General features: G+C 38.3%; 1 protein-coding gene across 1 annotated transcript; it reads right to left on the bottom strand.

Annotated features, from left to right (window-relative positions):
• Positions 1-23,604: 23,604 nt before the first annotated feature.
• Positions 23,605-77,950, bottom strand: CR2 (complement C3d receptor 2). Its single transcript, XM_068986402.1, has 32 exons — positions 77,883-77,950; positions 74,027-74,082; positions 72,465-72,611; positions 72,074-72,314; positions 68,606-68,768; positions 63,177-63,243; positions 61,043-61,222; positions 58,876-58,975; positions 58,362-58,447; positions 56,494-56,892; positions 54,278-54,454; positions 54,093-54,195; positions 53,394-53,479; positions 51,900-52,289; positions 50,087-50,275; positions 49,260-49,359; positions 48,963-49,045; positions 47,888-48,295; positions 46,235-46,411; positions 46,055-46,145; positions 45,701-45,777; positions 40,962-41,369; positions 40,413-40,589; positions 40,251-40,338; positions 39,817-39,899; positions 38,402-38,794; positions 37,181-37,366; positions 35,869-36,057; positions 33,327-33,350; positions 31,164-31,239; positions 26,518-26,623; positions 23,605-23,826 (listed from the first exon to the last, which is right to left on the bottom strand). The coding sequence occupies exons 1-31, from the start codon at positions 77,948-77,950 to the stop codon at positions 26,533-26,535; spliced, it is 5,103 nt and encodes a 1,700-aa protein (XP_068842503.1). The 3' UTR covers positions 23,605-23,826; positions 26,518-26,532.
• Between the last annotated feature and the right edge of the window lie 61,637 nt (positions 77,951-139,587).

Below are 139,587 nucleotides of genomic sequence, written 5' to 3'. Positions count from 1 at the left end.
GTCAACGGACATGAGTTTAAGCAAGCTCCAGAAGTTGTTGATAGACAGGAAAGTCTGGCATGCTGCAGTCCATTGGGTCACAAAGAATTGGACACGACTGAGCGACCAAACTGAACTGAACTGAACTGAACTGCTTATGTTTTATGTTTAGGTTTTTGGCCATGTGATTTGTGGAATATTAGCTTGCCAACCATGAATTAAACTCACATCTATGCATTGGAAGGTCAAAGCTTAACCAATGGGCCTCCAGGGAAGTTCCTATCACTGTTTTAAATATTAACACAGAATGATAATTCAAAGATGAAGATTGTCATAATGCCACATTTTTCAAATCAGCTTTCTTTTGGTTCATTTTTGCATAACATGCTTTTCCATCTTTTTATATTCATTCATTCTGTTTCTGGGGCTTCTCTGGTGGCTCAGCTGGTAAAGAATCCTCTTGCAATGTGGGAGACCTGGGTTTGATTCCAGGATTGGGAAGATCCCCTGGAGAAGGGAAAGGCTACCCATTCTAGTATTATGACCTGAAGAACTCCATGCACTGTATAGTGCATGGGATCGCAAAGAGTAGGACACGCCTGAGCAACTTTCTCTTTCATTCTGTCTCTGAACATGTGTATTATTTGTTTTATATGGAACAAATAGTTTTTATTTTTACTTTTATTTATTATTTATTTAGGCAGGCTTCTTGGCATGCCTTCTGGGATCTTAGTTCCTTGACCAGGAGTTGAATATGGGCCCAGGCAGTGAAAGCACATAGTCCTAACCACTGGACTACCAGGGAATTCCCTATAGGGTTTTTTTGTTGTTGTTTTTTAATTAACTAACTTATTTTAATTGGAGGATAATTTATTTACAATATTGTGCTGGGTTTTGCCATACATTGACATGAATCACCCACAGGTGCACATGAGTCCCCCCAACCTGAGCCCCCTCCCACCTCTCTCCCCTCCCTCCCTATCCTCTCCCTCTGGGTTGGCCCAGAGCACCATACATAGAACTTTGTGTGCCCTGCTTCATACATTGAACTTGCACTAGTCATCTATTTTACACATGGCTATATACATGTGTCAATGCTATTCTATAGTTTTTATTTTTAATTATGATAGAGTCCCCAAACTTATCAAGTTCACAGCACTCTTAGAGTTTTAGTAACTTTTTCATGTCATTTCTAGCCAAAAGAAAAATACTTAACAGTTTATTTACTAAATAACTAGTCCCAAACAGCTCAGGAAGTCTTGTGCCCACCATAATTCTTAATAACAGAATGTTAAATGCTGCTCAGCTTTGCAAACCATGAAATCAGATTGCAAACCACCACTTAATTTCTGATTCCAGATTAGCTTTCACTTAGTACTTTTTCTTTATCACAGTCATTGCTGAAAACCCAGCTATGCAAAGATTTGATGTCATCAAATAGAACTTACTGCAATCTAACATAACTGGGAGCTACTCTGAGCTAACAGTTTGCAAAATACATGAGAGATATCAAATATTGCTGTGTTTCCACAGAACATTTAAAATATTCCATAGGTCCCTTGTGAATTTATAAAGGCCCCCATGCCACCTCTGTCCACAGTTTTGGAAATGCAGTACTATGACAATCTTCATCTTTAAAATGGAATTGTCTGTTTATATTTAATATAATTGTTGCTATATTTGGGATTCTAGCAACCATTTTACTATGTGTTTTTAATTTGTCCTATATTTTCTATGCTCTTTATTTTCTTCTATGTTGCCTTCTTGTTATTAATTATATTTATCATTTTACTCATTTGTCTTTATTAAATTATTAATATAATAAATTTAATTTTATTGTTATTTAAAGGTAATGCGCATCCTTAACATAGGAAATGTAATTAACAGTTATAACTTCCTCAACAATGCAAGAACCACAGAAAATGTTAACTTAATTTACTTCCCTCCTGTCTTTTTTTCTATCATTATCATGTATTTAAATTCTACATACATTTTAAACTAATGCTACTCATAATCAATGCACACAACACAAGCTGTTTACTAGACTATTACCACTTTCTGCTAACCTGAACTCTAATGGGAATGGACTCCCTCAGCTAAGATTTTGAAAATCTGTTTGGAAATATGCAGTAGGCCAGATAATGAGCTCCCAAAGACATCCATGTCCTAATCCTTGAAAACTGTGAACACTATCTATTATGGCAACAGTGCTTTGCAGATGTGATTCACTTAAAAACCTTAAAATGGGAAGATCATCCTGGATTATTTGGATGGGTCTTAAATTTACTCACAAAAGTCTTTATAGGAAGGAAGCAAAGGATCAAGGAGACAGAAGAAGATATGAAGATGGGACACTACTGACTTCAAAGGTAGAGAAAGGGGGCCATGATCCAGAGGATGTAGGCTGCCTCTGGAAGATAAAAAGAGCAAGGAAACCTAAAGTCCTCTTGAGCATCTAGAAAGAACACAACGCTATGGACCCATTGTAGATTTTGACCTCCAGAACTGTAAGAGAATAAATTTCTGTTGTTTTAAGCCACCGAGTTTGTGGCAATGTATTTTACAGCAGCAATAAGAAACTAATGCAAAAGATAATAGGACACGGTGTTAAAAAATTTGAATTTGTAGAGACTTGGACTGGAACCCAATGTCTTCTACTTACTAACTATGAGGTCTCAGATGAGCTGCTTAAAATTTCTGAGCCTGAGTTTCATCTTCATCATAATGATGATAATATTTACCTAGTAATTTTGCTGGGAAATTCAAAGATGTAAAGCATTTAGTAGTATCTTAGATATGAAAGACACTTGGTAAGTTGTTGTTATTGATATTGTTTTTATCTATTGAAAAAGGGAAATGCTAACAGTGAGCATGCTCACTTTGCCTCCAAGAGTTTATTTTCTGCCTACATGTACAGAGCTAATTTAGAATAAACTTACCTTGGAAAAGCCCTGAAGGACCTCAGTGGCCAGCGATCTCAGAAGTTCTCTTGAATCAGTGTGTCCCAGATTCAGCCTAGGATTTAATCTCTGAAACACATGAGTTCTATCATGGTTCCCACCAAACCACTGACAAGCATGAGAATTCCTGAAGAAATTGGATTGAACTAGCCATTAGGTCTGCATAGTTGCTATGTTACATTTTTTCCTATTTAATGGCTTTTATCAAAATTAAGGGATTTCATCTGTGTATCCTGTCCGTGCAAAGGATGGTGATCCAAGAAAACACACATTACTTATTTTTTCTAACATTAGACAGTCTTATATCTATTCCTACACATTCTCTTTATTAAATAGCAGCTATTAAGCTAGAGTGTCCTTGTCTATGTTTATTTCTTCATCTTGTATCATCTTAGTCCTCTGACTGTGCTATAGTCCTTCCCACCAAAACCTTTTTACTTCTTCTTTAAGATATATGTTCTTTCTTCTGTCTGTGATATTCCCTCCATGCGATTACTTTTATCTTTACTGTAACTTTCACTCTTCTTCCAGATGTCTGCTAAAATGCTGCATCCTTATACATGGTTGAGTCCCTTTGCTATCCACCTGAAACAGCAGCACTGTTAATCAGCTATACCCCAACACAAAATAACACATTCCAAAATAAATTAGAATGCTGCTTCCTTACTGAAGCCTTCCCTGACCCTCCTAGGGATTTCAAATCTGATTTCCCTCTGCCTCATCACATAATTTCTAATGAGACCCTTTCTTTTTCCTTTTATATCACAAGTTTTCTTTTATGTTTATATGCTTTTAAACATATCTATGTCTCTCAATAGATATTAGACATCCATATTATGAAAGCAAGAAACTCCATGATTTTTGGTCTAGCACTCAGTTAAAAGCAGTCAGTGCATATTCGCTGCAAAGAACAGGTGAATGATGGATTACCTAAAAAACTTAAAATAAAATCAAGAAATCAGGCTATATCCCTAAAAGCTGTAATTCAGTGGGTGTGGGTAATGGCCCAAGAAACCATCATTTTAAAAAGTTTCCAGGTGATTTTGACAGATAACAGCACTTTGAGAACCACTGTGACAAACAGGAAAATACTACCAAAATTACCAAAAACTAAAAAATAACTCCTGTGACTTCAAATATGATGCCTTCACCTTTTCTCTAGTTATATGTAGGATGAATGTAATTTTGATAGTGATCTCATCCATTGGTTCTGGACAAGGGAAGAGATTGCAAGTACAGCTTCTAGTGGCAAAGTTTTACTAGGAGAGGCTGGATGTCACAGCAAAGGTCACAAGAAGACAGATATGTAAAACAACAAAGCAAATGTAATGAACAAATCTTGGAGTGGCGTACCTTTCCCTTCAGTTCAGTCCAGTTCATTTCAGTCACTCAGTCGTGTCTGACTCATTGCAGCCCCATAAACGGCAGCATGCCAGGCCTCCCTGTCCATCACCAACTCCCGGAGACAACTCAAACCAATCCCCATTATGTCAGTGATGTTATCCAACCACCTCATCTTCTGTTGTCCCCTTCTACTCCTGCCCTCAATCTTTCCCAGCATCGAGGTCTTTTCAAACGAGTCAGCTCTTTGCATCAGGTGGCCAAAGTATTGGAGTTTCAGCCTCAGCATCAGTCCTTCCAGTGAACACCCAGGACTGATCTCCTTTAGGATGGACTGGTTGGATCTGCTTGCAGTCCAAGGGACTCTCAAGAGTCTTCTCCAACACCACAGTTTGAAAGCATCGATACTTCGGCACTCAGCTCTCTTTATGTTCCAACTCTTATATCCATACATGACAACTAGAAAAACTATAGCCTTGACTAGAAGGACCTTTGTTGGCAAAGTAATGTCTCTGTTTTTTAATATGCTGTCTAGGTTGAACTTCCAGATGTTCAAGCTGGTTTTAGAAAAGGCAGAGGAACCAGAGATCAAATTGCCAACATCCGCTGGATCATCAAAAAAGCAAGAGAGTTCCAGAAAAACATCTATTTCTGCTTTATTGACTATGCCAAAGCCTTTGACTGTGTGGATCACAACAAACTGTGGGAAATTCTTCAAGAGATGGGGATACCAGACCACCTGGCCTGCCTGTTGAGAAACCTATATGCAGGTCAGGAAGCAATAGTTAGAACTGGACATGGAACAAGAGACTGGTTCCAAATAGGAAAAGGAGCCTGTCAAGGCTGTATATTGTCACCCTGCTTATTTGACTTCTAGGCAGAGTACATAATGAGAAACGCTGGGCTGTAAGAAGCACAAGCTGGAATCAAGATTGCCGGGAGAAATATCAATAACCTCAGATATGCAGATAATACCACCCTTATGGCAGAAAGTGAAGAGGAACTAAGAAGCCTCCTGATGAAAGTGAAAGAGGAGACAGAAAGAGGAGGGTGAAAAAGTTTGCTTAAAGCTCAACATTCAGAAAACGAAGATCATGGCATCTGGTCCCATCACTTCATGTGAAATAGATGGGGAAACAGTGGAAACAGTGTCAGATTTTATTTTTTTGGGCTTCAAAATCACTGCAGATGATGATTGCAGCCATGACATTAAAAGACGATTACTCCTTGGAAGAAAAGTTATGATCAACCTAGATAGAATATTAAAAAGCAGAGACATTACTTTGCCAACAAAGGTCCATCTAGTCAAGGCTATGGTTTTACCAGTGGTCATGTATGGATGTGAGAGTTGGACTGTGAAGAAGCTGAGCACTGAAGAATTGATGCTTTTGAACTGCAGTGTTGGAGCAGACTCTTGAGAGTCCCTTGGACTGCAAGGAGATCCAACCAGCCCATCTTAAATGAGATCTGTCCTGGGTGTTCATTGGAAGGACTGATGCTGAAGCTGAAACTCCAATACTTTGGCCACCTCATATGAAGAGTCGACTCACTGGAAAAGACCCTGATGCTGGGAGGGATTGGGGGCAGGAGGAGAAGGGGACGACAGAGGATGAGATGGCTGGAGGGCATCACCGACTCAATGCACATGAGTTTGGGTGAACTCCTGGAGTTGGTGATGAACAAGGAAGCCTGGCGTGCTGTGATTCATGGGGTCGCAAAGAGTCAGACACGACTGAGTGACTGAACTGAACTGAAATGAGGTTGGTCATAACTTTCCTTCCAAGGAGCAAGCGTCTTAAATTTCATGGTTGCAATCACTGTCCACAGTGATTTTGGAGCCCAAAAAAATAAAGTCAGCCACTGTTTCCCCATCTATTTGCCATAAAGTGATGTTATGATCTTAGTTTTCTCAATGTTGAGCTTTAAGCCAATTTTTTCACTCTCCTCTTTACTTTCATCAAGAGGCTCTTTAGTCCTTCTTTGCTTTCTGCCATAGGGTGGTGCCATCTGCATATCTGAGGTTATTGATATTTCTCCCAGTAATCTTGATTTCAGCTTGTGCTTCCTCCAACCCAGCATTTCTCATAATGTACTCTGCATATAAGTTAAATAAGCAGGGTGACAATATACATCCTTGACGTACTCCTTTTCCTATTTGGAAACAGTCTGTTGTTCCAAGTCCAGTTCTAATTGTTGCTTCCTGACTTGCATACAGCTTTCTCAAGAAGCAGGTCAGGTGGTCTGGTATTCGCTTCTCTTTCAGAATTTTCAACAGTTTATTGTGGTCCACATTCAAAGGCTTTGGCATAGTCAATAAAGCAGAAATAGATGCTTTTCTGGAACTCTCTTGCTTTTTTGATGATCCAGAGGATGTTGGCAATTTGATCTCTGGTTCCCCTGCATTTTCTAAAACCTACTTGAACATCTGAAAGTTCACAGTTCACGTATTGCTGAAGCCTGGCTTGGATAATTTGAGCATTTCTTTACTAGCATGTGAGATGAGTGCAATTGTGTGGTAGTTTGACCATTCTTTGGCATTTCCTTTCTTTGGGATTGGAATGAAAACTGATCTTTTCCAGTCCTGTGGCCACTGCTGAGTTTTCCAAATTTGCTGGCATATTGAGTGCAGCACTTTCACAGCATTATCTTTCAGGATTTGAAATAGCTCAACTGGAATTCCATCACCTCCACTAGCTTTGTTCGTAGTGATGCTTCCTAAGGCCCACCTGACTTCACATTACAGGATGTCTGGCTCTAGTTGAATGTGAGTGATCACACCTTCGTGATTATCTGTGTCGTGAAGATCTTTTTTATGCAGTTCTGTATTCTTGCCACCTCTTCTTAATATCTTCTGCTTCTGTTAGGTCCATACCACTTCTGTCCTTTACTGAGCCCATCTTTGCATGAAATACTCCCTTGGTATCTCTAAGTTTCTTGAAGAGATCTCTAGGCTTTCCCATTCTATTGTTTTTCCACTATTTCTTTGCCTTGATTGCTGAGGAAGGCTTTCTTATCTCTTTTGCTATTCTTTGGAACTCTGCATTCAAATGGGTATATCTTTCCTTTTCTCCTTTGCCTTTCACCTCTCTTCTTTTCACAGCTATTTGTAAGGCCTCCTCAGACAGCCATTTTGCTGTTCTGCATATCTTTTCTTGGGGATGGTCTTGCTCCCTGTCTCCTGTACAATGTCATGAACCTCTGTCCATAGTTCATCAGGTACTCTATCTATCAGATCTAGTCCCTTAAATCTATTTCTCACTTCCACTGTATAGTCATAAGGGATTTGATTTAGGTCATACCTTAATGGTCTAGTGGTTTTCCCCACTTTCTTCAATATAAGTCTGAATTTGGCAATAAGGAGTTCATGATCTGAGCCACAGTCAGCTCCTGGTCTTGTTTTTGCTGACTGTATAGAGCTTTTCCATCTTTGGCTGTAAAGCATGTAATCAGTCTGATTTTGTTGTTGACCATCTGGTGATTTCCATGTGTAGAGTCTTCTCTTGTGTTGTTGGATGAGGGTGTTTGCTATGACCTTTCCTTTAATTACCTAAAATTCATACCTGAGTTCTGGTATAGTATATGTAAAAACTAAAAATGAAAATTTGGATGATGTGAAAGTGCAAGTCTCAGTCATGTCCAACTCTCTGCAACTCCACGGTCCATGGAGTTCTCCAGGCCAGAATACTGGAGTGGGTAGCCTTTTCCTTCTCCAGGGATCTTCCCAACCCAGGGATCAAATCCAGGTCTCACAGATTGTAGGCAGATTCTTTATTAGCTGAGCCACCAAGAAAGCCCAAGAACACTGGAGTGAGTATCCTATCCCTTCTCCATTGGATCTTCGTGACCCAAGAATCAAAGTGCATTGCAGGCAGATTCTTTACCAACTGAGCTATCAGGGAAGCCTGAGACTTTGGATATTATCCCAAATAAAAAGGAATATATGAATCTGAGAAAGCTTGATTTAGTTTCTTTTCCCTTCTTTATTGCCAATCCCTCAAATTAGGGCTTGCTCCTACAACAAACATATTAATATAAACTCTATAAGCTCAAGATCTACCATAGTTTAAAAATTTTTTTTATAGTTTTATTAATATACATTGGGCTTCCCAGGTTGCGGTAGTGGTAAAGAACCTGTCTGCCAGTACAGGAGATAAAAGAGATGCAGGTTCAATCCCTGGGTTGGGAAGATGCCCTGGAGTAGGGCGTGGCAACCCACTTCAGTGTTCTGGCCTGGAGAATCCCATGGACAGAGAAGACTGGTGGGCTACAGCCCATGGGGTCAAAAAGAGTCACACATGACTGATGCAACTTAGTATGCATGCAAACATACATTAAGCTATATTACATACAATAACTATACAATTTGTTGACTCAACATATGTATACACTATGAAATGGTCACCACAGTTAAGACAACAAACTTTTCCATCACAGTACCCCTTCTCCTTTCCTAATGTTTCTTTGTAATCCGTTCATCTCTTTATCTCCTTCTCTAGGCAAACTTTTGGATAAACTGAATTACTCAGTTTGTATGCACTGAATTACTCAGTTTGTACTTTTTATTTTTATCTAGCTTTCACAAAGCATAAATATCTTGCGAATCATCTGGATTGTTACACATAAAAATTTAAGTGGTTTTGTTTGTTTACTGAGTAACATTCAGCTGTAAAATTACACCTTAATTTAGTTTACCCTTTTAGCTGTTGAAGGACATTTGGATTGTTTCTAGTTATTGGCTATCACAGATAAAGCCACTATAAAAATTCTTGAACAAGTCTTTATGTGAACATATGCTTTCATTTCTCTTGAGTAGATACCTAGGTGTAAAATACTTAGATATATGTGTGTTTAACATTTTAAGAAACTGTCAAAATTTTGTTTCCAAAGTGGTTGTATCCTTTTAACAATGAAGAATGTTTGATAACTACAGTTTACCTTATAGCTAATACTTGGTATAGTCAGTTTTTAAAAGTTAAGTCATTCTAGTGGGTGTATGGAGAAGGCAATGGCAACCGACTCCAGTACTCCTGCCTGGCAAATCCCATGGACGGAGGAGCCTGGTAGGCTGCAGTCCATGGGGTCACTAAGAGTCAGACACGACTGAGTGACTTCCCTTTCACTTTCATGCATTGGAGAGGGAAATGGCAACCCACTCCAGTGTTCTTGCCTGGAGAATCCCAGGGACGGGTGATCCTGGTGGGCTGCCGTCTATGGGGTCACACAGAGTCGGACATGACTGAAGTGAGTTAGCAGCAGCAGCAGCAGTATGTGTATAGTGTCATTTCATCGTTATTTTTGTCTTGGGTGTCACTGTCCACTTTGAAATACACCTGATTCAAACTTACTTGAGGCAGGTTGATTTATTCTGTACTATAACCACAAACTACCCACTATTTCTTTCATGTCTGTTCAAACATGAGCTGTCAACCTAGAGTATACTCTGTTCCTCATTCCTCATATTCTGCTCTTTATAAAGGGACCTGAAAATGTTTTACTTAAGTAATTATATTATTTAGAAAAAAAAAGAGCATGCACTTAAATATTTTTATTTATTTTATATTTAAATATATTCATATATTTTATGATGTATATTATATGCTATGCATTTGGTGTACTATATAACACTTAATATTATGCAGCACATACTTTGGTATAATGTACCCCTTCTCCAGGAGATCTTCCCAACCCAGGGATCAAACCCGAGTCTCCTGTATGGCAGACAGACGCTTTACCATCTGAGCCACTAGGGAAGCACATAATATACATTGTATTTTCTATATGGTATAATATAATATATACTTGGGTATAGTTTGGTATTAAATAATATATAATATTTAGTACACATAATATACATTATATAGATTAACATGTTATATATAAACTATGTATACAAACTATAAGAAGTCAACAGTAGGTGTTAAATTATAATATATTATATAATATAATAAAGCTATTATATCCATGTTTAATTATACTAATATAATTTAATTATATTAATATCAATAATTATATGATTATATTATATTATTATGCAAGTTATTTACAATTATTATATAACTATATATAATAATTATATATGCTATATAATATATATTGAATGTAAAGCTATATTTCAACTTGTCTCCTTAATACTTTCTACATTTTTTCATTTTTGTCAACTTTTGGTCAATCATGATTAAACCAACAGGATTTCTTCCTCTTAATGTCTGTGTGGAGAGGACAGTCAGCCAAGTCATTCAACTGCTTGTTTGAGTTGGCCCTATTAGCATTATTTTATTCATTATCTCTATATAGGAAAATTTTGAAGTTACTTGTCCAATTGTAAAAGTTATATTAGATAAAACCAGGTAACACAAGCATAAATCTACTCATCTGAGCACATGTAAACTGAAACAAGTCAGGAATTACAGAAAGCCAACTCCTTTCTACCCCGCATCTTTACACAAGTTAATAGTGAGATCTGACCTGAGGGCCAAGTGAGGGCGCCAGAGTCGTCCCTATCTTCAACACAGTCCTAGCAAGGCTTGTGCTATGCTAATTTTTACGTAAAATAAATATACTCATGAAACATCCTTTATATTTTTTTTATTCACTCTTCAATTGCTGTTAAAGCTATGCTTCTTCCACTCAGCCTAAGATCACTGAAGCTGAGATCTCTCCCTTTTCAATCACTCTGAGGCCCTCAGACTCTTGTATGACTTTTTAGTCATGGTTTTGTAGATCCCCATGGGGATTTTCAGGTTATGAAACACTGTCACATACAGTAAGTCATCTGATTTTCACACTAACCCTCTCAGATAGCAGAATATTATGTTTATTGTATACATGTGGACTCTCGAGATCAGGGATGTTACTGACTTGCTGGTCCAAGGCTTCTAGCTAGTAGGTAGCAGAGGCTGGACAAACCAGAACCCTGGCCTTTTAGTTAAGATTTTCTAAAATCCCACCACCCTACTTTATGCACACATCTTGAAGGCACAGCTCTCTCTTCCATTTCTTACAAACTCCAAAGTGCTGTGTACACTGTCAGCATTCCATCAGCATTTTCTAAATTACTTTAGCAAGTAAATTGCTAGAGTTTAGGCTATCTCACATTTTGAAGTTATTATAATAATCCTAGTAATTTTTTTTTTGCAATTAATCATGTCTGGAAGTGTACTATAATGGTAAACTTAATAAACACAGACAAGCTATAACAACATTTCAATAAGAAGGGAACCAGGTACCCACAAAGTCCACAAAAATTCTAAATACAGATTGCTTAAATTTTTTGGCATGCTTCTCTTCTGAAAATAAAGCTTTAGGTTTTATCCCATTTCTTCACTTGACAGGTTCCTTTATGACATCTAAGTAAGTGTTAGTTGCTCAGTCGTGTCTGACTCTGTAACCCCATGGACTGTAGCCCACCAGGCTCCTCTATCCATGGAATTTTCCAGGCAAGAATACTGGAGTGGGTTGCCATTCCCTTCTCCAGGGGTTCTTCCCCGCCCAGGGATTGAACTGAGGTATCCCACATTGCAGGCAGATTCTTTACTGAGTCACCAGGGAAGCCTATGGTGTCTAAAAAGATAAAATATTAATAACAATTTCTGTGGAAACTTAGTTTTCCTTCTTTTTTTTTTTTACTCTCTTAGAAGGGAAGGCACGATCAAATACTGAATGCAAAATGCCTAGCGGTGACAAAGAGCAAACTGAGTTGTCAAGAAGAGACTCAACAAAAAAGAAAGACTGTCACTTCAACCAAGATGTCCACTTGAATGAGGTGATTCAACTAAGAAGACTTCTAGGGAAGTCAAAAATAAGGGTTCTAATCTCTGTTTGCCTATTTGAAGTGAAAGGAAAAAAGAGAGGACACCACCTCAAAATTTTCATAAGTTATAATAGGCTTTGTTTTGTTGTAAATACTTGACTAAACTGGGACAATATGTAAACATTACTCTCCGCTCCTACCTGCAGTCATTACACTGACTGAGGGTTCTGCAGTTCGGCTAGCTTTTCTAACCCCAAGCACCTGGCATTTGTCTTAGCACAGGTGCTCAGTAATGACGGCTGAGAGGATAAAGCGTCTGCCTGAATGCAGGAGTCCCGGGTTCGATCCCTGCGTTGGGAAGATCCCCTGGAGAAGGAAATGGCAACCCACTCCAGTATTCTTGCCTGGAGAATCCCATGGACAGAGGAGCCTGGCGGGCTATAGTCCACGGGGTCGCAAAGAGTCAGACACGACTGAGTGACTTCACTTCAGTAATGATGGCAGTGGTTGTTTAGGGTGCTGAATGGTGGGGGGCGGGGAATATAACCAGATGTGAGGCACTTTGCAGGTGATAACTGGCACCCCGGGACTGCTTGTCCAAACACCCTCGTGTACAAAGGGCTGAAGTAATGAGGATAGATAAGTGGCAGGCACTGTGTTAAAACTTTGACATGCTGTCTGCCATTTAGGTAGCAACTGGCACCCCACTCCAGTACTCAGTTCAGTTCAGTTCAGTCGTTCAGTCATGCCCGACTCTTTGCTACCCCATGAATCGCAGCACACCAGGCCTCCCTGTCCATCACCATCTCCCGGAGTTCACTCAGACTCACGTCCATCGAGTCCGTGATGCCATCCAGCCATCTCACCCTCTGTCATCCCCTTCTCCTCCTGCCCCCAATCCCTCCCAATATCAGAGTCTTTTCCAATGAGTCAGCTCTTCTCATGAGGTGGCCAAAGTACTGGAGCTTCAGCTTTAGCATCATTCCTTCCAAAGGAATCCCAAGGCTGATCTCCTTCAGAATGGATTGGTTGGGTCTCCTTGCAGTCCAAGGGACTCTCAAGAGTCTTCTCCAACACCACAGTTCAAACGCATCAATTCTTCGGTGCTCAGCCTTGTTCACAGTCCAACTTTCACATCCATACATGACCACAGGACAAACCATAGCCTTGACTAGGCGGACCTTAGTCGGCAAAGTAATGTCTTTGCTTTTGAATATACTATCTAGGTTGGTCATAACTTTTCTTCCAAGGAGTAAGCATCTTTTAATTTCATGGCTGCAGTACTCTTGCCTGGAAAATCCCATGGACAAAAAAAAAAAAAAAGAAAGAAAGAAAATCCTATGGACAGAGGAGCCTGCTAGGCTGCAGTCCATGGGGTCGCCAAGAGTCGGACACGACTGAGTGACTTCCCTTTCACTTTTCACTTTCATGCATTGGAGAAGGAAATGGCAACCCATTCCAGTGTTCTTGCCTGGAGAATCCCAGGGACGCGGGAGCCTAGTGGGCTGCCGTCTATGGGGTCGCACAGAGTCGGACACGACTGAAGCGACTTAGCAGCAGCAGCAGCAGCCATGAGGTGCAGAGATGGGTGACGAAGAAACACAAGGAGTAACTTTCCTCACAGTTAACATGTTTCAAGGGTTAGAACTCACCTCTGTCGAATCCCCCAACACCTTTTCTTTCCCTATGACCTTCGCCACCTTCTGCTATAGACAGTCTCTGTACAAATAAGGCAAACGCAAGGAATTCCGCGCGGCACCCGGTCATCATCTGCACTGGGCACAGCATAAGCCCCACGAAGAGAGGAATTGGAGCAGTGCCACCAGGGGTCCGGAACACAGCGGGGAGTCCCTGAGCCGACCTGCCTTCTCACGCGCTTAGCCCTTGGAAAGAGACACTCTCGACGCGGGTGCCAGCGAGGACAAGGCGCCCGCGCACCTCACCCCCGGCAGCCCGGCGCGCAAGTAGCGCCAGAACCGCCCGCACGGCTCCTCCCGAGCCGGAGAGCCGGGCGCCGGCAGCCGGACAGGGTCCCGTTTCCACGGAACGGAGGTTCCCATCCGTCCCAAGCGCCTCTAGTAACCAGAGACGGTCTCGGAGAAAATCGAAGTCGGGGAAAGCGCAGCGGAGAAAAGGACCACACACCGGATGCAGCTCCCGGGTTTGGGAAGTGCAGCGAAGGTTCCCGACAAAAAAACATGTCAATGTATGGCAAAACCAATACAGTATCGTAAAGTAAAATAAAGTAAAAATAAAAATTTTAAAAAAATAAATAAAAATAAAAGTTAAACAACAACAACAACAACAACAAAAAACTGTTGACCACAACTTCCCCTTGGTGAGCGAGCTCTTGTTTACTTCCGGTTTACCTTGTTTCTAATAAGTCTCGCTCCCAAGGAACACCTAAGAGATCTTGGTACAGAAGGAAAATTAGGCAGAGCTTTCAGCTCCTTGATGTGTTCTACATATGAGGGTGGGCAGCTCGGCACAAAAGCGGTGGATTCTCACAGCCTCGCTTTCATACACCCCTACACGATTTTTTTCCCCTTCTCAAGGATCCGCGTGGGTAGTAGTAGGTCAGCTAAAGAAATGCCTGCACTCTGCCTAAGAGACTGTTGCAGGCAACATGCACAGTGTACAGAAAATGAAGAACCAATTTCTTTATGTTGAATTGAGATACACCAAGCCATTGAAAGATCTTTTGAAAGAGAGTGACTTAATCAAATTTGCATTTTTAAAAGTATGATTCTGATATGACACCCCTTATGTATGGTATCTAAAAAATGATACAAATGAACTTAGAAAACAGAAAGAGACTCAGAGACTTAGAGAAGGAACTTCTGCTTGGAGCAGGAGAAAGGATCCTTAGGACGTTTGGGATGGACATGTACACACTGCTCTGTTTAAAATGGATAATCAGCAAGAATCTACTGCATAGAACATGGAACTGCTGCTCAATGTTATGGGACGGCCTGAATGAGAGAGGGCTTTAGGGGAGAATGGATATATGTGTATGTATCCAGTCCCTTTGTATGGCTCAGTCCCTTTGCTGTTCACCTGGAACTACCACAACTTTGCTAATTGGCTATGTCCCTGATAGCTCAGTGGGAAAGAAGCTGCCTGCAATGCAGGAGACCCTGGTTTTATTCCTGAGTCGGGAAGATCCCCTGGAGAAAGGTTAGGTTACCCACTGCAGTGTTCTTCTGCTTCCCTTGTGGCTCAGCTGGTAAAGAATCTGCCTGCAATGTGGGAGACCTGGGTTCAGTCCCTGGGTTGGAAAGATCCCCTGGAGAAGGGAAAGGCTATCCACTCTAGTATTCCAGTCAGGACGAGTCCATGGTGTTGCAAAAAGTCAGACACGACTGAGGAACTATCACTTCACTTCACTTCAATACAAAATAAGAAGTTCAAAAAATAAAAAATAAAAGTATGATTTTGCCTGTAGTTTAGAGACTAGATAGGAATAAAGCCATAGTGGATGGAGATGCCAAGAGGAGGCTTTTACCATCATCAGGATGAGATTTGGTGGTAACCATGACTGGGATTAAAGTAGATAATTAAGAAAGATATTGGATATAGAATGAACAAAATTTGCTCAAGCATTGGATTTTGGCAAATTTCTTAAAGTTACTGGTAAGAAAAAGAAGAGAATCAATAGCTGGCTTTAGGATTCAAAATGAATGATAAAGGTGTTTATTGAAATAAGAAATGCGGGGGAGGGACAAGTAAGAATTCAAAGATGAGAGAAATGGGGGGGGGTGGTAGGCAGAAAAATGGTTCCTAAGATGTCCCTGTCCTATTCCCTACAACCTGTGCTATGTTACCTTATGTGACAAAAAGGATTTTGCAGTATAATTAACTTAAGGAGTTGGAGGTGGGGAGGTTATCCTCTATTATCTTGGTGGGCAGTATAATCAAAGGGGTTCTTATAAGAAAAAGGCAGCAGAACAGAGTGGGAAAAGGCAACATCTGAAGCAGAGATTAGAGTGATGCCACCACAAGCCAAGGAATGCCAGCTACCTCTAAAATCTGGAAGAGGCAAGGAACAGGTTTTTCCCTGGAGCTTTCAGAAGGAGTCAGTCCCATCAACACCTTGGTTTAGCACTGTAATGCTCATTTTTAACATCTAACCTCCAGAACTGTTTTTAAAATCTGCACTTTTTCAAGGTTCAAGGTAATTTGTTATAGCAGTATCAGGAAATCAATATGGAGGGGATGGGGGCAGCCTGATCAGGGGAGAATATTGAAGGTTTTTTGGATTTTTAACTGAGAAAGTTGTAGCCATGGAACAAATGGAGTTTAATGAGGGCCAGAAGGTGCAAGAATATTGTAGGAAAAGGGTGAGAGTATAGTTAGTTTGTTGATTATGAAACTAGACTTCCAGAAAGGCCCATGAAGAGGATTTTGTAAAGGAAATGGATGGAAGACAATCAAAAATCTCAGGAATTGTTCGATCTGTTAAGGAAGAAAATGTACAATAAACAATAGATCAGCATAGAAACATATGAACCACATTCATCCAGAGGTCTTAAATTTTTTTTTGAAGTATAGTTGATATACAATACTATTTTAGTTTCAGGTGTATAACATAGTAATTCAAATTTTTATAGATTATATTCCATTTAAAATTATTATAAAATATTGGCTATATGGTAATTCCCCTACATATGAATCTTCAAGGGGTGAACTTTCAAAGATGCAAATGTGCATTTACATGTCCAATCATGTAAGTTAGTCCACCTGTCTGGTGTACACTGTCATGTTCACGCCATCCTCTAGAAGTGGTTGCATTTTTTGCGTACTCTATTGTACTGTATGGTATAGAGTCCAATAGTACAGTATTCTTATTTCAAACCCAGAATGTCCAAAAGCAAGTGTAAAAGCAGCAGTGGTGTAGTTGGTACTCCTGTACTTTTCAAGATACTATACTGTAAGATTTTAAATGTTTATTTTGTGTGTTTGTCTTTTTTTTTGTATTTGTGTAAAAAGTAGTATAAACCTATTACAGTGCAATACTAGACAGAAGGTTGTTAGTTGGTTACCTAGGCTAACTTTATGGGACTTACAAACAAATTGGTCTTATGAAGGTACTCTCAAAACAGAACTTGTTCATATGCTCAATATATTTCCTGTGCTGTATAATATATCTTTATATCTTATGTATTAAAACATAGTGGTTTGTGCCTCCTAACCCCCTATCCCTGTCCTGTCCCTCCTCTCACTCTCTCCCCACTGGTAACCACCAGCTTGTCCCTTATATCTGTGAGTCTATTTCTGTTTTGCTGTATTCATTCTTTTGCTTTATTTTCTAAATTCCACACACAAATGATCACATACAGTATTTGCCTTTTTTTTTGGTCTGACTTATCAGCTAGAGGTTTTTAATATTTTTATGTATAATGGACCCCTTTGCCTATTTGATCAAGCAGGACCCCTTCTCAGAATTGTTTTTATAAATGCATAAAATAAAGTACACAGGATTACAGATAAAACTGGTTATACAGAAATATAGTTCTAGTTACGAATTTTTGGAGGTCTGTGGTGACCAAGACAAAACCCCTAGACTTAAAAATTAGTAAAAGCAAAAGTTATTTGTTTCTGAAGCTAGAGTTAGAGCAAGTCATATGGAGAGTGGAATAATTTCAAATATCAAATGCTGTAAAGTGGGAGGAGGGGTATGAGGATTGAAAAGGCTTCAGATATTTCAGTAAATATGTTAGCTCTTCTCTCCTCTGTGCATAGATATGGTTCATGGTGGAATAAAGACACTCAAGGTTGGAAATTAATCTTCACTCATTACCTCTTCGCTGTTGGAGACCCACATACACACCGTCCAGCAAACCTGCACTTACTCAGCATGTACAGCCTTAGTTCACACAAACATTCCAAAATACTGTCTTACTTCATTAGTCCTTTTATTAAAGTCTCAGTCCCTACCCTCACTAGCTGAAGAAGGGCAGTGTCCCAAAGGCCAGATATGTTTTTAATCGTCCATTCGTGTCCATTAGACTCTCTCCTAAGACTCTATTGTGATAAAATCAACTTTGATCACATCACATCACAAGCCCCCTTTTATTTTTTTAATCAATAAATTTATTTTAATTGGAGAATAATTTCAATACTGTGATGGTCTCTGCCATACATCAACATGAACTGGCCATAGGCACACCTGTGTTGCCTCCCTCCTGACTCCCCTCCCACCTCTCCCTCCTCCCCATCACAACAGTTCAGGTCATCACAGAGCACTGGCTTTGGGTTTCCTTTGTCACACATCAAGTTCCCATTGGCTATCTATTTTACACATGGTAATATACAAGAGTCAATGCTACTCTCTCAAATCATCATACCCTCTCCTTCTCCCATTGTGTCCAAAAGTCTGTTCTTTACATCTGTGTCTTTTTTAATACTTTAATACTTTCCTTTTTAATACTTTAATACCACTCTTTCAAGGATTTGATATCATCCTTTCAAGATATTCTCAATAGAGCAATGGAAGAAGAAGCCAGATAATAGTAGGCTGTGGAAAAAGGAATAGAAGATTCAATTCCCCAGGCTTACATCGCAAGCTATCAGAATATGCCACTCATTGCCACTTCTTTTTACACTAGACTCCTAGCATCTGCTTTCTTCCCTCATTTCTGGAAGGTTTTAGCTCCTACCTCATGGCAAACTTCTCTACCATTACTCCTGTCATAATCCTCAGTGATTTGATATTCAGTGATGGTACTTTCCAAATACCTTGTCTTTTTCCAACAATCCTGCCCTTTCCTCTATTCTGCCACTTATGCCCATGGCCATATCTTAGACCTTGTCCCCATCAATAAATAGAGTCCCTCCATAATTTTGGCCATCTCACTGTTCAACCACTAATCCTATCCTTCTAGTTCACCTCTAGTACCTTGATCCCAACTATCTTGGTATCTCTCAGTACCTACAACCCATTATCTTTTCTTTCAATTTCACACCCCCTTAGTATCCTCACTTTCATCCTGACCAGATTCAGTTCAATTCCATGGTCCATCATTATAATCACTATCTTGCATTCTGCCTCAGTCACCTTGCCTTCTTCCACTTTATTGTATTTATTACATGAACAATCTTGCTTTGATTCATTTCTCCACAATTTTGCCCCTGTACTTACGAAACTGAATGTGGCTGGAAAAAAAAAAAAAAGTATGTCCACGAGGACTAGTCTAATGACAACTCATTTCAAATGGACCTTTGTAATGCAGGCTGGTGCTCTTACTACACTTACCTAATCCATTTACTCTCTCATTCTTCCAAGTGACTATCAATTTTTTTTTTTGACATTGAACTCTCCTTTCTCCTCCATTGTTCTTAATATGTTTATAGCTTTGATTCTTTTCTTTTTTTTTTTTTAACAGAGAAAATAGAAAGGAAAAAAAAGGAAAAAAAAACAGAATACTTCCACAAACTTCTCTCAAAATTTAATCCGAATATTTCTATCTGGTTTAGATAGTTTCTTTATCTCCTGTTCATGGGGTTATACAGTTCACACCTTATCTAAGGCTAAATTTGCCACTAATGCACTAGATTATATCTGTTCTTTCTTGTTCAAATACATCACTCCAGGAATTCCCCTCTCTCTCCAGAATTATTACTTCCCCCTTTCTACTGCATTTTTACCATAGCATGCAAACAAATTTCTCCAAATGCAGCAGACATAGTCCCTCTTTGATTTTTTTTTTTAATTTTAAAATTTTTTTCTCCTAATATTTCTTTTGCTTGCAACCCAATCTGACGAGATATCTATATCTGCAGAGCTACCTCCTTCATCCCCTTGAGTTTCTATTTTTACTTAAGTGTTACCTTCTCAATGACGTCTTCTCTGGCCACTATTTACAGCTGCACATCCATTCAGAACTTCCTTTCCTCTTTCTCTGCTTCATATAATGTTAAAATTTTCACTTATTTCTTCATTTTATTTCCATCTGACAATCTGCTTGTCTTTTGCCTGTCCTCACTAGAATAAAAGCTACTTGAGAAAACATGTTCATTTATCACTGCTATATCCCACAACCTAAAACATTGCCTAGCACACAAGAATGGGTACCATAATTATTTGGTAAGTGAATAGATGAAATGGTTAAATCTGCTAAGTTCAACCACTTTTTCAGAAAGTTTGATGGTAAAGAAAAGGGAGATAGTTTAAGGGAGAAAGCATGGATGATTTGGGGGAGGATTTGTTTCAGGGTTGAGTGTGGATATGTGTTGCTTTAACTGAACCCATTCTTTTGGAATTAGGCCTCTGATTTTTCCTGTTTCCACAGTTCCTTATGGTCCATATGGACCACAATTTCTCAAATATGACAGTATTGACATATTGAACCAGACAATTTTTTGTTTGGGGGGCTGTCCTGAGCACTGTAAGATGTTTAGCAGCGCCTCTGGCTTCTACCCACTAGAGTCCAGTAGCACTCCCCTCCTCCAGCTGTGACAATAGCAAATGTCTACAGATATTTCCAAATGTCCTTTGTGGGGTGTGGGAGACTGGGGGAAGAGAAGGGAGGGTGTGATTACCCCACTTGAGAAGAACTAAGGTAAATCAATTCTATCCCCAGCTCTAAGCCTGGGCAAGCATCTTAGCCCTTGTCATCTGCTTGTTCACTGCTCTGATCTAGTAACTGGTTCAGTTGAGGACATTGATCCTATTTGGACAAATAAGAATTAGTGAAGGCACTTTTGAAAGAGTTATTGGACCAAAGAAGTTCTTTGTGCTGGAATGTCAAGCTGATGGGGCTTCCTAGGTGGTGCTAGTGGTAAATGACCTGCCTGTCAATGTAGGAGACCCAGGTTTGATCCCTGGGTCAGGAAGATCCCCTGGAGAAGGAAATGGCAACCCACTCCAGTATTCTTGCCTGGGAAATTCCATGGACAGAGGAATGTGGCAGGCTACAGTCCATGGGGTCACAAGCGTTGGACACGACTTGGTGACGAAACCACCACCGCCAGAGAATGAGGCCAGCCGAAAAAAAACAAAACCAGGGAATGAAACGGATTCCTAAGGACATGATTTGAATGTTTAATTCCCATTTTGACTGAAACAAGCTGCACCCTTGACCTTTTCTGTCATGCGACATAAAATTCCTTCTTGGTTTAAACCAGTGTGAGATGGATTTCTGTCACCTGCTGCTGAATAAGTACTGGCTTGAACACATTTTGTAGGTGAAAAAAGGCAGGCAGTGATGAGAGAAAGTATAACTGAAGGAGCCATCTCCTGGAAGAAACAGAAAGGGGTGAGAAAACTGTATAGTGTGTAAAAAGTGGCAAGTGGAATAGAGAATAAGGATGGATAAACTTGAGAGGTGAAGAAAGAGGAACTAGAAAGCTATCCTGTGATATTTTCATCCTCTACTAAGATAAGGAAGGTCGTAAGATATAATATGGGGTTTTCCAGGTGGCTCAGTGGTAAAGAATCCACTTGCAATGCAGAAGACACTGGTTTGATCCCTGGGTCAGGAAGATCCTCTGAAGAAGGAAATGGCAACCCACTTCAATATTCTTTCCTGGAAAATCCCATGGACAAAGGAAACTGGCTGGCTATAGTCCATGGAGTCACAAAAAGCCAGACACAACTTGGTGACTAAACAACAAGTTATAGTAGATGGCTTGAGGTGCATGAACAGATGAGTTGGAGAAATGAAAATGGTACTGTGAATGAATAAGATACCAAACTGCATACCAATTGAAAGCAGTTTCTTAAGGAGATATCTGTACACTCATGTTCATGTGTGTGGTGGGGCTAAGTTTCTTCAGTCATGTCTTACTCTGTGCAACCCTATGGACTGCAGCTCACTAGGCTCCTCTGTCCAAGGGATTCTCCAGGCATGAATACTGGAGTGGGTTGCCATGCCTGCCTGCAGGGGATCTTCCCAACCCAGGGACCGAACCAGCATTTCCTGTGTCTCCTGCATTGGCAGGTGGGTTCTTTACTACTAGCACCACCTGGGAAACCCATTCACGTTCATAGCAGCCATATTCACAATGGCCACAAGGTGAAAACAACCCAAATGTTCATTGACCGATAATTAGATTTTAAAATATTGTATATACATACAATGAAATATTATTCAGCCTGAAAAAAATTCTGACACATGCTACAATGCAGATGGACATTGAAGACATTATACTAAGTGAAATAAACTTGTTACAAAAGGACAAGTAAATGTATGGTTCAACTTATATATAAGATATCTTGAAGTAGTTATGAAATTCATAGAAATGGAAACTAGAACGGTTGTTGGCAGGGGTTGAAAGATGCGGGGAATGTGGACTTATTCTTTAATGGATATAGAGTTTCAGTTTTGTAAATTGAAAAAAGTTCTGGGGATCTGTTGCATAGCAATGTGAATATACTTACACTTTTGAAGTGTACACTTAAAAATAGTTAAGACTAAATTTTGTTACATGTTTTCTTTACTACAATTTTTTTTTAAGATATCAAACAGCCTACAGAATCTAGAAGAGTAGGAGTAAATCTGTGGTAGTGAATGAGCAAGATTTTATTTTCTCAATAATTTAAATACTGGAACAGAGAACACTGACAGCCAGATTTAGTGTGGTGGGCGACAATGAGTGCACTGGGGAAAGGTGTTGTTGGATAAGTGTTGAGGATGAGGAAATTCACTTTGTGGGATGAGTCTGACTAACATGACAAACGACAAGGCAATGGCACCCACTCCAGCACTCTTGCCAGGAAAATCCCATGGATGGAGGAGCCTGGTGGGCTGCAGTCCATGGGGTCGCAAAGAGTTAGTCAAGACTGAGTGACTTCACTTTCACTTTTCACTTTCATGCATTGGAGAAGGAAGTGCCAACCCACTCCAGTGTTCTTGCCTGGAGAATCCCAGGGATGGAGGAGCCTGGTGGGCTGCCATCTCTGGGGTCGCACAGAGTTGGACACGACTGAAGCGACTTAGCAGCAGCACCAGCAGCAACATGACAAAATGGTGGGTTCCAGAATGCATAATTGTTAAATCAAAAACTCTAAAAACCTTAAAACTATGTCTGCTATTCAAGAGTTCATTGACTCCAGAAAAAAGATCACAAAAGGCAAGTTTTTAAAGATAACATTTATTTGAATGACTAATATATATATTATCAAATGACATTTTACAAACAACTATAGTTACTTCAGAGTGAAAGCTTCAGAATTGCAACTTGACGCCCATAATTTTTAAAAAGATGTGCAAACTGGAGTTACCGAGTGATTATAGAAAGGCAAAATATATTTGATGAGAAAAATTCAAATCAAGTGGAAATAAAAGTGAGATGTTTAACTAAATCAGAGAAAGGTGCTCTTATTAAAATAAAAACAAGCTTCCCAACAAATGTATGCCTATCATAACCATAGGATATGCTTTATACTTTGCTTAAATAATTAAAACCACACTATAATTAAAAGTATATGGTAACAGTAAGTATACTGATTGCAGTATATATGTCTAGTTTCTTTCTAGACACAAGGAAAGCTCTTTTTAGTTCCTTTCTTAAAAATGTAACACTATTTCAGAGATATGTAACTATTTATAGTCATAGCCTGTCTCCAGGTACATCACAGGTGAGGCTTCAAAAAGTCCTTGAAATGCACATGGCGGTGAAACTGGGCTCCCATCTTTACCATCATCAAGCAGCTGTTCTTTGTTCTGCTTGAGACTGATATCATATAGGAGTTAAATCTTATGAAACAGTATCACTGATGTTGAGACCATACTAATCCACTTGTTGATAGTAGAATGGTTTCTTTCCAACTGATGTTTCAAGCAGTGAGGCATACTGAAATAGATTATATTTAGGAGACAGCATGAAAAGCAGTGATGCAACTCAAAGTTTACATGTGAGTGTTAACCTTATCTCTATATATACCAATTACAAGTGCTATAAACAATGGAGCATCATTCAATTAAATGGTCCATCATATTACATGAAGCAAACAAATAATAACTAAATTTTGCATTGATAGATATGAATGAAAATAAATGAGGAAGAAATTAAAACAATGGTCTCCTACTAACTTACTCAAATATTCATTCAACAAACATTTACATGATAGCTTTACTTTGGGCCCCTAGGGCTTTGGTTTCAGAGATCTCTCCCATCCTCTTCTTCTCTTTTTCTGCAACTCATCAGCAACAAGGAATCTTTTCTTCCTCAACTGCCACAGCAGTTTTTCTGTGTCTAGTTTATGGCAGTTAATATTACACTATGATATGTATATGTCTTATTTTTCTGACTAAAATAAGTTCCAAGAGGGTAGAGGTGGTATCTTCATTTTATATTTTATAACTCACATAGGAGAGAGCAGCTTGAAGTCATATTCGAGCTTGAATTCTACCTTTGTCAATTACTGACCCCGAGTCTTTGGTCAAGAGAATTTTTTCTCCCTGGTTTTATCACCGAGGATATTATATCCCCACTCAGGTGTTACCTTGGAATAATACACACCTTTTAAAGTTGCAGTGAAGGCTAAACGAGATAAGGCATGAAAAAGCCTTAGCACAAGGCCTGGGCTTAGCAAACCTTCAACTGTTCACCCCCATTTTCTCCTGGAAACCTCAGAGGGGGGCTCTTCATGTTGCCTGTCAACCTTTCTGTACTCCCTATCATTCAGGCTTCACCTATCATGGTGACAAATTAATACCTTCTCCTCAAGTCTTTAACATCTCCTTTTCTAATCTCCCTGTCAGCTGGTCATTTGCTTTTTATTCACTGAGAAAACAGAGGCATCAGAAGAGAACTTCTACGTGTGTTTTCCTAATCACATCTCCCCACCTGCCTTCATTGTTCCCGCATGTTCTGCCTTTCCTGTTACTAAGGCTGGGCTCCTGTCTAAGGTCTACCTCCTGCTTGAACACTAGCTCCCATTCCTCCTAGCTTAGGATATTGCTCCCACAATTTTTCCTGTTCTTTCCCTGTCATTTCCTTCCTTCCCCCTCAATCATTCTCTTCAGCTTATAGGAATAGCAGCTATTTCTCCATTCTTACAAATATGTCCCTTTGCTTCTTATCCTTGCCATTACTCAACTTATCTACTCCTCTCTGTAGAAAAAATCCTTGAAAGAGAAATCTCCAATTTCTCTCCTTTCATTCTCTCTTAAACTCACTTCTGTCAATTCCAATGTGTTTCTTTACCTCTACACCAAAACTGTTCTTGGCAAGATTACCAGCAAATCTTATGCTAAACACAGGTCAGTTTTCACATTGATGTTCCTTGATCTATCAGCACATTCGACAGGGTCTGTCACTCCCTCCTCCTTAACGTTCTCTCTTTGCATGACTCCTGGAACACCACACTCTGGGATTCCCTCCTGTTTCAGAGCAGCTTCTATGCTTCTGTGTCAGCTCCTTCCCACTCCATGACTCCTAATGTTGGAGGAGCTAGGGCTCAGCATTTGGACCCATCTTCTTCCTTTGCCTAGCTCACTCCCTTTATTGACCTTACTCAGTTTCATTATTCTGTAAATCTATCCACTGACAAGACCCAACTTTGTATCCCAAGTCTGGTCCTATTCCTAAAATGTTGAGTTGTACATCCAGCTATCTTTTTAGCACCTTTATGTGGATATCTATTAGATATCTTACATTTAACAGATATCCAAGGTGAACTGCTCATGTTTCTCTCTGGTCCTGATTTCATTCTCAGTTGTCTTAATTAACAGCAATTCTATACTTCAAGCTGCTCAGGCCAAAACCTCCAGGCATCATCATTGACTTCTCCCTTTCTCTCATACTTGGATACAAACTGTCAGCAAATTCTACTGTCACTGTCTCAAAAATGTATGAAGAATCTGACCTCTCCTCACCAGGCTGGTAGTAGCCATTCACAACTTATTAGAGTTTTGTGATAGCGTCCACATGGAGGCCCCATCTTTCACCCCTGGCACCTACACTCTCGTCTTGGTGCAGCAGTTAAAGTGATCATTTGCTTCCCTGTTTAAAATCCTTGAATGATTCTCATCTCAGAACAAACACCAAGTTCATTACAATGACCTAGCATACCCTATAGGGCCAACAATCTTCACCCTCCTCCCCGTGTGTGCCTCCAATGCAGCAGGAACATACCACCTTATATGGTCTTTGTGCTCACTGTTCTTTCTTATTCTACAAGGCTGAGTCCTTGCTTCACACTAGTCTTTGCTGAACTGTCATTTTCTTAGTGAGGACTTCCCTTCTAACTCTCCTTCCCTATCTAGCCCCTTTTCTGGTTTATTTTTTTCTCACAATATTTATTGATTGATTGATTCTTATGTTGCTATTTATTTAAATATTTGTTGAATAGATGAATAAATTTAAAAAAACAGGGACATGAGTCAGCAGTGTGAAGTAAGTAAACAGATTCTATGCATAATTATTAAAGGCCTAAGCAACAGACCCATATATATTTAGTACTATGCTTATTGATAAATATAAATTGAAAGAAATTTTGACATAGAAATTAATAAAAATATTTAAAACTTCATTAGATACCAGTTTGTCTTCTGATTAGTTTGCTGGGCTGTATGGGTCAGCAGAGTATATGTCTAGTGCTTCTAAATGAACATCTTCTTTATGGTTTGTATTTGTGTAGTAATTGCTAAATGGACAAAAAAAAAGAAAAGAAAAAATAAATTCTTTATTCACTGGCCAAGATTACTATAAAGGTGTAACAGTTGTTTTCTTTTTTGCAATTCCCAACACATGGTAAGCACTTTTTATGGATGATTTCATTTTATTGTCTTAACTATCTTATGGAGTAATCACTATAATCCCCATTTTTTGAAAAGACCCATAAAAATAATTTGCTAAGCTACTAAGTGTCCAAATCAAAAGTTTACATTGGGCAGCTTTATCCAGCTCTTTTAATGACTAATAATTAGGACTCCCAGATTGAAAAAAGTTATAAAGAAGCTTTCACTTTATAATATGATCATAAACTTACCTTTGGAGGACCAATCTTCCAATCTAACTTAAAAAGTAATTTTTTTATATTTTATGTTTAATTCAAAATACTTATATAATCATGCAGCACTAAAAGTTTTAAATGACTTTTAAGACATTTTTACTTTTTTTCTTTCAAAGCACATGTACTCTGCTGTGCTTCTAAAACATTTTGTCAAAATTAGCAAAAGACAATAAAGTGTGATTGTACTATCATGCAGAACTCTGAGATAAAATAATACAAAATTACTAGGGAAGAAAGACTACCACTAAGGGTACTTACAACTTGCCACTCACTATCACATTTAAGAGGTCAATTTACATATTTAGCAGGAAGATACATTAAAATTATTACAAAAGATAATTTTTAGGTTAATATGAGATTTAGGTTTTATTGAAACATCTTAGAAGGCAAGGAGAAAATAACATAGTCTCTTCTTCACGTGTTTGAATAACTTCAAAATATTTAATTTTGTTAGTAGACGTTGATTTTTAAATGATCCATGACTCATCTTACTTACAAAAACTATTTAAGGCAGTTCAAATGTCTGTATTAAGTATAAGAAACTAAACTGAAGTCAGTTAGAAAATGAAAATGTAACGAGTAATGCTTAGGAGTTTAATTTTAACATATATGTTTAGTTCATAATCCACTGAGGCTCTTATGTATAGTGTTTGATATAAAAGTTATGTTAATAACTTTGTTAATAACTTTAATAATCAGATAGGAATAGTACAAATTATTTGAGCTTATAGGTGTTCCCAAAGTTTACAAATTTTCCTACACAGGTAATGCTCTGATAGCAAACTTTATAAAAGGAAGGAAGGAGATAGAGACCACCTTTTCTATTTATTTAAATGTTTTTTTAAATTACTCTTGACTAAAATTATGTTCTAACTTTCTGTGAGGAAAGCCATGCAAATAACATCTCTATGTTTGTTTTCTTGAGACCTTTAATTCTCCTGAATTCTATGAAGCCATTTTCTCCCAACTTCCTTTCCTCCTACTTCTGACAGTTCCTTCCCCCTCTTGCCTTTTAAGTATTACTGTTATTCTTAGACCTGTTTTCATCCTTGTTCTAATCTTCTATTTTGTTTGGTACCAAGGCTACAATTGTGATTTAAACATCATCTACCTGAGTCCAGGCCTCTCTCTTGAGTCCTGGAAGAGGGTGCCTAGAAGTAGCCGATCAGAACTGCACCATTTCCCCCCACAAACCTGTCCCTCTCCGTTTTTGGTGAACCATTGGATCCATCCAGTGGCACCCACTTGAGTCATACTTTGTGTCCCCTTCTTCCCACATTTAGCAATTCACTAAACCTTGAAATACTGATTGAATGAAGGAGGAGAAGAGGACAACAGAGGATGAGATGGTTGGATGGCATCACCGACTCGATGGACATGAGTTTGAGTAAGCTCTGGGAGCTGGTGATGAACAGGGAGGCCTGGTGTGCTGCAGTCCATGGGGTCTCAAAGGGTCAGACACGACTGAGCGACTGAACTGACTGCACTGAAATCCTGAAAAGCCTATTGTCTTCATAGTGAAAATATTTCCTTTTAAGGTTTTTTTGGACGTAGACCATTTTAAAAGTCTTTATTGAGTTTATTACAATATTGATTCTGTTTTATGTTTTGATTTTTTGGTCAGCAGGCACGTGGAATATTAGTTCCTAACTGGGTATTGAACATATACCCCTGCATTGGAAGGTGAAGTTTTAACCACTGGACTGCCAGGGAAGCCCTTAAAGATAGTTCCTACATCTATTGCATCCTCTTGATCCTCACCACTGCTGCTTAGGTTGACAACTCAGTACTGTCCCTTTTTAAAAAACCAAAAATCTGAACATATTGTTTCTTTGCTTAAGATTCTACAGGGTAAACACCAGCTCCTTGTCGTAGCATACAAGGCTTTTGATGATCTAACTTTCAGGCCATCTTTCCCCAAGACTGTTAAACATCAGTCCCATGAGATGTTAAAGGCATTTTATGAGAAAAAAGTTCAGCAGCCCAACTTGTCTGAGAGACTCATTTTTGAAAAATTAAATAGGCTTCTTTAGTGTAAAACCTTTGCCTGGAGAATCTCAGGGATGGGGGAGCCTGGTGGGCTGCCTTCTATGGAGTCGCACAGAGTCGGACATGCCTGAAGCAACTTAGCAGCAGCAGCAGCAGCAGTATAGGACCTTAATTAGTCTCATAGTCATTGTGAATCCTCATGAGAAAAACGTAGCATGAAGTATTTCCCAATCTTATTTGTTCATAGAACACCATTTCCCCTGAAATCATTCACAAAACAAAGTTTATGTAATAAACTCTGAAAAACACTACTGCCTAAAGTACCTCTCAACTGTAGACCCTTGCCAGACCTATTGTGCTTAGGCCCTTCCAGGCTTAGAACAAACTATTCAGGTTCAAATATGCCATTATTACATAATTTCAATGCTACCCCCTTCATGTCTGATGCCTATTCTAGGCATTACAGAACTGAGAACAGTGCAATCAGATCATTTAGATAGATCCAAGTGGTGTGGCTTGTTAAAGTAATTTTGCTGGAGTTTGTGGGTGACATGTTTATGGTGACATGATTTGGTCATGCCCCACTGGAAGTTATTTGAGATTTGGTAAGACTTTACCTGATTATCCTCCCTATCACTAGCATTTATTGATCCTTAAGAACCTGGTCACACAGAGCATTCCTTGGCTGATAACTGATGATATCATTTGCTAAAAGTGTATCCTTTGTACCTATCAGAATATTCTGCAATTTCCATAAGATTTTATGTATCAGAGGGGATCTTTTATGTCACTTAAACCTATGCTAACGTCAACTTCAATGTTTCCCAGGCATGTCAATTTCTTACACAGTTCTTACAATATGTGATGGAAAGACAAGTACCTGGGTCTTTACTCAAACTGCACCTTCTACTTGGAATACTTTTCTCTACTTGTCTGTGAGGCATACCTACAACATCTTCTCCATTATGAAAGCTTTTCTGATCAAAATTCCTAAGTACTGACCATTTGATTGCATCCCCACCAAACATCACATAACCTACTCTGGCAATAATACTTTATGGATACAATTTTTTTTAATAATAAATTTAAAATAAAATGAAAAAGTACATCTAATTTATGGATGATAAAACATAATATAGCAAAATGTAGAAACCTAGTAGTATATTTAAATAGTCATGAAAACAACAATTGAGTTGTTTAAAGATTGCTTAAACAAATAGAAAGGCCTAGCATGTTTCTGTATAAGAAAGCATTACAGAAAATGTGCCAATTCTCAAAGGTTAACCTATAGACCTAAATGTAATCGCAACATATCTGTCTTTAGAAAATGACAGATCATTTAAAACTCCTATAAGAACAAACAGAAGAAAGAGGAAAAACTATAATGAGGGGATTCTTGCCTTGTTAGAAGTTATAATATCAGAAAATTATACTATTTGAATGCAAAGTGGCTTGTGATAGAAAAATAGGCACATCAATGAAACAATTAAAAAAATCCAGAAATACAGTATATCCAGATACATTAATTATTTGATATATGATCAAGTTGGAACTAACTTTCTGGAAAACCATTTGGCAATATTAACTAAGCATCTAAATGTTCATACACTTATTCCTAGAATTCTAGGAATCTAAGCTAAGGAAATATGGAGATGTAGAAAAATTTCTTTAGGTTTTTCTTGTTTTCATTTATTATGAAAATAAATGTGGAAGCAGCTTAAAAATCTATACAATATAGATACATATTACAGAAAAATATGCAATCAAATTGGTAAAAATAAAATGTGATTTAAATATAAAAATAGGCTAAATGAAAATAAAAAATTAAGGCGGGAGACTCTAAGGCCAATATTGCAGTTTAAAAAAAAAAGAAATAAGAAAATAATCATATAGGCAAATGCCAAATATCAGCAGTTTTTATGCCTGGGACTTTTTCCTATTTTTTAGATTTTTTATTATGATTAAATAAATATAATCTTATCTGTATAAATATCATTCAAATAAAAATAATGCTTGCTATCTTTTAAGTTCTTACAGAAAGGATATTCTGTTTAACACAAGATACCTTATTCCAGTTATCACATTGCAGTATTTATTTCATTTACCTTGTGCTTCTGTGTTTAGTTTCAGGAAAGAAGTTAAAATCTTTTGTGCATTTTTGTCAAGCAGGCATCAAACTTACCGTTCTCTGTGTTTTAATATCATGCGTAAGGTGACAACACCCAAGCAGAAAAGAGCTATTACCCCTGCAGAAAAACCTAAAATACAAAACAAAATATTAAATGATAGAAAAATGTAACCTACATTGTTTTTAAGTGATTGTGGGGCCTGTTCCTAGTGGTGGGAAAAATGTTATGTGACTTTTTTGCTTATTCTTCTTCAGCCATACAGATACTAAATTCTGAAATAGTTGTATGTGGGCTTACGTTTTGGATTTAATCCAGTTCATATTTATTCTAAAGCAGCAAGCATTTGACAACAAGGTTCAAGTCAAGTTTAGGTTCAGCTTTTCTGTTCTTTTCAGTTTTATTAGTAATATTTTTGTCACTGGAGTGAAATTAGAAGCTCAGGACACCAGGATTCCGTGACTTTTCATACATCATTTAACTCTCAGTTGTGAAATATATTTTGCCGCTGCAGAATAAACGAGTCTGTTTTGATAGTGACCAAATCATGCAAAAGACCAATAGTTAAACGAAAGTTTCATGTGTGGTGCTCAGTAGCTCAGTCATGCCGTACTCTTTGCGACCCCATGGACTGTGAGGTACTTCTGTCATAGAATTCTCCAAGCAAGAATACTGAAGTGGGTTGTCATTTCCTTCAGGGTATCTTCCCAGATGAGAGATTGACCTCACATCTCTTGCATCTTCTGCACTGACAAATGAATTCTTTACCTCTGTACTATATGGGAAGCCCAAACTTTTAGTAAACCTAAACTTTTGAACTAAAAACTGCGAGTAGCTGATCAAGTCATTTGTTTCATCCTATCCAAAAGTGACAGTTTGTGATGTGAAGTGCACATTAAAGAGATGTTATGGGGAGGGAGGTGGGAGGGGGGTTCATGTTTGGGAACACATGCAAGAATTAAAGATTTTAAAATTAAAAAAAAATAAAATAAAAAAATAAAAGACATATTGTCAACTTAAAAAAATAAATAAATAAAAGTCACTGTCTACTAAAAAAAAAAATAGAGCCTTAGAACACTTAAAAAAATACAATTTCTCATGAGTTCAAATGAAGAAATTTAACAGGCAGGATACAGGGCTTCCCTGGTGGCTCAGATGGTAAAGAATCTGCCTGCAATGCAGGAAACCTGGGTTGGATCCCTGGGATGGGAAGATCCCCTGGGGAAGGGAATGGCAACTCACTCTAGTATTCTTGCCTGGAGAATTCCATGGACACAGGAGCCTGGTGTACTACAGTCCATAGGGCCGCAAAGAGTTTGACATGACTGAGTGACTAAGCACAGCACATATCAGTTCTGTTCAGTTGCTCAGTCATGTCTGACTTTTTGCGACCCCATGGACTGCAGTACTCAAGACTTCCCTGTCCATCACCAACTCCTGGAGCTTACTCAAAGCCATATCCATTGAGTTGGTGATGCCATCCAACCATCTCATCTTCAGTCGTCCCCTTCTCCTCCTGCCTTCAGTCATTCCCAGCATCAGAGTCTTTTCAAATGAGTCAGTTCTTCACATCAGATGGCCAAAGGGCTGGAGTTTCAGATTCAGCACCAGTCCTTCCAATGAATATTCAGGACTGGTTTCCTTTAGGATGGACTGGTTGGGTCTCCTTGCTGTCCAAGGGACTCAAGAGTCTTCTCCAACACCACAGTTCAAAAGCATCAATTCTTTGGCGCTCAGCTTTCTTTATAGTCCAACTCTCACATTCATACATGACTACTGGAAAACCAAAGCTTTGGCTAGACATACCTTTGTTGGCAAAGTAATGTCCCTGCTTTTTAATATGCTGTCTAGGTTGGTCATAATTTTTCCTCCAGAGAGCAAGCATGTTTTAACTTCATGGCTGCAGTCACCATCTGCAGTGACTTTGGAGCCCCCCAAAATAAAGTCTATCACTGTTTCCATTGTTTCCCCATCTATTTGCCATGAAGTGATGGGACCAGATGCCATAACCTTAGTTTTCTGAATGTTGAGTTTTAAGCCAGCTTTTTCACTCTCCTCTTTCACTTTCATCAAGAGGCTCTTTAGTTCTTCACTTTCTGCCTTAAGGGTGGTGTCATCTGCTTATCTTAGTTTATTGATATTTCTCCAGGCCCTCAAATTTTACATACATTGTATAAATTACCATTACAAGTTTTATTTTAGAATTTAAGAAAACTTACCGGCAATAAGAGGAGCAAGTGAACCTAAGGAAAATGCAAAATCATGAAAACATTAGTCTAGTTGTAAGGCTCCATGTAGCTCCAAATACCGTGAATGTCCCAGAAATAAACACTCAGATCCCTCTTCTTTAAGTCTACTTAAAAAGATGTATCAGAACATTGAATTATACCCAATCTTTCTTCATTTTTTATGTAACAACTTCATTGGCCTTTAAAATTTTTTCCACTTTAAGATGAGGTAGTTCACTCATGATAAAAAAAAAAAAAAACAATAAACAATAAACTCAATAAACTCAGGGATTTCTCAGATCAGAATGGAAACAGCCATTACAACAGTTTAGTTAGCATATTTTTGGAGGTCCCTGTCATATCAGTAAGCACTTATAAATCAAGATTCAGTAATTGCAGAAGTCTCGGGAGCAACTTCTTTCAAAATACAGTCTGTCTTTTGTATCTGTGGATTCAACCAACCACTAATCGAAAGAAGAATGGAACTGGAGGAATCAACTTGCCTGACTTCAGGCTCTACTACAAAGCCACAGTCATCAAAACAGTATGGTACTGGCACAAAGATAGACATATAGATCAATGGAACAAAATAGAAAGCCCAGAGATAAATCCACACACATATGGACACCTTATCTTTGACAAAGGAGGCAAGAATATACAATGGAGTAAAGACAATCTCTTTAACAAGTGGTGCTGGGAAAACTGGTCAACCACGTGTAAAAGAATGAAACTAGATCACTTTCTAACACCGCACACAAAAATAAACTCAAAATGGATTAAAGATCTAAATGTAAGACCAGAAACTATAAAACTCCTAGAGGAGAACATAGGCAAAACACTCTCAGACATAAATCACAGCAGGATCCTCTATGATCCACCTCCCAGAATTCTGGAAATAAAAGCAAAAATAAACAAATGGGATCTAATTAAAATTAAAAGCTTCTGCACAACAAAGGAAACTATAAGCAAGGTGAAAAGACAGCGTTCTGAATGGGAGAAAATAATAGCAAATGAAGCAACTGACAAACAACTAATCTCAAAAATATACAAGCAACTTATGCAGCTCAATTCCAGAAAAATAAATGACCCAATCAAAAAATGGGCCAAAGAACTAAATAGACATTTCTCCAAAGAAGACATACAGATGGCTAACAAACACATGAAAAGATGCTCAACATCACTCATTATCAGAGAAATGCAAATCAAAACCACAATGAGGTACCACTTCACACCAGTCAGAATGGGTGTGATCCAAAAATCTGCAAGCAATAAATGCTGGAGAGGGTGTGGAGAAAAGGGAACCCTCTTACACTGTTGGTGGGAATGCAAACTAGTACAGCCACTATGGAGAACAGTGTGGAGATTCCTTAAAAAATTGCAAATAGAACTACCTTATGACCCAGCAATCCCACTGCTGGGCATCCACACTGAGGAAACCAGAATTGAAAGAGACACATGTACCCCAATGTTCATCGCAGCACTGTTTATAATAGCCAGGACATGGAAACAACCTAGATGTCCATCAGCAGAGGAATGGATAAGAAAACTGTGGTACATATACACAATGGAGTATTACTCAGCCGTTAAAAAGAATTCATTTGAATCAGTTCTGATGAGATGGATGAAACTGGAGCCGATTATACAGAGTGAAGTAAGCCAGAAAGAAAAACACCAATACAGTATACTAACACATATATATGGAATTTAGAAAGATGGCAATGACGACCCTGTATGTAAGACAGGAAAAAAGACACAGCTGTGTATAACAGACTTTTGGACTCAGAGGGAGAGGGAGAGGGTGGGATGATTTGGGAGAATGGCATTCTATCATGTATACTATCATGTAAGAATTGATTCGCCAGTCTATGTCTGACGCAGGATACAGCAGGCTTGGGGTTGGTGCATGGGGATCACCCACAGAGATGTTATGGGGAGGGAGGTGGGAGGGGGTTCATGTTTGGGAACACATGTAAGAATTAAAGATTTTAAAATTAAAAAAATAATAATAAATAAATTTAAAAAAAAAAAGAAAAAGTAAAATATTCCAGGAAGTTCCAAAAAACAAAGCTCACGCTGTGAGCCCAGCATCTATTTACATAGCATTTACATTGCATTGGGTATTATAAATAATATAGAAATGATTTCAAGTATATGGGAGGATGTGAACAGCTTATATGCAAATACTATGCCATTTTACATAAGGGACTTGAGAATCTGCAGATTTTTTTTATCTAAGGGGGTCCTAGAACCAATTCCCCTGAGGATACCAAAGGACCACTGTATAAGGCTGTGAGTTTTGCACCTTTTAAATCAGTGTTCCTCTCTCTTTATATTCTTTCTTTACTTTCCCAATCTTCAGAAAGTCTCACTTTTACTGCAATAGACCATTGACTTCAAATTCTATGTTACTATACCACTGATCACAAACCTATATCAATTTAAAACACAGGTATCCCTAAAATTGAGGGATAACCGTCTGTCTCTTCTTTCCAGTGAAATAAGTAGAAGCTGCAGAGAAGCTGTTTGCACTTACTGGGTGATTTGCAAACAGCCAAGGGAGGGTTCCATCGGTGATCTTCCTGACACTGGCTCTGGGGACTGCCTTCCAGGGTATACCCGTCTTCACATGCTAAAGTGACAACAGCTCCATATTGATACATTCTTCCAGGCTCCAGCCCATTCTGGATTCCATTTATATGTTCTGGGAAGCTACAGTTCACCTCTGAAATTAAAGGAATCTAATTGAATCTGTGTCATATTTTGACCTTTAACTAAGAATGTAGATACTGCCCTTCATGGAAAGATTTATGAAACCAATTTATTCTATTCTCAGTTAGTAAAACTTCACTGAAATAACACAAAATTATATCCTAGGCATAGACTTTAGTGTCAGCCATCTACCTCAATAACACCCTGGTTATCAAATAACTTTCTTTCTTGTGCTTTAGTCTCTAAACCAATAATGAATAATTTTTGTGGCTTCTTAGAGAAATGATGCAGGATGAGTGAGTGATGTTAAGACTTCTGAATTATTTCCTCAACTTCTACTCTTGTTCTCCATCTCTTCTTAGATGTGAATGCTTCCTCTTTTCTTCTTCTGTCTTTTCAGTGTAGTGGCCAATAGTGTGAGATTCGGGATTTGAACCTAACTCTAGGGCTTTCAAGTTGTTTGACTCTGTATAAGTTATAACTCTCTCCATTCTACTAGGACCTCATTGATAGTACAGGAATAATGACACCAGTCTCACATGGTTCTCATGAGGATTAAATGACAGAAGGCATGCAAAGTGCTCTGTGCCCTAAGTGCTCAACTAATATTTAGTATTAACTCACCACTCATATTTCATATGCACTATTTATGATAGTAAAAATGACATTCTGAAACTTTGATAAGTGTACCATAATCCTACCACCACTTACAGGGAAATATGCTCAAAGAATTATTTTTTAGAAGTATTTTGTCAAATGCACACTTATAACTAACCACAGTGCACATTCAATCTGTATTAGTTGTTTAATCTACATAAGTTGTAGTTGTTTAATCTACATAAAGACTTCATCTTTCCATATTTAAATGACTACATATATGATAGCTCATATAGACTAGGCCTTCAGCCATTTTCTTTATTTTGCAATATTTAGATTATTTCATCTATTAATCCAATTAAATACATTTAATTTAATTAAATACATTTAATTGGATTAACTACATTAATTAAATGTATATAATTAAATGATCCAATCAATGCATCTATTTGGCTATTTTAAGTTGAAAGTACTTAACTGAAAATATCTACTTGGGACAAATTTTATTTAAAAAATAAGAAAACAAATAGAGAACACACCTTTACAATATGGGGCAGGTCGGTTCCAGGTTCCTTCATGTGTGCAAAGAAGGAGTGCCTCTCCCACAAGCATGTAGCCTTGGTTGCAGCTGTACATGATTGACATTCCAGGAGAAAATCGAGTTATGTCTCCACCAGTATGATTTCCATGGGAGATCTTAAATGGACGTTGACAGCCTAAGAAAGCTTAGACATCAATATGAAAGGATTTTTAATTTAGTACAGAGGAACACATAGCCAATACTCTCTGTAGTTGATAACAATACAGAAAGAAGGCAGGCAACAAGCCAACTGATCAGTATCCAAAAATACTCATTCCACCCAAACCAGGCAGTACAGGACAGATTTTTGCATTTCTTACTTATACCATATATGATCTGAAAGCAAATGTCAAAAGTAAGATAATGAAACATCAGTGGTTGCAGCCTACAATTGTAATCTATCAAAAAACAGTAATCTTTTCTTTTTAAATGGTAGAAAGACTGTAGTCAACTGTCACACCTTCAAATATCTACAGGCACAAGGAAGTGATGCCAAGTTATAGAGCACCTATCTTTCTAAAAGTGGCAGCCAATACCTAGTTCAAGCTACTGGTACCTTGCAGGAAAGCAAAGGGGATCCTCACTGTATCACAGATTCACAGTTTATCCTGGGCAGTAGCAATGGGTCTCACTTAAAATAAGACTGCTGTGCTAGACAAAAATAAACAGTTCTGAATTCAGTTCTTGGTTGCCAGTTGGCGTTCTCTGTTGCAGATAGCCACTGACAGGGATAAAACTACCAATGACAACTAAAATTACAAGACAATTAAGTGGGTTTTAAGGCTAGCTCCATTCTCCAGAATACTCAAATGTCTCTTTCTGGCTGATAGCACAGCCTTAAATAGGAAATTATCAATCAATGTTACTGCCAAACATTTGCTGAAAAAGGTATGTGCATTTTTGCCATTCTAAACTAATAAAAATAATAAATTTGGAAGATCCCTTAAATTTAGAAGTTAACCATTATCCTTTCATGTACCTTTTGTCAACATGCTTGGAAAGAAAAGGGAAAACAAAACATGAGCTGAGAAAATAAGACAAGCAAGTATTTTGTAAAAATAACATGGTTACCTAAGCTTTCAACTTGCCTTTCTATAGGTGAAATGACAAGCGCACATTCAAAACCTCTTTTTAAAAATTATATGTAACACCCCATATTTTATTCCTTAAAATATCTTACCCTTTTTGATGCAACTTGGTACACCTGGCACCCATTTGTTGTTGGTATGGCATCTAATCAAGTGACTGCCATTCATGATGAAGCCAGGATTGCAGGCAATATGTAATATGTCATTGTGGGAATATGAAGAATAAGTTTTATTTAGCTTGTGTCCATGCATGACTTCTGGGTTAGGGCAGTGAGTCACAGGATGAGATTTTATGCACTGCGGGGCAGGTCCACTCCAAGATCCATTTCCTTTAGAATCAATTATGCACCGTATACTTTTCTCTCCCAAGAGATCAAATCCTTGATCACATTCATAAGAGACTTCGTTTCCATATCGAAAGCCTCCTGGCAGCTCACCCCTGTGCCTCCCATTATTAATCCTTGGTGGATCCTTACAGTCGATAACTGCAGAAGAGAACAGGAAATTCTACTTCAGCTGGTACACCATAGTGGACAGTCTTCATTCAGATACAAATGTAACTATGCAACTGTGTGTACTGCACATAGCTATAAAGTTGTTTCCTGGAGGAGGAAATGTCAATCCACTTAATTCTTGCCTGGAAAACTCCATGAACAGAGGAGCCTGGCAGGCTACATTCCATGAGGTTGCAAAGTGCTGGACATGGCTGAGTAACTGAGCACACATAAAGTTATTTAAATTTTAGATGCTGGATCATGCTTTCTTTAAAAAAACTTTATTGAATTTTTTGACTCTGTGAATAATACATACTCATTCCAAAATAATTCATAAAATAAAGTATAAATATAGACAAAGGAATAAATACAGCTATGTTTCCATGAAATAAATAGTTTATATTGTTATTTTTTTGATTTTTAGCAATTGACAGGCCTACTGCAAATACAGTCATTCCTCAGCACCCACAAGGGACTGATTCCAGGGTCCCCCATCAGTACCAAATTCCAAGGAGACTTAAGCTCTTTATATAAAATGGCATAGTGTTAGCATTTAACTTATGCACAGCCTCCTATATATTTTAATCACCTCTAGATGACTTACAATACTGAATACAGCATAAATGCTATCTAAATATTTACAAATACAATGTAAATGCTAAGTAAATAGTACCCAGAACATAGCAAATTCAAGTTTAGCTTTTCAAAACTTTCAGGATTTAAAATATATTATATATATATATATATATATATATATATATATATATATATATACATATATTATTTACAGTTGGTTGACACAAAGTTATGAAGCCTGCAAATACAGAGGGTCAACTGTATTCATTTCCTACTTGACAATTTTGTTTCCCACTGCCAGTACTACCTAAATACTAAAACATGTTTTAGATAAACTAAGCTAGAACACATACACTGCTGAGGCATAGATTAGCCCTACAGTGACCTATCCTCTTTACCTCTCTACAATCCCATGGACTTTTTTTTTTTTAACTTACTTTCACAAACTGGAATCTTTTGGAACCAAACCCTATTTTCATCATCTTGACATTTCTGATAAGTGTAATTCTTCATCCGGTACCTAGAGAGAGATTATAATACATTTTCTCTTCTTAAAAATCACATCTCTGAAACCTAGCCTCCTCAAATCACTAATATATAGATACTTCTAAATAGGAAATTTGGCACAGAGTCAAAAGTCTTGGCCCTTCAAGTAAGAAAGCTGCTTTAGACTTAGGGTGCTCCCAGCAAAGACATTTCCACGTCAAGAAAGGACTGAAAAGTTAGAGATGGTAGTTAGACCTTTATAACCTCACATCCTCTGTTAATGTGACAATGAAGAACCTTAAAAGGTAGTCACCAGGACAAATTGAGGCTAGAATTAGTGCACAAAGCAAGATGGAGGCCCTTTATGAGAATGAATCTTACTAACCCATCTTGGCAAGATGTATTAGCTGGTACCACAGGTGAACCAACTGGAGGTTTTTGAACATCTTCTCCCAGAGGTTGGCATTGTGCTTCTAGAGGAGCAAAGTTGAAATTACTTATATGTGCTTGATATAAAAAAGAAAGACAACTCAGGAACTGAAAATACCTTCACACCGAGGGACAGACGGACTCCAGTTTCCTGAAGGCATACAATGAATGGATCTGTTTCCCACAAGCAAGTAACCAAGGTCACAGGTGTAGTCTACAGTCATCCCAGAGACAAAGAGGACCCTATTTCCACCTGTATGCCAACCATGGTGGAGCCCAGAGGGTGGCTGACAGCCTGGAGAGAAAACTTCCCACATAAATACCAACAAAAACTCAAGAACACTAAGTACACAACATTTAACAATAGACAATCTGAAACTTTTAAGCAAAAGAGCAAGCCCTTATTCATTACTGAGTGTTTCCTTCTCTTTTGAAGGAAACTGGCACCTTAGAAACAGATCCTCTGAACTATCTACCCTGACTATATCCCAAATCCAAGGGAGCATTTGCGTAAAAAACATATACAACATGAATAAACTGTTTTAATACAGAATAGGATGGTAATCTATGCCCCTTTGCTTTTTCCCACAACTCTAGCTTTGGGTGAGAGGTAACAAACAAGAATAAACAAATAAATACCTCTGTTTTTTCTCCACTTGATTTTTACCTTTTTCACAAACTGGTATTTCAGGATCCCAGGTGTTATTGGCTTTGCAACGAACCTGACTGCTGCCCCTCAAAATAAATCCATCATCACACTTGAATACCACACTGTCATTGTAGAAATATGGAGCTTCCTTTCCAGATATCTTGTATCCATTTGCAACATGGACATGTGAGCACTGAACAGCAGGGAGGGAGAGTTTACAGAGAGGAGCAGGGCCACTCCAGATGCCTGTCCCTTGATCATTGCTTATACAACGAATTGTGCTCTCCCCAATGAGGTTGTACTTCACTCCTCTCTCTGGCCCAGGGTAACATGTGTAAGTGACTGTAGTTCCATACAAGACATCTTCTGAAGAACTGCCTGTGTGTACTCCATTGTAGATAACAGGAGGTGGTGGGCAGGTGATATCTGGAGGGAGGAAAACTTATGCTACAATTCTGTTTCAGTATTAAACACCAAAGAAAAGAAATGAAGCTGATTATAAATCTTTTATCAGGTTTCCTAGAGAATATGGGTGAGATATGATTATGTTTTGTGTCAAAACTCATCATGCATGTAAAATTCAATCTAAAAGATTTCATTGAAAAAAAATCTTTGCAATGTGTTAAAAGATGTATATAAATATCATATTGTGACTAAAGTTAGATAGCAAATCATTAAGAAAAGGACAATAGGTCAATAGGCAGACAGAATGAAAATCACAGTCACAGAAAACTAACCAAACTGATCACAGGGACCATAACCTGTCTAACTCAATGAAACTATGAGCCATGCCAGGTGGGCCACCCAGGACAGATGGGTCATGGTGGTGAGTGATGACATAATGTGGTCCACTTGAGAAGGAAATGGCAAACCACTTCAGTATTTTGTCTTTGAGAACCCCATGAACAGTATGAAAAGGCAAAAAGATATGACACTTGACCTCCTCAAGTTGGTAGGTGCCCAATATGCTAATGAAGAATTGTAAGTAAATAAAATAAAATAAAATAAAACTCCAGACTTCAAAGAAACAAAAAAAAAAAAAAAGAAAGAAAGAATGAAGAGACAGAGCCAAAGTGAAAACAATGCCCAGTTGGGGATGTGACTGATGATGGAAGTAAAGTCTGATGCTGTAAAGAACAATATTGCATAGCAACCTGGAATGTTAAGTCCACAAATCAAGGTAAATTGGAAATGGTCAAACGAGATGACAAGAGTGAACATCAACTGTTTAGGAATCAATGAACTAAAATGGACTGGAATGGGAGAATTTAGTCCAGATGAATCCCTTAAAAAAAATGGAGTTGCCCTCAAAGTCTACAAAACAGTCTAAAATGCAGTACGTGGGTGCAATCTCAAAAATGACAGGATGATCTCTCTTCATTTCCAAGGCAAACAATTCAATATCACAGTAATCCAAGTCTATACACCAACCACTAATGCCAAAGAAGCTGAAGCTGAATGGTTCTAGGATGCTCTCCAAGACCCTCTAGAACTAACACCCAAAAAAGATATTCTTTTCATCACAGCGGATTGGAATACAAAAGTATGAAGTCAAGAGATACCTGGAACAACAGGAAAGTTTGGCCTTGGAGTACAAAACAAAGCAAGGCAAAGGCTAACAGAGTTTTGCCAAGAGAATGAACTGGTCATAGCAAATATCTTTTTCCAACAACACAAGAGATGACTCTATACATGGACTTCACCAGATGGTCAATACCAAAATCAGATTGATTATATTCTTTCCAGGAGAAGATGGAAAAGCTCTATACAATCAGCAAAAACATGACTGGGAGCTGACTGTGGCTCAGATCATGAATTCTTTATGGCAAAATTTGGACTTAAATTGAAGAAAGTAGAGAAAACCACTAGACCTTCAGGTAAGACCAAAATTAAATCTCCTCTGATTATACAGTGGAAGTGACAAATAGATTCAAGTGATTAGATCTGATAGACAGGGTGCCTAAAGAACGATAGACAGAAGCTCATGACATTGTACAGGAGGCAGTGATTAAGACCATCTGAAAGAAAAAGAAATGCAAAAAGTCAAAATTGTTTCCTGAGGAGGCCTTACAAATAGCTACGAAAAGAAGAGAAGCAAAAGGCAAAGGAGATAAAGAAAGATATACCCATCTGAATGCAGAGTTCCAAAGAATAGCAAAAAGATATAAGAAAGCCTTTTTTAGAGATCATTGCAAAGAAATAGAGGAAAACAATAGAATGGGAAGAAACTAGAGATCTCTTCAAGAACATTTAAGATACCAAGGGAACATATCCTGCAAAGATGGGCACAATGAAGGACAGAAGTTGTATAGACCTAACAGAAGCAGAAGATATTAAGAAGAGGTGGCAAGAATACACAGAAAAGTTATACAAAAAAGATCTTCAAGACTCAGACAATGATGATCCTGTTATCACTCACCTGTAGTCAGACATCCTAGAGTGCAAATTCAAGTGGGCATTAGGAAGCATCACTGCAAACAAAGCTAGTGGAGATGATGGAATTCCAGCTGAGCTATTTCAGATCCTAAAAGACGGTGCTATGCAAGTACGGCACTCAATATTCCAGCAAATTTGGAAAACTCAGCAGTGACCTCAAGAATGGAAAAAGTCACTTTTCATTCCAATCCCAAAGAAAGGCAATGCCAAAGTAGGTTCACACTACCACAAATGTTCACCCACTAGTAAAGTAATACTCAAATTTCTCCAAGCTAAGCTTCAACAGTACTGAACCAAGAACTTCCAGGTGTTCAAGCTGGATTTAGAAAAGGCAGAGGAACCAGAGATCAAATTTCCAAAATCCGTTGGACTGTAGAAAAACAAGAGAGTTCCAGAAGAACATCTACTTTCTTTATTGACTCTGCCAAAGACTTTGACTATGTAGATCACAACAAACTGTGGGAAATTCTCAAAGAGATGGGAACCCCAGACAACCTTACCTGTATCCTGAGAAATTTGTATGCAGGTCAAGAAGTAACAGTTAGAACCAGATATGGAACAATGGACTGGTTCCAAATTGGGAAAGGAGTACATAAAGTCTATATATTGTCACCCTGCTTGTTTAACTTATATGCAGAGTACATCATGCAAAATGCTGGGCTGGATGAAACACAAGCTGGAATCAAGATTGCCAGGAGAAATATCAATAACCTAAGATAAGCAGATGACATCACCCTTATGGCAGAAAGTGAAGAGGAAGTAAAGAGGCTCTTGATGAAAGTGAAAGAAGAGAGTGAAAACGCTGGCCTAAAACTCAACATTCAAGAAATGAAAATCATGGCATCTGGTCCCATCACTTCATGGCAAACAAATGGAGAAACAATGCAGGGAGAGACTTTATTTTCCTGGGCTCCAAAATCACTGAAGATGGTAACAACAGCCATGAAATTAAAATTCACTTGTTCCTTGGAAGAAAAAGTATGACCAACCTAGACAGCATATTAAAAAGCAGAAACATTACTTTGCCAAAAAAGTCCTTCTAGTCAAAGCTAGAGGGCTATGAGTGCTTCCCTCATAGCTCAGTTGGTAAAGAATCTGTCTGCAATGCAGAAGACCCAGGTTCAATACCTGGGTCAGGAAGATACCCTGGAGAATGAAATGGCAACCCACTCCAGTATTCTTGCCTGGAGAATCCCATGGACAGAGGAGCCTGGCAGGCTGCAGTCCATGTGGTCACAAGATCGGACATGACTGGGCGACTAAAGAAAGAGAGAGCGAGTCAAAGCTATAGTTTTTCCAGTAGTTATGTGGGGATGTGAGAGTTGGAGCATAAAGAAAGCTGAGCATCCAAGAATTGATGCTTTTGAACTGTGGTGTTGGAGAAGACTCTTTCGAGTCCTTTGGACTGCAAAGAGATCAAATCAGTCCATCCTAAAGGAAATCAGTCTTGAATATTCATACTTTGGGCACCTGATGCAAAGAACTGACTCATTGGAAAAGACCCTGATGCTGGAAGGACTGAAGTCAGAAGGAGAAGGGGACACCAGAGGATGAGATGGTTGGTTGGTATCACCTATGTGATGGACATGTGTTTGAGCAAACTCCGGGAGTTGGAGATGGACAGGGAAGCTTGGCGTGCTGTAGTCCATGGAGTCGCAAAGAGTCAGATACGACTTAGTACTGAACTGAACTGAATAGGTCAATGAACAGCACAGCAGAATAGAATTAAGGTTTTTTGAGATGGTATATCTTTGTGTTGCAATGGTATGGTAGGTTAGCCAAGAATTTTTATTGTTTATTGAACGTCTACTTTTTGATAGGCAATGTTCTCATCCTTAATGTAGGGATAGTAGCATTTAATTATAACAACTTTGAGGTTTGCAATCTTATGGCAACATTACAGATAAGAGGCACGAGTTCAGAGAAGTTACATAAATTGCCCCCAGGTCAATAAGTAGAGATAGAATCTGGGTTCAGATCCCATTTCAGTCCTCTTTCTCTCCACTAAGCTAGTATACCCAGAATTAAGGATGATGGTTCATACACTTACTGACCTCATTACTCTTATTCTCCCAAATCACATAAGAGAATCAGTAACTAAATGCATTCACATTAAGTGATTGCTATGCTTTGAGTAAAAAGAGGAGGCCACAGAAAGCAAAACTGTGCAACTATAACTATTGACAGAGAGAAAAGAATGGAATCTAATGTTTATAATCCCATAACATGCCTAAAACAAACCTCACAGGAAGCTAGATCCTCTGTTATTCATATTCATTGATCTCACATTGTTCTAGATCCTCTGTTATTTTTCTACTCACCTTTACAAAGACGAACTTCCATAAACCAAGGAAATGTGCCTTGACACTGCTGATAAACACTTTCACCCAGTCGGTACCTAGGGACAAAGAGTCAAGACATTTTGTCATCTGTGGACTATTAGCCTAAGCAAGAGCTATTGGCTCAATAGCACATATTACTCTCAGGACAGGCAACTATAGGAACAAAAATGTAGCCACCATGAACACAACCCATCCACTGAACAGCATAGTTTCCATTAATGGAAAAACAGAGTGATCAGCATGTCCACAAACCCACGAAGAAGGTCTTTGAGATAAACTCTTAACACAGGGCTTACAGTGTACCTAGTGTAGTCTGAGATAGTCCTCACTTACCCTTCATCACAAGAAGAGTTAACATCTGGTCTAATAAATTGGTTCTTGGGTTTTTTAAAGACTTGCTTTCCAACAGGTTCACATTCTGCCGCTAAGGAAAAAAAAGGAGAATGAGAAATCAACTGAAGGCCATCTCAAAACCAAAAAAAAAAAAAAAAATCAAAATTCAGAGCCTAGCACCTTTGCATATGGGAGCAGTGGGTATCCACACTCCATCGGGGGTACAACGTATGGATTCTTCTCCCACCAGCACATAGCCAGGGTCACAGCTGTATTTTATGGATGTCCCAGGGTCAAACCGAACCCTGTGTCCATCTTCCTTTTGCCCATTGAGGATTTTAGGAGGGGCTTGACAATCTAAAAGGAAAGCAGAGAATTTTTCTTATGTAAACAACAGAAAAAACTGAGCCAAAGATATTGATATCAATGCTACAATTCCATTCTGGTGGCAGTGTACAGTACAGCTGCAATCTTGCAGCCCGGTTTTGGATAACTTTAGATCAGTGGTTATCTTTTTTTTTTTTTCTTTCTGCATTTAGACTGCTGTAGATTGTTTTCCATTCCAACTGAGTGCTCCAACTCATTTGCTATCTCTTCCTGTCTTAAGGAATCCTCTTGTATGCTTCTAATGGGAGATTCTGATCTATCTGTAGGGTGGGATTTTGCTGAAGTCTCTTTTAAGAAATCACTGTTAAGACAAGGAAACATTTTCCCCCATGTTTTTGTTGTTGTTGTTGTTGTTGTCGTTTTTTGTTGGTTTTTTTTGTTGTTGTTGTTTTCTTTAAAGAAATGGACAATTTAGTGATCACTAATGTTTTTCCGCCAAGGATACTTCCACAAAATGAATGGCAGACAGTGTTTTAAAAGGCTTCTGTATAACTTATATTCACTATATTTGATATGGGTGGGCTTCCTTGATAGTTCAGCTGGTAAAGAATCCACCTGCAAATACAGGAGAACATGGTTCGATCTCTGGGTTGGGAAGATCCCCTGAAGAAGGGATGGGCTACCCACTCCTGTATTCTTGGGCTTCCCTGGTGGTTCAGATGGTAAAGAATCTGCCTGCAAGGTGGGAAGATCTCAATCCAGGGATGGGGAAACAATGGAAACAGTGACAGACTTTATTTTCTTGGACTCCAAAATTGCTGCAGATGGTGACTGCAGCCATGTAATTAAAAGACACTTGCTTCTTGAAATAAAATCTATGACCAACCTAGACAGCATATTAAAAAGCAGAGACATTACTTTGCTGACAAAGTTCTGTATAGTCAAAGCTATGTTTTTTCCACTAGTCACGTATGGATGTGAGAGCCAGACCATAAAGAAAGCAGAGTGCCAAAGAATTGATGCTTTGGGACTGTGGTGTTGGAGAAGATTCTTGTGAATCCCTTGGACTGCAAGGAGATCCAACCAGTCAATCCTAAAGGAAATCAGCCCTGAATGTTCATTGGAAAGACTGATACTGAAGCTCCAATACTTTGGCCACCTGATGCGAACAGCTAACTCATTGGAAAAGACCCTGATGCTGGGAAAGATTGAAGACAGGAGGAGAAGGGGTTGACAGAGGATGAGATGGATGGATGTCATCACTGACTCGATAGACATAAGTTCAAGCAAGCTCTTCGAGTTGGTGATGGACACGGAGGCCTGGTGTGATGCAGTCCATGGGGGTCACAAAGAGTCGGACATGACTGAGTGATTGAACTGAACTGATTCTTGGTATAATTGAGGGGACTGGAAGCTGGAAAAGGTCCTGCTGAAGTCCATAACACCTTCTCTAATGTTTCTAAAGAAGGAATCAGTAGCATTTATTCTGAACATTGGAATACCCACCCTTTTCACAGACTGGTACTGATGGTTCCCATGTGCCTTGGGCATTACATCGGACTGCCCTGCTACCCTTCATGGTAAAGCCAAATATGCAAGCAAATACCACAGTGTCATTATAGGAATATTGATCTCTCTGCCCAGATGATATTTGTCCTCTTGGGATCTGAGGAGGTGGACACCGAACCTCAGAAACAGAAAGTTCACACCGTGGGGCAGGTCCACTCCAGGTCCCAGTCTTCTGACTATCGGTGGTACAACGGATAGTTCTCTCCCCAACGAGGATGAAGTTCACTCCTTTCTCTGGGCCCGGGTCACAAGTGTAACTGACTGTCCTTCCATATCGAAAGATCACTGAAGAGGTGCCTGTATGTCTTCCATTGAGTATAGGAGGAGGTGATGGACAAAGAATTTCTAGAAAATTAGAGAAAGCATTGATAAGATTACAGCTGTACTATCAACAAAGAATGTCTCTGGTGTTTCTAGATGCCACTCTCACATCCTGGGTTCAGGGACAATAGTGTTTGAATCTGTAATCAATCTGCCAAAGCAGCTATAGCAAAATAATTCAGAAAGTATGATCTAAAATTTTGTTCCTGAATATATCTACTTTGCTGATCCTTTTATTTATTTTACCAAGTATATAATCTCATGTGCATGGCCTGGATGGCAACTGTACATAGCTTTCAGAGAAAAAAATGTTCAGGAACCTTATTTTACCTGAGTAAGCAAAGGATAAAGAGATAATACAAGGATGCTTCAGTGAAGAATATATCCCTTAAAATCTAAAGGTCTCTTCACAGCCTGTGCAAGTCAGTGAAACTTTGAGCCATGCTGTTCAGGGCCACCCCAGAAGGATGGTCATGATGGAGAATTCTGAAAAAATGTGATCCACTGGAGAAGGAAATGGCAAACTACTTCAGTACTCCTACCTTGAGAACCCCGTGAACAGTATAAAAAGATTCTGTAAGATCCTGTATAGTAACAACTGGACAAAAAACTTTCAGTTAATCTGAGAATGAAGTGTCTTGCTGAACCTCTGGCCAAGGAGCAAGTTACAAACTACAGGTACTTAACTTACCTTCACATGCTGGCATCCTGGTCCAAAAAGTACGCTGTTCAACAATTACACACCGACTAGAAAGTGGTCCTTGTAACCGATACCTGGAGACAAAGGGAGGTCATTCAGCATGATTAGGCAAATGAAAGCCTCTATTAAAAATCCAAAATAAATTCACTTAATTTGTGGGCACTAACTTCTTTTTATCAGCATTATCTCACAACCTCAAGCTGTCCATCAACCCTCATAGTTTCACAGTTCACACCATGCACACATAAGTCAAATGAATGAAATCCCATTGAGCCTCTGAACACTCACCCTTCATTACAGGAAAAGTTCACAGTTGCACCAACCCTAAAACTTGTGGGCCTCTTTATCTGCCCATTGAGAAATGATCGTGGAGGTTCACACTGTGCCTCTAAGAAAGCAAGCCAAAGATGAGCAAAATATGGCAAGTAACATAATAGCCCAAATTTTTTTAATATAAATTTATTTATTTTAATTGGAGGTTAATTACTTTACAATATTGTATTGGTTTTGCCATATATCAACATGAATCTGCCACAGGTATACACACGTTCCCCATCCTGAACCCCCTCCCTCCTCCCGCCCCGTACCATTCCTCTGGGTCATCTCAGTGCACCAGCCCCAACCATCCAGTATCATGCACCGAACCTGGACTGGTGATTCGTTTCATATATGATATTATACATTTTTCAATGCCATTCTCCCAAATCATCCCACCTTCTCCCTCTCCCACAGAGTCCAAAAGATTGTTCCATACATCTGTGTCTCTTTTGCTGTCTTGCATACAGGGTTATCGTCACCATTTTTCTAAATTCCATATATATGCGTTAGTATACTGTATTGGTGTTTTTCTTTCTGGCTTAGAAATATATCTACCTAAAGAAACTAAAGACCTCTATATAGAAAACTATAAAACACTGGTGAAGGAAATCAAAGAGGACATTAATAGATGGAGAAATATACCATGTTCATGGATCAGAAGAATCAATATAGTGAAAATGAGTATACTACCCCCAAAGCAATTTATAGATTCAATGCAATCCCTATCAAGCTACCAACAGTATATTTCACAGAGCTAGCCAAAATTCTTAACACAGATAATTCTCAATTTAGAGTACCTTTACATGTGGGAGCAACAGCACTCCAGTCTCCCGAAGACAAACAGTGAATGGTGTTTTCTCCAAGAAGTAAATAACCAGGTTCACAACTGTAGGTCACAGTCAATCCTGGAGCAAAGGAGGCAACACTCTCCCCTGTGTGATGCCCATTGGCAATTGTGGGAAGTGATGGACATTCCAGGGGGATATCTTTACACACACATTAGGAAAAAGGTCATCAGATAACAGTTCCTTCACAGTCTGTATTTTGATTTAGTACATACATCCAAATAAATGATACATGATCTATGGCAAACAGTCATTATTAATATTCAACTCAGTCTTTTAAAGATTAAGCAAGTGTGGTTTAATTATATCCATTTTATATTACAAATAGTACATTATCTTTTAGTTATAAACTTTATGAATTATATTTGCCATGTGAAAACCTTCAATTACCAAAAAATAAAGTCCATTTTTCACTCATACTCCCATTCTACCCTTAAGCCTATCCTATGCTCCAAAAGTAGTATGCTGTTATTTATAAGATTATCCTACCAGATATCAGTAATATAGTTTGTTTTTATCCTATATGCGATACATATACATACGTTTTTTCTGTCTGTGATGCTCAATACATATTATTCAATGCCTTGCTTTATTTGTTTAATAATTTATATAGTTCCATGTCAATACATAGAGGCCTATCTAAGTCTTTATAAAGACTTAATTGTTTTTCAGGCTTCCCTAATGGCTCAGATGGTAAAGAATCTGCCTGCAATGCAGGAAACTTGGGTTCCATCCCTAGGTCAGGAAGATCCCATGGAGAATGGAATGGCAACTCATTCTAGTATTCTTGCCTGGAGAATTCCATGAACAGAAGAGCCTGGCAGACTCCAATCTTTGGGTCTCAAAGAGTCAGACATGATTGAGGGACTATCAAACACACACAATTGTTTTCCATGGTCACCTCATTTGTGACTATCTTCAGAATGCCTCCAAGATTTTATAGATAGAATCATATTTTGATTATTTTGATAGTACAATTTTTGTCAAATATTGCCAGATCCCATAATTACATAACTGAAATTCAGATTTAGAGTTCAAGTAACATAAGTCAAACAAAATAAGAAGAAAAGGAAGAGCTTACAGTAGTTTCTATTCTCAAAGTTGTTGTTCAGTCGCTAAGTCATGTCCAATTGTTTGCAACCCAATGGACTGCAGCATACCAGACTTCCCTGTCCTTCACTATCTCCTGGAGTTTGCTCAAACTCATGTCCATTTTCAAAGTAACTTGATTTTAAATGTTATGGCTTAGGAGATGAGTTTGGAAGATAGTGTGGATCACTCAGAAAGTATTTATAGAAGTCAAAGGGAATGGCAAATCATTTCTGCCATACTACATTAACAGCTCTTATAGATAAATTTTAAATCCATTTGGTGTGTTTTTGCTCTAAGAGCCCACTTTTCTTTTCATTTGACAATACCCTAGATAGACAGTTTAAACTATCCACTTCCCACAGTCCAGACTAACTCTGGCCTCCATCGTTGTGAGACATTCCATTCAATTATTAGGTGTGTTCAGTTAGACTTTTCCATTATATTTTAAAATTATTTGCTCTATTGATGAATGAAAATTTATATCCCTCTACAACTAAGAAGAAAAAAAAAAAAAACAGGAAACTGTCATTTTCACCCATTCCTTTGCTTCCTCCCTCCACCCTTACCATTTACACATTCACACTGTTCTTCCTTCAGAATGACCCCAAACTTAACCTGCACAGAAATGCAAAGTTCCAAGCTCCTGGTTCAATTTTATTTTCATTCTACTCACCACTCTCACAGGTTGGTAATGGTGTCGGACCCCACTTTCTATTTGCTTGGCACCAAACAGTTTTGTTTCCTTTCATGGTGAAATTGGCATTACAGGAAAATGTCACAGCATCACCATGTCTGAATGGTGGTCTAGATGTTTTAGTTCGGTATCCCCCTGGTATTATGGGTTCAGAGCAGACAGAATTTCTATTGTAATATTCACAGATAGGAGGAGCTTTATCCCAGATTCCATTCACATTGTCTTTACTTATACAAAAAAGACGTCTTTCTCCAATGAGGCGGAAGGCACTGGTACATGTGTAGGTCACCACAGCATTAAGAGCTACAGGACCAGAATGATAACTACTGCGTCCATTTTTGATAGAAGGAGGGGGATCACAAAAGATTCCTGCAAAGTAGGAAAGAAAATATGTGGTCACACTGATCATAAAAATAAGATTCAAATTTAGATAAAAGATCCACATATAGGTCATGTCACTGTTTCAGAAATAGATTAGAAATTTGTATAATTTATTTCTTATTCATACTCATTCTAACAACTCGGTAAGAGCTGTCCCTAAGCTGCTAAATTCTTACCTTTCTCTTTATCTTCAGCAAAAAAAAAAAAAAAAAAACCAATTAGGAACAAACAATAACAATGAAACAGAATTTATTGAATAGTTCTGTGTCTAATCAACTTTAATAATGAAACAAAAGGTAAATAGTACCTGAAAATAATGTTAATGACATACTAATTACATGTGTACAATTTGGGCTCAATAGGCCTGGTTTCAAATCCCCACAGTCATTCAATAGCTGCGTGACCTTAGGCAAGTCTCACCCTTTTTAAGCCTCAGTTTCCTAATCTAGTAAGAAAGTAGCCAAAAAGGATAAGTACAATACCTGGAACATGTTAATTATGCAACACATATTTCAAACACAACTGGGGCTATAAATACAGAGACCACATTCTGTCCTGTTACAAAAGATACTGCATCCTCACTGCAAGTCAATTGTCTTCTTTTAATGCTTGTCTCCTTTGAAGAAGCCAAGGGAAATGGTTCCAAATAATATCTTTTATTTACTTGTCCTAGTAGGCATGAAGAATATTAATTGTTTATAGCTGTGTTAATACATGTACACTTTTCCTGAGTGAGTCTCAGAATAAAGGAAAAACTGCCAACCTCTGAAACTTCTGGCTGATTTCCATTTAGCTCCAAGATTTGCTCATCACATGAGGAAGTAGCATAACCATGTCAGTGCATCAGTGCTATTCATTTTCAGCTGCAGTAACTTTTGAGAGCCTTTATCCTTATACACATAGAATACTCAACACCATTTGTAGTCAATTGAATAAAGTTAGTTTTGGCCTGCATTCTAAAACATACAGAAGAGTGGCATATATATGTTCAAAGCATACATGTTGATAGATTTTATAATTGATAAATGCATGAGAACACACCAAAAATCAAGAGGCACAATCCATACTTGATTATGTTTGCTTTCTACTCACGTTCACAGACAGGAAACTTATTACTCCATAGTACTCTCATTCCTTCTGAGACACACTGACTAGAAGACTGGCCATTTAAACGGTACCTTAAACAATAAGGGGCAGCAAATTATCACCAGAACAAACCAATTCTCCGTTACATGGAAACTAAACACTTCATTCAAGAGTGTGGTATGGGGTCTATTTTCTCAAGAATTTTCCTTAAGGAAAAAGTCCAAGATTGCGAATTAGCTAAGTTATGTGAAAACTTCAGACCAGCTAAAAACACAGAGCAAACAGTCCTCATGGTCTGTTCTTTTCTTGAGTTCTTGCTTTAATCTTCAGCATCCAAATGTTAAGATTTTCTTGACCATTAGAAGGAAACAACCTTAGTTCCTAGTGAAGAAAACATCAAAGACTTTGTTTCCTAAGCTCACTTCAAAGAGTCCCTCTTACTGAACCCTCAACATCCATTCAGTCTCCATAAAAGAAACCTTAACTTCTGAGCCTAATCTTTGCTTTTGCAAATGATGAGAGGACAATTCCCAACTTTGGCTGACCATGCACACATTTGGAGAAAATAAATGGGATTCTTTTAATAACAGAATTCTTAATCATAAAAGGTAAAGAAAAGGAGAGAGAAAATCGGAAGCAAAGAAATATAACTGTCTTTAAAGATCACACTTTGCAATGACTAGCTATGGATCACTTTGCACTCACCCTTTATTACAAACAAATGAAACCTCTGCCCCAAGCTGGAGATTAGGAGGAGCTATCACACGACCATTGAGAAGTTGGTTTGGAATGTCATCACATGATTTCACTAGGAAAAAAGAAACAAGGCTGGCACATGAAGAGTCAGGAAACAACTGAGTTTCCTTGAGATGAAATAGACCTTTATGCACCTTCACATTTGGGTGCTAGATGGCTCCACGTTCCCAAGGATGTACACTGTATAGGGTTAGTTCCAATGAGAGTGTAGCCAGGCTCACAGCTGTAGAACACTTCCTGTCCAACTGCAAAAAATTCCTCATCCAATTGGTTATAATTACCATGGTGGGTATGTGGAGGTGGTAGACACCCTGAGAAGAGAACAGGACCAGAGTCCCGTTATTTCTAAAATAACAACTTTCTTCTCTACAGCCTAAGCCAATTTAGGGTTGGCAGGAATTGGATGAAGGTGGTCACGTCAGCCCTCCTAAGTGTAAGGCAGACACTCTTTTGGGTGACACAGAGTGGGGCTGCTATATGCTACATGTTTTAGACATGATGAACTTTGCATCTATCTCCTCTGTATCTCGACTTATGCCAGGAAATATGACCCCTCCTCATCATTTTCCTGTTTTATTTAAATGGATGTCCTCTCACTAATACTGTAGCCAAGGGAATCAAACTATTATAATGCCTTTTTTTTTTTTTTTTTACCACCGAAATCTCCCCTTTCTTCCTGGTCCCCACACCACTGATGAAGAGTCTAAGTCTTGGGGAAGGAACTCCCAGTGGTGCCAGGTTTCTACTAAGTTGGGCATTTCTCAATAAAAGTAGGAGAAAGAGGGGAAATGGGGGGAGTGACTCAGTCTTAATTCTAACCTTATTCCATAAAGGCTACATTTTTCAATAGGAGAATGTATAAAGTTTATAGTAATTTGAATCAAATTCTGATCAGTCAATTTTCCCCACTGGCCTGGCTAATGGGATTAAACAGTTTATTTTATCCTCATTTAAATAAAATCTAACTACATACAATTTTAATCATATAAAAATCTTTGATCGTTGGCTCTGGTACTATCTGCTTTTTTTCTTTTCTTTTCTTTTCTTTTTTCTAAGCGTCTTCTGATTTCCCCTCAGTTCAGTTCAGTTCATCTCAGTCACACAGTCATGTCCGACTCTTTGCGACCCCATGAGTTGCAGCATGCCAGGCCTCCCTGTCCATCACCAACTCCCGGAGTGCACTCAAACTCACATCCATCGAGTTGGTGATGCCATCCAGCCATCTCATCCTCCATTATCCCCTCCTCCTCCTGCTCCCAATCCCTCCCAGCATCAGAGTATTTCCAATGAGTCAACTCTTCGCATGAGGTGGCCAAAGTACTGGACTTTCAGCTTCAGCATCATTCCTTCCAAAGAACACGTAGGGCTGATCTCCTTTAGAATGGACTGGTTGGATCTCTTTGCAGTCCAGGGACTCTCAGGAGTCTTCTCCAACACCCCTAAATTAATGTATATCTAGCTCTGTCCCAGAATATAGTAAATTTCTCATCTCTTCAACATTTAGATACTACTTTCAAACTTTACTTTTAAATTCTTTTTTTCCCCCACTTACCACATCGTCCTATTTAAGCCCCCAAATCATATGTAATTATTTTATATTGTAAGGTTAATCATGTTTCCATTATAAAATTATAATTATCTTTAAATTTTTGTCTAGCTATTGATTGTGAAAACTGATAAACATCTTTTACTATTGTGATTATGCAACTATTATTCACTTAATACCACTGTATCATGATTGGTCAACAGAAAATAACAGAATTCGATATCACTAAAACTACTATTTAATAGAAAAACTTGAATTTACTTTTTAAAATCCAGATACATAGCAGAATTATTTTGGAATTTTTTTTTTTTGAAAAATAAAAATGTCCAAGTATTGCTACTTTTCTCTCCAGAACTCCAGGTGTGTTTCTTTTTCTTTTTTAATATAAATTTATTTATTGTGTTTCTAATGAGCAGATATGCTTAAAAACAACTGGACTATATGATGATCTCTTACTTTTATCTAGTTTGTTGCACCTTTTCTATTTCATATTCAGTGCTCCCATTTCACTTAGTTTATGTTTTTCAATTTCTCCATCTCTTTTTTGTTGTTATTGCTGCTGTTCTTTCTCAAGCCTTTACCAAGCATAGTAGAAAAGCTGTTGTATACCTATATATATGTAGTATTGTAATAAATATATTTTAGAAAACTTATGAATCTTTGTCTAGCTACTTTTAAATTCTTTAACCAGGATATCCAACAACATACACTGCCTTTATCATCCTCTTCTCATAGGTATCCTACATCTATCTCTCCCAAAATCTCATTTTATTTCTAGATTCCCAAAGTTGCAACCCAACTCACCCTTGAAGCACTTTGGCAGTGGAGGATTCCATTTGCTGTTTGGTTGGCACCATACTGTGTTGCTGCCTTTCATGGTAAAGCCAGGCTTACACTTAAACATCACAGAATCATTTAAGGAAAATGAAAGCCTAAATCCAGATTCCACAGCTCCATTTTCAACTTCTGGAATTGGGCATTTGACTACCGGAATACACTGAGGGGGAGGGCTGTTCCAGATGCCAACTTGATTGTCTTTGCTGGTGCAATATATTGACTTCTCACCCAAGAGGTCAAACAGCTTTTTCCCATTCTGTCCAACATGGCAGTGATAAGTAATCACCATTCCATAGTAAAAGTATTCTCTATTGCTGCCGTGAAAGTCTCCATTAGAGATGGTTGGGGGTGGCTCACAAGGAATAGCTTTGGTGGTGTGGTAGGTAGGAAAAGAGAGAAGGCATTTAAATGTTATATCTTCTGTAACAAAACACATGAAAAGATGCTCAACATCACTCATTATCAGAGAAATGCAAATCAAAACCACAATGAGGTACCATCTCACACCAGTCAGAATGGCTGCTATCAAACAGTCTACAAACAATAAATGCTGGAGAGGGTGCAGAGAAAAGGGAACCCTCATATACTGTTGGTGGGAATGCAAACTAGTACAGCCACTATGGAGAACAGTGTGGAGATTCCTTAAAAAACTGGAAATAGAACTGGATATGACCCAGAAATCCCACTGCTGGGCATACACATGGAGGAAAGCAGAATTGAAAGACACATGTGTACCCCAATGTTCATCTCAGCACTGTTTATAATAGCCAGGACACGGAAGCAACCTAGATGTCCATTGGCAGATTAATGGATAAGAAAGCTGTGGTACATATACACAATGGAATATTACTCAGCCATTAAAAAGAATGCATTTGAATTAGTTCTAATGAGGTGGATGAAACTGGAGCCTATTATACAGAGTGAAGTAAGCCAGAAAGAAAAACACCAATACAGTATACTAATGCATATATATGGAATTTAGAAAGATGGTAACGATGACCCTATATGTGGGACAGCAAAAGAGACACAGATGCATAGAACAGTCTTTTGAAATCTGTGGGAGAAGGCGAGGGTGGGATGATTTGAGAGAATAGCATTGAAACATGTATATTGTTATATGTGAAACACATTGCCAGTCCAGGTTCGATGCATGAGACAGGGTGCTTGGGGCTAGTGCACTGGGATGACCCGGAGGGATAGGATGAGGAGGGAGGTGGGAGGAGGTTCAGGATGGAGAATACATGTATACCTATGGCTGATTCATGTCAATGGATGGCAAAAACCACCACAATATTGTAAAGTGATTAGACTCCAATTAAAATTAAAAGAAAAGAAATTAAAAATAAATGTTATATCTTCTGGGAATTTTGTCTTAACTCTTGCAAAACAAATTTCCACTTCACCTACAATTAACCCATATTGCTGAAATTCTGTAAGCTCATCTCAAAGATGGTTCTAAATGGAAAGTATCAAGGTAGGAAGATACATGGAACTGGCCTCATAAAACCCCCTAAATATGACTTAGTCACCAGTCCTCACCCCCAGAGTACAGATAAACTCTTACAAAAGGTACTTAGAGTGAGATATATTCTGCATAGGTTTAAGCTGGCAGTGTGGAGTCTTGTGGCATATTTTAGACTTGAGCAGTTATTCACTGTGAACTAACTTACCATCAAGGTACAGTAAGCAAAAGAAAGGGTAGTGGGATCAGGGGCATGGAAGAAAATAAATCACAGATTTGTGTCCAGATCTGCTCAAAACAAGTGCAACCTTCCTGGGTACTTATTTTGATCTGTAGATGCTCACGTTCCCTCAAGAAGGAAAATTCTACTCACATTCACAAACGGGTAGGTCCTTATCCCAGGTTACCGTATTGTCTAAGATAGTACACATAGCAGATGAGTCACCAATGAGTCGATATCTAAAGATAAAGAGATGAGTGATCATCTCCCAGCTGAACATTTTAGAAAAGATTAGATCTTTCTCCACTGAAAGAACGGCAAAGAATAGAATATCACAGTGAAAGTAATGGTGAAAGACTATGGACACATACATAAGATTCAACGATCTAAAGACAAATGAAATTTGATCTCCTGGTCACTAACACTGAAGATTTAAAATTGGAAGAGGGGTAGTGCAAATTTTTTCTCTTCTAAGGATCCTCTCTAGTGGGTCATCCTAAACAGTTCTCCCTGGAGCATATCAAAGAGGTGATTCTCTTTTTATTTATCTATTTTCAAGGGTGGTGGCAATTACTCATATCTTTTTTTTTTGTGGAAGACAAATGATTTCCATTGAAACTACTGTTCTAATATACATGTACTCTGTATATGTCTCCTGCCAACTCACCCTTTGTCACAAGAAAATGTAATTGTTGCCCCAAACACGATACCCTGAGGGGTGTGAACAGAGCCATGGAGGAGTTCTTTAGGAACCGTACATGATTTACCTACAAGGGAGAACAAAACAGAAAAAAAAAAATTGGGATTGGGATTTTGGGAGTTTTTTTCTGCTTTTATTAAATTCCAATGTGATTGGACTTGCTGAGTAGCCTACCCATGCTTATGCAAAGAAATTTTGGACATTTAGAAAACTGTCAACTCCATAACACTATTTGTTTAAAACATGTAGTCTATATTTCTAAGCATGGATGAAAATACTATTTGTGGTCAACCATAATTTATAGTCTCTCAGTTCAGTTCAGTCACTCAGTCGTGTCTGACTCTTTGCGACCCCATGAATCACAGCACGCCAGGCCTCCCTGTCTATCACCAACTCCCGGAGTTCACTCAGACTCATGTCCATCAAGTCCGTGATGCCATCCAGCCATCTCATCCTCTGTCATCCACTTCTCCTCCTGCCCCCAATTCCTCCCAGCATCAGAGTCCCGGCTCTTTGTGATCCCATGGACTGTAGTCTACCAGGCTTCTCTGTCCATGGGATTTTCCAGGCAAGAGTACTGGAGTGGGTTGCCATTTCCTTCTCCAGGGGATCTTCCTGACACAGGGATCGAACAAGGTCTCCTGCATTGCAGGCAGATGCTTTACCCTCTGAGCCACCAGGTACTGTAATTTATAGTGTCTACTTCCCCCTTTTATACTCTCAGTTGATGGCAACATCTAGCAAGTCTTGTGGCTTTAAAAACAAAAAGTTATCATTTCCTTTCTGTAGCTCATTATTTACCACCTGTCCTTAATTCAATTGATCATCAAGTTTTCATGACTAGATTCCAGATATCTCTCTCCAAACCAATTATTTTGCTACTACTAAAATCTCTCATTAAATCACTGAGTAATAAAATTTACCTTTCTAATATTGGTTGCCACTGGTCCAGTACATATTTTATGCCACTACACACATTATCATTCAGAATCACAAATGCGGTCATGCCACTCCCCACATTAAAAAACTTACAATCACTTACCAATGTTCATTGGAAAAAAAATGTATGGCCCACCACAGTTAAGTTCCAGTCCTCATCATTTACTGTTTCTCACCATGAACCTTGTGTTCCAACCACAATATTTTTTTCTACTTTCTATTTTTCAAAGACATCATGTTCTTCCATATCTTTATATGTTGACATGTGCGTTTTTTTCTGTCAGTAATACCCAGATGTCCCTGTTCTCCTAGATAGCACCTATTTACTTCTCTGTGATGTCATATAATTTTATCTCTATAAATATAAAAAAATATACCATAGCACACTGTTTGCTTAAAAGCCAGTCTCTACAAATAGTATAGGTGTTCCCCAAAGAGAGACTAGCAGATTAATTTATATATATATCTCCCCAACCCCACCATCTAGCTTAATGCTTTATACCTAGTTATTACTCACATATATTCCTGATTACTTAATGCTTTATACCTAGTGATTACTCAAATATATTCTTGATTACTCAAATATATTTCTTGAATTGGGTAAGATTGAGGTGAAACTAATATTAGAATTAGTTTATACATTATATATATATATATATTATATATATATATTATATATATATATGTAAGTATATACTGACTTCCCTGGTGGCTCAGATGGTAAAGCATCTGCCTACAATGCGGGAGACTTGGGTTCAATCCCTGGGTCGGGAAGATCTCCTGGAGAAGGAAATGGCAACCCACTCCAATATTCTTGCCTGGAAAATCCCATGGACAGAAAAGCCTGGTAGGCTACAGTCCATGGGTTCGCAAAGAGTCAGACACAACTGAGCAACTTTCTTTATTTCTTTAGTATATACTAATATACTAATTTTTAAGATCACTGTAACACAGTACAGAGATCATACAACAAAGTCGTGGAGATTATAGGAAAAACAGAGTTGGACAGCTGTGATGATTTAACTCCAATACCCAATAACTAATACCCTTAAGAGTAAAAGAAAACATGGAGAACCTAGGAACTCATTCATTTGAGATTATTGACTAATTTTCTTATCTTTTATCTCAAAAATTACAGGTTAGCCCATAGAGATATGCTATAGACTCAAAGATTCTTCTATTACAGATTACTCACGTTTACAGAATTGCTGAGCATTTGACCACTTGGAGGTGTTTAGGCAGGTGACAATGAATGACTTCTTGAAATACCCAGGAAGGCACTCATATTCCCAAGTTTTGCCAACAGCAAACTCAGACTGATCACTCTGAATTTTAGGCTTAGCAAAAGGATACCTTGGCAGGAATTTACACTGACCTAGAGACAAAGATCACAGGAATATCAAAACTAAGAGAGGCTAAAATCTCTACTGTGCTTCTGTATGGTCACCAATTACAATGACAAATTTGATCTTTAAAAATTAAATCTAATATGTAGATTTTGGGGGGGGCAGTAAAAGAAAACATATCTTACAGTATGAATGCATATACAGAGAAACAAGCTCAGGAGTTCAAAGACTTTTTATGACAGACTTCAGAAAAAGAACTGGATAAAATAATTTTTAATAAAATTCCATAAAGACCCTGAAGTTCCACCTTTACAAAATCTCATAAATAAAAACTAAAATGGTATAATAACTTTTCTGCGATATCACAGGAAACAAGTATATCAAGTATATCAGATCTTGTGAGCTCATCTCATGAAAGAACCTCCAAAATTACTTTTATGAATTAACATTCCTATTTTAGTCTTTAAATCTTTAGGTCCTAGCAAGGAGAAAATAGGATTGTTGTTTATTCTTCATTATTTTTTCCATTAACCTAATGGAGTAATATGCCCCCAAAAGCATTTAGTAAATACTTTCTGATGGGTACCAGATAAAAGGAGATAGTTGTTTCAAGATATGTCCCTGTGACTTAAAGTAATTGTGATTATGATGATGAAAAAGAAACAAGTCTTATTCTAGGAGATGAGAAAAAAACTGTAATGCCCTGATGCTTAAGAACAGCATGCTTGGGGTTGGTGCATGGGGATGACCCAGAGAGATGTTATGGGGAGGGAGGTGGGAGGGGGGTTCATGTTTGGGAACACATGTAAGAATTAAAGATTTTAAAATTAAAAAAAATAATAATAATTCAAGGCAAAAAAAAATAAAGTTAAAAAAAAATAAAAAAAAGAATGTATGTTGAAAAGAATTTTTCTAGATATGAAAGACAGTTCAAGTTTCAACTCCAGAATGATGGTATATTTGAATATCAAATCTATAAATCTCCTTTTTCAAACAAATCTGAAACAGTTACAGGTGCAAGTCAAAGAACAAACATGGACTAACTGACACAAAGGGAAACACAGACCTCCCAAGGTTATAGCTGGATCCAGCCTTTTTGTAGCCAACACTTCTATTGGTGGAGCTATACAGACAGGAGTGGAGGCACAGGCCAAACCACAAGGAGGGAACACAGCCCCGCCCATGCACAGACAATTGGATCAAAGATTTACTGAGCATGGCCCCACCCATCAGAACAAGACCCAGTTTCCCCCACAGTCAGTCTCCCCCATCAGGAAGCTTCCATAAGCCTTTTATCCTTATCCCTCAGAGGGCAGAGAGAATGAAAACCACAACCACAGAAAACTAACCAAGCTGTTCACATGGACCACAACCTTGTCTAACTCAAGGAAACTATGAGCCATACTGTGTAGGACATAGGGAGAGTTCTTACAAAACATTGTCCACTGGAAAAGGGAATGGCAAACCACTTCAGTATTCTTGCCTTGAGAATTCCATACAGAGTATGAAAAGGCAAAAAGATAAGACAGTGAAAGCTGAAATCCCAAGGTCAGTAGGTGCCCGATATGCTACTGGAGAAGAGTGGAGAAATAACTCCAAAAAGAATGAAGAGACTGAGTCAAAGCTAAAGGACCACCTAGTTGGGGATGTGACTGGTGATGAAAATAAAGTCTGATGCTGTAAAGAACAATATTGCACAGGAACCTGGAATATTAGGTCCATGAATTAAGAAAAATTGGAAGTTATCAAACAGGATGTGGTAAGAGTGAACATCGACATTTTAAAAATCAGTGAAATAAAATGGTCTGGAATGGGAGAATTTAATTCAGATAACCATTATATTTACTACTGTGGGCAAGAATCCCTTAGAAGACATGGAGTCGCCCTCATAGTCAACATAACAGTCTGAAATGCAGTACTTGGGTGCATTCTCAAAAATGACAGAATGGTCTCTGTTCATTTCCAAGGCAAATCATTCAGTACCACAGTAATTCAAGTAATCCCCAACCACAATGTCAAAGAAGCTGAAGTGGAACGGTTCTATGATGACCTACAAGACCTTCCAGAACTAATACTAAAAAAAGATGTCCTTTTCATAATAGGGGACTGGAATGCAAAAGTAGGAAGTCAAGAGATACCTGGAACAGGCAAATTTAGCCTTGGAGTACAAAATGAAAAGGCAAAGGCTAACAGAGTTTTGCCAAGAGAATGCACTGGTCATAGCAAACACCCTCTTCCAACAGTACAAGAGATGGTACTACACACAGACATCATCAGATGGTCAATATTGAAATCAGATTGATTATACTCTTTGCATCTCAAATGGAGAAGTTCTATACCCTCAGTGAAAACAAGACCGGGAGCTGATTGTGACTCAGATCATGAACTCCTTATTGCAAAAATCAGACTTAAATTGAAGAAAGTAGGGAAAACCACTAGACCATTCAGGTATGACCTAAATCAAATCCCTTATGATTACACAGTAGAGGTGACAAATATACTCAAAGGATTAGGTGTGATAGAATCCCTGAAGAACTATGGACAGAGGTTTGTGACATTGTACAGGAGGCAGTGATCGAGACCATCTCCAAGAAAAAGAAATGCAAAAAGGCAAAATGATTGCCTGAGGGGGCCTTACAAATAGCTGAGAAAAGAAAAAAGTGAAAAGCAAGGGAGAAAAGGAAAGATATACTCATCTGAATGCAGAGTTTCAAAGAATACCAAGGAGAGATACGAAAGCCTTCCTCAGCAACTGATGCAAAGAAATAGAGGAAAACAACAGAATGAGAAGAGGAGATGTTGCTTCAAGAAAATGAGAGATACTGAGGGAAAATTTCATGCAAAATTGGGCAAAATAAAGGACAGAAATGGTATCGACCTAACAGAAGGAGAAGATATTAAGAAGAGGTGGCAAGAATACAAGGAAGAACTACTCAAAAAAAGATCTTAATGACCCAGATAACCACAATGGTGTGATCACTCACCTAGAGACAGACATCCTGGATTCGGAAGTTAAGTGGGCCTTAGGAAGCATCACTATGAACAAAGTTAGTGGAGGTGATGGAATTTCAGATGAGCTGTCTCAAGTCCTAAAAGATGATGCTGTGCAAGCGCTGCACTCAATATGCCAGCAAATTTGGAAAACTCAGCAGTGGCCACAGGACTGGGAAAAGTCAGTTTTCATTCCAATCCCCAAAAAAAGGCAATGCCAAAGTAGGCTCAAACTACCGCACAGTTGCATTCATCTCACACCCTTGCAATGTAATGCTCAAAATTCTCCAAGCCAGACTTCAACAGTACCTGAACTAAGAATTTCCAAATATTCAAGCTGGATTTATAAGGCAAGGAAACAAGAGATCAAATTGCCAACATCCATTGGAACATAGAAAAAGCAAGAGAGTTCCAATAAAACATCTACTTTTTCTTTATTGACTATGCCAAAGCCTTTGACTGTGTGGATCACAACAAACTTTGGAAAATTCTTAAAGAAATTGGAATCCCAGACCACCTTACCTGTCTCCTGAGAAATCTGTATGCAGGTCAAGAAGCAGCAGTTAGAACAGGACATGGAACAACAGACTGGTTCCAAACTGGAAAAGGAGTATGTCAATGCAGTATAATGTTACCCTGCTTATTTAACTTATATTCAGAGTTCATCATGAAAATGCTGGGCTGGATGAAGCATAAGATGGAATCAAGATTGCTGGGAGAAATATCAATAACTTCAGGAATGCAGATGACACCACCCTTATGGCAGAAAGTGAAGAGGAACTAAAAAGCCTCTTGATGAAAGTGAAAGAGGAGAGTGAAAAAGTTGGCTTAAAGCTCAACATTCAAAAAATGAAGATCATGACATCTGGTCCCATCACTTCATGGCAAATAGATGCAGAAACAACAGAAACAGTGAGAGACTTTATTTTCTTGGGCTCCAAAATCACTGCAGATGATGACTGCAGCCATGAAATTAAAAGATGCTTGCTCCTTATAAGAAAAGCTATGACTAAACTAGACAGCATATTAAAAAGAGGAGACATTACTTTGCTGACAAAGTTCTGTATTGTCAAAGCTATGGTTTTCCCAGTATTTACATGAGGATGTGAGAACTGGACTATAAAGAAAGCTGAGCACTGAAGAACTGATGCTTTTGAACTATGGTGTTGGAGAATACACTTGAGAATCCCTTGGACTGCAAGGAGATCCAACCAGTCCATCCTAAAGGAAATGAGTCCTGAATATTCATTGGAAGGACTGATGCTGAAGCTGAAGCTCCAATACTTTGGCTAACTGACAGGAAGAACCAACTCTTTGGAAAAGACCCTGGTGCTAAGGAAGATTGAAGACAGGAAGAGAAGCAGATAACAGAGGATGAGATGGTTGCATGGCATCACCAACTCAGTGGGCATGAGTTTGAGCAAGCCCTGGGAGTTGATGATGGACAGTGAAGATTGACATGCTGCAGTCCATGGGGTCACAAAAGAGTCAGACACAACTGAGTGACTGAACTAGTCGACAAGACCTAAGAATAGCCTTTACTGTTGGGCCTCATGTCACACTGTAGGTCTCCTGTTTCTTTTCTCAATTCCTCTGTTTTCCTCCATTAACACCTACAAATGTCTTCAAACACATACTTTTGCAAAACAGCAAGACTCTACGTGGAAAGTCAGGATTTGACCTCAGTGAATACCAACTTCACAACCCTGTCATTATTTGTATCAATTCACCCTAATCAAATGATTTAACCTATACACATCCAATGTGAATAAGAACGACCCTAAATAATTCCAAAAGCTGAAAACCTGTCTGAATTTACAAGATTTATTCAGTAGTGATGACATGGACTAAGATGCAACCAAGATCTTGGAGAAGCAAAATGTATAAGTTACTTTATAACATGACATTTGGGGTAAATTAAGTAAGAATCACACTTCCTGGATGAGAAATATTAGGAAATTCTTATCTTCAAAGAGACTTAGGAATTTTCTCTCTTTTGGGGAACACCAACTCTTATTAGTAGGACTTCCCTTGTGGCTCAAATGTTAAAGAATCTGCCTGCAATGCAGGAGACCTAAGGTCTATCTTGGGTTGGGGAGATCCCCTGGAGAAAGGAATGGCAGCCCACTCCAGTATTCTTACCTGAAAAATTCCATGGACAGAGGGGCCTGGGTGCTACAGTCTATGGGGTTACAAAGAGTCACACTTGACTGAGCAACTAACACTTTCACTTTTCAGCTTTTATTAGTAATGAAATTATCAAAATCCCAGGTCAGAGGACAGAAATTCCAAAATGTTTTGTTATCTATGAACCATTAAATAACATTATTTTTCTTAAGTTGGATCCTTTTCACATCTTTTTAAAATCAGGACTAAACATCCGTATAAATAATGACAGGATCTAAAATAGAAGATAGTGACAAAATATTGACATATACATCACATAAACCATGCTAAAACTAAGTATGCAAAGGAGTTTCCAGAGAACAAAAATATATTTAATTCTTTATTTGTGTTTAAGGAGATTTACCTGAACTGGCTTAGAAGTCCATTTGAAATGAATAAAGAACAAATATATAGGATAATAAAAATAAACCTGAAATTTAAGACAGATAGCAGGTAGGAGGAGAAAATATTATAGATAATGAGAATTATTATGATAAAATATAAAAACACTGGGTTTCCTCACTATTTGATAATTTTTGAATGACCAGTGTGCATATTAACCAAGATACTGTCTTAAACACAGAATATGCATCAGTGAACATTAGACACAAGGTTCTCACCTTCATGGAATTTATATTAAAATAGAGGGAGATAGACTATAAATAAATAGATGATATATAAAGGAAATAAACAGAATTGTGTATCAAAATGTAATGGACTGGGAAAAGGAGACAGGATGGCATACAACTTCAGTTATAATGATTAAGGAAGACCTATGACGAATAGACATTTGAGTTATGACTGAAGGATAAGAAGGTGTCAGCAAGGTAAAGTGCTAGGTAAAAGCATTTTAGGCAGAAGCCTAAGATCAGGGATGGATTTGCTATGCCTTAGGGATAGACTAGGGCTTCCCTGGTAGCTCAGATGGTAAAGAATCTCCCTGCAATGTGGGAGACCTGGGTTCGATCTTAGGGTTGATAAGATCCCAGGGCATGGCTACCCACTCCAGTATTCCTGCCTGGAGAATTCTGATGGACAGAGGAGACTGGTGGGCTACAGTCCATGGGGTCACAAAGGCAAAAGGCAAGTGTGGCTGGAATTTGGTGATCAGAGTGGAATGGGATGAAGCTAGAAAGCCCAGCAGAAAGAATTGCACAGGGCTTCTTAGTCTACAGTAGGATGTCACCATGTTCTTTTGGGTGGATGTCATTGAAGAGTTCAAGCAAGAGAGTCATGTGATCTAGTTTAACTTTTAAAAAGAATAGTCTGGTAATTGGATGGAGAATGGACTGGACTTTTACTTTCAGAAGTAGGGAGTGCAGTCTGGAGGCTATTGAAGTAGACTGGACCAAATAAAATAAAGCTTAGATACAAGGAGACAGTGAGAAACAGATAAACTAGGAATATATTATAGAAATAAAATTGGTAGGACTCTATTGTACTAGATGTGGGGCTAAGGGAATGGGAGTATTCAGTAATGGCTCCAGGCTTTTTTAAACAAAATTTATTTTATTTATTCATTTATTTGACTACACTGGGACTTATTTGATGCATGTGGGATCTAGTTCCCTGACCAGGGATTAAACCAAAGCCCCCTGCGTTGGGAACACAGAGTTTTAACCACTGGACCACCAGGAAAAACCTAATAAATGGCTTTTAAGCTTTTGATTTGAGCTACTTGGTTGATGGTAATACAATGTATTGAGATTAGAATGGACCTGTGTCTGTGTGTGTGTGTGTGTGTATGTGTGTGTGTGTGCCCGCGCGCTCATGTGTGTGTTGTGGGAAATGTATAGAATTGGTTCCACTTTAGACTTGGTGCATTTAACATACTCGGTGGACATAAAGATGTAAATGCAATTGCATGCGGAAATTTGCCTCTCAGGAGAGAGCTCAGGGCTACAGATAATACATATGAGTCATCAACATATAAATAGTATTTAAAGTCATGAGACTGGATAGCTCTCTTAGGAAGAAAGTATGGAGGAAAACAGAAGAGGCCCAGGACTGAACCCTAAGACCCTCTAAAAATATTAGAGATAGGGCAAAAGAGACTAAAGGTAACCAGAGAAAATAGGTAAAAATAGGAGAAAATAGGTAAAAATAGGAGCAAATAGGTAAGAATGTCTTGTTTTGGAAGATGATAATGAAAACTGTTTCAAGAGGAAGAAGTCAGTCAGGTTTTGCTGAAAGACTGAGAAAGGTAAAGGCAGAAAAATGACCTTTGGATTTGTTAGCAGAAGGTCAGTACTGACCTTGATGAGAATAGCTTCAAGACAATAGTATAGAAAGAATCCTGTCTGGGGAGGATTAATGACAAAAATAAGTGTGAGAAAGTAGTCAATGAGAATTTTTGCTGAGAAAGACGAGAAAAAGGACAAAAAAGTGGAACGCCGCTGGATCATGAGAAGCTTCTTCCTGCAACCAAAGAAAGGATGCCCTGAGGCATATTTAACTGCTGGTGGGGATCATCCAAGGGAGAGATACAAATGGATGAGACAAGACAGGGGATATCTGCAGAGGTGAAGTCTTTGCATGGGAAAGACAGGATGGATTGTGATCACGAATACAGAAAGAGGATCCGACTTTTGTCAGGAGGAAGGATACTTCTTTCATTGTTATAGAAGAAAATGGAACTTTCTTACTGAATTCCTAGATCTGTGCAAATGCTGGGGGTTCATCAGGCAATAAGACAGATAAAGGCCTTGCTCTCATGGCCTGGTAAGGGAACAAACAAGTAAATAAATTAGGAGGTTTTATATGATGATAGGTGCTCTGTGGAAAAAAGAACATGGTCATGTGATAGAGTGACTTGGGGCAGGAGCTACTTCAGGCAGGAGTGAGAGAGTCCGAGAAGAATAACAGTGGGTCTGAGACCTGAATCTTGAGGAGACAGGTAAGGGGTGACCTATAGGAAGTATTTAACAGAGGAAAACTAGAGCAATAACTAAACAAGTGTGACTCCAGTTAAGGAACAGAAAGAAGGTCAGCGTGGCTGGAACAGAGCTGGTGAGTGAGGAATACAGACAATTTCAGAGAGAGGCAGAGGCTTGGCATTGAGTTTAAGGAGCATGGATTTTGTCTCATTGTGATGGGAAACCCTTGGCAGGTTTTAAGCAGAGGAGAGAAAGGGATCTGATTTCAGACAGAGGTAAATGATTGGAAAATAGAGGAATTTCTCTTAATGATTTTGTTTCCTTAGTGTTGGATGAGGTAAGGCTGTCAGTCAAGGTAAGAGTGAAATTTAAGAGTATAAGAAATTTGAATTGGTTTATGCAAATAGGCAAAAGGAGAAAAACAAAACCACTCTGAGCAGGAAATTTGGTCTTTAAGACACTTGCTTCAGAATTTTTCAGAATGCTTGTTAGATCTTGGATTCCTAGGCCAACTCCAAAACATTTCTCTGGAAGGTAAGGTGGAACCCAGAAACCTGTATTATAAAAAGGTACCATAATTCCTCAAAAAATTAACAATAGAACTACCATATGATTCAACAATTACATTTCTAGGGATATATACAAAGAAAATGAAAACATTAGCTTGAAAAGATATCTGTACCCCCATGTTCACATTATTTATACATGTAAAATAGCCAACACATGGAAATAACCTAGTTGTCCATCAACAGATGAATGAACGAAGAAGCTGTGGATGAATATATACAATGGAATATTATTCAGCCATTAAAAAGCAAGGAAATCCTACCATGCACAACATGGATGATATTTGAAGGCATTATACTGAGTGAACACTTCAGAGGCATACAAATAATGTATGATTTCAATTATATGTGGGATCTAAAAACAAAAATACCAAACTCATAGAAAAAAGAGATCTGATTTACAGTTACTGAAGACAGAGCATGGGAGGAGAATTGGAGGAAGATGATCAAAAGTTTTAAATTTCCAGTTATATGAAAAATAAGTATAGCAATCTAATGTACAACATGATAACTATAATTAACATGGTTTTATGATGTGTGCGAAAATTGTTAATAGAGTATGTCCTAAGTTCTCATCACAAGGAGAAATTTTTTTTCTTTTCTTTCTATGTTGTGTTAACTAAATGGATGTTAACTAAACTTACTATGGTAATCATTCTACAGTATGTGCAAATCAAACCATCATGCTCTACACCTTAAACTTAGTGATGTATATCAGTTATTTTTCAATAAAACTGGAAAAATACATGTATGCATACTTTTTGAAAAAGGAATGTCAAGAGTTTCTTAAGCATGCTCAGAGGCAGGAACTGCCCAAGAGCCAAGGGATGGACAGGGGAGGGTACATAGTAGGAGCAAAAGTCAGGAGAAGGGCATGGGCAGAGCATGAGCAAGAGATCATGGGGTGACGGTCAGGCAAGATGAGCAGGAAGTGGTGGGGAATCAGGAGGGGTATGCTTAAGTGAGATCCAAAGGCTTGAAAGACTAAAGACATCAGATTTAATCTTAATTCCACAGTCAGTAGGAAGCCCTTTTAGATTTTTGAGAAAGGGAGTGAAATAATGAAAAAGATATTTTAATTTTAGTTTTCATGATTGGAAAGGTTGGACAGGTATCAGAATAACCTGTAAGAGAGGAGGTTGTTACAAAGGTAATCATAATGAGAATGATCGGAATATTGGTGTGAGAATGATAAGACAAACAACAGAAGCACACTAGTTATGACAGCTGGCAGTTCAGTAAACCTGCCCTTTCGTGTGTCTGGAGTTAAGTGACTGAGAGGATAGTCCTGCTCTGGTACTGGAAGGGGATGCTCTGGCATCCTTGGGGGAACAATGAATTGACAGGGTTGCTAAAGAAGTTGATTTTCAGTTGATAACATCCTCGCTGAAATTTAGATAAATGAATGGAACACTGGCAAAAAGTCTGGTCAGGAACAAAGCCACACAGATGTGTTAGAGAAAGTTGTGAAAGTACATCTGTTCAAAGAGAGTCAATAGGTAGGAGAAAGAGGGATGAAGATAGTAGTTTGGGGAAATGTTCAATTAAGGGTCAGGAAAAAGTTGAATGTCAGGAAGATGACAAAGTAAACTGTAATAGAACCAAAGAATGCAATATCCCCTAGCAAGTTGGCAGTGGTCAATGTTAAATGCTGACTCCATCAAAACAGATTCAGATAGTTATCTTATTACTGGCATTTAGTAATAGCATCGAACATCCAGCTTTCATTTGCCTAATTTCATTTGATATTCAAGGCAGTCCAATAAGGGTAGGGCTGCTTATCACTAGCTTCCTTTTAAAGATGAAGAAACTGAGGCTTGGGAACTAAATGACTTGCTAAAAGTCACGTAGGTATTGAGGTCTGTATACAGTAAACTTCTTATCCACTGTCGTCTGAAAATTATTAGACAGTTATACCTAGCCTATTACCAAGAGACTCCAATCTTAAATTACAATACAATTTAATTTACTATTTAAAGTTAAGCCAGTCTGGAGGAAGAAAATTATAATAAAAGTTGAATGACACTTTCTGGTGCCCTTGCCAATAAATAACACAAAGAACTGCAGTTTTTATTCACATATCAGCTTTTCTAAGTAGCTTCAGATGTTCATCATTTAGGATCTCTCTACCAATATCACATCAAAATTAAATATATATATATATATATATAAAAGAATCACGCCTGGGAATCAGACATTATTCTTTTTTTGGGAAGCTAGCGGGAGGCTGTGCTGTTTTTATTGGCAGGGGAACGTTCAGTGTGTGCAGAAACTCCCGCGCCTAGCGGAGCATGCAACTGCACTCAGCACAAGTAAGTTTCGCGTAAGTGTCTGGGCATTAGCGCTCGCAGACCTGCGGGACCCAGAGCGCTGAGCACATGCTGAGTCCCGGCGGCTCGGGGCCCGGGGAGCACAGGGCGGGCATGTCACGCCACAGGACACACTAGACAGATCACATAGTGCCATTCCGTCATGCAGCCAGCGATACTGGTGGCCCCAGCACCGGAGCAGCGAGCGAAGACCTTCAGGACCAAGAGAGGTGCCCCAAACGAGCAAGAAGCAGGCAAGGTTGTCCCACCTTCTCACGTTTGACTGCTTCCTTTGCATCATGGCACAGAGGCCATCCCGGTCCCAGACGCGTCCCTACCTCCATGATCCCATTCCCAGCTCACCGAGGACCCCCGGCGTGAGAAGAGTCAAGAAAACCAAGATCGGGCCCGCGGCGCCCATGCCACGGCTGCAGCCCCAGCGGCGGGATGCGTTCTGAGACCCGCGAGCCTCCAGCTGCTCCGGGAAGACAGGGCTAGAGAAGCTGGCAGCTGCAAGCAGGGGAAGGTGGGCCCTTAAGTAGTATCTGGCACCACGTGCTAGCCTGAGTGCACACCTGCAGGCTGCTGGGGGCGGGACCGCACCGTGAGGGTGGCAGAAGGAGCTGCGGGTTGGCCCGGGGCCGGCGGGCGGAGAAACTGATTCACTGTTTGGCTCAGACTCCAGTCTTCAGTGCAGTCGCTTCTCAACTTTTTGGAACGCGCAGCCCAGGCCATCTACTTTTGCCGCTGGGGCTCTGAAGCAAAATAGCACTACCCTGACCAATCTATGATGCTCTTCTGTCCTGTCCTATTCTATCATCTCCTCTCCTCCCCCGTCTCCTCCCTCTGCTCACTCTCCCTTCCCCTCTTCTCCCTTTCCCCTTTCCCCTTTCCCCACTTTCTCTCTCTTGAAAATTCTGGTTTGGATTCGCTAAACTCATTTCAAAAGTTATTCACGTTTCCAACCTTCCGTTTGAAAACCGTTTACTTACAAAGGAAACTAAGGAATAGAAACCACTTCTGATGTCCTTTTCTTTTTATTTTGCAATAACTGAGACAGAAAAGTTGCAAAAATAATACAAAGGATCCCCACACATCCATCACTCAGATTATCCAAATGTTAACATTTTACTATATTTTCTTTTTCATTCTCCGGCTCTCCCTCTTTCTAGATAAATAACTATGATATAGATATATAGAGATTTAGATATATACACATATAGGTTTATAAGTGTATATGATTACAATTATATAATTATTTACTTTGGAACTCTGAGATAAGTTACAGGCATGATGCCCCTTTTCTAAATACTTCAATATGTATTTCCTAAAAACGAGAATACAGTCTTACATAATTTCAGTACAATGAGCAAAAACAGGAAAATGTATTACCTAAGGGACAGACAGTACAGGTTTCTCCAATCATCTAATATTAGTTATAATGTTAAAAAAAATAAGTGGGGGAAGGCAAGTGCCAATTCATGCACAAAGGAACACACACCTGCTTTTTTCCTGGTGCTGAGTCATTCTAGGATCATGCATTGCATTAGATTTTTTTTTTCTTTCTCTCATTTATTCTGTTAAAGATCTTCAGTCTTTTTGTTTTCCTGACTTTGAAACTTTTGAAAGTACGCAGCAATTATTTTTGTTTAATGGCTTTTAAATTAGTTACCTATTGCAAGTAGCAAATTCCCCTTAACTTATTAATTTAAAGCAAGAATAAACAGACATTATCTCATACAATTGCATGTATCAGGAATTTGAGAGCATATAAGCAAGGTGGTTCTGGCTTGAGAGCTTTCATGAGGTTGCAGTCCAGACACTGACCACAACTGCAGTCATCTGAAAGTTGGACTGAGACTGGAGGATCTAAGTCTAAGATGACTCAATCACATGGCTGTAGGTTGGAGCCCAGATATCCTTACCAGAAGGATCACGCCCTGGGACTGTTTGAGTGTCCTTGTGATATGCCAGCTGGCTTCTGATAGAACAAGAGAAAAAAGCAGAAGTCACAATTTCATTTAAAATTTATTCTTAGAGCTCATACTATATTACTTCCATAGTATCCTGTTGGACACTTGTGATGGTTAATTTTATGGGTCAGCTTGACTGGTCTATGAGATGCCCAGATAAATGGTCAAAATTATTCTGAGAGTTTCTGTATGGGTGTTTTCAGATAATATTAACTTTTTTTGGTAACATATATTTATGTTAATTATTTCCAGTTTTGTTGATATATAATATTGTATTAGTTTAAGGTGTACATCATAATGATTTGATATATGTACATATTGAAAGATGATTAGACTGGTAAGTTTAGTTAACATCCATCACCTTACATAGTTACAGAGTTTTCTTATAGTAATTTTTAAGATCTACTCTTTCAGTAACTTTCAAATATGCAGTACAGTATTGTTGACTATAGTCATTCTGCTGTGCTTTATGTACCCAGAACTTATTTATCTTATAACTGGAAGGTTGTGTCTTCTGACACCTTCATTCATTTTCCCCACTTCCCACCTGCCCCCATCTCTGGCAGCCAGCAATCTGTTCTGTAATTATGAGTTCATTCTTTTTAGATTTCACATGTAAATAAGATCATACAGTATTTCTCTTCCCCTGTTCGACTTGTTTCACTTAATATAATACTCCCGAAGTTCATCCATGTTATAAAAAATGGCTAGATTCATTCTTTCCATGGTTGAATATATATATATATATATATATGGCATATTTTTATTTTCCCCTTTGATGTATAACAGAAGTGGAACTGCTGGATAATGTAGCAGTTCCGTATTATTTTTTTTTTGAGGAACTACTCTTTTTCCATAGTAGCTCCATCAATTCATATGAGTCCTTTTTATACACATCCTATCCAACACTTGTTATCCCTTATCGTAGTAGCCATTCTAACAGGTGTGAAGTGATACCTCATTTTGGTTTTCATTTGCATTTCCTTGATGATTGATCATGTTGAGCATCTTTTTATGTGTGACATGTAGGAGCTTTTTAGTTTGATGTAGTAATAGTTGTTTATTTTTTGCATATGTTGTCCTTACTTTGGGTGTCAAATCAAAGAAAAGAAATTGTTAAGACCAATGTCAAAGAGTTTACCCCCATGTGTTCTTCCAAGTATTTAATGTTTCAGGCCTTACATTCAAGTCTTCAATGCAGTTTGAGTTGATTTTTGTGTATGGTGTGAGATGGTTCAGTTTCCTTCTTTCGCAATGGTTGTAGAGTTTTACTAACACCATTTACTGAAGAGACCATCCTCTATTCATTGTTTATTCTTAGCTCCTTTGTTGTAAAATAATTAATCTTATATATATGGGTTTATTGGAGAAGGCAATGGCACCCCACTCCAGTACTCTTGCCTGGAAAATCCCATGGATGGAGGAGCCTACTAGGCTTCAGTCCATGTGGTCGCTAGGAGTCGGACACAACTGAGTGACTTCACTTTCACTCTTCACTTTCATGCTTTGGGGAAGGGAAATGGCAACCCACTCCAGTGTTCTTGCCCAGAGAATCCCAGGGACGGGGAAGCCTGGTGGGCTGCCATCTATGGGGTTGCACAGAGTCGGACACAACTGAAGCGACTTAGCAGCAGCATATGGGTTTATTTTTGAGTGTTCTATTTTCCATTGATCTGTGTGTCTGTTTTTATGCAAATACTATACTCTTTTGATTTTTATAGCTTTGTAATATAGTTTACATGAGATAATATAAAATATATGTGTTGGTCTCTGCTCCTTGTTCCTGGCACAGAGCTCCTAAAATCCTTGATATTTTCTAGGTGTTTACTAGGAGGATATCTTGTTCTAATATTTGTCTTTGATTCTACCCTGACACAGCTCATAAAACCCTAGTAAATTTTCATGATACGAGCACTAGGAGCATCTTTTGTTCTGTTGAGGTGACTCTTGCAGGACTTCTGGATGGAGGCTTGTCACTAGAAAGATCAAGCCATCATTAGAAGCTTACAAGTTTTGCCCCCTCCCTTTCCCATCCTCCAGAGAGGGGAGAGGCTAGACATGGAGTTAATAATTGACCACCGCTACATGAGGAACTACATTTTGAACTACATTTTGAACTGTGATGTTGGAGAAGACTCTTGAGAGTCCCTTGGACTGCAAGGAGATCCAACCAGTCCATTCTGAAGGAGATCAGCCCTGGGATTTCCTTGGAAGGAATGATGCTAGCTGAAACTCCAGTACTTTGGCCACCTCATGCAAAGAGTTGACTCATTGGAAAAGACTCATGCTGGGAGGGATTGGAGGCTGGAGGAGAAGGGGACAACAGAGGATGAGATGGCTGGATGGCATCACTGATTCAATGGACGTGAATCTGAGTGAACTCCAGGAACTGGTGATGGACAGGGAGGCCTGGCGTGCTGCGATTCATAGGGTCGCAAAAAGTCAGACACGACTGAGCGACTGAACTGAACTGAACTGAACATGAGGAAACCTCCGTAAAATCCCAATAGTGCAGCCATAGAGAGCTTCCTGGCTGGTGAAGACATTAGCACCAGGAGGGTGACATACTCCCAGTCCATGTGGACAGAAGTTCTTACACTTGGGTCCCTCCTAGAGCTTGCCCTAGGTATCTCTTCATCTGGTTGTCCATCTGTAACCTTTATTATGGTGGTGAGGTGAAGGTGTGCTCAGTCATGTCTGACTCTTTGTGATCCCACAGGCTGTAGCCCACGAGGCTCCTCTGTCCATGGAATTTTCCAGGCTGGAACTAGTGGAATAGGTTGTCATTTCCTTCTCCAGGGGATCTTCCCAACCCAGGGATCGAGCTGCTTTTCTTAGCATCTCCTTCAATGGCAGGCAAATTCTTTACCACTGAGCCCCCTGGGAAGTTCATCCTTTATTATATCCTTTGATAAACTGATAAATGTGAGGCAGTGTGGCCCTGAGTTTTATGAGCTTCTCTAGCAAATTGATCAGACTCAGGGAGGAGGTTTTTGTAACCTCCAATCTATAGCCAGTTGGTCATGGCCACAGGAGATAAACTGGGTTGCTGAATGGCAACTGAGTTGGGATGAGAGTAGTCTTGTAGGGCTGAGCCCTTAACCTGTGGAATGTGATGCAATCTCTGGGTATAAAGTGTCGTAATTATAGTGTAGGACACTCAGATGATGTAGTGTAGGACACTCAGAGAACTGCTTGATGTGGGTAAAGCCCTCCAGGTATTTGGTCACCAGAAGTGTAAGAAGGAGTGTTCTACTAAAGGTAAAGGAGAGACACAAGAAAGAAACACACACTGGGGAACAATTGGGTTTTTCCCTACATAGGAAAAGAAAAAAAAAAAGCTGAGTTTTTTTCTTTATAGTTTGAAATTAGGAAGTGTGATCCCTCTGGTTTTGTTTCTTTCCCAAGAGTGCTATGGCTATTAGGGGTATCTTGTGGCTTCACACAAATTTCAGGATTTTTTTTTCTGTTTATGTTGAAACTACCATTGAAATTTTAATTGGGATTGCATTGAATCTGTGAATCATTTTGGGCAATATGGGTATTGTAACAACATGAACTCTTTCAATTCATGAGCATAGAATATCTTTCCATTTATGTATGTCTTTTGTCATTGCCTTCTCCAGTCAACTACATTGTGTCAGAACTCTCCACCATGACCTGGCTATCTTGGGTGGCCCTACATGGCATGGCTCATAGTTTCATTGAATTAGACAAGGCTGTGGTCCATGTGATCAGTTTGATTAGCTTTCTGTGATTGTGGTTTTCATTCTGTCTGCACTCTGAGGGGTAAGGATAAGAGGCTTACGAAAGCTTCTTGATGGGGGACACTTGACTGTGGGGGAAACTGGGTCTTGTTTGGATGGGTGGGGCCATGCTCAGTAAATCTTTTTTTTTTAAATTTTTTAATTTTTTTTTTAATTTTAAAATCTTTAATTCTTACATGTCTTCCCAAACATGAACCCCTCTCCCCTCCCTCCCCATAACATCTCAGTGGGTCATCCCCATGCACCAACCCCAAGCAAGCTGTATCCTGCATCAGACACGGACTGGTGATTCAATTCTTACATGATAGTATACATGATAGAATGCCATTCTCCCAAATCATCCCACCCTCTCCCTCTCCCTCTGAGTCCAAAAGTCCATTATACACAGCTGTGTCTTTTTTCCTGTCTTGCATACAGGGTCGTCATTGCCATCTTTCTAAATTCCATATATATGTGTTAGTATACTGTATCGGTGTTTTTCTTTCTGGCTTACTTCACTCTGTATAATCGGCTCCAGTTTCATCCATCTCATCAGAACTGATTCAAATGAATTCTTTTTAACGGCTGAGTAACACTCCATTGTGTACATGTACCAAAGCTTTCTTATCCATTCATCTGCTGATGGACATCTAGGTTGTTTCCATGTCCTGGCTATTATAAACAGTGCTGCGATGAACACTGGGGTACATGTGTCTCTTTCAATTCTGGTTTCCTCAGTGTGTATGCCCAGCAGTGGGATTGCTGGGTCATAAGGTAGTTCTATTTGCAATTTTTTAAGGAATCTCCACACTGTTCTCCATAGTGGCTGTACTAGTTTGCATTCCCACCAACAGTGTAGGAGGGTTCCCTTTTCTCCACACCCTCTCCAGCATTTATTGCTTGCAGATTTTTGGATCGCAGACATTCTGACTGGTGTGAAGTGGTACCTCATTGTGGTTTTGATTTGCATTTCTCTGATAATGAGTGATGTTGAACATCTTTTCATGTGTTTGTTAGCCATCTGTACGTCTTCTTTGGAGAAATGTCTATTTAGTTCTTTGGCCCATTTTTTGATTGGGTCATTTATTTTTCTGGAATTGAGCTGCATAAGTTGCTTGTATATTTTTGAGATTAGTTGTTTGTCAGTTGCTTCATTTGCTATTATTTTCTCCCATTCAGGAGGCTGTCTTTTCACCTTGCTTATAGTTTCCTTTGTTGTGCAGAAGCTTTTAATTTTAATTAGATCCCATTTGTCTATTTTTGCTTTTATTTCCAGAATTCTGGGAGGTGGATCATAGAGGATCCTGCTGTGATTTATGTCTGAGAGTGTTTTGCCTATGTTCTCCTCTAGGAGTTTTATAGTTTCTGGTCTTACATTTAGATCTTTAATCCATTTTGAGTTTATTTTTGTGTGCGGTGTTAGAAAGTGATCTAGTTTCATTCTTTTACAAGTGGTTGACCAGTTTTCCCAGCACCACTTGTTAAAGAGATTGTCTTTACTCCATTGTATATTCTTGCCTCCTTTGTCAAAGATAAGGTGTCCATATGTGTGTGGATTTATCTCTGGGCTTTCTATTTTGTTCCATTGATCTATATGTCTGTCTTTGTGCCAGTACCATACTGTTTTCATGACTGTGGCTTTGTAGTAGAGCCTGAAGTCAGGCAAGTTGATTCCTCCAGTTCCATTCTTCTTTCTCAAGATTGCTTTGGCAATTCGAGGTTTTTTGTATTTCCATACAAATCTTGAAATTATTTGTTCTAGTTCTGTGAAAAATATGGCTGGTAGCTTGATAGGGATTGCATTGAATTTGTAGATTGCTTTGGGTAGTATACTCATTTTTACTATATTGATTCTTCCAATCCATGAACATGGTATATTTCTCCATCTATTAGTGTCCTCTTTGATTTCTTTCATCAGTGTTTTATAGTTTTCTATATATAGGTCTTTAGTTTCTTTGGGTAGATATATTCCTAAGTATTTAATCTTTAATCCAATTATCTGTGCAGAGGCGGGGCTGTGTTTCCTCCCTGTTGTGTAATGGCAACCTCCTTCAAAAGGTCCCATGCATGCACTGCTTCACTCAGTGTCCCCGACCCCATAGCAGGCCACCACCAACCCACGCCTCTGCTGGAGACTACTGGACACACACAGGCATGTCTGGGTCAGTCTCTTGTGGGATCAGATTAGGGTTTTTTCCAGTAGTCATGTATGGATGTGAGAGTTGAGCTATAAAGAAAGGTGAGTGCTGAAGAATTGATGCTTTCGAACTATGGTGTTGGAGAAGACTCTTGAGAGTCCCTTAGACTGCAAGGGCATCAAGCCAGTCAATCCTAAAGGAAATCAGTCTTGAATATTCACCGGAAGGACTGATGCTGAAGCTGAAACTCCAATACTCTGGCCACCTGATGCAAAGAACTGACTCTGGAAAAGACCCTGATGCTGGGAAAGATTGAAGGCAGGAGGAGAAAGGAACAACAGAGGATGAGATGGTTGGATGGCATCACTGACTGGATGGACATGAATTTGAGCAAACTCTGGGAGTTGGTGATGGACAGAGAAGCCTGGCCTGCTGCAGTCCATGCGGTTGCAAAGAGTCGGACATGACTGACTGAACTGATGTCTTTTGTAGGTATTTTTCATATTATTTTATTCTATTTTATTTTTATTGAAGTATAGTTGATTTACAATATCATATTAGTTTCAGATATATGGCATACTGGTTCAATATTTTTATAGATTATATTTCATTTAAGCTTATTATAAAATAATGGCTACATTTTCCTGTGCTACATAACATATCCTTGTAGGTTATTTATTTTTGTATGTGATAGTTTGTGTCTCTTAATCCTATACCCCTATTGTGACCATTACCTTACTCTCTTCCCACTGGTAACAATTGTTTTTTTCTGTATGAGTCTGTTTCTATTTTTGTTGCATACTTTTGTTTCATTTTTTAGATCCCACATATAAGTGATAACATTGAACAATTGTGTTTCTCTGTCTGACTTTCTTCACCCTCTAGGTCTGTCCACATTGCTGCAAATGACAAATTTTCATTCTTTTTATGATTGGATAATATTTCATGTATATGTGTGTGTGTGTATGTGTATGCCATATCTTCTTTATCCATTTATCTGTTTATCCTTAGAAAATCAGTTTATTGGCAATCCATATGCTTTCTACAAAAAATTTATCATAAAGACAAAGATAGGTTAAAAGTAAATGACTGACAAGTTACAACATGCAAAGAGTAACCACAATAAAACTGGCATGCCTAAGCTAGTATCAGACAAAGATTTGAAGGCAAGGAATTTTACAAAAGCAAAAGAGGGACAATATATACTATTAAAAGAAACAATCACTAGGAAAACAAACATCCTAAATGTACATACATTTAATGAAAAATCACAAAAATTGAAGAAGCAACAACGAAGAACACAACACCAAACAACTGCTAAAATACCCAACCTCAATGAATCTATTCTTTTTTCAGCACACATGTATCACTTGCCAAGGTAAACCACATAGTGATCCACAAAGTAGGTCTCAAAAAAGTCAAATATTTGATACCTTATGAAATAGATTCTCTGGTCATAATGAAATTAAATTGGAAATCAATAAACATACTTGGAAAATCCCAAAATGTTTAAATACTTATAAATGATACTTCTAAATAACCCATCTCCTTAAGAAAAGAATCCCAAGGAATTAAAATTTTTTGAAACTGAATGATAATAAAGACACAGTACACAAAAACTGCTGGGGTGGAACTAGAGCAGCATATAGATGGAAAGGTATGACATTACAAGTTTGAAATGGCATCCAGGACTGATGTTGAAGCTGAAACTCCAATACTTTGACCACCTGATACAAAGAGCTGATATTGGAAAAGACTCTGATGCTGGGAAAGATTGAGGGTAGGAGGAGAGGGGGATGACAGAGGATGAGATGGTTGGATGGCATCACCGACTCAATAGACTAGAGTTTGGGTGAACTCCGGGAGTTGATGATGGACAGGGAGGCCTGTTGTGCTGCAGTTCATGGGATCTCAGAGAGTCGGACATGAGTGAGTGACTGAACTGAACTCAACTGAATCCGTTGATGGATACTTCCATATCATAACTATTGTAAATAATGCTGCTATTAATATTGGGGTGCATGTGTCTTTTTGTTTACTTCAGATATATACTCAACAGTGAAATTGCTGGATCATATGAGAATTCTATTTTTACTGTTTTGAGGTATCCATATATTATTTTCCACAATGGATACACTAATTTATAATCTCAACTATGTACTGTGGTTCCATTTTTTCCACATCATTGTCAACTTTTGTTATTTGTAGACTTTTTGATGATAGCCACAAGTATGAAGTGATTTCTCACTGAGGTTTTGATGTGCATTTCTCTGATGATAACTTGTGGTGGGCCTCTTATCATGCGCTTATTGGCCATTTGTCTATCTTCTTTGGAAAAAATGCCTTTTGGGGTCATCTGCCCATTTTTGGATTTCTTCTTTTTGATATTGTGTTGTATAAGCTGTTTATATATTTTGGATATTAAACTTTTACTGGTCATATCAGTTTCAAATATTTTATTCTATTTATTTGACTGTCCTCTCATTTTGTTGATGGTTTCCTTTACTGTTGAAAAGTTTTTTTTAACTTTAATTTGGTCCCACTTGTTTATTTTTGCTTTTATTTCTTTTGCCTTAAGAGTCAGATCAAAGAAAAATATTGCTACTATTCATGTCAAAGAGTGTTCTAAGTATGATTTCTTTCTAATATTATGGTTACAGGTTTTACATTTAGGTCTTTAATCAATTTTTTAGTTTATTTTGCATATGGATACAAGAAATGTTCTACTCTTGTTGTTTTATAGATAGCTGTCTGATTTTCCCAGCACATTTATTGAAAGGCATGTCTTTCCTCCATTGTATATTTTTGCTTCTTTGTTGTAGATTAATTGACTATATGTTTGTAGGTTTGAACATTCTTTGGCTTTGCCTTTATTTGGGATTGGAATGAAAACTGACCTTTTCCAGTCCTGTGGCCACTGCTGAGCTTTTCAAATTTTCTGGCATATTGAGTGCAGCACTTTCTTTTTTTTTTTTTTAATTTTAATTTTTACTTTATTTTACTTTACAACACTGTATTGGTTTTGCCATACATTGACATGAATCCACCACGGGTGTACAGGCAACTTTCACAGAACCAACTTTTGGGATTTGAAAAAGCTCAGCTAGCATCCCATCATCTCCACCAGCTTTGTTTATAGTGATGTTTCCTATATCTGGCTCTAGGTGAGTGATCACATCATCATGGTTAGCTGGGTCATTAAGATCTCTTTTGTATAGTTCTGCATATTCTTGCCACCTCTTCTTAATATCTTCTGGTTCTGTTAGGTTCATACCGTTTCTGTCCTTTACTGAGCCCATCTTTGCATGAAATGTTCCCTTGATATCTCTACTTTTCTTGGAGAGATCTCTAGGTTCTTCCTATTCTATTGTTTTTCTCTATTTCTTTGCATTAATCACTTAGGGAAGCTTTCTTATCTCTCTTTGCTATTCTTTGGAACTCTGCATTCAGATAAGTATATTTTTCCTTTTCTCCCTTGCTTTTAACTTTTTTTCTTTTCTCAGCTATTTGTAAGGCTTCCTCAGGCAACTATTTTGCCTTTTTGCATTACTTTTCCTTGGGAATGGTTTTGATCATAGTCTCCTGTACACTGTTACAAACCTCCATCCGTAGTTCTTCAGGCACTCTGCCTATCAGATCCAGTCCCTTGAATCTACTTGTCACTTCCACTGTGTAATCATAAGGGATTTGATTTAGGTCATACCTGAATGGTCCAGTGGTTTTCCCTACATCCTTCAATTTAAGTCTAATTTTGCAATAAGGGGGACATGATCTGAGCCACAGTCATCCCCTGGTCTTGTTTTTGCTGGCTGTTTAGAGTTTGTCCATCTTCAGCTACAGAGAATATTATCAATCTGATTTCAGTATTGACCATCTGGTGTTGTCCATGCGTAGAGTCTCGTGTTGTTGGAAGAGGGTGTTTGCTATGATCAGTCGTTCTCTTGACAAAACTCTGTTAGCCTTTGCCCTGCTTCATTTTGTACTTCAAGGCCAAATTTGCCTTTTACTCCAGTAATCTCTTGACTTCCTACTTTTGCATTCCAGTCCCCTATGATGAAAGTCACATCCTTTTCTTTGGTGTTAGTTCTAGAAAGTCATGTAGGTCTTCATAGAACTATTCAACTTCAGCTTCTTCAGCATTAGTGTTTGGGGCATAGACTTGGATTACTGTGACATTGAATGTTTTGCCTTGGGTTCTGGACTCCATATTCTGTTCCACTGACTTATGTGTCCATTTTAATGTCAAACAGTACAGTTTTGATCACTGTAGCTTTTTAGTATAGTTTGAACTCAGGGAATTGATACCTCCAGTTTTGTTCTTTTTTCTCAACTTGGCAATTCAAGGTGATTCCATATACTTTTTAAAGATTTTTTTCTAGTTCTGTGAAAAATATTATGGGTATTTTGATAGGGATTGCATTCAATATGTAGATTACTTTGGATAGTATGGACATTTTAACAATGTTAAATCCTTTAATCAAAGAACATGGAATATCCTTCCACCTCTTTGTATAATTTTCAGATTTCTTCATTAATGTTTCATATTTCTTAAAGTATGGATCTTCCTCCTCCTTGGTTGAGTTTATTCCTAGGTATTTTATTCTTTCTGATGCAATTGTAAATGGGGTTATTTCCTTACTTTTTTCTGGTAATTCATTATTAGTATATAGACAAGTAACAAGTTTCTATATATAAATATTATATTCTACATCTTAACCAAATTAATTTATTAGTGCTAATAGTTTTGGTAGAGATGCTAGAGCATTCTATATAAAATATCATGCCATCTGCAAAGCAAACAGTGGAAGCTTTACTTTTTCCCCTTCCAATTTGGATGCCTTTTAATTTTCTCTCGTCTGAGTACTATAGCTAAGACTTCATATACTATGTTAAAAAGTAGCAAAAGTGGGCACCCCTTTCTTGTCTCTAGTTTTAGAAGGAAAGCTTTCAATTCCATCACTGAGTATGATGTCAGTTGTGGGTTTGCCATAAATGGCCTTTATTATGTTAGAATATATGCCAACATATACAAGATATTTACCTCTATATCAACTTTGATAAGACTTTTTATCATGAAGAGATATTAAATTTTGTCAAATGCTGTTTCTTTATATATTGAGATGATAGTGTGATTTTTATTCTTTCTGTTAATATAATGTATCATAATGACTGATTTGCAAATATTGACGCATCCTTACATCTCTGAAATAAATTCCACTTGATTATTGTATATGATCCTTTTTTATATATTGTTAAATTTGGTTTGCTAATATTTTGCTAAGATTTTTGCATCCATATTCATCAAAGATATTGCCTGTAATTTTCTTTTTGTGGTATCTTTGTCTGCAAAAGGAAATGGCAACCCACTCCAGTACTCTTGCTTGGAGAATCCCATGGAGGGAGGAGCCTGGTAGGCTACAGTCCATGGGGTTGCAAAGAGTCGGACACTACTGAGCAACTTCACTTTCACTTTCAGTTTGTCTAGTTTTGGTATCAGGATCACAGTGTCTTCATAGAATGAACTTAGGAGTCCTCTGAAATTTTTTAGAATAGGAGTGTAGATATTTATATCTTTGAGAGCATTTCCCTGTGAATCTGTCTCATTCTGGACTTTTATTTGCTGGAAATTTTTTAAATTAAAAAATTCAATTTTACCATTAGTGATTGGCATGTTCACATTGTCTATTTCTTTCTGATTCAATTTTGAAAAGCTGTATATTTCCAGAAATTTGTCAGCTTCTTCTAGGTTGTCCAATTTGTTGCCAATACTATAATAACTGTTTGTAGTATTCTCTTATGATATCCACAAGACCAGGAGCTGACAAATTCAGATTTAAATAAAATAAAGTAGGGAAAACCACTAGACCATTCAGGTATGACCTAAATCAAATCCCTTACAATTATATAGTGTAAGTGACAGAGAGATTCAAGGGATATGATAGACAGTGCCTGAAGAACTATGGACAGAGGTTCATGACATTATACATAGGAGGCAGTGATTAAGACCATCTGCAAGAAAAAGAAATGAAAAAAGGTCAAAATAGTTGTCTGAGGAGGCCTTACAAATACTTAAGAAAGGAAGAGAAGTGAAAGGCAAAAAAAAGAAAAGGAAAGATATACCCATCTGAATGCAGAGTTCCAAAGAAAAGCAAAAACAGATAAGAAAACCTTCCTCAATGATCAATGAAAAAAAAAAAAAATAGAGGAAAACAATGCAAGGGGAAGAAACTAAGATCTCTTCAAGAAAATTAGAGATACAAAGGGAACATTTCATGCAAAGATGGGCTCAGTAAAGGACAGAAATGGCATGGACCTAACAGAACAAAAAATATTAAGAAGAGGTGACAAGAATATACAGAAGAACTATCTACAAAAAAAGATCTAAATGAACCAGATAACCATGATGGTGGGATGATTCACCTAGAGCCAGACATCCTGGAATGCAAAGTCCAGTGGGCCTTAGGAAGCGTCACAACTAACAAAGCTAGTGGAGGTGATAGAATTCCAGCTGAGCTATTTCAAATCCTAAAAGATGGTGCCATGCAAGTGTTGTACTCAATATGCCAGCAAACTTGGAAAACTCAGCAGTGGCCACAGGACTGAAAAGGTCAGTTTTCATTCCAACCCCAAAGAAAGGCAATGTGGGGGAATGTTCAACCTACAGCACAATTGCACTCATCTCACACACTAGCAAAGTAATGCTCAAAATTATCCAAGTCAGGCTTCGACAGTATGTGAACCATGAACTTACTAATGTTCAAAATGGCTTTTAAAATGGCAGAGGAATCAGAGATCAAATTGCCAACATCCACTGGATCATAGGAAAACCTAAAGAATACCAGAAAAGCATCTACTTCTTCTTTACTGATTACGCCAAAGCCTTTCACTGTGTGGATCACAAGAAACTGTGGAAAATTCTTAGAGATGGAAATCCCAGACCACCTTACCTGCCTCCTGAGAAATCTGTACGTAGGCCAAGAAGCAACAGTTTGAACAGGACATGGAACAGACTGTTTCCAAATTAAGAAAGGAGTACATCAAGGCTGTATATTGTCACCCTGCTTATTTAACTTATATGCAGGGTACATCATGGTGGATGAAGCACAAGCTGTAATCAAGATTGCTGGGAGGAATATCAATAACCTTAGATACACAGATGATACGACCACTATGGCAGAAAGGAAGAGGAAATGAAGAGCCTCTTGATGAAACTGAAATAGGGCGAAAAGGCTGGCTTAAAATTTAACATTCAAAAAACTAAGATTATGGCATCTGGTCCCATCATTTCATGGCAAATAGATGGGTAAACAATGGAAACAGTGAGAGACATTATTTTCCTGGGATCCAAAATCACTGAAGATGGTGACTACAGCCATGAAATTAAAAGATGCTTGTCCCTTGGAAGAAAAGCTATGACCAGCATGTTATTATAAAATATGAACAGCTCATTTATAAAAGCTATAAATAGCATATTTAAAGGCAGATATTCCTTTTCCAAGAAAGGTTCATCTAGTCAAAGCTATAGTTTTTCCAGTAGTCCTGTATGAATGTGAGAGCTGGGCTATAAATGAGGCGGCTAAAACTGGAGCCTATTATACAGAGTGAAGTCAGAAAGAAAAAATCCCATACAACATATTAATGCATATACATGGAATTTAGAAAGATGGTAATGGTGACCCTATATGCAAGACAGCAAAAGAGACAGATGAACAGATGTCTGGAATCTGGGAGAAGGAAAAAGTAGGATGATTTGAAAGAATAGCATTGAAACATGAATATTAGCATACGTGAAATTGATGACCAGTCCAAGTTCAATGCATGAAACAGGGCACTCAAAGCCAGTGCACTGGGACAACACAGAGGAATGGGATGGCGAGCGAAGTGGGAGGGAGTTCAGGACAGGGGGACACATGTACGCCCATGGCTGATTCATGCCTGCTGCTGCTGCTGCTGCTAAGTCTCTTCAGTCGTGTCCGACTCTGTGTGACCCCAGAGATGGCAGCCCACCAGGCTCCCCCCGTCCCTGGGATTCTCCAGGCAAGAACACTGGAGTGGGGTGCCATTTCCTTCTCCAATGCATGAAAGTGAAAAGTGAAAGTGAAGTTGCTCAGTCATGTCCAACTCCTAGCGACCCCATGGATTGCAGCCTTCCAGGCTCCTCCGTCCATGGGATTTTCCAGGCAAGAGTACTGGAGTGGGGTGCCATGTCAGTGTATGGCAAAAACCACTACAATATTGTAAAGTAATTAGCCTCCAATTAAAATTAAAAAGAAAATTTTTTAAAGAAAGCTGAGCACCAAAGAATTGATGCTTTTGAAATGTGGTGTTGGAGAAGACTCTTGAGAATCCCTTGGAATGCAAGGAGATCCAACCAGTCCATCCTGTAGGAAACCAGTCCTGAATATTCACTGGAAGCACTGATGCTGAAGCTCCAATAACTTGGCCACCTGATGCAAAGAATTGACTCATTGGAAAGGACCCTGGGAACGACTGAAGGCAGGAGGAGAAGGGAACAGCAGAACGAGATGGTTGGATGGCATCACCGAGTGGATGGAAATAATTTTAAGCAAGTTCTGGGAGTTGGTAATGGACAGGGAAGCCTGGCATGCTGCAGTCTATGGGGTTGCAATGCGTCAGACAGGACTGAGTGACTGAACTGAACTGATAACCTTATCCTTTAAGCTTTTGACAATTTAAGATTGATCATGTACTAAAGCTCTATATTTTTACACCCTTCCACCCACAATTTTATGTTTTCTATACCACAATTCACATCTTTTTTACCTTGTATATCCATTAACGAATTATTGTAGTTATAGTTACTTTTACTACTTTTATCTTCTAACCTTCGTGCTAGATTTATAAGTGATTTATCCACCACCATTACAACATTGGCTTCCCTCGTAACTCAGCTGGTAAAGAATCTGCCTGGAATGCAGGAGACCCAGGTTTAGTTCCTGGATCAGGAAGATCCCCTGGAGAAGGGATAGGCTACCCATTGTAGTGTTCTTGGACTTCCTTGGTGGCTCAGATAATAAAGAATCTGCCTGTAGTGTGGGAGACCTAGGTTCAATCCCTGGGTTGGAATAGAGCATGGCAGCCCGCTCCTGTATTCTTGCCTGGAGAATCCCCGTGAACAGAGAACTCCCATGGACAGAGGAGACAGGCAGGCTGTAGTCCATGAGGTCACAAAGAGACATATGTGATTGAGTGACTAAGCACAGCACAGCACATCACAACATTCAAGTATTCTTAGTTTAACTAAGATCATGGCATCTGGTCCCATCACTTCATGGCAAATAGATGGGAAACAATGGAAACAAGGACAGACTTTATTTTGGGGGGATCCAAAATCACTGAAGATGGTGAATGCAGCCATGAAATTAAAAGATGCTTGCTCCTTGGAAGAAAAGTTATGACCAACCTAGGCAGCCTATTAAAAAACCAAGACATAAACTTTGCCAACAAAGGTCCTTCTAGTCAAAGCTATGGTTTTTCCAGTAGTCATATATGAATGTAAGAGTTGGGCTATAAAGAAAGCTGAGAGCTGAAGAACTTATGCTTTTGAACTGTGCTGTTGGAGAAGACTCTTGAGAATCCCTTAGACAGCAAAGAGATCAAGCCAGTCTATGCTAAAGGAAATCAGTCCTGAATATTCTTTGGAAGGACTGATGCTGAAGCTGAAACTCCAATACTTTGGCCACCTGATGCAAAGAACTGACTCTGGAAAAGACCCTGATGCTGGGAAAGATTGAAGGCAGGAGGAGAAGGGGACGACAGAGGATGAGATGATTGGATGACATCACTGACTGGATGGACATGAGTTTGAGTAAGCTCTAGGAGTTGGTGATGGACAGGGAAACCTGACTTGCTTCAGTCCATGAGATCGCAGAGTCTGACATGACTGACTGACTGAACTGATTCTGATTCTAACTGAATTTAACTATATATTTAATAATATATTTTCCAATGAGATTGATACTTTTAAGTTTTTCTGTTCCTAATTGGCTCTTTTATCTCAGGTTTAACTAAGTTCCTTTAACATTTCTCATAATGCTGGTCTTATGATTACGAATTCCTTTCACTTTTTCTTGTCTGCAAAACTTTTCATTTTTCCTTGAATTCTCAAAGACAGCTTTGCTGGACACAATATTATTGATCAGCAGCTGAATATATCACACTGCTCCCTTCTGACCTGCAAAGTTTCTACTGTAAAATCTGCTGCCAGTCTTATGAGGGTTCTCTTATACATAATACATTGCTTTTCTCTTTATGCTTTTAAGAGTCTTTAACTATTTAACTTCTATGCAGAGTACATCATGAGAAACGCTGGGCTAGACAAAGCACAAGCTGGAATCAAGATTGCCGGGAGAAATATCAATCACCTCAGATATGCAGATGACACCACCCTTATGGCAGAAAGGGAAGAGGAACTAAAAAGCCTCTTGATGAAAGTGAAAGACGAGGGTGAGATAGTTGGCTTAAAGCTCAACATTCAGAAAACTAAGATCATGGCATCTGGTCCCATCACTTCATGTGAAATAGATGGGGAATCAGTGGACACAGTGTCAGACTTTTCTTGGGCTCCAAAATCAAGGCAGATGGTGATGGCAGCCATGAAATTAAAAGACTCTTACCCCTCGGAAGGAAAGTTATGACCAACCTAGATAGCATACTCAAAAGCAGAGACATTACTTTGCCAACAAAGGTTCATCTAGTCAAGGCTATGGTTTTTCCTGTGGTCATGTATGGATGTGAGAGTTGGACTGTGAAGAAAGCAGAGCACCGAATAATTGATGCTTTGGAACTGTGGTGTTGGAGAAGACTCTGGAGAGTCCCTTGGACTGCAAGGAGATCCAACCAGTCCATTCTAAAGGAGATCAGCCCCGGGTGTTCTTTGGAAGGAATGATGCTAAAGCTGAAACTCCAGTACTTTGGCCTCCTCATGAGAAGAGTTGACTCATTGGAAAAGATTCTGATGCTGGGAGGGATTAGAGGCAGGAGGAAAAGGGGACGACAGAGGATGAGATGGCTGGATGGCATCACCAACTCGATGGACGTGGGTTTGGGTGAACTCCGGGAGTTGACATTGGACAGGGAGGCCTGGCGTGCTGCAATTCATGGGGTCGCAAAGAGTTGGACATGACTGAGTGGCTGAACTGAACTGAACTGAACTTTTGACGATTGAGTTATGATGTATTTTGGTTTAAGTCTCTTTGAATTAATCTAATTGGAGCTCTCTAGGATTCCAGGACCTGGAGGTTCATTTCCTTCCCCAGGTTAGGGAAGTTTTTAGCTATCATTTCTTTGAATAAGCTTTCTGTCCTTTCTGTTCTGACAGGGAGATGGTGTTTGGACATGTCCATGGGAAAAGGGGAGTTCAAGAGCCTCCTATTTAACCATCTTGGACTGGAATCCCTGAGATTAACATGTAATATCAGTAGACTCATAAAGTATATTGCCCTGCTTAATGTGGATGAGGCTTATCTGATCAGTTAAAGGCCTGAATAGAAGGAAAGTCTGACCATTACTTGAGTAAGGGAGAATTCCTCCTGTCTGACTGCTCTCAGACTGGGACACTGGCTTTTTTTCTTGCCTTTCAGACTGGAACTGAAAAGTCAGCTCTTCCTAGGGCTAAAGCCTGCAGGTTTTTGGATTGGAGCTACTCCATTGCTTCTCCTGGGTCTCTAGCTTGCCAACTCATCTTGTAGATCTTGGGACTTGTCAGCTTTCAGAATTGTGTGTACAATTATTTATTATAAATCCATGTTTCTGCCTCTGTCTCTCTCTCTGTCTTTGTGTCTGTGTCTCTCTCTATGTATCCGTGTCTCTCTGTCTCTATATCTTTTCTTCTATGGAGAACCTTGACTAATATAGACATGCAGATCAGTCCTTTTCAGTGTGAGAGGGCCTATACACGGGTGGGAATAACAGAAGGCAGAGATCATTCAGGACCATACTAGAAGCTGCCTCAATTTGGTTTAGCTTGATATTTCTTCACCAGATTGGATTCAGATTATGCATTTTTTTCAGGAACATCACAGAAGGGATCCTTTTCAGTGCATTATATCAGTTCAGTTCAGTTAAGTTGCTCAGTCGTGTCCGACTCTTTGCGACCCCATGAATCGCAGCACGCCAGGCTTCCCTGTTCATCACCATCTCCCGGAATTCACTCAGATTCACATCCATCGAGTCCGTGATGCCATCCAGCCATCTCATCCTCGGTCGTCCCCTTCTCCTCCTGCCCCCAATCCCTCCCAACATCAGAGTCTTTTCCAATGAGTCAACTCTTCTCATGAGAAGGCCAAAGTACTGGAGTTTCAGCTTCAGCATCATTCCTTGCAAAGAAATCCCAGGGTTGATCTCCTTCAGAATGGACTGGTTGGATCTCAGGAGGCACATATTATCTATTTGCCCTGTTCCTAATGGTTAATTTTGATCACTTAAAGTGGTATGTGCCCAGCTATTTTAATAGTGTAAAATTAACATTTTCTTTTTGTAATTAAGAAACATTTTGTGAGGAGATTCTTTAAAACTATGTAAATATCTCATTTTACATCAAATTTCCACCTACTAATTTTATTATTTAGTATTTTTATGATTCTTACCTGAATCAATTATTACCATGATGGCTGAGAAACTATGTTTTTTTTTTCATTCAGTTATAACTTCTATATTTATTAAGCTGGCATTATAGCCAAGAAATGCTTTCCTTTCTCTCCCATTTGTTCTTTCATCTATTTATCTATATCAGCATGGACTTGATATCTATACCAATATAGACTTCATTTATTTAATGGGTCATAATATATTGCTATCATTATTTATTGTGATTGCCCTTGATTTGACCAATGGGAACCCTTAAAATAGCTCCTGTGTCATTTTGAATGGTTTCTCCCATTTTTTGAGCATTTCTTTTCTGGCAGAGTAAGATGTCCCAGTCTCACCTTATATTTGTCCAGACCCAACACTAGAACTTGTCATTTATCCAAAGAATCCTGGCTCCTTTAGGAGAAAATGGTGTCTGAAAACCAAGATCTGGATACTAAGTGTGTTCATTTCCATTTTAGTAGCATTGCTTCTAAACGCTCAGAAAGCAGAGCTGGGAAATATATGTTTGTATATCTATACCCATACCTATCTAAATCTATTTCTATCTATATTTATTTCTAAGTCATAAATTCATATCAGTTCTTCAAATTTTGTTCCAAAACCTTTTAGGTGTTATTTTAACCTTCCCTCTTTCCCTTGTAACTCTCTTTCCAGCAGTATGATGCCAAGTTCACATTCAGTTCAGTTTGGTTCGGCTCAGTCGTGTCCAACTCTTTGTAACCCCATGAACCACAGCATGCCAGGCCTCCCTATCCATCACCAACTCCTGGAGTCCATCCAAACCCACGTCCGTTGTATCGGTGATGCCACCCAACCATCTCATCCTCTGTCGTCCCCTTCTCCTCCTGCCCTCAATATTTCCCAGCATCAGGGTCTTTTCAAATGAGTCAGCTCCTCACATCAGGTGGCCAAAGTATTGGAGTTTCACCTTCAACATCAGCCCCTCAATGAACACCCAGGACTGATCTCCTTTAGAATGGACTGGTTGGATCTCCTTGCAGTCCAAGGGACTCTCAAGAGTCTTCTCCAACACCACAGTTCTAAAGCATCAATTTTTCGGTGCTCAGCTTTCTTCACAGTCCAACTCTACATCCATACATGACCACTGGAAAAACCATAGCCTTGACTAGATGAACATTTGTTGGCAAAGTAATGTCTCTGCTTTTTAATATGCTGTCTATGTTGGTCATAACTTTCCTTCCAAGGAGTAAGCATCTTTTAATTTCATGGCTGCCATCACCATCTGCAGTGATTTTGGAGCCAACAAAAGTCAGCCACTGTTGCCACTGTTTCCCCATCTATTTGCCATGAAGTGATGGGACTGGATGCCATGAACTTAGTTTTCTGAATCTTGAGTTCTAAGCCAACTATTTCACTCTCGTTTTTCATCTTCATCAAGAGACTCTTTAGTCCATAAGGGTGGTGTCATCTGCATATCTGAAGTTATTGATATTTCTCCCGGCAATCTTGATTCCAGCTTGTGCTTCCTCCAGCCCAGAGTTTCTCATAATGTACTCTGCATATAAGTTAAATAAGCAGGGTGACAATATACAGCCTTGACGGACTCCTTTTCCAATTTGGAATGTCTATTGTTCCATGTCCTGTTCTAACTCTCGCTTACTTACTTGAATACAGGTTTCTCAAGAGACAGGTCAGGTGGTCTGGTATTCCCATCTCTTTCAGAATTTTCCACAGTTTATTGTGATCCACACAGTCAAAGGCTTTGGCATAGTCAATAAAGCAGAAATAGATGTTTTTTTCTGGAACTCTCTTGTTTTTTCGATGATCCAGCAAATGTTGGCAATTTGATCTCTGGGTCATCTGCTTTTTCTAAATCCAGCTCGAAAATCTGACAGTTCATGGTTCATGTATTGCTGAAGCTTGGCTTGGAGAATTTTGAGCATTACTTTACTAGCATGTGAGATGAGTGCAATTGTGTGGTAGTCTGAGCAAACTTTGGCATTGCCTTTCTTTGGGATTGGAACGAAAACTGACCTTTCCAGTCCTGTGGCCACTGCTGAGTTTTCCAAACTTGCTGGTTTTTTGAGTGCAGCACTTTCACAGCATCATCTTTTAGGATTTGAAATAGCTCAACTGGGATTCCATCACCTCCACTAGCTTTGTTTGTAGTGATGCTTTCTAAGGCCCACTTGACTTCACATTCCAGGATGTCTGGCTCTAGATGAGTGATCACACCATTGTGATTATCCGGGTCGTGAAGATCTTTTTTGTACAGTTCTTCTGTGTATTCTTGCCATCTCTTCTTAATATCTTCTGCTTCTGTTAGGTCCCTACCATTTCTGTCCTCTATCGAGCCCATCTTTGCATAAAATGTTCCCTTGGTATCTCTAATTTTCTTGAAGAAATCTCTAGTCTTTCCCATTCTGTTCTTTTCCTCTATTTCTTTGCATTGATCACTGAAGAAGGCTTTCTTATCTCTCCTTGCTATTCTTTGGAACTCTGCATTCAGATGCTTACAGCTTTCCTTTCTCCAGCTTTGTTCATAGCGATGCTTCCTAAGCCCCACGTGACTTTCCATTATCCATAATCTATTAATATATTTACTCAGTTCTAGAATACACAGAAAGAAGTTTTACAATTTGTAGTCCTATACTCTAGTGGAAACCAAACCTACTAGTTTAAAATATTTTTGTTTTTGCTTTTCACCTGCAAACATAAAATAACATTGCTCTGTTCAAATGTTGCTTAGATTAATTACCCCCACCCTGCAGTGTGGCTATATTATACTACTAAATCTATTTGTTTTTATTTGTATTCCATTTTAGTTTTTTCCACATTTTTTATTTTCTAATTTTTATATCAGTAGACAGTAACATAGTTCCAAATATCAGAAGTATATAAGAAGATGTGATCATGAACATTGTCCTGCCCACCCCTTCTATTCTGTCCCTTTCCTTTATACTCCATTTCTACCCGCTTCTTATAGGTACCCAGTTTCACTAGTTTCTGGCTTATTTATCTTCTTAAATTTTTCCCAAATGAACAGACTATGTATGTCTTCTTATTTCTCTTTATTACATTAAAAGAAAGCACCTTATATGCACTTCCCCCCATATAACAGATAATGCTGGAATTCGCTACATATAAGTTCAGAGATATTCCTCATTCTTTTTACAGTTTATAGCACCTCATTATGTAAATAACCATTTCAAATCCCCAAAGATGATACTGTTAAAGTGCTGCAGTCAATATGCTAGCAAATTTGGAAAACTCGGCAATGGCGACAGGACGAGAACATCTGTTTTCACTCCAATCCCAAATCCCATTGCCAAAGAATGCTCAAACTACTTTACATTTCACAAGCTAGTGAGGTAATGCTCAAAATCCTTCAAGCTAGGCTTCAACAGTATTTGAACCAAGAACTTCCAGATGTACAAGCTGGATTTAGAAAAGGCAGAGGAACCAGAGATCAAACTGTCACCATCCCTTGGATCATAGAAAAAGCAAGGGAACTTTTAAAAAAATCTACTATACTGCTTCATTGACTACAGAAAAGCTTTTGACTCTACATATCACAACAAACTGAAAAGTTCTTAAAGAAATGGGAATACAAGGACATCTTACCTACCTCCTGAGAAACTTGTATGCAGGTCAAGAAGCAACAGTTAGAACCAGACTTGGGACAATAGACTGGTTCAAAAGAAAAGAGTATGACAAGGCTGTATATTGTCAACCTACTTATTTAATTTATATTCAGAGTACATCATATGAAATGTCAGGTTGACTGAATCACAAGCTGGAATAGAGATTAACAGGAGAAATAGCAGCAGCCTCAGATATGCAGGTGACACTTTAATGGAAGAAACAGAGGAGGAACTAAAGAGCCTCTTGATGAGGGTGAAAGAAGACAGTGAAAAAGCTGGCTTAAAACCCAACATTAAAACACTAAGATTATGGCATCCAGTCCCATCACTTCATGGCAAATAGATGGGGAAAATGTGGAAACCGTGGCAGATTTTATTTTCTTGGGCTCCAGAATCTCTGCAAACAGTGACTGTAGCCACAAAATTAAAGGATCCTCCTTGGAAGAAAAGCTATAACAAACCTAGAAAAGCTATAACAAACCTAGACAGCATGTTGAAAAGCAGAGACATCATTTTGCTGTCAAAGTCTGTATAGGCAAAGAAATGTTTTTTCCAGTAGTCTTGTATGGATGTGAGAGTTGGACCATAAAGAAGGCTGAGCATGGAAGTATTGATGCTTTCAAACTGTGGTCCTGGAGAAGACTCTTGAGAGTCCTTTGGACAGCAAGAAGATCAAACCAGTAAATCCTAAAGGAAATCAATCAACCATAGAAATTCATTGGAAGGACTGATGCTGAAGCTGAAGCTCCAATACTTTGGCCACCTGATATGAAGAGCCAGCTCACTGGGAAAATCCCGATGCTGGGAAAGATTGAGGGCAGGGGAAAAGGGTGCAACAGAGGATAAGATGGTTGAATGGCATGACTGACTAAATGAACATGAGTTTGAGCAAATTCAGGGAGATTGTGAAGAACAGGGAAGCCTGGTGTGCTGCAGTCCATGGGGTTACAAGGAGTCAGACACAACTTAGTGACTGAACAGCAACAACAATGTAAATAACCATAGTTTATTTTGTATTTTCCTATATGAAGGGCATTTATGTTCTATTTAAAGTTTTGCAATTCTGTACAATGCTGTAAAAGATAACTTTGTACATGTTTATACCTCTACTTTTGGAAATTTATCTTTAGTGCAAATTCCTATAAGTGGGGTTCTTAGTTTAAGAAGTAAACACATATGTAGTTTTGTTAGATATCACCAAATTCTCTAAGAGTTGTATCAATTTACATTTCTACCTCAGATGCATGAGAGCACTCAGTTTCCCCACAGTCTCATTAAGCAAATTTGTGTTGTCGGCATAGTTTTTAATTTTATCCAATCTAGTAGTTGAGAAATTATATTTCAGTGTACTCTAAATTTGCATTTCTTTTATTGTGAGTGAGCAAGAATATATTTTGATAGGCTTAAAGGCTATCTTAATTTTTGGTTCTTTTGGGAATCTCTGTTCATATTTTCGTTCCCTTTTATATCATTTTTTCCAGATATTTATCCTAGTTACTCAGTTATCTTTTGACTTTATTTTTTTGAGGTTGAATAGAGTGAAACTGAGGACCCAGCTATTCAATAAGATGCTTCAGATTCACTCTTCAGCCCTCATAGGATAAGATGGATTTCCACCACTGAAAAATCCAGTAGCCATTTTCTTCAGACTACAGATCTCCATCTTGTCCATGGAAACAGCACAGGAAACTTTGTGAAAATCTCACTTAAATCTTGGCAGGTGAAGCGTTTATTCTTGTTCATCCTTTTGAGAGTCTTTTTATTTATTTATTTATTTTTTGTCATGTCCCAATTCAAGGCTGTGTGATCTTAGGCAATCACCTTGTCTTCTTTCTCCATCTCATTTGGGATGAGGCAGGGGAAAATTTGAGTGTACATATTTGAGTTAGTTGTTCTTCTCAGCATCATTGGTCCCTGAAAGACCTTGTTCTTATTTAAATTGATTCATGCTTGCGTGCTCAGTTATGTTCGACTCTTTGTGACCCTATGGACTGTAAGCTGTCATGTTCCTCTGTCTATGGGATTATCCAGACAGGAATTCTGGAGTGAGTTGCCATTTCCTTCTCCAGGGGATTTTCTGGACCCAGGGATTGAACCCGGCTCTCCTGCAACTCCTGCCTTGGCAGGTGGATTCTTTTACCACTGAATCATGTGGAAAGCCCTATTTAATTGATTATTCCCTGTATTAATCAGAATAAGCTAGGACTGTGCTGAAGTAGCAAACACCCTCAAATTCCAGAACCTTAAAACAACATGTTTATATTTCACTAAAACTACCTATGCAATGGATGTTAGTGGGTTAAGGGATTGGGGGAGGGCTCAGCTTCTTTTATTCACTGAGAGAGCCAGGCTGATGGAAGTGTCTTCTCAATGTGTGCTTTCATGATTATTTGCAGTAGGCAACTAGAGCATTGGTTGATCTTCCACCAGAAATCAAATGTTCTGGTCTAGAATTGGTACACATGAATTCTACCTACAACTGGTCAGATAGACCTAACCCCATGACCTTGCCCAACTAAAGGGCAGAGGGAGGCAAGGAAATGGTATCCTCCCATGCGAGGGAGAATTACCTACAGGTGACCCTTAGAAGACTGTGATGTTTGCTTTTGTTTCCCTTCTTAACTCTCTTCCTTTCCATAAAGACATTCTAATGTGTTTGATTTGAATCCTTTTATTTGCATATATTCTTGCAAAATATATAGTTTTATGGTTTCTGCTTTTAACTTACATAAATGCTATCATCCTATAGAATTTATTTTACTTCTTATTTCAATAAACACTATGTTTTCGTTGTTGTTGTTCAGTCACTATAGTGTCCGACTGTTTGTGATCCCATGGGCTGCAGCACGTCAGGCTTCCTTGTTCTTCACCACCTCCCAAAACTTGCTCAAACTCATGCCCATTGAGTGGGTGATGCCACCCAACCATCTCATCCTCTGTCACCCCCTTCTCCTCCCGCCTTCAATCCTTCCCAACATTAGGGTCTTTTCCAATGAAAATATCTTCGCATAAGGTGATGAAAGTATTTATTGAAGCTTCAGCTTCAGCATCATCCATCCAGCGAATAGTCAGGGTTGACTTCCTTTAGGATTGACTGGTTTGATCTCCTTGCTGTCCAAGGCACTTTTGATGTTTGTAATATCCACCTATTTTGCTAAATGTGCCTTTAATCTGTTACTTCTGACATATAGCATATATATGTTCCATATAGCACATTTTGCTTATCTATTCTGCATCATGGGCACCTAGATTGCCTCTAACTCTCTGCTGTTACAATGCTATTATAAGTATCCTTATATATGTACCCTATGGAATTATAAAAGAATCTTCCAGAAATTTTGTCTAGGAACAGAGTTACAGAGTACATGTATTCTTTGACTATATACACTACAACTATTGGCTCTCCTGTCTGCAGTCCTACCAACAGTTGAATCAGGATTCTTCTGCCTCCATATCCTTGTCAGTCTTAGACATTATCCATCTTTCTAATTTTTGCCTTTCTGATGGGTGTGCAAGTGATGTGTCTGTACAGTGCTTTTGCCTTGTAAACATTTTCATTTTTAACTTTCGTGTGGTCATACAGTCTTTTATTGTATCTGGATTATGAGCCATAGTAAGAAAGCCTTGTGTACATCCAAGTTATAAAGTAAGCCATCCATGTGTTCTTGCACTTGTGTCATTTTCTTGATTTTACAAGTAAATCCATGATATATTTGATGTTTACTCTTGTGATCATTCCTGGATTTCCAAAATATATTCTTTTACAAGTAAACGCCTCTTACCAACACCAAAACTCAAGTTCTCAGCAGACAAGCATGTTGAGTGTCTACTGTTTTACAGTGATTCTATTTAAGTCTTTGGTTAAAAAAAAAAAATCACTTTTTCTGCTCCAAACCCTCCAATAATTTATCTCATTCAAAGTAAAAACTGCTTGGCCCTGTATGATCTGGTTTCCTTTAACCTCTCTGAGTTTTCTGCTGCCTTATCTTCTGCCGCCTTCCTTTTCTTCCCTCCTCTGGTCACAAAGACTTCCGCTGTTCCAGAATAGACCCTCCATGCTCTGAAGGGTCTTGTGTGCTCTGCCCAGAATGCTCTTCTCCTAAATATCCCGATGGTCAGCTCTCCATTTCTTTCTGCGTTCATGTGTGGGTGCTAAGTCGCTTCAGTCTTGTCCAATTCTGTGTGACCTTATCTGCCAGGCTCCTCAATCCTTTGGATTCTTCAGGCAAGAATACTTGTGTGGGTTGCTATGCCCCACTTCAGGGGATCTTCCCAACCCGAAGATTAAACCTGCATCTCCTCTGTCTCCTACATTGGCAGGCAGGCTCTTTACCACTAGCGCCACCTGGGAAGCACCTCCCTCCCCCATTTCTTTCTAGTCTTACTCAAAGACACTTTCTCAATCTGCTCTTCCCTGGATAGTTTTTCTCACATTTTTATCTATCTTTCCATTCATATTCCCTTTGATGTACTTTCTTTCTTCCTTAGTTCTTAACTCTATTGAATGTTTTCTATATTTTTACAAGGATCTTATTTATCAGCATCTATAAGACTCATGATGGTAGGATTTTTTTGTCTCTGGTTTTTCCACGATCAAATCCCCTCTTTCCAAGAATATTGTCTGGAATATGGTGAACACTCAGTAAAAAATTTCTTAAGCAAATAAATACATGAATCCAATGGAAGAATGAGAATGCTGCACAGGGTTATCCAGCTATACTACACCTATGGCATTAGGTATGCATTGGAAGGAATTTCTAACTATTATTAATAAAACCCAGTAATCAGTTCAGTTCAGTTCAGTCACTCAGTCATGTCTGACTCTTTATGACCACATGGAATGCAGCATGCCAGGATTTCCTGTCCATCACCAACATGAAGAGTTTGCTCAAACTCATGTCCATTGAGTCAGTGATGCCATTCAACCATCTAATCCTCTGTCATCCCCTTCTGCTCCTGCCTTCAATCTTTCTCAGCATTAGGACCTTTTCCAAGGAGTCAGGTCTTCAAATCAGGTGGCCAAAGTATTGGAGCTCTAGCTTGAACATTACTCCTTCCAATGAATGTTCAGCACTGATTTCCTTTAGGATAGACTGGTTGGATTCTCAAGAGTCTTCTCCAACACTACAGTCCAAAAACATCAACTCTTTGGCACTCAGCTTTCTTTATAGTCTGTCTCTCATATCTCCACATGACTCCTGGAAAAAAAAAACAACATAGCTTTGACTAGATGGACTTTTGCTGGCAAAGTAATGTCTCTGCTTTGCTGTCCAGGTTAGTCATAACTTTTCTTCCAAGGAGCAAGCATCTTTTAATTTCATGGCTGCATTCACCATCTTCAGTGATTTTGCAGCTCCCAAAAATAGTCTGTCACTGCTTCCACTGTTTTCCCATCTATTTCCCATGAAGTGATGGGACCAGTTGCCATGAACTTAGTTTTCTGAATGTTGAGTTTTAAGCCAACTTTTTCACTCTCCTCTTTCACTTTCATCAAGAGGTTCTTTAGTTCTTTGCTGACAAGACTGGGAGCTGACTGTGACTCAGATTATGAATTCCTTATTGCCTAATTCAGATGTATATTGAAGAAAGTAGGGAAAACCACTTGACCATTCAGGTATGACCTAAATCAAATCCCTTATGATTATACAGTAGAAGTGAGAAATAAATTCAAGGGATTAGATCTGAAAGAGTGCATGAGAACTATGGATGGAGGTTGATAACATTGTACAGGAGACAGGGATCAAGACCATATCTAAGAAAAAGAATGCAAAAAAGCAAAATGGCTGTCGAGGAGGCCTTACAAATACCTGAGAAAAGAAGAGAAGGGAAAAAAAGGAGAAAAGGAAAGATATACCCATTTGAATGCAGAGTTCAAAAAATAGCAAGGAGAGACAAGAAAGACTTCTTCAGTGATCAGTGCAAAGAAAGAGGAAAACAATAGAATGGGAAAGACTACAGATCTGTTCAAGAAAATTCCCTTGAGAGATACCAAGGGAATATTTCATGCAAATATGGGTACAATAAAGGACAGAAATAGTGCGGACTTAACAGAAGCAGAAGATATTAAGAAGAGGTGACAAGAATACACAGAAGAACTATACAAAAAAGATCTTCACAACCCAGATAAAAAAGATGGTATAATCAGTCACCTAGAGCCAGACATCCTGGAATGTGAAGTCAAGTGCACCTTAGGAAGTGTCACAATGAGCAAAGGTAGTGGAGGCGATGAATTCCAGCTGAACTATTTCAATTCCTAAAAGATGATCCTGTGAAAGTGCTGCACTCAATATGCCAGCAAATTTGGAAAACTCAGCAGTGACAACAGACTGGAAAAGGTCACTTTTCATTCCAATCCCAAAGAAAGGCAATGCCAAAGAATGCTCAAACTACCCTACAATTGCACTCCTCCCACAGGCTAGTAAAGTAGTGCTCAAAATTCTCCAAGCCAGGCTTCAATAGCACATGAACCATGAACTTCCAGATGTTCAAGCTGTATTTTAAAAAGGCAGAGGAATCAGAGGTCAAATTTCCAACACCTACTGGATCATCAAAAAAGCAAAAGAGTTCCAGAAAAACATCTATTTCTGCTTTATTGACAATGTCGAAGCCTTTGATTGTGTGGATCACAATAAACTGTGGAGAATACTTCAAGAGATGTGAATGCCAGACCACCAGACCTGCCTCTTCAGAAATCTGTATGCAGGTCAGGAAGCAACAGTTAGAACGGACATGGAACAATAGACTGGTTCCAAATAGGAAAAGGAGAACGTCAAGGCTGTGTATTGTCACCCTGCTTATTTAACTTATATGCAGACTACATCATGAAACGCTGGGCTGGAATAAGCACAAGCTGGAATCAAGATTGCTGAGAGATATATCAATAACCTCCGATATGCATATGACACCACCCTTATGGCAGAAAGTGAAGAGGAACTAAAAAGCCTCCTGATGAAAGTGAAGGAGGAGAGTGAAAAGGTTGCCTTAAAGCTCACATTCAGAAAATGAAGATCATGGTATCTGGTCCCATCACTTCATGGGAAATAGATGGGGAAGCAGTGGAAATAGTGTCAGACTTTATTTTTTGGGGCTCCAAAGTCACTGCATATGGTGACTGCAGCCATGAAGTTAAAAGACGCTTACTCCTTGGAAGGAAGGTTATGCCAACCTAGATAGCATATTGAAAAGCAGAGACATTACTTTGCCAACAAAGGTCCATCTAGTCAAGGCTATGGTTTTTCCAGTAGTCATGTATGGATGTGAGATTTGGACAGTAAAGAAAGCTGAGCACTGAAGAACTCATGCTTTGGAACTGTGGTGTTGGAGAAGACTCTTGAGAGTCCCTTGGACTCCAAGAAGATCCAACAAGGCCATCTTAAAGGAGATCAATCCTGGGTGTTCAGTTGGAAGGACTGATGTTGAAGGTGAAACTCCAATATTCTGGCCACCTCATGCGAAGGGTTGACTCATTGGAAAACCCTGATGCTGGGAAGGATTGAGGGCAGGAGAAGGGGATGACAGAGGATGAGATGGCTGGATGGCATCACCAACTCGATGGACATGTGTTTGGGTAGATTCCAGGAGGTGGTGATGGACAGGAAGGCCTGGTGTGCGACCATTCATGGGGTTGCAAAGAACAGTCCTAGGTAAATTAGCCAAATAATTCTACTGAAAACAACTCTATGTGCTAGATGTGTATATATGTATGTATATGCATACGGGTACAGATATGGATCTATTTATCTAGATATCCATATGATGTGATCACTCATCTAGAGCCAGACATCTTGGAATGTGAAGTCAAGTGGGCCTTAGAAAGCATCACTATGAACAAAGTTAGTGGAGGTGATGGAATTTCTGTTGAGCTGTTTCAAATCCTGAAAGATGATGCTGTGAAAGTGCTGCAATCAATATGCCAGCAAATTTGGAAAACTCAGCAGTGGCCACAGTACTGGAAAAGGTCACTTTTCATTCCAAATTCAAAGAAAGGCAATGCCAAAGAATGCTCAAACTACCGCACAATTGCACTCATCTCACATGCTAGTAAAGTAATGCTCAAAATTCTCCAAGCCAGGCTTCAGCAATACGTGAACCGTGAACTCCCTGATGTTCAAGCTGGTTTTAGAAAAGGTGGAGCAACCAGATCAAATTGCCAACATCTGCTGGATCATGGAAAAAGCAAGAGAGTTCCGGAAAAACATCTATTTCTGCTTTCTTGACTATGCCAAAGCCTTTGACTGTGTGGATCACAATAAACTATGGAAAATTCTGAAAGAGATGGGAATACCAGACCACCTAACCTGCCTCTTGAGAAATCTGTATGCAGGTCAGGAAGCAACAGTTAGAACTGGACATGGAACAACAGACTGGTTCCAAATAGGAAAAGGAGTCCATCAAGGCTGTATATTGTCACCCTGCTTATTTAACTTCTATGCAGAGTACATCATGAGAAATGCTGGACTGGAAGAAACACAAGCTGGAATCAAGATTGACAGGAGAAATATCAATATCCTCAGATATGCAGATGACACCACCCGTATGGCAGAAAGGGAAGAGGAGCTAAAAAAGCTTCTTGATGAAAGTGAAAGAGGAGAGCGAAAAAGTTGGCTTAAAGCTCAACATTCAGAAAATGAAGATCATGGCATCTGGTTCCATCACTTCATGGGAAACAGATGGGGAAACAGTAGAAACAGTGTCAGGCTTTATTTTGGGGGGCTCCAAAATCACTGCAGATGGTGACTGCAGCCATGAAATTAAAAGACGCTTACTCCTTGGAAGAAAAGTTATGACCAACCTAGAGAGCATATTCAAAAGCAGAGACATTACTTTGCCGACTAAGGTCCGTCTAGTCAAGGCTATGGTTTTTCCAGTGATCATGTATGGATGTGAGAGTTTGACTGTGAAGAAGGCTGAGTGCCGAAGAATTGATGCTTTTGAACTGTGGTGTTGGAGAAGACTCTTGAGAGTCCCATGGACTGCAAGGAGATCCAACCAGTCCATTCTGAAGGAGATCAGCCCTGGGATTTCTTTGGAAGAAATGATGCTGAAGCTGAAGCTCCAGTACTTTGGCCACCTCATGCGAAGAGTTGACTCATTGGAAAAGACTCTGATGCTGGGAGGATTGTGGGCAGGAGGAGAAGGGGATGACCGAGGATGAGATGGCTGGATGGCATCACGGACTCGATGGACGTGAGTCTGAGTGAACTCTGGGAGATGGTGAAGGACAGGGAGGCCTGGCGTGCTGCGATTCATGGGGTCACAAAGAGTCAGACACGACTGAGTGACTGAACTGAACTGAACTGAATGAGAATATGTAAGTGGACTTATCAGGGCAAAATAACAGAGAAAAAGGCAAGTCAGTTAGGTCTTTTAGGGGGTGTTGGAGAATTTGAGCCTTAATCCTGAAAGTCTCTTGAGCCAATGAATACCGAAATCAAGGCCCACAAGATGACTAAAATTAAAAATAAAATCAGACAATAAAAAGTGTTTTTAAGCATATGAAAACTCAGTATCCTCTTATACTACTGGTGAGAATATAAAATTGTGCAAGTTATTTGGAAAATAGTTTGGAAATTTCTCAAATGATTAAACCGAGCATTTTTAAAAATCCTAGAGAATGAAAATATGTGTTCATACTAAAACTTGTAAATGAATGTTTATAGCAGCATTATTATTAATAGCCAAAAAGTGGAAATAATCCAAATGTCAGTCAACCGATGAATGGATACACAACCCATATGATGGAATATTATTCTGCCTTAAAAGGAATAAAGTACCAATACATGTTGCAAGTTGGATAAACTTTGAAAACATGCTACGTGAAAAAAGATAGTCACAAACCTGCGCATACTGTATAATCCCTTGATATGAAAATCCACAACAGGGAAATCTGTAGAGACACAAAGTAGAGTAATGGTATCACTTCGTGGTCTTTTGGCTAAGAGCAAGTATGGTATCTTTTCTTATCAGAACGTAAATTAGTGGCTGTTTGTTGATAGAGAGGAGGATAATGAGGGGATAGGAGATTGATAACTAAAGGGTACAAGGTTTCTTCTTGAGGTAATAGAAATGTTCTAAAGTCAACTGTGGTGATGGTCGCATACACTTATGAATATATTAAATTATTAAATTGTATATTTTAAGTGGTTTAACTATATGGTACATGACATTGCTAAGTATTCAGTTCGGTCGCTCAGTGGTGTCCGACTCTTTGCGACCCCATGAATTGCAGCACACCAGGCCTCCCTGTCCACAACCATCTCCCAGAGTTCACTCAAACTCACATCCATCGAGTCGGTCATGACATTCAGCCATCTCCTCCTCTGTCGTCCCCTTTTCCTCCTGCCCCCAATCCCTCTCAGCATCAGAGTCTTTTCCAATGAGTCAACTCTTCATATGAGGTGGCCAAAGAACTGAAGTTTCAGCTCTTTACTGGGATATTGAATGGTTTGCCTTGGAAATAAACAGAGATCATTCTGTCGTATTTGAGATTGCATCCAAGTCCTGCATTTTTGACTCTTTTGTTGACCATGATGGCAACTCCATTTCTTCTAAGGGATTCCTGCCTGCAGTAGTAGATATAATGGTCATCTGAGTTAAATTCACCCATTCCAGTCCATTTTAGTTCGCTGATTCCTAGAACGTCGACGTTCACTCTTGCCATCTCCTGTTTGGCCACTTCCAACTTGCCTTGATTCATGGACCTAACATTCCAGGTTCCTATGCAATATTGGTCTTTACAGCATTAGACCTCGCTCCTATCACCAGTCATATCCACAACTGGGTATTGTTTTTGCTTCGGCTCCATCTCTTCATTCTTTCTGGAGTTATTTCTCCACTAATCTCCAGTAGCATATTGGGCACCTACTGACCTGTGGAGTTCCTCTTTCACTATCCTATCATTTTGCCTTTTCATACTGTTCACACTGTTCATTTTTTTAAACCCTGAGGATATAGGAAACTTGAAAAAAAATAATAGAAAAAAAAGATGTAACAAGAAAATACCTGTAAAAGATCTAATTTGAAGCATAAAGCATTGCTATAGATAAAGAGAGTCACTAAATAATGGTAAATGAACTATTCACTCAAATGATGTAAGATTTTGTATTCATTTGTATATTATAACATAGCCTCAAAGCATTTAAGGCAAGTTGGACAGAACTATAAGAAGAAATAGACAAATTCACAATTCAAATTCATAGACAAATTTTAATTTGTGAAAAGTGGAAGCATTAGCCACTCAATCACATCCAACTCTTTGCAACCCCATGGACTGTGGCCCCCCCAGGCTCTTCTGCCCATGAAACTCTCCAGACAAAAATACTGTAGTAGGTATTCCCTTCTCCATGGGTATCTTCCTGACCCAGAGATCAAACTTGGATCTCCTTCTTTGCAGGCAGATTATTTACTGTCTGAGCCACCAGGAAAGCCCTAAATTTTAATTTATCTGTCAATAATGGTTAGAATGAACAGATGGAAAATTTGCAAATATATTGAAAATGTGTGAAATGTAATTAGCATGCATTTTATATGTATGTATGTATGTATATAAAACATGTGCTGTGCTGTGCTTAGTCATTCAGTCATTTCCAACTCTTTGTGACCCCATGGATTGTAGCCTGCCAGGCTCCTCTGTCCATGGGGATTCTCCAGACAATCATACGGGAGTGTGTTGCCATGTCCTCCTGCAGGGGATCTTTCCTCCCCAGGCATCGAACCCATGTCTCCAGCATTGCAGGTAGATTCTTTACTGACTGAGCCATCAGGGAAGTCAAACAAACGCAAAATACACCTTTTTTCCCCCCAAGCACACAGAGCTAATTTGCAAACATTAATCATAGATAATAAAACCTGTCTCAAAAAACTTCAAAACTTGAAATCATGCAATGTATATTCTCTGACTTCAGTGCTATTAAACTAGAAATCAGTAACTAAAAAACAAATAATTTTTAAAATCTATGTGTTTGAAAACTGAGATAGACATGTCTAAGTAACACATGCACCAGAGGGAAAAAATCACAGTAAAAATTAATATATATTAGTATATATGTCAGACTGAACCCTAAGGAAAATAATAACATTAAAATCTTTGAAATTCAACTAATGCAGGTTTTAGAATGAAATTCAAAGTCATGCATGGATATGTTGCAAAGAAAAAGTCTGAAGAGCATGTTTTTCTTGAAGTTAGAAAAAAATCCAAAAAGTAAAAAGAAAGCAATGCTAAAAATAAGACTAAAAATCAATCAAGTAGAAAACAAATAAAAGCCAGGTTGGGTTCTTTAAAAAGTCTAATTGGACAGATGACTAATAAGAGGGATTAAGATTAGAGAAAAGGATAAAAATAAAAGTAATGGTGAATATGGAAAATGTACAAGGGGTCATTACTGCAAATAAATCAAGAATGCATGCTAAGTTTGTTGAATGAACTAGCCCAGAAGTCCCTTGAAAAATGCCTCCCAGTCTGTGATTTACCCAAAGATAAAGCAGATTCTTGACTATCTGAGCCACCAGAGAAGCCCAACAATCTGCTTCCTTTGTGGCTCAGATGGTAAAGCGTCTGTCTGCAATGCTGGGGACTGGGGTTCGATCCCTGGGTCGGGAAGATCCCCTGTAAAAGGAAATGGCAACTCACTACAGTACTCTTGCCTGGAAAATCCCATGGACAGGGGAGCCTGGTAGGCTACAGTCCATGGGGTCGCAAAGTGTAGGACAAGACTGAGCGACATTACTTACTTACTTTACTTATGATTGGTTTAGAAACTTCCAAATTTCTGGTGAATTATAAAGGAGATTGATATCAAGTCATCATAAAGTATCTCTGTTTCCTACAACAAAATTATATTTACGCTTAGTTTACCATAGACTTCTGGCTCCAGCATGAAACAGTTGCCATTATAAGAGTGGAGCTACCACATCTTCATATTGTGATTTTCAGTAGTGACAGAATCTGGGATGAGAACCTCCTAGAATATTGCCAAGAACACATACATATAGTGGGTGTATAGGCAAGGTAGAAAGTAAGACAAGTAAATCATTCCCTATGAAATTTAATTTTTCCCAGCTTAAGTGGTGTTTAAAAAAAAAATCTGTCATTATCTTAATACAGAGTTTTAAAACAGCTGCAATATTTTTACCATCTAATTAATTAGATTAATGTCACTTGGAATGTGGGTCTCTTGAATACAACAAAAAGTAATGTGTGCAAAAAAGCATTAATCCCTAGGGATTTCTTGGGGAAAAAAGATATGGTCAATCCATATAAAAGCAGAAGAGGAACTGCTCTACTGGGGAGTTTCCACACTTGCTTAGGGGTGTGGAATGCTGTACCCTCAATGGTAAAAGAAGTTCATTCAGGAGTCATGTAGGAAAAAATGTTCCTTCCCTTTTGAAAAGCAGAATTAATGTAGTTTCACATTAAGTAGAATCAGTGTTTATATTCTGGCTAGGACAATTCCTTCCCCCTCCCAAACTGCTTGATTATTTCAGAGTGGCCAGTTTAAAACAAACACCTCATATACTAAGTTGCCTGAGAATACTTCTGTCACATGTTAATCAATGAGTAACTGTCCATAAAAAGTGGCCAAACATCAATTTACATTTCAGAATCTTGAGGCTAGGTGGTGATGCTAAGGGTGACAGTAGTGGAGGGTGGTCAAGAGGCTAAGCGATAGGGACGTTTACAGGGGTTTTGTAGGCTGCCTAAGTCTTAGACATTCATTTCATCATCATTTCTGTTTTCATTCCTTTGCAGTCAAGCAGAAGAGATTTTGCTACTATTTGGATCTAACTTTCTGCAAAACTCGTGGGTTTGCATACCATACTTTGTTCTTTCAGATCCTATGTTTACGTATTACTGAAGCAAAGACTTGGCCAATTACAATTTTCAGAAGTGCAGAACCTCTGAACGTTCCCCCTGAAGCCCCTGCGAAAGGAGACTGATTGCTGTCATTTGAGGCATCCTGTCTTGCCTCTTGAGGTGGCCCGATTAAGAAGAGCAGTGAGGTGACAGTAAGTAGTGGGGAGAGTGTCTTTTCACACTCCTTCTAGACTTCTCCACACTTCTTAATGGTTCCTTTGTTTCTCTTACTTGGGCTTTGTCCAAATTTTCATTTAAACAAGATCTTGGGTTTCAAGAAGACACAGAGCTGTTGTGGCTCATCATCTCCCATTTCTGTCTGACATGTGAAGAAATCTTTAGTTGATATTCTTTGCTGAAGTAAGCCAGAAAGAAAAATACCAATATAGTATACTATTGCATATATATGGAATTTAGAAAGATGTCAACAATAACCCTGTATGCAAGACAGCAAAAGAGACACAGATGTATAGAACAGTCTTTTGGACTCTGTGGGAGAGGGCAAGGGTGGGATGATTTGGGAGAATGGCATTGAAACATGTATAATATCATATATGAAACGAATAGCCAGTCCAGGTTCGATGCATGATACTGGATGCTTGGGGCTGGTGCACTGAGACGATCCAGAGGGATGGTACAGGGAGGGAGAAGGGAGGGGGGTTCAGGATGGGGAACACTTGTATGCCTGTGGTGGATTCATGTTGATGTATGGCAAAACCAATACAATATTGTAAAGTAATTAACCTCCAATTAAAATAAATAAATTTAAAAAATAATAATAAATAAATAAAAATAAAAATAATTTTAAGAAACTAGTTTACTGATAACACTAATTTAAATTCCAAAATCTTACAACATAATTCTATTTTTTAATCACTTTCCCTAATTCACTCATTAATCCAGTATACTTTTAAACTTTTCTCTGAAGATTTGAAGATTGAGAAAACATAGAGCCAAATTTTACACTTTATCAGTATTTAGTTAAAATATATATACAAGCTTACAAAGAACAAAAGTATAACTTTAAAAAGGCAGTTTTGTAAGTCCAGTATATTTGATATTCTAACAGGAAGAAAAATTTTATGTCAGAGTTCAGTTTGTGTATTTAGAGGAATTAGAAAGAATTATTCTCAGCACTTGAAATAAGACAAAGATTAATCAAGTGAAATAGTTTTTTTAACCATGTATCATTTATTTATTTATTATTATTATTATTTTACTTTACAGTATTATATTGGTTTTGCCATACATCAACATATTTGAATTTCCATCAAAATTTATAATCTGTAAAATTAGTAATTAATGTAAGTAATGATATCAACCCAGTGAAAAATTTAATTAGCTCATGACAAGAATAATGATATACATTAGTTGACACACTTGTTAAAGCAATTTTAAGGCCTCTGTAAAAGCTCCAAATCAGTATGCTCAAGTTCATAGGAGTTGAAAATTAATATAAAAAGCAATGTTTATAAACTCAGAAGCAATAAACAGCAGCAATAAACATAGTAAAATTTAAATTTTACAAATAATTTGAAAGATGTCCTTTTAAATATAATTTTATTTTATATTTAATATATAGTTGATTTAAAATATTGTGTTCAGGCATACAGCAAAGTGATTCAGTTAAACATATAAATATATCCATTCTTTTTCAGATTCTTTGCCCATGTAGATTATTACAGATTATTAAGGAAATTTCCTTCTATTATACTGCACATCCTTGTTATTTATTTTATATATATGTTCATCCAAAACTCATAAATTATCCCTTCCCCCCATTTATCCCATTTGGTAACTATAAGTTTGTTTTTGAAGTCTGTGAGTCAGCTTCTGCCTTGCAAATAAGTTCATTTGCATAATGTTTTAGGTTCCATATATGTGTTATCATATGATATTTGTCTAACTACACTTCACTAGTATGATAGTCCCTAGGTCCATTCATCGTGTTGCAAATGGCAAAGCTAGAGTAATGAAAACAATATGGTTCAGTTCAATTCAGTTGCTGTCATGTCCTACTCTGTGACCCCATGGACTGCAGCACACCAAGCTTCTCTGTCCATTACCAACTCCCAGAGCTTGCTCATACTCATGTCCAGCAAGTCAGTGATGCCATCCAATCTCATCTTCTGTTGTCCCCTTCTCTTCCTGCCTTCAATCTTTCCCAGCATCAGGGTCTTTGCCAATGAATTAGTTCTTCGCATCAGGTGGCCAAAGTGTTGGAGTTTCAGCTTCAGCATCAGTCCTTCCAGTGAATGTTCAGGTCTGACTTCCTGTAGGATGGACTGGTTTGATCTCCCTGCAGTCCAAGGGACTCTCGAGGTTCTTCTCCAACACCACAGTTCAAAAGCATCAGCTTCTTTGGCACTCAGCTTTCTATCTAGTCCAACTTTTTACATCCATACATGACTACTGGAAAAACCATAGCTTTGACTAGATAGACCTGTGTTGGCAAAGGAATGTCTCTGCTTTTTAATATGCAGTCTAGGTTGGTCATAGCTTTTCTTTCAAAGAGCAAGCATCTTTTAATTTCATGGCTGTAATCACCATCTGCAGTGACTTTGGAGCCCAAGAAAATAAAGTTTGTCACTATTTCCATTGTCTCCCCATCTATTTGCCATGAAGTGATAGTATGGTACTGGCACAAAAACAGAAATATAGACCAATGGAACAAGATAGAAAGCCCAGAAATAAACCCACACACCTGTAGTCAATTAATCTACTACAAAGGAGGCAAGAATATACAATGAAAAAAATACAGTCTCTTCAATAAATAGTGCTGGGAAAACTAGGCAACTACATGTAAAAGAATGAAACTAGAACATTCTCTAATATCATACCAAAAATAAATAAATAAATAAATGCAAAATGAATTAAAGAGTTAAATGTAAGACTGGATATTATAAAACTCTTAGAAGAAAACATAGGCAGAATACTCTTTGGCATAAATTGCAGAAATATCTTTTTGGATGTACCTCTTAGAGTAATGAAACTACAAACAAAAAATAAATAGGACATAATTAATCTTTAATTTTCAAATCCTATGAACTCAAGTGAGCATACTGATTTGGAGCTTTTACAAAGGTCTTAAAATTGCTTTAACAAGTATATCAACTTCTAATGCATATCATTATTCTTGTCATGAGCTAATTAAAAAGAAAAATAACCCATAAAGTGGAAGAAAATATTTGCAAAGGAAGCAACTGACAAGAGGTTAAATTCCAGAATACAAACAGCTTATACAACTCAAATCAAACAAACAAGCAAGCCAATCAAAAAATGGGCAGAAGATATAAATTGATATTTTCCAAAAGAAGATATACAGATGGCCAAAAAGCACATGAAAAGATGTTCAACATCCACTACTATAGAAATGCAAATCAAAACTACAGTGAGGTATCACCACACACCAGTCAGAATGACCATCATCAAAAAGTCTACCAACATAAATGCTGCGAGAGTGTGGAGAAAAGGGATCCCTTCTATACTGTTGGTGGGAATGCAAATTGGTACAACCCTTATGAAGAACAGTATGAAAGTTCCTTAAAAAAAAAAAAAAGCTAAAACTTGAACTACAATAAGATCCAGCAATCCCACTCCTGGGCATATATCCAGAAGGAAAGAAAAACCATAAATAGAACATATACATGCATCCCCATGCTTATTGCAGCACTATTTATAATAACCACGACAGGGAAGCAACCTAAATGTCCATCTGCAGAGGAATGGGTAAAGATGTGGTACATATATACAGTGGAATATAATTCAGCCTTTATAAAGAATTAATGTCATTTGCAGCAATCTGGATGGACCTAGAGATTATGAAAAGTCTCTTTTTAAAAATTCCTAGATCATTAGATAATACAAAACAATTCGAGATAATACAAAATGTATATGTATTATTGCTTGCTTGCTAAGTCGCTTCAGTCGTGTCCGACTCTGTGCGACTCCATAGACAGCAGCCCACCAGGCTCTGCCATCCCTGGGATTCTCCAGGCAAGAATATTGGAGTGGGTTGCCATTTCCTTCTCCAATGCATAAAAGTGAAAAGTGAAAGTGAAGTCGCTCAGTTGTATCCGACTCTTAGCAACCCCATGGACTGCAGCCCACCAGGCTCCTCCATCCATGGGATTTTCCAGGCAAGAGTACTGGAGTGGGTGCCATCGCCTTCTCTGAGATATATATATATATGGTAGAATTAGATAGCTAACATCTGCAAATGCAGCAAGTAGATGAAAAGGTCAAAGTTTATAAATGGTCTATCTATAACTGTAATCACAAGACAATAGAGTCAATACACTAAAACACACACTTTTGATTCTAGTTATTATGGAAAAAACAGCCATAAAATCAGACCTGACTGCAGACAGGAAACTTAATCTGTCACCCTCCAAACTCTAAATCTCACATAAAATAAATAAATTCTTGACAGTTAACATATAGGTTTAACTGGTAGTTGGTAGCCATTTCAAGTTCCATTGCAATATAGAGTAAATAAAAGAAACTGAAATATTGCTTCAGAAGTTTTAGAAGACAGCTCATAAAACACAGGTAAATAACGCATGAACATGATTAATGAACCAACCATGAATCTAAACATATTTCCTCCTCCTCTTAGCAACCATTTATCTTTCAACAACTTGCCTGGTTTCAGCCACTAGAAGTCATAGGCTATAATTCCCTGGTCTATCGTAAATCATACATCTAAAATCTTATGTCTCTGAAACACTTTGAGAATTAGAATAAGTAACAAAATGTGAGCTTGTGCAAAGTGATTAGACATGCATTTTTTCCTCTTGGAACATTTTGCTACTTCCTTGGTGGGTGATTTTGAAAGTTTAATAGTAGTCACGAAAATGTGTTGACATACTCTTCACCACTTTGCAATAGCTTCCAAAACTAGAGTTCAGTTCAGTTCAGTTCAGTCGCTCAGTTGTGTCCAACTCTTTGAGACCCCATGAATGACAGCATGCCAGGCCTCCCTGTCCATCACCAACTCCAGGAGTTCACTCAAACTCATGTCCATCGAGTCCGTGATGCCATCCAGCCATGTCATCTCACCCTTTTCCTCCTGCCCCCAATCCCTCCCAGCATCAGAGTCTTTTCCAATGAGTCAACTCTTTACAAGAGGTGGCCAAAGTACTAGAGTTTCAGCTTTAGCATCATTCCTTCCGAAGAATACCCAGGACTGATCTCCTTTAGAATGGACTGGTTGGATCTCCTTGCAGTCCAAGGGACTCTCAAGAGTCTTCTCCAACACCACAGTTCAAAAGCATCAATTCTTCGGCACTCAGCTTTCTTTATGGTCCAACTCTCACATCCATACATGACCACTGGAAAAACCATAGCCTTGACTAGATGGACCTTTGTTGGCAAAGTAATGTCTCTGCTTTTGAATATGCTATCTAGGTTGGTCATAACCTTCCTTCCAAGGATTAAGTGTCTTTTAATTTCATGGCTGCAATCACCATCTGCAGTGATTTTGGAGCCCAAAAAAATAAAGTCTGACACTGTTTCCCCTAGCAATCCACTCCAGTATTCTAGCCTGAAAAATTCTGAGGACAGAGGGACCTGGTGGGCTGCAGTCTATGGGGTTGCAAAGAGTCAGCCACGACTGAGCACAATAACCTCCAGAACAGGCCTCCTTATAAGCAAAAAGAGCCCCATGCTGGGGAATGTGGCTTCAGCCTCTACATTAGTTTTGGGTAGAGCAAACTGCATAATCGTATACTGTTTGCTTGTTTCTCCCTTCTTGCTGCATTCATTCAGAATTGTTCCTGCATTGCATCACTCTTTCCTTGGACTTTTAACATTAACGTTTAACCTGTAACTTTAATTTCTTCAACTGTTAAAAATTCATTTGATTGTGAGTAAATTTTGTCATGATTCTCCCACTTCACTGAATTTTGTTTAGACAAATAAAGACAACTTCTTCCACTGAGTCGGAAGCTGGTTCCCTAGTTTCAACATGTAATAATACCTCACATGGTTTCTTCTTTCCATAAATTTTTTTTCACGGCTAGCTTACTTTCAGTTCTTTCCCTATGTGTCTGTATTTAGTGAGTCTGTATTTATTACTTTATGACCTACTTCTGCCAGTATTAACATAATACAGAAGAGAAAGTCTTCAAGAATTTTGAGTAGTTATCAAGGAGCTCAATGTTATACTATTGTTATAAAATGAATGGATGCAATGGTGTCTGTAGCATTTACCTTTCCAGGAAGTGTGGATAGTGGTGGAGAATAAATACCTGCCAATATCTAGGCTGTCAGTTTTTTTTAAAGCATAGAGACCACTGCTCCTGTATAATAAGACTTCCTAAAGAGACTTCTATTTTGAGAAGAATCTGCCTATAATCTGCCTTGACCTTCATAGTAAGTGTAATTCAGTTTATCTTGTACTTATGTTTGCTTTTCTGAGAATTGAAGAAGCTATAAGTCCTTATAAGTTTAAACATTTACAATTCTGAATCTCCAAGAGAACCAGTCAACCCCACCATCATATACTGCCCCCTTTTGCTGTTATTTCAGAGCTATGTTCCTGTGGGTTCTGACATGGAGATAGAATTTATTTTTGGAAAGAAATCACAAGCAAGAGCAATGATATCTTTACAAGTTTGCATCAATATATTCATTTATTTTGTCATTCATCCATTTATCCAAAAGTGCTTATTGAACAAATGGTGTGGGATAGGCATTAGTGGTACTGCAAAAGACTCTTGAGAGTCTGTGGAACTGCAAGTAGACAAACCAATCAATCCCAAAGGAAACCAATGCTGAATATTCATTGGAAGGACTGATGTTCAAGATGAAGTTTCAGTACTTTGGCCACCTGATGTGAACAGCTAACTCATTAAAAAAAAGACTCTGATATTATGGGAAAGATTGAAGGCAAAAGAAGAAGGGAACGGTAGAGGAAACGATGCTTAGATACCATCACCAACTCAATGAATATAAGTTTGACATGGGGTCGCAGTTGGACATGACTTAACAACTGAACAGCAGCAAGGCATTATTCTAATTGCTGGGCAAAAGAGGCAAAAATCTCATTCTACTGTTCTCAAAGGGTAGCTTCAAATACCTGTGAATAACAAAATGATCCCCAAAGATTTCTATATCACTGAAACGTCCTCTCCTTTCAAGGAAGCACTGCATCTTGTGCAAAGTGATAGTGCGTATCACTTACCTGATGCATGACAAGACCGAATTTTCTCATAGACAAAATGTGTGGTTCACAAAACACAAGGAAAGATCAATCTTCTTTGCCATAGAGATAGGCAATTCTTCCTTTAAATAATTTCCATTATATCAATATTTTCCCAATCCTTTTCTTTCATTAAGCATCCATTAGATATTTTTCTGCTTTCCACTTTTATATAACATACTATTTATATATTTCTCCTATAATTCTCTATTATTTGCAATAACTCATGATCAAATGGGTATTTTGTTCTACACTTCATGAAATATTTTCTCCTAAAGAACATCATTAAGTTTTTCTATGCTGGATAAAAAAAATTTGACTCTTGTTTGCTAGTCAAAGAAAACTGTATACCCAGTGTATATCAAAATATGCTCAATTTCATTAGTAATAAAGGTATTACAGATTTAAACCAATATTATTGTACACCTACTAGACTGGCTAAATTTTAATTTTTCATTTGCAACAATGACAAGCATTGATAAGAATGTAACACAAAGGGAAATTTCACACCCCTCTGGTAGGTAAATAAATTAGAAATTATTTTGAGAATAATTTAGTCACATCAAGCAAAATTTTGTGTGTATATATATATATATACATATATATATGTTGACTCAATTTCCACTTCTAGATATATACCCAAAATAAACTCTTGCATGAAAACTGCATTTATATAAACTCATATCATTCATACATCAGTGAAAAGGGTTGAATTAAAGTTGTATGTATTAACATAAATTCTCCAGAACGTACTCTTGATCAATGATTGAAAATTGCAGGCTACATGAAGGATGATACCATTTATGTAAAAGATACAAGTACACAAAACGGTACTGATCTGCATCCATTAAAGAATGCATCCATTTTTGGCAGGGTCCTGGTTCCTACACAAGGAATATGCATAGCAATTTCTTTGAGTTCTTCTGCGGAACTGGAGCCCCACTCAGGTAGAAGATGATAATTTTAGGCTGAGCACAATATTCCTGGAACACTCTCCTCACCACCAACAAATCACACACCCTGAAGCCCTCACCCCAAATTTTGCCTTCCTTTTCTGGGCCCAGTGATGACCATCCTGCTTAGCCTCTTGTTTGACCTCTGTCTGTTTCATCTCTGACACGATCCAACAGTTTCAGGTAACTTGCTATAACTACAAGGGTGGAAGTTAGTTTCAGATATGGAATGCCTTGACTTAGATGAGATAGAGACTTCTCTGCTAAGCAGTACTACATCCATGCCTAGCAGGAAGTAGTTACAGAAGGAAGAGACCTCCACCCCAGTTCCCAGTATCTTGAGTATGAAGTCTCTCAGAGTGGAGTTGTTAGAGGAAGCACACTGACTGAAACTACCCACCCTGGTCAGGCACCATAGGAACCATCTGCATGAATTGTTTTATGACAGGAGATCCTGTTAAGAAACACAGAACTTATAAGCCAGCACTAACCAGAAGAGTATGGGAAAGGTCAAAAGGAGACGTCACATGTCCATCCATCTCCCAGAATCCTACTTCTTAGTATTCATCTTGATTGAAAAATGTGTGTGCCACCAGGAAGTACTCTGAGCCAGATGATTGGCCAAAGACCACTTGGAAACTAATCCCATTACCATAAAACCCAGGACTGAGAGCCATGTGGCAGAGCAGATCTCTTGGGTTCCCTGCCCTACTGCCCTCTTCCCAAGCATGCTTTCCCAATACAGTCTGTTGCTTTGCCTAAATAAATAAATAAACAATGCATCCATTTTTAGTAAAAGGATATGCATAGAAATGATGAGTACCACTTTTAGGATCACTGTTATCTCTAAGCAGACAAGTAGGAGAATTGGATTAGACAGGGGTATATAGGGGACTTAAATTCATTTCTGTAATTTTATAAAACATCTGAACTAAATTTACAAAATGGTTAGATCTGAAAAAATTTGGGTTTGAGTTCAGTTATTCATTATTCTATTTTTCCTGGATGTTTGAAATATTTTAAAGTTAAAAAAAAATAGCATATGTCAATGGTATAAACGTGGTTTGCAACAGAAGTTAGGAAACCTGGGGTCAGCTGGAAATATGTATCTTGTGTTGTGCAGTGAGCAAACACTGAATTTAGAATGATCTGAACATCTACTAATTAGAGAAACTATTTCATCAGGTTGTATGAGGCCTCAGTATCTGCACAACAGAATCATGTGAGGTGTCTACAAAAGTAAATTGGGGTTAACTCTTAGAGATTCTGATTTAATTGACCTAAAGAGGACATCAGTAATTTTTTAAAAGTTCCCTGAATAATTCTAATATACAGTCAGGGTTGAGAGCCACAGGCTGGGATAAAATATCCCTCAATACATTAATACTTGTATCTTTGATTCTAACAAGTAATTTTCCAAGGTTTAGAGTTGGATACAGAAAAGGGAGGAGAGATTCCATGTAGGATACATAACTATTCTGATCACTGGAAAATTTATATAATTGATAGAGAAAGTTTCTTGGAAGTTCTGTTAGTGAAAGACAATCTGCTATCCAAAAAATAATCCATAGTTCTTATGTTGATGAAAGTCAGTTTCTGAAACAGTGAAGTCAAAGATTATGCCTTGGAATGTAGAAACACACATATTTACCTTGAGAAACCTTGTCAGGTGGCCAACCAGTCAGATTTTCTCAACATCTCACTCTTTCTTTCTACTTGATCATATAGATCCATATGAAATGTTTGACTTTATCATTATCCTCAAGTGTAAATATTTTAATATGCCATATAAGACCTATGAGCAGGGCCCTTTTGTCTTTTTCCTCTTGACTTCCCTTTCACACTACTGAATCACATGCCTTACCACCTAAAGTTGCCAAATCTCTGAGCTTTCATCCTCGAACAAGCTATTCCCTCACCAATATATTATTCCAACTTCTTTTACATAATTATTACCATTGCTCCTCTTTTGGACTACTACTCATCTCTCAAGCTTCAAGCTTGGAGCTCACAACCCCTGCGGAATGCTTCTTTTTCACCGTTTAACTGTGCTCAGAGTTATTAGAGCTAGAAGGAAGTGCACAATTCACAGGAAATAAATGAACTTTTAAAAGTCACATTTCTTTTTTTTTTTAATTTTTATTTTACTTTATTTTACTTTACAATACTGTATTGGTTTTGCCATACATTGACATGAATCCACCACGGGTGTACATGAGTTCCCAATCCTGAACCCCCCTCCCACCTCCCACCCCATATCATCTCTCTGGATCATCCCCGTGCACCAGCCCCAAGCATCCTGTATCCTGTATCGAACATAGACTGGTGATTCATTTCTTACATGATAGTATACATGTTTCAGTGCCATTCTCCCAAATTATCCCACACTCTTCCTCTCCCTCAGAGTCCAAAAGTCCATTCTATACATCTGTGTCTCTTTTGCTGTCTCGCATACAGGGTCATCATTACCATCTTTCTAAATTCCATATATATGTGTTAGTATACTGTATTGGTGTTTTTCTTTCTGGCTTACTTCACTCTGTATAATTGGCTCCAGTTTCATCCACCTCATTAGAACTGATTCAAATGTATTCTTTTTAATGGCTGAAGGTACATATACACATTTCTATTTTTTAGAATGAACAGCTTTCTTTTATCATGGGTTGCCTTTATCTCTGAGGGAGATTCACCCCTTTCCCACCCATACAATATTGCTACCATTTGTGTGCCTGTGTATTCTGTTGCTCAGTCATATCCAACTATTTGCAAACCCAATGGATTGTAGCCCACAAGGCTCTTCTGTCCATGGAAATTTCCAGGCAAGAATACTGAAGTAAATTACCATTTCCTCCTCCAGGAGATCTTCCTGACAGCCCTCTTCCTGACAGGATCAAATTCACATCTCCTGTGTCTCTTGTGTTAGCAGACAGATTCTTCCCTGCTAAGCCACCTGGAAAGCCCTGAAAAATGATTTCTCTCAAAATATTGAGTCTCCTATATATTTTTTTCTCCTCCTGAAGTGTTTTTTTCCTCATTCACACATTTGGCATACATTAATCAAGAATTTACTCTGCTCTAGGCCTTGAGCTGATTCTTGGGAAAACAGTTTTGATAAGATTCATTAACTCCGACTCATCCTTAGGGTCTCATTTCAGGCCTTACTTCTCCCAGGGAACATTCCTGACTCCTCACATTCAGGCTTATGCCCCTCCAGCATCTCCCACAGCACTCTGGACTGCCCATATCCTAGGGCTTTGCATACTCTAAAATCACCTGTTTATTTACCTATATACCTCTATTCACCTTCATGCTTTAAAATCTGTGAAGAAAAATTTACTTTGGGCTTCCCTGGTGGCTCAGCTGCTAAATAATCCACCTGCAGTGTGAAAGACCTGCGTTTGATCCCTGGGTTGGAAAGATTCCCTGGAGAAGGAAACCCACACCAGTATTCTTGTCTGGAGAATTCCATGGACTGTATGGTCCAAGGCGTCACAAAGAATTGGACATAACTGAGCATCCCCCCACTGGCATATCCCCACTACCTAAGCAATGCCTGATACCATATTAGGGCTTAATATGTATTTATGGATATTTTTTGATCAGTTCAGTCACTTAGTCATGTCTGACTCTTTGTGACCCCATGACTGCAGCACACCAGGCTTCCCTATCACTAACTCCTGGAGCTTACTCAAACTCATGTCCATCGAGTCAGTGATGCCATCCAACCATCTCATCCTCTGTAGTCCCCTTCTCCCCCCATCTTCAATCTTTCCCAGCATCAGGGTCTTTTCCAAGAAGTCAGTTCTTCGCATCAGGCGGCCAAAGTATTGGAGCTCCAGCTTCAGCATCAGTTCTTCTAAAGGATATTCAGGACTGATTTCCTTTAGGATGAACTGGTTGGATCTCCTTTCAGTCCAAGAGACCCTCAAGAGTCTTCTCCAACAGCACAGTTCAAAAGCATCAATTCCTCAGCAATCAGCCTTCTTTACAGTCCAACTCTCACATCCATACATGACTACTGGAAAAAAACATAGCTTTGACTAGACGTAACTTTGTTGGCACAGTAATGTCTCTGCTTTTTAATAAGCTGTCTAGGTTGGTCATAACTTTTCTTCCAAAAAGCAAGCGTCTTTTAATTTCATGGCTGCAGTCACCATCTGCAGTGATTTTGGAGCCCCAAAGAAAAATAAAGCCTGTCACTGTTTCCATTGTTTCCCCATCTGTCATGAAGTGATGAGACCAGATGCCATGATCTTAGTTTTCTGAATGTTGAGCTTTAAGCCAGCTTTTTAACTCTCTTCTTTCACTTTCATCAAGAGGCTTTTTAGTTCTTCTTCGCTTTCTGCCATAAGGGTGGCGTCATCTGCTTATCTGAGGGTATTGATATTTCTCCCGGCAATCTTGATTCCAGTTTGTGCTTCATCCAGCCCAGCATTTCGCATGATATATTCTGCATATAAGTTAAATAAGCAGGGTGACAATACACAGCCTTGACGTACTCCATTGCCAATTTGGAAGCAGTCTGTTGTTCCATGTCCAGTTCTAACTGTTGCTTCCTGACCTGCATAAAGATTCCTCAAGAGGCAAGTCAGGTGGTCTGGTATTCCCATCTCCTTAAGAATTTTCCACAGTTTGTTGTGATCCACACAGTCAGAGGCTTTGGTGTAGTCAATAAAGCAGAAATAGATATTTTTCTGGAACACTCTTGCTTTTTTTATGATACAACGGATTTTGGCAACGGATATTTGTTGATGGTGCTATCAAAGTGGATTTATGCTATCAACATCCAGGAACGTAGAACTAGGATTTGGGGGAAAGATAGAATGTGAAATATAGATTAAAAATTTGCAGCCCAGAAAAGGTGTGAAGTGATAAGTAGCTATACGGTCTGTGAGTTAATTCACACAGAAAGCAGAAACACAGTGACCGATTTGAGAGATATCTTTTGTCCGATGTGAAAAGGCCTGCAGCTGATGATGCTATAGCTAGAGGGCCCTTTGCTGTTTTACTTCTACATGACTAAGGCTATTTACTGCAAGCACTGGGATCCCCAGTCCTTAGGCTTCTTTCTTATGATGAAGGAATATTGGGCCGAAAGCAGGCAAGTCAGAACTGTTTGAGAGCCATGCTCCCCTAAGCAATTCTGAACTAATGATAAATGCGGTGTTGGTAGAAAAACATCCCGCTTCACTGCTTCTCTGTTGACCCCAAAGTAGTACCATAAGTCTCCTTACAAGAGCTGTATATACTCTATGGTCTTTTATAAATTTTACCCAAATGCAAGAATATTTTTTCCATAGTATAGTATAATTATGATATTATATATTTTAATGCCACTTTATTGTTTAAAATTATTTTAATATTAATTATTTATTTTAATCCTCACAATAACTTTGTGATATATGTTTCACTTATCCTAGGCCCTACATTTAAAAAATACATTTCTAAAATTTTCATACATATCACTTTAATATTCACATAATATTCCACCAAACATATTCCAAAATTGGCCTAACCACTTACCCAATTTAATGATAAGTCCAGATTCCTATCCAAAAGATTGAATGACAGCTGGTAAAGTTTTAGGTTTACAGCATTTATACAAAGTTTTATTTTATAACATCTGGTTGTTTTCCAATTTAATTGGTGAATCAAAATCCTAACTTCTTTCTGGAATGTTCCTTCCTTATATTCCCTCCTAGACACTAATTTATTTGAAGACCCTTCTAACATTAACCTAATTTTTAATTTTAAAATTGCTGTAGTACCTTAAATTACTTTAGTGTGAATAATATGATAATATTGTGGTGGTACAGGGAAATCCAATAATTTCTCTCTCAGTGTTATCTCTCCCACTCTAGCCCCAAGGAATCCACAGGGTGCTGTATGCATCTAATTCTCTTTCTTTGAAGAATATTATTCTTTGTAGTCTGTTTCTGGTTCTCTTTCTATTTCTTATGCTCTATTTATGATATAAATCCAGAGATCTCTTAACTCCAGAGAGCCCAGATTAAATTTCCATCTCAATAACCTGAATTTAGTCCAGTTCTTTTCTTTAACTAGCTCTTAAATTGCCACCGTTATTGATTGCCCCTCCCTGTCATCCCATTTACCTACCTTCTACATGCAGAGCAAATCACTCTCCAGTTCTGGTTGTCAACACAGAGTATATACAGTGTTAATTGTATCTCCCACCATGGCTTCCCATCTCCATCCATATGGGGCTCTTTTTTCTCAAAGTGGTATCTTAATGGAATCTTAGGTTCTTCTTCAACAGACCTAAGACTGGAGATTCAGATTCTAGTCTCATGTCTATTACTTTCTAAGCGAAAGACTCAGGCCAAGTCACATTTCTTCTCTGGATCTCTGTTTTCTCATTTGTAACGGGGGTTTACTTTATACCATTTAAGAATTGTTTCACCTCTTTGTGTGCTATGATTTTTAAGTCTCTTAGTACTTTCAGGACTGACCTACTGAAAATAGGTCTATAGTCTCACCCATAGAAACTCTGCTCTTATCCCACCCTTTTCAGTTCAGCTGTCCTTGCTCTTGGGAAATGAATTACTGTCCAAGGTCCTGGGTTGCCACATGTTTGAGTGCATACAGCGGAACCAGAATACAGAAGTAGATAAGAAATATTGTAGAAATAATTGCTGAGGGTTGCTGGCTTATGTTCATGCTGACTAAAGAAATTTGTGCTCTGTGAAACTTTTAATCATAACAGTTTTCTTTCTAATATGTTTTTTAAATGAGCAACAATGGTAGACAATATAGTTGGCTATTTGTACAAAAGATCCTTTGGTCCTTTTGGAAAACCCCAATATCAAACTAAGAAAGACCGGTGCTTTCTGCAGGATTGCAAAGGAGTATACTTCACCCCAGGACTTCCATGAAATCTAAGAAACATCTATGTTCTTAAATAATCTAGTGGAATGACTAGACAGCAGAAAAAAATATCTAGTATTTGGCTTTGTTTCTTAATTCTTCCAAATTCTCTTTCAGGACATGTTTTTAAGGATATTTACATACCAACAATTAATAAATAAAAATTAAATCTTAACTTCACTGAATATTTCATTATATCATTTTGTCAAGAGTATGATTTTTTTTGGGGGGGGGGAGGGGGCAGGGAGCAGGGAGGTGGTTAGGAAATGGCAACCCACTCCAGTATTCTCGCCTGGTAAATTTCATGTTCAGAAGGTCCTGTTGGATCACAGTCCCTAGGGTCAAAAAGAGTCAGACACAACTGTACATGCACACACACACACACATGATCTTTTCTAAGTATTTGGAATTATAGCATTTAAGAGCTGGAATGGACTTTTAGAAATAACATGATTGGTGGTTTCTAAATATGGCTGGTCATCACAATCACCCAGGAGCATGTTAAAATCTGGGGTCCTGTGCCACAACACAACTAAGTCCAAATAACTTAGAAGCCCCAGGTGAAGAATCTAGAACTTTTGCTTTTAATGATCTCCCAGATAATTGTGTGGATGTGGTCAGTTTGGCACCAATATTTGAGCAATTTTGAGCAATTTTTGAAGGCCATTGAACATTATATTCTGATACTTTATGCAAGACTTTCTGTGTTAGTATTATCCCCAAAGAGGTTTACTAGTTCCCTCTTAGCCAAAATTTGTTAAACCATTTATACTTGCTTGGGCATGTAGACAAAATTTGCCTACCTGCTCTTTTCACCCATTGGCCTATCTGAGTCTTATCAGTTGGAACTACACAGAATGAATCTAATTCTTTTTTTGGGAGGGGGTGGGATGATCTGAGAGAATAACACTGAAACATGTATATTATCATATGTGAAACAGACCGCCAGTCCAGGCTGATACATGAGACAGGGTGCTCAGGGCTGGTGCACTGGGATGACCCAGAGGGACGGGATGGGGAGGGAGGTGGGAGGGGGGTTCAAGATGGGAACATGTGTACATCTATGGCTGTTTCATGTCAATATGTGGCAAACCCACCAAAATATTGTAAAGTAATTAGCCTCCAATTAAAATAAATTAATTAAAAACAAATAATAATTCTCCTTCACATATTTGACACCAGCTGTGTCTTTCTCTTCTATAGGCCAAGTATTTTGCTTCTTTTGCTAACTTTAATTATGGATTCAAGTTTTTGTACCATTGTCTTCATCCACATTTGAATACAACCCGATTTGCTTATGCTCTTTCTAAATTACAATAGGCAAAGCTGATTGCAACATTTTTCAGTACTAACAGTGAAGAAAAGAATGAAATTATCATTCCTCTTTTCCTGATCACTATGCTTGAATTAATGTGTTCCAAGATAGCAGTAGTGGTTTAGACTATATAATCATATTATTGGCTAATATTGAGTTAATTAAATCCTGAAGTTGTTCTAACACGGGTTGCTCTTAAGCCATGTTAATTTCCATACTGACCTCATACATTTGAATGTTTTAAAATTAATTGAGCACACAGTATTTATAGTTATATTTACAGTATTCTCCATGTTTCACTTGAACTGAATTTTTCAGTTCAAGTCAATATTATTTTGGATCCTCATCCTTTCAACTAGCTCTGTTTATTCATTCTTGTGCATCCGTGCTAAGTCACTTCAGTCACGTCTGACTCTCTGTGACCCTGTGGACTTAGACTGCCAGGCTCTGTTCATGGGATTCTCCAGGCAAGAATTCTGGAGTGGGTTGCCATGCCCTCCTCCAGGGGGTCTTCCTGACCTAGAAATCGAACCTGAGTCTCCAGTGGCTCCTGCATTGCAAATGGATTCTTTACTACTGAGCCACCAGGGAAACCCCTATTCATTCTTACTACATATCAATCACACATTTTATACACAAGCCATAAATAATTCTTCCAAGTCATCTATTGAGCCAAAGTCAGGTTTCCATTTAGGGTGAGCTATCAACTGCAAGAAATAATTATTTTGTAAGGATTAAGGTAAAAATAAAATGAGTTTAACTTAAGCACAAACTAGTAGGCCATGCATACGTTCACAGTAGTGTTTCATAGTCAATGAATTCTATTTCCTTACATGTGAACATTAAAAGGGTTTGATTTCCTCTGCCTGTAGTTGGTGAGTCTTATTACCATTTTATTCTAGATGTTCTCTGGTTAAACTGACTTACAAAATTAATTTCACTTCCTCCATCCCCCATGAGTTTTATCTTCAATTCTTTTAAGACTTCCCATAGGAAATAGGAACCAAGGTACAGTGCACTTGTTTCTCAATTCTTCTTTTTCTGGTCCTTCTTAGGTTAAACAGTGTTTGTGACAACAGCAACTTTGAAAGTTGGTTTTAAGTCTCTGATTGTTTTTGGTTAAAAAATAAGCTAGTATTAGGAATAATCATATAATTTGAAACAAGGCAAATGTACAATCTTTAAACCAAAATAAAAACATTTCTACTTTGTGGCACTTAAAGATATAACTCATGCACAGTTAGTTTTAGAACTCCAATAAAAATCTGAATGTACCATCCCTAATGCCAAATTGTATCTGTCTTGTCTAATAAATCACTTTTAACTTTTTCTCTTCTTTGGATTCCTTTTACTATTTTTGTAGTTTCTGCCACCATCATCTCTAATGTAGTCTTCTACAATAGCTTTCCAAGTCCTCTCTCTTTTTTCAGTCTCCAAAGATCAGATATGGAGGAGAATATTTTTAAAAAGAAAATGTTGAAATAGATATCAAAAAACTGTACCATTTTACAGTAAAATCTATCACACAGCTATTATACAGCAATGTTACAATAATATTATTCTCTAGGTATTATTCATATAATAGAGAAATTGTGAAATATCTCTTCTCCTTTCTTAATTAAGGACAATAAGAAGGCAAAATAACAGAATGTCTTAATATTTTCATTATTTAAAAATACATAAATTAGTTCCATGTAATGTAAATTTTGGCTGCATTTGTTTATAGTCTGTGGAACTCTAGCTGCTTTCCTTGCCATGTCTAGCTCCAGAAGTTTGTATTGAGGAACTGATAAGTCAGAGGCAGGATATTTCCCCCCATCCCTCAGGGCAATGATTGCCATCCCTAGCAAGTTGTCAGAATTACTTGGGTAGCTTTTGTTTAATATACAGATTTCCCACGCCCCACCTGAGAACTACTGAGTGTGGTTAACCCTGGGCAGGTGGGAATTTATGAATTAAAAAAACTCCACAGGTGATTCTGATGATCAACCAAGGTTGTGAAACCACAGACTTAGGAAACTCTGGCTAATGGGTAAGAGAAATTTGAATGCCATTGAGAGGAAGTGTGCCCTCTAAATATAAAACTTTACAGTTGCCAGCAGACGAACACATGTAAATGAAGTCTGTGAGAATGAATTCAGAGACTGAACATGCAAAGCTATCCCTAGTGGATTTATTATTTTTTTATAATATAAATGCCAAGTGTCAGGGTTAAAAGTGATAATTGTCATTATATTGACTTTGAAGAGTGAAATTAAAATTTAGCACGGTTTAAAGTAGATTCTCCCCAACAAATTACTTCCTTGGTAACACCCCAGACTCTGTTACATCACAATATTACACCACAACACTGCACACAAAATTACTAATTCAAACATCCTGTTCTCTGTCTATAATTTCCTTTACGTTCAGCTTGCTTACTTAACCACTCATTCTTGACCTTTGATTGACTGGACAGGACTTTCTGTTGTGCTTCTGTTTCCTCCTAATCCCCTGCCCACTCTTTCTTCAGTTCCTTAATTAATCTAGAGACTATAGAGCTCAAATTCAATAGCAGTCCTGCCAATATCAAATGCTCCTTTGCCTCTTTGCTTTCTTGTAAGTGTTTAGAAAGCCCCAAATCTGAATCCGCCCTATATTCCTCTTTCTCTGCACATACTTTTTCAACTGCACATTGCAATGGCAGACAAATCCAGAGTTGCTGTTCAGTCCCTATGTTGTGTCCAACTCTTTGTAATCCCATGGACTGTAGCACACCAGGCTTCCCTGTCCTTCATTATCTCCCTGAGTTTGTTCAAACTCATGCCCATTGAGTCAGTGATGCCATCTAACCATCTCATCCTTTGTTGTCCCCTTTTTCTCTTGCCCTCAATCTTTCCCAGCATCAGTATTTTTTCCAAAGAGTCAACTCCTTGCATTAGGTGGCCAATATTGGAGCTTCAGCTTTAGCATCAGTCCTTCCAATGAATATTCAGGGTTGATTTCCTTTAGGATTGACTAGTGTGATCTCTTTGCTGTCCGAGGGACTCTCAAGAGTCTTCTCCAGCACCATAGTTCAAAAGCATCAATTCTTTGATGCAGCCTTCTTTATGATCCAACTGTTACATCCATACATAACTACCTGAAAAACCAATGCTCTGACAATATGATCCTTTGTCAGCAAAGTCATGTCTCAAACTCTGTAGGTTTGTCACTGCTTTCTTTCCAAGGAGCAAGAGTCTTTTAATTTTGTGGCTGCAGTCACTGGTCACAGTGATTTCAGAGCCCAAGAATATGAAACCTGACACTGTTTCCACATTTCCCCCCATCTATTTGCCAAGAAGTGATGAGATCAGATGTCATGAGCTTCATTTTTTTGAATTTTAAGTTTTTCAAATTTTGAATTTTTCAATTTTGAGTTTTAAGCCAGCTTTTCCATTCTCCTTTCACCTTCCTCAAGAAGCTTTTTAATTTCCCTTCACTTTCTGCCATTAAAGTGGTATCATATGCATACCTGAGGTTGTTGATATTTATCCCAGCAATTTTGATTCCAGCCTGTGAGTCATCCAGTCCAGCATTTTATATGATGTACTCTGCATATAAGTTAAATAAGCAGAGTGACAATATACAGCCTTGTTATACTACTTTCTCAATTTTGAACAAGTCTGTTGTTCCATGTCAGTTCTAACTGCTGCTTCTTGTCCTGCATACAGGTTTCTCCGGAGGCAGGTAAGGTGGTCTGGAATTCCCATCTCTTTAAGAATATTCCAGTCTATGTCTGACGCAGGATACAGCATGCTTGGGGCTGGTGCATGGGGATGACCCACAGAGATGTTATGGGGAGGGAGGTGGGAGGGGGTTTCATGTTTGGGAACACATGTAAGAATTAAAGATTTTAAAATTAAATAAAAAAATATTAATTAAGAATATTCCAGAGTTTGTTGTGAGCCACACAATCAAAGGCTTTAGCATAGGTAATGAAGCAGAAATAGATGTCATGTTTTTTTGGATTCAGTGTAACCAGTTTCAAATGGGTCTTCCACCTTGCATAGCAACCTTACAATTTTTTTCTTCTTGTTAATTTACTTTTTCAATGATTATTTTGTATCTTCTTTATACCCCCACCCTTCCAAACACACTGCCTCTTTCTTGCTTTTTCACATCATTTTTAGCAGATGAGATTGTTTCCTTCTTCACTTGTAAGCCATAAGATATATATTCTCCCAATTTCCTACTAACCAATTCTATGAATCTCCATCTGCACTCATCTTTTCCTTCTTTCCAGTCTGTACTTCTAATTAAAATCAATCTTTTCACATGGGTCTTGGATTCTACTCTTTCCTTATTTTTCATAAACATTACATTACCAAATAATTCCTCTTTTCTGCATGTTAAAGTGATTCCTAACATTGTGTCATTGCCAGTGACATTTAAACATGCATAAAAATGTTTTAAAGTGTATTTTTGCCTCTATACTCAGACCCCATTCTAGCTAACACCTCCATCTCCATGTTTCCCCTCACTTTCAGAGTCAAAGTTATAACCTCTTAAAAGAGTTATAGATTATAACCTCTTAAAAGAGTTATAGATTCCTATTTGTTTCAATACTGTTTACTGATATTCAATCTAATCTGGCCTCTGAGGTTAACAGTCCCTTCCATATTGCCAACCCAATGGACGCTTTCCAGCTCTTGGTACATGTTAGCATTGTTAACTTCACTTTACTTCTTGAAACAGTGCCATGGTTTCCATGAATATTATCATCTACTGGTTTTCTACCTAGCTGTCTGGTCATTCTTCCTATAACTAAACCTTTTTTCTGCAGATTCATCTTCCTCTGCTTGTTACTTAGATGCTTAAATTTCTCAAGGCTGAAGTCTGGTCCCTCTACACATTCTATTACATTTTTATAGGCAAATAAATAATTTACCAAGTATATGTACATAACTTTAGCTCACACCTGTCTTCTAAAACAGTATGTATTTTGTTTCACATCTCCATATGTATCCTTCAGTCACAATATGTCAAACACCAGATTTCCTCTAAAACTCACTGCTGTCTCCAATCTTTCTAATCACATTGAATAGTTACACAATGCACTCAGATGCATAACTTAAAACTCTCAGATTCACCCACGATACTGGACTCTTGTCACACTCCAAAAGTTAATCATCTTTGAGACCCATCTATTCTTTATTCTTTTATATCCATTCATATTTTCCACATCGTTTGCACCATATTCTAAGCTACCACCATCTCTAACATGAAATAATGTAGTCGTTCCTTAATTAATTTCTCTTCAATTCTTGCTCCTCACCATTCTAATCCATTTTTGACAATATACCTAGTGATCTCTTCAGAAGGCTATTCTCATGTTGTTCTTCTTAGATAGAATGTTGCTTATTGTTATTTAAATAACAATTTTTAAAAATATTGCCATCTTTACCAATCCCTTGAGTTTTTAAAAGTTTAAAGACTTTCCATTGTTTTTAACCTAAAGACAAAAATCTTTAACATCTTTCAAGTCCTTAATGTACAAGAAGCTGAATTGTCTGGCCCTTGCCAATTTTCTGAGCTTTGCCTTCTACCACTAGCCTCCTAGCTTTCTCTCTGTTCTTAAGTTATGCCACAGGACTATAATATTCTTTGGAATGGAAAGATGAACTACGGACTAATTAAGACAGAAAAATTGAGAGTTGATGTAATAATAGGTAGAACAGAAATGATGAATTGATGGCACTTCCAGGTGAAAACAAACTACTTCTAGTGGTAAAACAGGTAAAAGGAAAAATATTTTTCTGAATCAACAGCCACATAGCAGATAGGATGGACTGTGTCAGTTGACACCATCAACTGGAGTCATCATCTCATTAAGTTAATGATAAGCCTATATATTAATAATTTTATGACCATTTTTCTCCTCATAGGCCAAAGAGGTGAGTTGAATGATGATGTAGAAATCATAATCTCCAGTTCTTTCAAGTCTCCGATGGTTCACTAAGCTCTGCAATTTCTTAGGGAAACAAATTGCTTTTGGTTCACTTTTTTGGTAGTAGTAGAAGTTCAAAGGGTTTCCACTAGCCGTCTTCTCTGGCTTTCCTATCAGAATAACTTTCACTATGCCAATTAAAGGAACAGTATTTGGGTTCTGCCAGTTTATTGAGTATGTATATTTCAACCATGCATTCAAAAATTGGAAAATGTCTTTTAAATGTGTCCAGGGACCACATGAGCTTGCTTTGATATGGACCTTAGTTCAAAGCTCCACTTATCATTCACCTGTGTCAGTCAAAAGGACAACTTTAATCCATTAGTCAAAGCCTAGGACATCTGTGGGTCAATACTTTCTTATTACTGCTTTGACATTGATTTTAATAATTATAATAGCTATCTAGTCTCTGTTGAATAAGTGATATTACTTGACCCTTACCACCACTACAGGATTCAATTATTCCCACTGAATTCAAAGAGGCATTTCAGAAATCTACCATTGAAAAATGTCAGAATTTCCTGCCATTTTTCCTGCCATTGAAACATGTCAGAATCTCTGGCCCTCAAAGAAAATATAGTACAGAAGACTTAAAGAATCTTGAAATTTCTCCCACCAATGTATTTCTCTAGCTTTTGGGAAGGTACCATCCTCTGGATTTTCCCATGGGATATATTATGTGAAATATTAATAGCTTGTACATAATCCATTTCAGAATTCCAATACCCCTTAATGTTTGAATAATAAAAAACTTACATATTTACAAAGGTAATTACCAGTCTGGTACTCTTTATTCCTTTGTGTAGGTCAATATTTCCATTCAATATTTTCCTTCTGCCTGAAAATTTTCCTTTTGCATTTCTCTCAGTATGGGTCTGATGATGATGGACTTATGCATTTTTTGTATGTCTAAAAAGCCTTTATTTTTCAAAGATATTTTCACTGGGTATAGCATTCCAGATTGTTTTTTCTTTCAGTTTTTAAAGACATTGCTGCATCTTACCCTTGCTTGTATTGTCTATTACAGTGAACCTGCTATTATCTTTTCTATGACTTCTCTGTACATAGGGTCTTTGTCTCTGGCTACTTTTAAGATTTTCTCTTTATAATTAGTTTTGAGCAATTTGATTATGATGGGCCTTGGTGGAGCTTTTCTCCTCATATTTCTTGTACTTGGGATTCACTGAATTTATCTGCATAATGTTTTTCATCAAATTAGTAAAATTTTTGACGATTCATTCTTCCAATAATTTTTTCTCTTCTCTTATTTTCTCCTCTTTAAGAACTCAAGTTGCATGTATATTAGGCCACTTGAAGCTATCCCACAGCTCAAACATACTCCCCTTTTTTGTTTTTTCTTTATTTCATTTGGATAGTTTAATGCTGTCTTCATATTTACTAATCACTTCTGCAATGTCTAATCTGTTAATCTTATCCACTATATATTTCATTTTAGATATTCATTTTCACCTGTAGAATTTCAACTTCGATCTTTTAAAAAATACCTTTCATGCTTTGGTTTATCTTTTAGTACATATGAAATATGGCTATAATAACTGTTTTACTGTCCTTGCCTGCTCATTCTAACATCTGCATTAATTCTGTGTATGTTCAATTGACTGATTTGTTTCCTCAATACAGACTGTTTTTCTTGCTTTTTACATAGCTGGTAATTTTTTATTGGATGTTAGAAATTATGAATTTTACCTTGTTGAATGATGGGTATTTTTATACTTCTATTTATTCTTGAGCTTTGTTTTAGGTGCAATTTACTTACCTAAAAACCATCTGATTTTATTGCATCTTATTTTTAAGATTTTTTTTTTTTTTTTTTTTTTTTAGGATGAGACCAGAGCAGTGCTCAATTCAGGGCTAAAAACACCTGGTATTCTACATAATATCCCATGAATTTTGAGGATTTTCCAGTCAAGTCTCTGAGGACAGACATTGTCCCTGACCTTTTGTGAGCAGCAGGCCTTGTTACAACTAATTTAGGGAGTGACTCCTTCCTTGGCCACAGAAATTTTTCTCACATTAATTGTTATTCAGCTGAACACTCAAGCAGATCCTCTACAGATCTCTAGAGTTCTCATTTTGTTAATCTCTCTCTTCTTCATCTCTGTCCTGGTCTACCAGGACTCAATATTATCTTCTCAACTCATGGAGTTTATTGCATTCCACCTCACAGGGATCACTGTTCTTTGTTCTGTCATAGCCAATATCTTCCAAATGACTATTTTATATATTTTAAACATTGTTACAGATGGAAGAGTAAATCTCATTCCTCTTCCTTTGTCTTTACCAAATGAAGAAATTTTCTTGTATTTATACAGCCTCCTCTACAATATACCAAGGAAATTCTGGCATTTCAATTTTATCCAGAATGGACCACTTTTGAGTCCAGGTTTAAGTCAACCAACATGTTAGAGTCACTCCCAGTTCCCTAAGCAAATACATCAAAATCAGCATTTCTTCTTATTGTGAAATCTGGTAAAATATTACCTTATCTTGTATTTCTTTCACTCTGATCCAACAGTATTAGGACTCACTCCCATTTTCTAATTTATACTCACTATAGATATAAATTAGAAAAAGCCTGAAATTGTTTTCATGCATATGGTACCTCCTCCCAGGTCACATATGTACCCAAGCCATGACAACTGATAGAAGTTAAAAATGGTTATAGATCTAGAAGAAATGAGAGCTGGTAGAGGTAGGTCTTGATGAGCATCAATATGCATTTCTCTGGGAAGTTCATTAAAACTTCTTCAAGATAAATATTTCTTATTACTCTGTAACTCAACTACACTTAGAATTTGACTGTAGGTTTGTTTTTCAGAAATTTTGACTCTGGCTATAAAAAATGAATTTCTTTCATGACATCCAAATTTTTTCTTCATGTTCCTGTACTAACCTTGAATTGAGACTGTAGAGAGAGCATTGAGCGTATCATTTTTTTTTCTCCATTTTCTTTTTCATTATCATTTTAACAAGTACTTTTTTCCCAGGGTCATGCTTCTTCAGGTAGACTGCAGGTTGGTTGATCTAGGATGAGTTCAGCTGGTGACTCTGCTTTAGAAGGAGTCAACTGAGCTTGGTTCTAGGCTATGGGTTGGATTCAGCCATACTCCCATGTTTTTACTCTAGGGTCAAGTCTGAATGTCAGTAGCTACACAGAATATGCTCTTTTCATGATAGATTATTGAAGTGCCAGAGGACAATCCAAACAGCAGAAGCGCATTTAAGATTTCTACTTCTGTCAAAGGTACTGAAGTTTCATTGACCAAAGCTAGTAGCTTGGGTGAAGCATAGGGCTGTAAACTCATCTACAGTGGAAGAATACTGAATATTTGCTAAATTATTCTAGATCAAATGATTCTACTCCTAAAAAATCTAGCTTGGAGAAATATCCTGAATATACAACATCAAGAGATAGTTAAGTAAAGAATATAGCCAAGAACTATTACAGACTTTCACCAAAAATAATTATGACAGTACTTATGAAATATTGAGAAGTGAAACAAGCAGCATGAAGCAGAAAGAAAAGAACTGTCAATTATAAAAAACAAATTTCTTCAGCATTTTAGAAGAATGGCGAAATTCTTCTTAGGGGAAAAAAGCTCTTTTGTTTAGGAAAGGTTTATGAAGGAGATTCTCTGGTTCTATAAGAGAAGACCATGGGCCAGTCCATATATGGGGAGATTTAGACAATGAGGAGCCTAATTCCACAGCATATTAATGTAACAGGGGTTTTAAGTTTATGCATTCATTGGCAGCCTAAAAGATAGAAAGGTTAGTTAACACTGCAAAAAATGTTCTGTAACTACCTCTCAGGGAAGAGCAAAAAGAAAGTCAACACTATAACTGCAGGCCAGGGACTAAGGAAGAGTTGCTCTTGTAACAAAAATGGGCATCTAATTTCATAAGAATACTTGATATTAATTTTTAACTTTACAAAATATATTTATTTATATACACAGAGTTTTTCATTAGAAGAGAATAAATAATACTCAAAACCTATACTCAAAACTCAAAATAATACTCAATAATACTCAAGAGAATAATAAATATTCAAGACAAGATAACATTTGGACAAAAAGATAATGATGCTTTACCCATCAGTTGCAGAACTGACTAACTAGTTGGTTGGTTAACTAGTTGGCTGGATTTATACACTGGGCCTGCAGGCTAGTGAACTTGAGCAACACTGACACCCATTTTTTGGTTTTAAGTCATTTCCTATTTTTTTGCAATAATTCCTCTGCTACTACTGATGGTGGTGGTTTAGTCACCAAGTTGTGTCTGGCTTTTGCAATCCCATGGATTGTAGCCCAGCAAGCTCCTCTGTTCATGGGATTTCCCAGGCAAGAATACTTAAGTGGGTTGCCATTTCCTTCTCCAGAAGACTTTACAGACCCAGGGACTGTACCCAAGTCCCCTACACTGAAGGAAGATACTTTACCTCTGAGCCGCCAAAGAAGCCTCTGCTATTGCTAAACGTTTATAACTATAACTTTTTTTTTTTTTTTTTAACATCTAGCAATCTAGCAGCAATGTGCTTTTTGTGTTCAGGGGAATGCGGCAGTGGGAGATAAGTGACGAGAGGAAATGGTAGCAGTTGCAAGGGAAGAGTTAGATGAGTTTCATTGATCCTCAGGAGTGCTGCCCAATAAAACATTCTGCAGTGATAGAGTGCTCTAGGTCTGTCTGTTCTAATATGAGAGCCACTAGCCACATGTGCTTGCTGAGTATTTGCAATGTGGCTAATGTGACTGGGGAACTAAATTCTCAGTTTATGTTAATTTAACTAATTTAAATGTAGGTAACCACATATGGACAGTGATTATTATATTGGACAACACATAGTGTTTAGATAAAACCAGAAATAGCAAGTGAAAAATAAATAACCAGAAGCAGGTTCTCTGTCATTCAGAAACCCCAGAACTAGTAGAGCAGACACTAGATTTTGGGAAATCATATGAAAAATTATTTTAACATATTTATCTAGTTATTTGAGAAATGGTGATTAGCATATTGAAAGATAAAATATATAGTATGAACTTAAAGTTGTAAAGTACATTTCTGTGTTTAGAGAAAAATTGGAAGGTTAGTTTTCAAAATGTTAACTTTAGGTGCTATGATTATAAATAATTTCTATTTTTTCTTTCTATTTACTGTATTTCTCAAATTTTCTCCAAAATATGCATAAATTTTAACTTGTAATGTTTATTTGTCTGGATAATACTTAAAAATATTAATAATCCCCCCACCAAATCTCCCTATTTCCTTCCCTTATTGAATTGATCAGGTAACTGACTATGACTTCGAACTTCCTTGTTTCTGGGAAAGTATGTGGTTGGCCGGAAAACAGAAGTTGCACATAAGACTTCTGGTGTTTTGAAGGTGGACAGGTTTGCAAAGTTTTTAAGAGAAACTGGAGATTTGGAAGAAACAACAGGAGGAGATGAAACTTGCCCCCAGAGAGAAAAATGATTTCTAGAGACTGAACGAGTGATCTGAGTGTTGTAGAGTACCAAGCACCAGGATGGGCTTTCTGATAATATGGGGGTCTTGTATGACCTCAGAGGAAATGTCTGTATGCTACATGTAAGAACTGAACTTAGAGACTCTGGGATTCCCTGCTTTCCAAGAATGCCCCATGTCTCAAAGGTGATGGAAGCAACAGAAAACTTCCAATTCTGAAGCATTCAGTCAGTAGCAAATAACATTTCAGTGACTTAAAGGCCCAAACCCTAACACCTTGTTCCTTGGACCTCAATACATCCCTGGGGTGGGTGAGGGGGCACAAGAAGAAATGAAGAGGAATTTTCAACCTACTGGCTGGAAATATTTAAAAATTAAATTGACAAGTAATTTTTTTAAAAGAACATGAAGAAAACAGAACCCTTATGCATTGCTGACAAGGATGAAAAATGGAACAGCCCCTGTGGAAAACAATTTGGCAGTTCCTCAAAAAAGTAAACATAGAATTATCATATGATTTAGAAATTCTGCTTCTAGGGACACACCCAAAAATTTCAAAACAGAGACTCCAACAAACACTTGTACACGAACGCTTATTGCAGCCTTATTCACAATAGCTGAAATGTGGAAATAATCCAAATATCCATTAACAGAAAATGGAATCTTTTAAAAACAGTATGGGATCATTAGGGAATTTAGGATAGATATGTACACACTGCTATATTTAAAATGGATGGCCAACGAGGACCTACTGTATAACACATAGAACTCTGCTCAATATTATGTGGCAGCCTGGGTGGGAGGGGGGAATTGGGGGAGAATGGATACACATATATGTATGGTTGACTCCCTTCGCTGTTTCCCTGAAACTATCACAACATTGTTAATCAGCTATATCATAATACAAAGTAAAAACTTTTAAATAGATGAGGAAACAGTGGAAACAGTGTCAGACTTTATTTTTGGGGGCTCCAAAATCACTGCAGGTGGTGACTGCAGCCATGAAATTAAAAGACGCTTACTCCTTGGAAGAAAAGTTATGATCAATCTAGACCTTTTGCCAACAAAGGTCCGTCTAGTCAAGGCTATGGTTTTCCCAGTGGTCATGTATGGATGTGAGAGTTGGACTGTGAAGAAAGCTGAGCACTGAAGAATTGATGCTTTGAACTGTGGTGTTGGAGAAGACTCTTGAGAGTCCCTTGGACTGCAAGGAGATCCAACCAGTCCATTCTAGGAACACGTGTACACCCGTGGCGGATTCATGTTGATGTATGGCAAAACTAACACAATATTGTAAAGTAATTAGCCTCCAATTAAAATAAATAAATTTATTTTTAAAAAATAAATAAAGGAGATCAATCCTGTGGGTGTTCTTTGGAAGGAATGATGCTAAAGCTAAAACTCCAGTACTTTGGCCACCTCACGTGGAGAGCTGACTCATTGGAAAAGACTCTGATGCTGGGAGGGATTGGAGGCAGGAGGAAAAGGGGATGACAGAGGATGAGATGGCTGGATGGCCTCATCGACTCGATGGACGTGAGTTTGGGTAAACTCCGGGAGTTGGTGATAGACAGGGAGGACTGGCGTGCTGCAGTTCATGGGGTCGCAAAGAGTCGGACGCAACTGAGCGACTGAACTGAGCTGAACTGATATACATGAAATAGAATATTATTCAGCCAATAAAATAGAATGGAATTCTGGCAAGCTGCAATGGATGAAGCTTGAAGACATTATGTAAGTGAAATAAGTAG

The sequence above is a fragment of the Capricornis sumatraensis genome, chromosome 14 (assembly GCF_032405125.1).
Source record: "Capricornis sumatraensis isolate serow.1 chromosome 14, serow.2, whole genome shotgun sequence".
NCBI classification, from domain to species: Eukaryota; Metazoa; Chordata; class Mammalia; order Artiodactyla; family Bovidae; genus Capricornis; species Capricornis sumatraensis.
The sequence above is the reverse complement of the archived record's forward strand: the minus strand, read 5'-3'. Positions and strand labels throughout refer to the sequence as shown.

Coding starts and splice junctions, on each gene's coding strand:
- CR2 (XM_068986402.1), bottom strand. CDS start 77,950: ATGGCCCCACCCATCCAAACAAGACCCAGTTTCCCCCACAGTCAAGTG. Junction 61,223..63,176: donor GGATTACTTGAATTACTGTG/GTACTGAATGAT, acceptor CTTTGTCTCTAG/GTCAGTGTAAATTCCTGCCA. Junction 49,046..49,259: donor AACTTTTCCTGTAATGAAGG/GTGAGTGTTCAG, acceptor CTTTGTCTCCAG/GTATCGGTTACAAGGACCAC.